The sequence below is a fragment of the Camellia sinensis genome, chromosome 4 (assembly GCF_055761805.1).
Source record: "Camellia sinensis isolate YWXY chromosome 4, ASM5576180v1, whole genome shotgun sequence".
NCBI lineage: Eukaryota > Viridiplantae > Streptophyta > Magnoliopsida > Ericales > Theaceae > Camellia > Camellia sinensis.
The window spans coordinates 144,961,659-145,105,837 of NC_138964.1; the positions used below are offsets into that span (position 1 = coordinate 144,961,659).

General features: G+C 40.0%; 2 pseudogenes; both read right to left on the reverse strand.

Annotated features, from left to right (window-relative positions):
* Positions 1–19,417: 19,417 nt before the first annotated feature.
* LOC114269390 (cell division control protein 48 homolog A-like) lies at positions 19,418–83,315 on the reverse strand (annotated as a pseudogene).
* A 2,797-nt stretch (positions 83,316–86,112) lies between these two features.
* On the reverse strand, positions 86,113–89,947 carry LOC114273839 (cell division cycle protein 48 homolog; annotated as a pseudogene).
* Positions 89,948–144,179: the final 54,232 nt, after the last annotated feature.

The following is a 144,179-nucleotide window of genomic DNA, read 5'->3' on the forward strand; positions in this document are numbered from 1 at the left end:
TATTTGTGATTATTTGGAATTCACCTAAGGGTGTTTTGTGAGACCATTAGTGTCTCGTTTGTAATCGTTTGGAATTATTTGGTTGATAGTGGAATCGGATTTCGATCCCGTGGACGTACCTCACATTGAGGGAACCACGTAAAAATTCTTGTGTTGCCTTTGATTTAATTTTTCCGCATTAGTTTTTATTCCCATTGATTGATTTACTTGTGGGGAATCTCGGATTTTCCCTAACACACTTTGCTACCATATCAGATTTTAAATTTTCAAAAATAATTTTTTAATTTTTTTTATATTTTAATCATTTTTTAAATCCACATATAACCAAGATGCATTCAAAAGGTAAAATAATTATAAATAAATAAAAACAAAAATGTACTAATTTTTGTAACTTTTTATATTTAAAAAAAAATCACAAATATTTTACTTTCCAAGTGTATTTAAATTACATGAATTTAAACAATAAAAAAATTACTTAAAATATATATTTTAAAAAAAACCACTATTTTTTTTTTTTAAACCAATTTTTTCCCCCTCCCAATTTAAGGGTGGTTAAGGTGACACTGTCAAGCTGTCGGCAACATAATAATCTCAAAATCATTGTTAAGTCACATTTCACAGTTTGGCATTATTAAGCTATAAGAGTTGATCACATCTTAATATAATGATGTTTTTGATGTCACATTTTAGGATATGACTAAACTGATTTTTTATCCGTTTCGTGGTAGAATTTTCATCCGAGAGTGTGTTTAAATCTTCTATAGATTTTTGATTAGGTAATTTAAACTCTTACACTCCATAGAATTGATTGGGAAGATGATAAGTCTGTCAACCCCATTTCAATATAGAATAGACTACATTTTTTTATTTTGATCCAAAAAAAATAAAAATAAATTACAAATACATCTTCTGAAATTTGCTTAAAATATGAATTGTCCCATGTGATTTGAAAAATTATAAATCTATCCCTGTCAGAATTTTTTATTTAATAGAATTAATTGAAAAAATAAAATTTTTAACCGTTAACCTATACAATAATAAAATTATCTGAATTATTAATTGAAATAAAATTTTAACATTATTAAAAACTGTTAATTAACTTAATGATTTATTAATAAAAGGACCTAATTGTTATGAAATTAAAAACCTTAAAGGATATAATGTAAATTTTAGAACCGCAAGGGATAATTTGTAATTTCGATAAACCTTAAGGGGTTTGTCTGTAATTTACCACAAAAGAAAAAAGACTACACATTTTTATCATTCTTTCAACGAATAAAAACGTTTGTCTATGATCACATTCATGAAGAATTGTCAGAATCTAATCGTCCCTTCTCTCATTTTTTAACATTTCCACGGGGGACTCAAAAGAGCAGAAATTATTACAAGGTGTTTTTGAATTTTTCATATTTTTTTTTAGACATGTAAATAATATCAAGTGGCTATGTCGGGCATAACAAACAAGAGAGAGAGAGATCAATTTTAATCCCAGGTCAGTCATAGCAAAGATTTGTCTATTTTATTTTATTTTATTTTTTTGATCAACAACAAAAAAAACTTTATTAATAAATCAAAAATAGGAAGCGAGGATGAGGTATCCTCTTTCAAAAGGATAATGAGAATACAAAAAATGAAACACTTGACAAACTAATCACGAGCAAAAGCCTACATATCACACACCGCCAACTAATCTCTAACTAACAAAAGAAGTGGGACTCCCTTAAATAAAGAGCTCCCCGACACACATTTTTCATCATTCTTTCAATGAATAAAAACATTTGTCTATGATCACATTGAGGAAGAATTGTCACAATCTGATCGTCCCTCCTCTCATTTTTGAACATTTCCACGAGAGACTCAAAAGAGCAGAAATTATTACAAGGTGTTTTTGAATTTTTCTAAATTTTTTTTTCAAACATGTAAGTAATATAAAGAGGCTATGTCGGGCATAACAAACAAGAGAGAGAGAGAGAGAGAGAGAGAGAGAGAGAGAGAGAGATCAATTTTAATCCTAGGTCAGTCATGGCAAAGATCTATCCTTTTTTTTTATGGATCAACAACAAAAAAAACTTTATTAATAAATCAAAAACAGGAAGCGAGGATGAGGCATCCTCTTACAAAAAATGAAACCCTTAACAAGCTAATCACGAGCAAAAGCCTACATATCATACACCGCCAACTAATCTCTAACTAACAAAAGAAGTGGGACTCCCTTAAACAAAGAGCTCCCTGACACACATTTTTTATCGTTCTTTCAACGAATAAAAACGTTTGTTTATGATCACATTCAGGAAGAATTGTCACGATCTGATCGTCCCTTCTTTCATTTTTGAACATTTCCACGGGAGACTCAAAAGAGCAGAAATTATTACAAGGTGTTTTTGAATTTTTCATATTTTTTTTTTCAAACATGTAAATAATATCAAGAGGCTATGTCGGGCATAACAAACTACAGAGAGAGAGAGAGAGAGAGAGAGAGAGAGAAAGAGATCAATTTTAATCCTAGGATAGTCATAGCAAAGATCTGCATTTTTTTTTTTTTTTTGATCAACAACAAAAAAAAACTTTATTAATAAATCAAAAACCGGAAGCGAGGATGAGGCATCCTCTTACAAAAGGACAATGAGAATACAAAAAATGAAACCTTTGACAAGCTAATCACGTGCAAAAGCCTACATATCTCACATCGCCAACTAATCTCTAACTAACAAAAGAAGTGGGACTCCCTTAAATAAAAAGCTCCCCGACACACATTTTTTATCATTCTTTCAATGAATAAAAACGTTTGTCTATGATCACATTTAGCAAGAATTGTCACAATCTGATCGTCCCTCCTCTCATTTTTGAACATTTCCACGAGACACTCAAAAGAGCAGAAAATATTAAAAGGTGTTTTTGATTTTTTCATATTTTTTTTCCAGACATGTAAATAATATCAAGAGGCTATGTCAGGCGTAACAAACAAGAGAGAGAGAGAGAGAATGATCAATTTTAATCCCAAGTCAGTCATAGCAAAGATCTGTCTTTTTTTTTTTGATCAACAAAAAAAAAACTTTATTAATAAATCAAAAACTGGAAGCGAGGATGAAGCATTCTCTTACAAAAGGACAATGAGAATACAAAAACTGAAACCCTTGACAAGCTAATCACGAGCAAATGCCTACATATCACACACCGCCAACTAATCTCTAACTAACAATAGAAGTGGGACTCCCTTAAATAAAGAGCTCCCCGACACACATTTTTTTTATCATTCTTTCAACGAATAAAAACGTTTGTTGATGATCACATTTAGGAAGAATTGTCACAAACTGATCGTCCCTCCTCTCATTTTTGAACATTTCCACGGGAGACTCAACAGAGCAGAAATTATTACAAGGTGTTTTTTAATTTTTCATATCTTTTTTTTTTTTCCAGACATGTAAATAATTTCAAGAGGCTATGTCGGGCATAACAAACAAGCGAGAGAGAGAGAGAGAGAGAGAGAGAGATCAATTTTAATCCCAGGTCAGCCATAGCAAGGATCTGTCTTTTTTTTTTTTGATCAACAATAAAAAAAACTTAATTAATTAATCAAAAACAGGAAGCGAGGATGAGGCATCCTCTTACAAACGGACAATGAGAATACAAAAAATGAAACCCTTGACAAGCTAATCACGAACAAAAGCCTACATATCACACACAACCAACTAATCTCTAATTAACAAAAGAAGTGGGACTCCATTAAATAAAGAGCTCTCCGACACACATTTTTTATCATTCTTTCAACGAATAAAAACGTTTGTCTACAATCACATTCAGGAAGAATTGTCACAATCTGATCGTCCCTCCTCTCATTGTTGAACATTTCCACGGGAGACTAGAAAGAGCACAAATTCTTACAAGGTGTTTTTGAATTTTTCATATATTTTTTTCAAACATGTAAATAATATCAAGAGGCTATGTCGGGCATAACAAACAAGAGAGAGAGAGAGAGAGAGAGAGAGAGAGAGAGAGAGAGATCAATTTTAATCCCTGGGCAATCATAGCAAAGATCTGTCTTTTTTTTTGGATCAACAACAAAAAAAAAACTTTATTAATAAATCAAAAACATGAAGCGAGGATGAGGCATCCTCTTACAAAAGGACAATGAGAATACAAAAAACCAAACCTTTGACAAGCTAATCACGAGCAAAAGCCATTATATAACACACCGCCAACTAATCTCTAACTAACAAAAGAAGTGGGACTCCCTTAAATAAAGAGTTCCCCGACACACGTTTTTTTTATCATTCTTTCAATGAATAAAAACGTTTGTCAATGATCACATTGAGGTAGAACTGTCACAATCTGATCGTCTCTCCTCTCATTTTTGAACATTTCCACAGGAGACTCAAAAGAGCAGAAATTATTACAAGGTGTTTTTGAATTTTTCATATCTTTTTTTTCAGACATGTAAATAATATAAAGAGGCTATGTCGGGCATGACAAACAAGAGAGAGAGAGAGAGAGAGAGAGAGAGAGAGAGAAAGATTAATTTTAATCCCAGGTCATTCATAGCGAAGATCTGTCTTTTTTTTTTTATGATCAACAACGAAAAGAACTTTATTAATAAATCAAAAACCGGAAGCAAGGATGAGGCATCCTCTTACAAAAGAACAATAAGAATACAAAAAATGAAATCCTTGACAAGCTAATCACGAGCAGAAGCCTACATATCACACACCGCCAACTAATCTCTAACTAACAAAAGAAGTGGGACTCCCTTAAATAAAGAGCTCCACGACACAAATTTTTTATCATTCTTTAAAAGAATAAAAACGTTTGTCTATGATCACATTCAAGAAGAATTTTCACAATCTGATTGTCCCTCCTCTCATTTTTGAACATTTCCATGGGAGACTAAAAAGTGCAGAAATTATTACAAGGTGCTTTTGAATTTTTCATATATTTTTTTTCAGACAAGTAAATAATATAAAGAGGCTATGTCGGGCATAACAAACAAGAGAGAGAGAGAGAGAGAGAGAGAGAGAGAGAGAGATCAATTTTAATCCCAGGTCAGTCATAGCAAAGATATGTCTTTTTTTTTTTTTTTTGACCAACAACAAAAAAAAATTTATTAATAAATCAAAACCAGGAAGCGAGGATGACGTATTCTCTTACAAAAGGACAATGAGAATACAAAAAATGAAACCCTTAACAACCTAATCACAAGCAAAAGCCTACATATCACACACCGCCAACTAATCTCTAACTAACAAAAGAAGTGGGACTCCCTTAAATAAAGAGCTCTGCGACACAGATTTTTTATCATTCTTTCAACGAATAAAAACGTTTGTCTATTATCACATTGAGGAAGAATTGTCACAATCTGATCGTCCCTTCTCTCATTTTTGAACATTTTCACGGGAGACTCAAAAGAGCAGAAATATTTACGAGGTGTTTTTTAATTTTTCACATTTTTTGTTCAAACATGTAAATAATATGAAGAGGTTATGTCGGGCATAACAAACAAGAGAGAGAGGGAGAGAGAGAGAGAGAGAGAGAGAGAGAGAGAGAGAGATCAATTTTAATCCCAGGTTAGTCATAGCAAAGATCTGTCTTTTTTTTTTTTTGATCAACAACAAAAAAAACTTTATTAATAAATCAATAACAGGAAGCGAGGATGAGGCATCCCCTTACAAAAGGACAATGAGAATAGAAAAAATGAAACCCTTGAAAAGCTAATCACAAGGAAAAACCTACATATCACACACCCCCTGCTAATAGCTAACTAACAAAAGAAGTGGGACTCCCTTAAATAAAGAGCTCCCCGACACACATTTTTTATTATTCTTTCAACGAACAAAAACGTTTGTTTATGATTACATTCAGGAAGAATTGTCACAATTTGATCGTCCCTCTTCTCATTTTTTAACATTTCCACGGGAGACTCAAAAGAGTAGAAATTATTACAAGGTGTTTTTGAATTTGTCATATCTTCTTTTTTCAGACATGTAAATAATATGAAGAGGCTATGTTGGGCATAACAAACAAGAGAGAGAGAGAGAGAGAGAGAGAGAGAGAGGGAGATCAATTTTAATCCCAGGTCAGTCATAGCAGAGATCTGTCTATTTTTTTTTTTGATAAACAACAAAAAAAACTTTATTAATAAATCAAAAACAGGAAGTGAGGATGAGGCATCCTCTTGCAAAAGGACAATGATAATACAAAAAATGAAACCCTTGACAAGCTAATCATGAGCAAAAGCCTACTTATTATAGACAACCAACTAATCTCTAACTAACAAAAGAAGTGGGACTCCTTTAAATAAAGAGCACCCTGACACACATTTTTTATCATTCTTTCAACGAATAAAAACGCTTGTCTATTATCACATTTAGGAAGAATTGTCACAATCTGATCGTGCCTTCTCTCATATTTGAACATTTCCACGGGAGACTCAAATGAGCAAAAATTATTACAAGGTGTTTTTGAATTTTTCATATATATATTTTTTCAAACATGTAAATAATATCAAGAGGCCATGTCGGGCATAACAAACAAGAGAGAGAGAGAGAGAGAGAGAGAGATCAATTTTAATCCCTGGTCAGTTATAGCAAAGATCTGATTTTTTTTTTTGATCAACAACAAAAAAAACTTTATTAATAAATCAAAAAAGGAAGCGAGGATGAGGCATCCTCTTACAAAAGGCAAATGAGAATACAAAAAATGAAACCTTTGACAAGCTAATCACGAGCAAAGGCCTACATATCACACATCGCCAACTAATTTCTAACTAAAAAAAGAAGTGAGACTTCTTTAAATAAAGAGCTCCCCGACACAAATTTTTTATCATTCTTTCAACGAATAAAAATGTTTGTCTATGATCACATTTAGGAAGAATTGTCACAAACTGATCGTCCCTCCTCTCATTTTTAAACATTTCCATGGGAGACTCAAAAGGGCAGAAATTATTACAAGGTGATTTTGAATTTTTCATATTTTTTTTCCCCAGACATGTAAATAATATCAAGAAGCTATGTCGGGCATAACAAACAAGAGAGAGCGAGAGAGAGAGAGAGATCAATTTTAATCCCAGGTCAGTCATGGCAAAGATCTGTCTTGTTTTTCTTTTTGGATCAACAACAAAAAATACTTTTTAATAAATCAAAAACAGGAAGCGAGAATGAGGCATCCTCTTACAAAAGGACAATGAGAATACAAAAAATGAAACCCTTGACAAGCTAATCACGAACAAAAGCCTACATATCACACACAACCAACTAATCTCTAACTAACAAAAGAAGTGGGACTCCCTTAAATAAAGAGCTCCCTGATACGCATTTTTTTTATCATTCTTTCAACGAATAAAAACGTTTGTCTATGATCACATTGATGAAGAAATGTCACAATCTGATTGTCTCTTCTCTCATTTTTGAACATTTCCACGAGAGACTCAAAAGAGCAGAAATTATTACAAGGGGTTTTTTAATTTTTAATATTTTTTTTTTCAAACATGTAAATAATATGAAGAGTCTATGTCGGGCCTAATAAACAAGAGTGAGAGAGAGAGAGAGATCAATTTTAATCCTAGGTCAGTCAAAGCAAAGATCTGTCTTTTTTTTTTTTTTGATCAACAACAAAAAAAACTTTATTAATAAATTAAAAAAAGAAAGCGAGGATGCGGCATTCCCTTACAAAAGGACAATGAGAATACAAAAAATGAAACCCTTGACAAGCTAATCACGAGCAAAAGCCTACATATCACACACCGCCAACTAATCTCTAACTAACAAAAGAAGTGGGACTCCCTTAAATAAAGAGCTCCGCGACACACATTTTTATCATTCTTTTAACGAATGAAAACGTTTGTCTATGATCACATTCAGGAAGAATTGTCACAATTTGATCGTTCCGCCTCTCATTTTTGAACATTTCCACGGGAGACTCAAAAGGGCAGAAATTATTACAAGGTGTTTTTGAATTTTTCATATTTTGTTTTTCATATATGTAAATAATATCAAGATGCTATATCGAGCATAACAAACAAGAGAGAGAGAGAGAGAGAGATCAATTTTAATCCCAGGTCAGTCATAGCAAAGATCTGTCTTTTTTTTTTTTTTTGGATCAACAACAAAAAAAACTTTATTAATAAATCAAAAAACAGGAAGCGAGGATGAGGCATCCTCTTACAAAAGGACAATGAGAATATAAAAAATGAAACCCTTGACAAGCTAATCACGAGCAAAAGCCTACATATCACACACAACCAACTAATCTCTAAGTAACAAAAGAAGTGGGACTCCTCTAAATAAAGAGCTCCCCGACACACATTTTTTATCATTTTTTCAACGAATAAAAACGTTTGTCTATGATCATATTCAGGAAGAATTGTCACAATCTGATCATCCCTCCTCTTATTTTTGAACATTTCCACGGGAGACTCCAAAGGGCAGAAATTATTACAAGGTGTTTTTTAATTTTTCATATTTTTTTTTAGACATGTAAATAATATCAAGAGGCTATGTCGGGCATAATAAACAAGAGAGAGAGAGAGAGAGAGAGAGAGAGAGAGAGATCAAATTTAATCCCAGGTTAGTCATAGCAAAGAACTGTCTTTTTTTTTTCTTTTTTTTATCAACAACAAAAAAACTTTATTAATAAATCAAAAACAGGAAGCGAGGATGAGGTATCCTCTTACAAAAGGACAATGAGATTACAAAAAATGAAACCCTTTACAAGTTAATCACGAGCAAAAGCCTACATATCACACACCGCCAACTAATCTCTAACTAACAAAAGAAGTGGGACTCCCTTAAATAAAGAGCTCCCCGACACACATTTTTTATCATTCTTTCAATGAATAAAAACGTTTGTCTATGATCACATTGAGGAAGAATTGTCACAATTTGATCGTCTCTCCTCTCATTTTTGACCATTTCCATGGGAGACTCAAAATAGCAAAAATTATTACAAGGTGTTTTTGAATTTTTCATATATTTTTTTCAAACATGTAAATAATATCAAGAGGCTATGTCGTGCATAACAAACAAGAAAGAGAGAGAGAGAGAGAGAGAGAGAGGGAGAGAGAGAGAGATCAATTTTAATCCCAGCTCAATCATAGCAAAGATCTGTTTTTTTTTTTTTTTTTGGATCAACAACAAATAAAACTTCATTAATAAATCAAAAATAGGAAGCGAGGATGAGGTATCCTCTTATAAAAGGACAATGAGTATACAAAAAATGAAAAACTTGACAAGCAAATCACGAGCAAAAGTCTACATATCACACACCCCCAACTAATCTCTAACTAACAAAAGAAGTTGGACTTCCTTAAATAAAGAGCTCCCTCACACACATTTTTTTTATCATTCTTTCAACGAATAAAAACGTTTGTCTATGATCACATTGAGGAAGAATTGTCACAATCTGATCATCTCTCCTCTCATTTTTGAACATTTCCCCGGGAGACTGAAAAGTGCAGAAATTATTACAATGTGTTTTTCAATTTTTCATATATTTTTTTTCAAATTGGAAATAATATCAAGAGGTTATGTCGGGTATAACAAACAAGAGAGAGAGAGAGAGGGAGAGAGAGAGAGGGAGAGGGAGAGAGAGAGATCAATTTTAATCCCAGGTCAGTCATAGCAAAGATCTGTCTTTTTTTTTGTTTGATCAACAACAAAAAAAAACTTTATTAATAAATCAAAAACCGGAAGCGAGGATGAGGCATCCTCTTACAAAAGGACAATGAGAATACAAAAAATGAAACCTTTGACAAGCTAATCACGTGCAAAAGCCTACATATCTCACATCGCCAACTAATCTCTAACTAACAAAAGAAGTGGGACTCCCTTAAATAAAAAGCTCCCCGACACACATTTTTTATCATTCTTTCAATGAATAAAAACGTTTGTCTATGATCACATTTAGCAAGAATTGTCACAATCTGATCGTCCCTCCTCTCATTTTTGAACATTTCCACGAGACACTCAAAAGAGCAGAAAATATTAAAAGGTGTTTTTGATTTTTTCATATTTTTTTTCCAGACATGTAAATAATATCAAGAGGCTATGTCAGGCGTAACAAACAAGAGAGAGAGAGAGAGAATGATCAATTTTAATCCCAAGTCAGTCATAGCAAAGATCTGTCTTTTTTTTTTTGATCAACAAAAAAAAAACTTTATTAATAAATCAAAAACTGGAAGCGAGGATGAAGCATTCTCTTACAAAAGGACAATGAGAATACAAAAACTGAAACCCTTGACAAGCTAATCACGAGCAAATGCCTACATATCACACACCGCCAACTAATCTCTAACTAACAATAGAAGTGGGACTCCCTTAAATAAAGAGCTCCCCGACACACATTTTTTTTATCATTCTTTCAACGAATAAAAACGTTTGTTGATGATCACATTTAGGAAGAATTGTCACAAATTGATCGTCCCTCCTCTCATTTTTGAACATTTCCACGGGAGACTCAACAGAGCAGAAATTATTACAAGGTGTTTTTTAATTTTTCATATCTTTTTTTTTTTCCAGACATGTAAATAATTTCAAGAGGCTATGTCGGGCATAACAAACAAGCGAGAGAGAGAGAGAGAGAGAGAGATCAATTTTAATCCCAGGTCAGCCATAGCAAGGATCTGTCTTTTTTTTTTTTGATCAACAATAAAAAAAACTTAATTAATTAATCAAAAACAGGAAGCGAGGATGAGGCATCCTCTTACAAACGGACAATGAGAATACAAAAAATGAAACCCTTGACAAGCTAATCACGAACAAAAGCCTACATATCACACACAACCAACTAATCTCTAATTAACAAAAGAAGTGGGACTCCATTAAATAAAGAGCTCTCCGACACACATTTTTTATCATTCTTTCAACGAATAAAAACGTTTGTCTACAATCACATTCAGGAAGAATTGTCACAATCTGATCGTCCCTCCTCTCATTGTTGAACATTTCCACGGGAGACTAGAAAGAGCACAAATTCTTACAAGGTGTTTTTGAATTTTTCATATATTTTTTTCAAACATGTAAATAATATCAAGAGGCTATGTCGGGCATAACAAACAAGAGAGAGAGAGAGAGAGAGAGAGAGATCAATTTTAATCCCTAGGCAATCATAGCAAAGATCTGTCTTTTTTTTTGGATCAACAACAAAAAAAAAACTTTATTAATAAATCAAAAACATGAAGCGAGGATGAGGCATCCTCTTACAAAAGGACAATGAGAATACAAAAAACCAAACCTTTGACAAGCTAATCACGAGCAAAAGCCATTATATAACACACCGCCAACTAATCTCTAACTAACAAAAGAAGTGGGACTCCCTTAAATAAAGAGTTCCCCGACACACGTTTTTTTTATCATTCTTTCAATGAATAAAAACGTTTGTCAATGATCACATTGAGGTAGAACTGTCACAATCTGATCGTCTCTCCTCTCATTTTTGAACATTTCCACAGGAGACTCAAAAGAGCAGAAATTATTACAAGGTGTTTTTGAATTTTTCATATCTTTTTTTTCAGACATGTAAATAATATAAAGAGGCTATGTCGGGCATGACAAACAAGAGAGAGAGAGAGAGAGAGAGAGAGAGAGAGAGAAAGATTAATTTTAATCCCAGGTCATTCATAGCGAAGATCTGTCTTTTTTTTTTTATGATCAACAACGAAAAGAACTTTATTAATAAATCAAAAACCGGAAGCAAGGATGAGGCATCCTCTTACAAAAGAACAATAAGAATACAAAAAATGAAATCCTTGACAAGCTAATCACGAGCAGAAGCCTACATATCACACACCGCCAACTAATCTCTAACTAACAAAAGAAGTGGGACTCCCTTAAATAAAGAGCTCCACGACACAAATTTTTTATCATTCTTTAAAAGAATAAAAACGTTTGTCTATGATCACATTCAAGAAGAATTTTCACAATCTGATTGTCCCTCCTCTCATTTTTGAACATTTCCATGGGAGACTAAAAAGTGCAGAAATTATTACAAGGTGCTTTTGAATTTTTCATATATTTTTTTTCAGACAAGTAAATAATATAAAGAGGCTATGTCGGGCATAACAAACAAGAGAGAGAGAGAGAGAGAGAGAGAGAGAGAGAGAGATCAATTTTAATCCCAGGTCAGTCATAGCAAAGATATGTCTTTTTTTTTTTTTTTTGACCAACAACAAAAAAAAATTTATTAATAAATCAAAACCAGGAAGCGAGGATGACGTATTCTCTTACAAAAGGACAATGAGAATACAAAAAATGAAACCCTTAACAACCTAATCACAAGCAAAAGCCTACATATCACACACCGCCAACTAATCTCTAACTAACAAAAGAAGTGGGACTCCCTTAAATAAAGAGCTCTGCGACACAGATTTTTTATCATTCTTTCAACGAATAAAAACGTTTGTCTATTATCACATTGAGGAAGAATTGTCACAATCTGATCGTCCCTTCTCTCATTTTTGAACATTTTCACGGGAGACTCAAAAGAGCAGAAATATTTACGAGGTGTTTTTTAATTTTTCACATTTTTTGTTCAAACATGTAAATAATATGAAGAGGTTATGTCGGGCATAACAAACAAGAGAGAGAGGGAGAGAGAGAGAGAGAGAGAGAGAGAGAGATCAATTTTAATCCCAGGTTAGTCATAGCAAAGATCTGTCTTTTTTTTTTTTTGATCAACAACAAAAAAAACTTTATTAATAAATCAATAACAGGAAGCGAGGATGAGGCATCCCCTTACAAAAGGACAATGAGAATAGAAAAAATGAAACCCTTGAAAAGCTAATCACAAGGAAAAACCTACATATCACACACCCCCTGCTAATAGCTAACTAACAAAAGAAGTGGGACTCCCTTAAATAAAGAGCTCCCCGACACACATTTTTTATTATTCTTTCAACGAACAAAAACGTTTGTTTATGATTACATTCAGGAAGAATTGTCACAATTTGATCGTCCCTCTTCTCATTTTTTAACATTTCCACGGGAGACTCAAAAGAGTAGAAATTATTACAAGGTGTTTTTGAATTTGTCATATCTTCTTTTTTCAGACATGTAAATAATATCAAGAGGCTATGTTGGGCATAACAAACAAGAGAGAGAGAGAGAGAGAGAGAGAGAGGGAGATCAATTTTAATCCCAGGTCAGTCATAGCAGAGATCTGTCTATTTTTTTTTTTGATAAACAACAAAAAAAACTTTATTAATAAATCAAAAACAGGAAGTGAGGATGAGGCATCCTCTTGCAAAAGGACAATGATAATACAAAAAATGAAACCCTTGACAAGCTAATCATGAGCAAAAGCCTACTTATTATAGACAACCAACTAATCTCTAACTAACAAAAGAAGTGGGACTCCTTTAAATAAAGAGCACCCTGACACACATTTTTTATCATTCTTTCAACGAATAAAAACGCTTGTCTATTATCACATTTAGGAAGAATTGTCACAATCTGATCGTGCCTTCTCTCATATTTGAACATTTCCACGGGAGACTCAAATGAGCAAAAATTATTACAAGGTGTTTTTGAATTTTTCATATATATATTTTTTCAAACATGTAAATAATATCAAGAGGCCATGTCGGGCATAACAAACAAGAGAGAGAGAGAGAGAGAGAGAGAGAGATCAATTTTAATCCCTGGTCAGTTATAGCAAAGATCTGATTTTTTTTTTTGATCAACAACAAAAAAAACTTTATTAATAAATCAAAAAAGGAAGCGAGGATGAGGCATCCTCTTACAAAAGGCAAATGAGAATACAAAAAATGAAACCTTTGACAAGCTAATCACGAGCAAAGGCCTACATATCACACATCGCCAACTAATTTCTAACTAAAAAAAGAAGTGAGACTTCTTTAAATAAAGAGCTCCCCGACACAAATTTTTTATCATTCTTTCAACGAATAAAAATGTTTGTCTATGATCACATTTAGGAAGAATTGTCACAAACTGATCGTCCCTCCTCTCATTTTTAAACATTTCCATGGGAGACTCAAAAGGGCAGAAATTATTACAAGGTGATTTTGAATTTTTCATATTTTTTTTCCCCAGACATGTAAATAATATCAAGAAGCTATGTCGGGCATAACAAACAAGAGAGAGCGAGAGAGAGAGAGAGATCAATTTTAATCCCAGGTCAGTCATGGCAAAGATCTGTCTTGTTTTTCTTTTTGGATCAACAACAAAAAATACTTTTTAATAAATCAAAAACAGGAAGCGAGAATGAGGCATCCTCTTACAAAAGGACAATGAGAATACAAAAAATGAAACCCTTGACAAGCTAATCACGAACAAAAGCCTACATATCACACACAACCAACTAATCTCTAACTAACAAAAGAAGTGGGACTCCCTTAAATAAAGAGCTCCCTGATACGCATTTTTTTTATCATTCTTTCAACGAATAAAAACGTTTGTCTATGATCACATTGATGAAGAAATGTCACAATCTGATTGTCTCTTCTCTCATTTTTGAACATTTCCACGAGAGACTCAAAAGAGCAGAAATTATTACAAGGGGTTTTTTAATTTTTAATATTTTTTTTTTCAAACATGTAAATAATATGAAGAGTCTATGTCGGGCCTAATAAACAAGAGTGAGAGAGAGAGAGAGATCAATTTTAATCCTAGGTCAGTCAAAGCAAAGATCTGTCTTTTTTTTTTTTTTGATCAACAACAAAAAAAACTTTATTAATAAATTAAAAAAAGAAAGCGAGGATGCGGCATTCCCTTACAAAAGGACAATGAGAATACAAAAAATGAAACCCTTGACAAGCTAATCACGAGCAAAAGCCTACATATCACACACCGCCAACTAATCTCTAACTAACAAAAGAAGTGGGACTCCCTTAAATAAAGAGCTCCGCGACACACATTTTTATCATTCTTTTAACGAATGAAAACGTTTGTCTATGATCACATTCAGGAAGAATTGTCACAATTTGATCGTTCCGCCTCTCATTTTTGAACATTTCCACGGGAGACTCAAAAGGGCAGAAATTATTACAAGGTGTTTTTGAATTTTTCATATTTTGTTTTTCATATATGTAAATAATATCAAGATGCTATATCGAGCATAACAAACAAGAGAGAGAGAGAGAGAGAGATCAATTTTAATCCCAGGTCAGTCATAGCAAAGATCTGTCTTTTTTTTTTTTTTTGGATCAACAACAAAAAAAACTTTATTAATAAATCAAAAAACAGGAAGCGAGGATGAGGCATCCTCTTACAAAAGGACAATGAGAATATAAAAAATGAAACCCTTGACAAGCTAATCACGAGCAAAAGCCTACATATCACACACAACCAACTAATCTCTAAGTAACAAAAGAAGTGGGACTCCTCTAAATAAAGAGCTCCCCGACACACATTTTTTATCATTTTTTCAACGAATAAAAACGTTTGTCTATGATCATATTCAGGAAGAATTGTCACAATCTGATCATCCCTCCTCTTATTTTTGAACATTTCCACGGGAGACTCCAAAGGGCAGAAATTATTACAAGGTGTTTTTTAATTTTTCATATTTTTTTTTAGACATGTAAATAATATCAAGAGGCTATGTCGGGCATAATAAACAAGAGAGAGAGAGAGAGAGAGAGAGAGAGAGAGAGAGATCAAATTTAATCCCAGGTTAGTCATAGCAAAGAACTGTCTTTTTTTTTTCTTTTTTTTATCAACAACAAAAAAACTTTATTAATAAATCAAAAACAGGAAGCGAGGATGAGGTATCCTCTTACAAAAGGACAATGAGATTACAAAAAATGAAACCCTTTACAAGTTAATCACGAGCAAAAGCCTACATATCACACACCGCCAACTAATCTCTAACTAACAAAAGAAGTGGGACTCCCTTAAATAAAGAGCTCCCCGACACACATTTTTTATCATTCTTTCAATGAATAAAAACGTTTGTCTATGATCACATTGAGGAAGAATTGTCACAATTTGATCGTCTCTCCTCTCATTTTTGACCATTTCCATGGGAGACTCAAAATAGCAAAAATTATTACAAGGTGTTTTTGAATTTTTCATATATTTTTTTCAAACATGTAAATAATATCAAGAGGCTATGTCGTGCATAACAAACAAGAAAGAGAGAGAGAGAGAGAGAGAGAGAGGGAGAGAGAGAGAGATCAATTTTAATCCCAGCTCAATCATAGCAAAGATCTGTTTTTTTTTTTTTTTTTGGATCAACAACAAATAAAACTTCATTAATAAATCAAAAATAGGAAGCGAGGATGAGGTATCCTCTTATAAAAGGACAATGAGTATACAAAAAATGAAAAACTTGACAAGCAAATCACGAGCAAAAGTCTACATATCACACACCCCCAACTAATCTCTAACTAACAAAAGAAGTGGGACTTCCTTAAATAAAGAGCTCCCTCACACACATTTTTTTTATCATTCTTTCAACGAATAAAAACGTTTGTCTATGATCACATTGAGGAAGAATTGTCACAATCTGATCATCTCTCCTCTCATTTTTGAACATTTCCCCGGGAGACTGAAAAGTGCAGAAATTATTACAATGTGTTTTTCAATTTTTCATATATTTTTTTTCAAATTGGAAATAATATCAAGAGGTTATGTCGGGTATAACAAACAAGAGAGAGAGAGAGAGGGAGAGAGAGAGAGGGAGAGGGAGAGAGAGAGATCAATTTTAATCCCAGGTCAGTCATAGCAAAGATCTGTCTTTTTTTTTGTTTGATCAACAACAAAAAAAAACTTTATTAATAAATCAAAAACCGGAAGCGAGGATGAGGCATCCTCTTACAAAAGGACAATGAGAATACAAAAAATGAAACCTTTGACAAGCTAATCACGTGCAAAAGCCTACATATCTCACATCGCCAACTAATCTCTAACTAACAAAAGAAGGGGGACTCCCTTAAATAAAAAGCTCCCCGACACACATTTTTTATCATTCTTTCAATGAATAAAAACGTTTGTCTATGATCACATTTAGCAAGAATTGTCACAATCTGATCGTCCCTCCTCTCATTTTTGAACATTTCCACGAGACACTCAAAAGAGCAGAAAATATTAAAAGGTGTTTTTGATTTTTTCATATTTTTTTTCCAGACATGTAAATAATATCAAGAGGCTATGTCAGGCGTAACAAACAAGAGAGACAGAGAGAGAGGGAGAGAGAGAGATAATTTTAATCCTAGGTCAGTCATAGCAAAGATCTGTCTTTTTTTTTTTATGAACAACAAAAAAAACTTTATTAATAAATCAGAATTAGGAAACGAGGATAAGGCATCCTCTTGCCAAAGGACAATGAGAATACAAAAAATGAAACCATTGACAAGCTAATCACGAGCAAAAGCCTACATATCACACACCGCCAACTAATCTCTAATTAACAAAAGAAGTGGGATTCCATTAAATAAAGGGCCCCCTGACACAAATTTTTTATCATTCTTTCAATGAATAAAAATGTTTGTCTATGATCACATTCAGGAATAATTGTCATAATCTGATCGTCCCTCCTCTCATTTTTGAACATTTCCACGGGAGACTCAAAAGAACAAAAATTATTACAAGGTGTTTTTGAATTTTTCATTTTTTTTCCACAAATGTAAATAATATCAAGAGGCTATGTCGGGCATAACAAACAAGAGAGAGAGAGAGAGAGAGAGAGAGAGATAATTTTAATTCCAGGTCAGTCATAGCAAAGATCTGTCTTTTTTTTTTTTTGATGAACAACAAAAAAAACTTTATTAATAAATCAAAATTAGGAAACGAGGATGAGGCATCCTCTTGCCAAATGACAATGAGAATACAAAAAATGAAACCATTGACAAGCTAATCACGAGCAAAAGCCTACATATCACACACCGCCAACTAATCTCTAACTGACAAAAGAAGTGGGACTCCCTTAAATAAAGTGCTGCCCGACACGCAAAAATAAGTTAAGTGACAAAATTATCCCACAAACAGCCCACCTCTCGGAACTTATCTGCAAACAACCTCGCATTTCTCTCCATCCGTAGAACTGAAAAGGTTGCGTAGACGGCACAAGACCATAGCATTTTGGCTTTCTTCGATCCTCCGAATGTGTGAAAATCAAATAGGAGCATATGCGCACTCTCTTTTGGGGCTACCCACATAAGATTTCCCAAAGAAAACTATCTATGCCATAAATTCAAAGCGAATGGACAATGCAAGAATAAATGATCCATCCCTATTCTTACAACACATAATGCACTGCTGAGGATTTAGAAAACGATTAGATCTCCGTTTCTGCAATATATCATTTGTCAAAATGCCCCATGAACCAAGGCTCACATGAACACCTTTACCTTTAGGGGAGCACAAACGTTCCAAACTTTTTTGCAAAGAGGAAACTAAAGAACATGAGGATTATCAATTATGTAATCAAAAAAAGACTTACAAGAAAATATCTTGAGCAAATGAATAGCCCAAACCCTCTTGTCCTCCAAAATAGGAGATAAAGAAAAATGATCAATTCTAGACAATAGAGAAGTCAACTGTGAAGGCTCCTTATCATTAAGATTCCTAGAAAAATCAAAATTCCAGGAAATTGAAGCCAAAAGTGAACAAGCCATGGAAACAATTGAAGAATTATAAGATTGGGCCACTCTATATAGATGTGGGAAATCAGCAGCAAAAGAAGATTGACCCATCCAAACATCCTCCCAAAATCGAACAAGTTTCGATTGCCCACCCTTACAGAAAGATGACGAGACCAACATGTGAAATTTGAGAAATTGACTTCCAAGAAGCACGGCAGTTACCCCTCAAAATCACTCGTGAATCGCTACTATTGTCATAAGTCTCATATTTGCTTCTTATAATCGAATGCCATAGTGAATCAGTCTCAAGTGAAAATCTCTATAACCACTTAACAAGAAGGGCCATGTTCCTAGCCAAAATATTACCGATAGCCAAACCCGCTTCTCCGTAGGTAGCAACCACTTGCCAAGAAGATCTTTCTTCTTTAGCTATGCATTCTAAGACCACTGTGTCAAGATTCAAACCAAATCAATTTTAATCCCAAAACGCACAACCACATATAAAAAAAAAAAAAAAAAAAATTAGAACCCAAAATCCAACCATTCCTTTTTTTTTTTTTTTTTTTTTTTAATATGGTCAAGTTTAAAGGATCAAAGCCAAAATTGAAGTAGTGATCCGAATCAACTAAATAGTTACTCCCAAAGATTGTCATCAATGGAAGAATCCAACCAGTTTTGCTAACAAGGTAGATATTAAGCAAACAGATCATCAGTATATCCATGGATGAAATCTAAGAACTACTCATCAAAACCATAAAACTAAACTAAAATTCAGAGTGTTTTAGAACAAAACATCATACTACAACCAACAAAATAAACTTATATGCTATCAAGTAATGGATTTTATACTTGTAAACTGCAAGACCGCCAGGTTGCATTCACTTAAATTCAGCTATACAAATTATCATCATCATCTCCGACAGCAGGGGCAGAAGAAAATGGGTTGGAAGCTCCAGCTGCTGTTGCATTCTCGGGGAGATCTGGAAACCGAAACTCTGATCCAATTTCAGGAGATTGCTGTAGAGTTTGAGCAAAGAGCTGGTACTTCCTAATGTTTGCATCATTGACACTTCGGTGGGCATATTTCATTGACTCCTCAAAATGTGCTGGCTTAATCTCAGATAAATCGTCCACATCATCTTCTTCCATTGCTTCAGGGTTCTCTTTCTTCTTCTTTTCTCTCTCAATATCCTATCATTCCCCATGTGTTAGATCTATGTTACCTAGAACGCGGATCATTCTGGTACATGGAACGGGAACGTGATATGCCACATACTCTAAAATGTGGTACAATAAGAGTCGATTTATATATATTACACTTACGAATTTAAGATACTTGTAAAGTAATTTTCTTTTAACTATTAGGTATCCAATAAAAAATATATATATATATATATATTTTCATGAAGCATATCATTTCTATAAAAATTATAACCTATTTTTGATTTTTGTCTTGCAAAACTTAACTCACGTTAGATTTTGGTTCGTATATTTGATTTTTTTCTCCTAAGGTAACATTTAAGGAAATATATTGGAAAAAACTTTAAGGATCGCTTCGGATCACTAAATTTACTGTTTTGGAACAGAAATGTGCCATGTTTTGGAACGTGCGTACCAATACATAATTCGCTAGAGTATTAGCGTTTTCTGGTAACATAGTGTTAGATAAAGAAACATGATGAAGGGAAAAAAAGAAAGAGAAACAGAGGTGCAGTTCCTAAAATATAGGGTGTAAATTGCGAGTAAATAATTTCAGAAGATGGGCAAGTGAGTGTCAAGGATAATAAATGAGTCTTTTTAACACTAAAATGCATTTTCCATTCTTCTTCTTCTTCTTTAAAAGGTTTCAGGAAACATAAATACTTTGCTCTTGTTATGTACTAATTTTTTTTTTGTGATGTTATTATCTCGCACATTACACTACAAGAAAAGTGGTCCATAACGGCACTTGAATCAAGACGTTTTAAAAAATGTTGTGGTATACCTCATTAGTCAACACATTTTTCAAGGCGTGATGCTGTAGACACCCCATTTTTGACTATCCTCAAGACTTGGACGTCACCAATTAAACACTCGGTGATCATCCATGTTTGCGTTCGTCTTGAGTTCTCGGAGGTTTCGGTCGCGCGCCTTGCCTCAAGACCTCTCGACTTGTTTGTTTTGTACTTGGTTGTGCACCAAACACTTGTGTTTTGCTTCTCAGGGCAGGGAATGGCTTGTTGGCCATCCCTACACCACACCAGCCTTGGGTTGAGGCCACCGGCCTTGTTTTCTTGCTACCGGCCAAATATTTTTGGTCGGTCGGCAATGTTTTTGGTCGGCCGACCATTTTTGTTGGTCAATCGGCCATATTTTCCAGCCGACCCCTTTCCATCTGCATTTGGCAGATATTTTATGCTAGCTGTCACAGGTGGCATCCACATTACACCCACTCCATACACGTGTATGGAGGGATTTGCCTCTTGTTTAGCTTCTCTTGGAAGCTTGAGGACTTGAGCCTCTATAAAGAAGGAACTCCTCCTCTCTCCTCCAAGGTTTAGAGAATTGGGGTTAGAGAGGTTAGATATAGTATTGTATTTATAACTCCTTGTCCAGTTTTATTTTGTACTCAAAAAGTGTATTTTTGTCTTACTATTGTACACAAACACACACTAGAACACCATCCTCTTGGAGCTAAGGTCCTTGGAGGTGGGTTCTGGTATTCTTGGGTTGCTTTGAACTCAGAAACTTGCTGGAGTGGTGTTCTTGAGAAGGTTCTTCAAGGGTGAGAAACTATCCTCTTTATTCCCCATTTTTGCACAAGCTTTTAGCCTATCTTGCTTATTGTTTTAAACTTCAACTATAACTGATAAAAGTTCTGATTTTGTGTGCTTTAGAACTTTCTTTAAGGTCACTTTGAGGTTTGGGGTTGTCTCCTCCCTCCAAGGCCTTGTTAGGCCTTGTTTTAGGCCATAACTTTCGGCCATTGTTTTGGTCTTTGCATGACCTCTCTACCACTGAAATCCAGAGGATTTTCAGTGGTGGAGAGGTGGTTTTGAGGTCCTAAAAGGAAGAGGGTCATCCCCTCTCCTTGTTGTCTTTAATGCTTGCATAAATGGCTTATGTGGTAGCATGTATGTTTAGTTCGTTTTAGCTCCATTTAAGCATGTATTAGGCTTTGTTTTGCCATGATACACCTCTGTTTTGAGATGGTTTAGACATGCCGTGCTTGCTTTGTATACTTGTCATGTAAACCCATGATTTGCCTTAATATGTACCTAGCATTTAGACTACTATGCTTACATGTTTTGGCCCAACTCCATGAAGCTTTTAGGCTTGTTGTAGCATGCTTGAGCTCTGATTTTGGTCTTCTTGGTCATGCTTGCATTATTTTGTATAGCCACCATGCAACCTAGCTTGTTAGCTTTAAGTGTCCAAGTTGCTAGCATGCTCTATGTGGATCATTTCAGTGGTTTGGCATCACTTAGAATGTTATTTCAGTCCATATTTCATGCTTGAATACTTGCACTTATCACTCCTTTATTGTCTTAAAGAGTTTGTGTTTTATGCCTCATGAATGTGTCATTGTGTATGCCATCATGTTTAGGTCATTGGGATGCCATCTAAGTGGGTTTTTGGGCTCATTTTGACATGTCCTAACTCTATTTTGGGTCGCTTAAATTGTGCCATGTTTGGTTGTATTAGGTGTAGTGTAACACCTCTTTGTTGGCTTTGCATGCTTCATGGTTTTGCCCCTTCGTTTTAGCTTGTTTTGGCTTTGGTCATTGCATGTTTTAGGCTCACTTTAGCTTGATTTGGGACTGTTTTAGGTCCCCTTGTCCCCTTGGGGCTTGCTTCATGTAGCCTTGGTTTGAGTCTTTCGGCTAGCTTCAAGCTTTAGGCTCTCTTGCACGCTTTGCTTACTTTGTTTAGTTGGTTTGGCATCATTCCTAGCATGTTTTCAGAGTTTAACGTGTTGTCACATTTGCATGCTTTTTTTTTTTCTATTCCTTTTAAGTGTGCTTAAAAGTCTCCATTTGATGCTTAAGTGTTAGGCCAACTACCATGCTTGTTTGTATGTGGTTTTGTCCCTTATCCCTTAGCATTTTGGTCACTGATTTGGGCGTATTCAAGAGCTGCACATTGTGGTTTAAGACCATTCCCGCATGTTGTTGCATGCTTGCCTTGCATGTTGTCGCATACTTGGCCTATCAATATGTTGTTGCATGCTTAAACGGTAGTGCATTTGGCATGCATTCTTTTGGTTTTACGTTGCTTAACATGTTGTTACATGTTTGCCTCACATGTTGTTACACGATTGAACGAAGTCACATGCTTGTTTGCATGCTTGTCTTTGCATATTGTTATATGCTAATTGCCTTGTGTAACATTGTTGCTTGTATGCTCATTTTGCACTAGTATGCACGCATGTTTAGGTTGCATAGCATCGAACATGTATCCCTTGCCTCTTGATCAACCATGATGGAGGATAGGACCCCCTTACGTGTTATATGCATTTCATTCCATATTGATTTGCACACTTGGCACCTTGGGCCATCATGCATTGAAATGCGTGATTGATGGTCCGAAGGTCGAGAACCATACTCCTTTGAGTCTTAAACATGATAAGGAGTGTGGTGGTGCATAAATTGCTTTGAAAATACATCGCCATGTTCTGTTTGTCCTCTGCTGCAGCAAAACAGGATTCTGCAGGAAGAGATGGCCGGTCGACCATCTTTAGTGCCGGCCGGCCATTAATTGTTAGCCGAGATTACCATAAATGGTCGATGACCAGTTCCCCATGGCCGGTGGCCTCACCTCCTGGTCGGTGACATCCCACAGTGCTCAGGGAGTGATTCTGAAGCCTCCTTGGGACTTGTGAAGTCTTCAGAAGCATAGAACAGTGTAAGCAGAGGCAGCATGAGTATGGCGATGGATTTCTGAGCGGAGCCGAGCGTGCACGCATTCATCCCTCCTCCCGAGGCCTCTTTACTGCTTTCTTAGCTTAATTAATTCATTTAATTAATTAAGTATTGTGTAATATTTAATTAGCTTGTTAGTTAATTAATCTGTATTATTCTTTTGGTCCCTCCCTCGAGAGGGTGCAATTGTGTAATAAGCGTGCGTGTGTGTGATGCATGTCTTCCAACCTCCACTTCTTTCTCCCTTTTACTTAACCGCTTACGATGGTTACTTCTAGGGCATATTTGATTTAGCATACCTTATGCTATGCATGTTTGCATTCATTCATCTGTATTGCATGCGCCGGGCTCGACGCATCATACTAACTGCGTTGTATTTAAATTTCAACGTGAATACATGTATCGAATTGTCGCATCTCATATGCCACTTTAGATTAGCCGAGCCTATTCTAGTTGCATTTTGCCTGCGATGCATTAGCCATTTTAACATGGACTTGGATCATACATTTGATTACTAACATGTTCATTGTTTTGGCTCGGAGTACATTGTGAGTATTTATGCTTTAGCATCTTGCATGTGTGTAAGTGTTAACATGATAGCATGCTTGCCATGAGACAATGTGCTTATGTGATATAACTGCCTGAATGCTTGTGGGTGAAGGTTGGGTTGCTTGAATTGGACCAATTCATTAAAATCCGTGTTTTAGCCTACTTACGAGTAGCAAACTTCGAACCATTTCCAAACAAACGGATATGCGATGCTTTGTTCCAAATTAGGCGATCTAGCCTATACTTGTGTGTTGTGCGCATCACATAGTAATTCTAGCTAATTAACCAGAATAAGAATACATATGTTTTCAAAACAAAATATCATGTTTAGTACAAGCCGATCTTTGATCGGGGGAGCGGGGGTGCTCATAGATGACCTTCCCCAATCGTACCCAAGTTCCCGAACTGAGGCAACTTTGGTGATGACGGACACGTGGCCTTAGGCACAAGTCAGGGTTTCCTAAATTCTCCCAAAATAAAATATTTAGGTGGCGACTCTGTATCTGGCAAAGTAGTCCATGTTTGGCACTTCTCTCTCAAAAATCAGTTTTCTAAAACGATTTGTCGGATTTGGACTCCTTGGTGATTTATCAATCTCACATCGTACATTGTGGGATCAGATTAAGAACTGTGGCATTTGAGTCCGAACTGTGGAAAAGCAGTAAGCCCACGAGGGCGTGTCCACAGTTTCTGGCGACTCTGCTAGGGAGTTAGAAAACTTGACTCGAACTCATGATATCTTGTTTTGATTACACTTATGTGTTTCTTTGCATTGCATGTGCATTGGTGCGCCTAGGACACCGTGTTTGCCATCTGCTATTCCTAAACGGTTTGTCGGAGGCTTGCTTTGAGAAGCGTGCCATAAGGCTGACCGGTTATGGGCTCTGCTACGATGGGAACACAAACCTCGTTTTTTACCGGGGCACCCTTTTCAACCATTTGACCTAGTGCATATTCGAAATCCATAGTGACCATTCCAAACTAGGACAGGTTGCTTACCCGATTATAGGTTGTTTGAAACCATGGTGTGCGTAGTGAAACCCTAGCTCCTGACAATAGGACAGGGAAACCCTACCCCAACATAGGGGTGTTTTTGCTCTCACTTATTTGTTATGTGTTAGAGTTGACCTCTACAGGGAATACACATATCAGTCTGCAAGTCTGGACATCAAGCCTGCAGGCATCAGTGTTTTGAGAATCAGTTATATCTGCGGGTATCAGATTCAGATTTGGGACAGTAATTTTGGGGAACAGTGATCAGTGGTCGAATGCAGTTATTCAGCTAAACTTATGTCTGTTCTAGTAAAATTGGGATGAGATGTTGCCTACTTTCTCTTTCAGTTCAGAGATTTAGTTTGGAGCAGCCAGCGTTCCCTTTTGTTGAGGAAAGACCAGTCAAGGCTTACCGGTTCACCTGCTTCGTTAGTCACCGATTACATCATCTCCGTTCAGTTCAACAGACTTATGATGACACAAAATTTCGACGAAATTGTGGTTATGGTAGCCGCATTGGACCAAGGAATCATCTTGCAGGATGAGACCAATGTTGAAATACCACATCAGCCTAGGTCGCCTGTCGCGCACCCGATCTGGACGCCCCAGTTGTTTCAAACTCGTGAGCCCAGCACGTTTGAGTTGATGGGAATGATTGGCGACCTCCAAAGGTCTGTGGCTGACCTCACCTATGGAATGTCGGCTTCGCCACCAACCACATCATATACCGGGAACTTCATGCCGCAGGAGCCCCCGTTACTGGGGCGAATTGTAATTGAGCTCAGCCAACTTGAAGCTGTCTCAAACTCCGGCAATGACATATCAACGACAACGGGGCTTCGCACTAAAGCAACAACCCAAACCTCCCACCAAGCTGAGGCTAGTGGAAAGAACAAGATGAAGGTGGACGCTGATCCATACGAACAACTTCAGCAAGCTGTCGAGGCTCTAAAAGCGAAAGGGTTGAATAAGCAACAAGTATTCGCGGTTTTGGCTAAGACTGTGGATGACATCTTCCCTACTCAGACCGAGAGCAGTTCAAGCCAAAGGGAAAATCGAGATAGGGACCGTCGTACCAGAACTGTTCCTCCCAACCCTAATCCTGCACCTGGAAAAGATCCGAGAGCCAAGACAGCACCTGCTGATCCTTTTGCTAGTGCGTCCAGCAAAGGTCTACAGACTTCGAAGTATCTACCCCAATGGCGCAGGGTTTTTCATGCCCTCTACATGCCTTTGTCCAAGGCTCTTCGAATCCTCACTGAAAAAGGTCATCTCAAACCTTTTGAGCCTCGGCCTCTCCCGAGTAATCTCCCTCTCTCACATGATGCTACCCAGTACTGTACGTACCATCAACAGGCTGGTCACACCACCAACAATTGCTTTCGTCTTCGCCACGAAGTGCAAGACTTGATCGATGATGAGGTCATCCTCCCACCTAGCTTAACAAAGTCTGTCACTACTGAGTTTGTGGACTTTGAAGATAATACAAGTATGTGATCAGGGGTTGGCCCACCTGCGAGCGGCGCTCGGTTTACTTCAGATGTGGCGTATGGCACGCACTGTTTTGAGCGTTTGCGAATGCTAGCTTTTATAGTTTTTGACTCGGGTGTTGAGTCAGTTCTGTGGTTTTATTTCGAGTCTGTCTCGTTGTTTTGAGTAAGTCTTTTTGATTAAGGTCTGTCTTGTTGTATCGAGTCAGTCCTGTTTTGTTAGAGTCGGGTGATTTCGGGGGTGTCACCTCGGACATCACTTACTTGTTTTGGTATTTGTCTTTTCCACTTTTTTGAGTCTGTTTTTGCCAGGGAGCCAGTTACACCCGAAGATCTGAATGAACAGTAGTGGTTTTCGTGTTTTGTGTTTATTTCTGCCTTGAATCAGTTGAATCAGTTGTGCTAGAAGATTTGAGTGAAGTGGCAGTGCTTTTCACTTGCTCTTCTGTACCTTGAAATCATTGTATTGACCTAAGTTTTTCAAAACTTTTTTTGAACACTGTGGTGAAAATGAAGAGGAAGGAATTTCTCGGGATTTATAAAAATTTGATCAACTTGAGAGAAAGAGAGGCATGCTAAGCCCTTAATGAATGAGATCATGTTTGTTAACGTGAGCACTGAGAAGGGCCCTGGCTTGATCCAGATTGGTTCTACACTGTCTTCAGCGCGAGCGATTTGTTGCTTTCGTAAAAATTTCAAAAAATGTTTTGCACGGTCCTGGGAAGACTTGTGTGGAATCGCTCTTGAGATTGTGCAGCCTAGGATCGCTCTCAGCCTCGAGACTCGACCGCCTTTTGCTTTCAAACAGTTGAACTTGCGTTCAGAATGTTCAACGGTCAACTGCAATGTGAGGATTGTATGGCCAGATCAGAAGCACCTCTCGAACAAGGGGCAAAAGACGTCAGATAATGCACTCGAAGAGTCCAAGATGAAGATTGGCAAGAATGCCAAATCCCAGAAGGAAGGAAAGAAGAAAGTACTACTGGAGAATAACTGAGTTCCTATCCACAACACTAGGGGCAAATTCAGCCCCCATTGGATGGACTCCGGCATCATCAGTAAACAGCGGCCATTCTTCTGGATTCAGATGGCTTCGAGATCTCAAAACCATTTGACATGGACAAAGCTACACTTTTACCCTTGAGAGGCTCGCTGGGCAGAAAACCCGGAAGGGTGACCCAGGCAAAAGTTAGAGCAAGCAAAAAGAAAAATGAAGAAAATGAAAAGAAAAAAAGAAAAGAAATGAAAAGAATTGAAAAGAAAAGAAGAACAAAGCTCACAAGGTTGAAAACCCGAAAAGGGCGGCCTTGGCAAAAGTTAGAGCGTAAAAGGAGAGGTTAATACCCGAGTGTCCCTTAACCGGAACTACGTAAGTCTTGATTTCCATGTTTGGGATACGTAGGCAACTTCATTATGAAATCCAGCCACAAACACTTCCAAATCGATTATGTCCATGTAATGGTTTTGATCATCTTTGTTTTCTCTGTATCCGGGAGTTCGGTTGTGATCGTCACTTTGAAGGCTGATTACAATTCACTGCGGTGCTATCCAAACAAGGGGCAACTTTCCGCTGCCATACAGTGTATTGCGGTGCCATTCGAGCAAGGGGCAGCCTTCTGTTGCCGTGCAGTGCCATTTAGGTAAAGGGCAATTTTCCATTGCTTCGGATCTAAGGTGGTGTATCTCAAGAGTAGGTTCTATGCTCGTTGAGCAGTGGCCGTTTGTAAAAACACTTTTTGAGAATTTTTACTGAGGTTGACTAATTTTCTCGAAAATTATTCCAATTTTTCCAAAAAAACAGGGCCATTTTTTAGACCCAAAAAAGGAAAATTTTCAGTGCTCACAGCCTGACTTGCATGATTTCAAATTAGAAAATTGAACAAGCATGTTAATCAAACTTTCATATTGGTCAAAATTGTTTTAGTAGAAAAGCCAAAATAAAAAATGGTCAAAATGATGAACTAGGGGCACAGTTGAGTCAGGCTTCCTGTCTTTTCCCCGTTATCTATGCATTTGCCATAAAGGGCACCATACTTGCCGGAAAAGGCACCGTATTCTCCAGAAAAGCGCACAGCTGAAGTTAACAACAAAGGGCCGAAAGCTCTCAACGTCCTCCAAGCAACGGGGTATCAAGCCAAGTGAGAAGCGCGAATTCGAGTGGATCAAGTTACTCCACTCCCTCATCTGGGGCCTCAACTAAATGACACTGGAGGAGATAGCCGCGAGCTGGTAGTGTTGGGCATGAACCCACAACTTTTTGTTTATCCATCAAACCACCTAGGGGAGGGATAAAAAAAATGAGAGATTGAAGAATAGAGAGATGTGCGTTGAGAAAAAGTGAGAAAAGGGCTTTTTTAGAAAAATAGAGATTGAGTGCTAGAGTGATGTGAGAATCACAAATGAGAAAGGGTGGGAAACAATACCCGGAGAAACTGGCTCCTCGCGAATTGAGAGGCCTCTCACCTTTGTAACACGTTCGACTGTCGTGTCTTTTGTTTTTGTTTGTCTCGATTCTTGTCTTGAGTCGTTTCAAGTGTCTGTGTTTGTCTTTAGGTTGTATACCTTTTGTTTTCTGTTGTTGAGTCTTTTTTCACTGTGTTCAGTCATAGGCTCAATACCCGATTGAGAATTCATTCTCAATTTTCAAAATGAATCGTTTTGTGCTCAGAGTGCTGTGCCATTCTCCACATTTGTTCTTCCACGTTTGGAGCATCTGAGTATGTTTCAACTTCTGCCAAACCCATCTTTGCATCTCATCTGTTTGGATCGAACTGTTTGTTTAGAATTAGCTGTGTGCCGAATAAACTGAATATTGTGTTATGGACTGTGAGTTCAGAATGAGCAATATTCAGAATGGGCTGTATGTTTAGAATTAGCAGTGTCCTGCATGAGCCATATGACCAAAATAAACAGAGTACTGTCTTGCAAGCTGTGTGCTCAAAACGAACACTCTATATGTTGAACATATTGAGAACTTGTGATTAGTTCCACTTCCAGTGCCTTCCGGTGTTGATTTTGCAAAGTCACACCTGTATTACTTCAATTTGCTTATCGAGTTGTTGCTCATTTACTCATTTTGCTTATCGAGTTGTCGCTCATTTGCTTATCAAGTTGTTACTCATTTGCTTATCGAGTTGTTACTCATTTGATTACCAAGTTGTCGTAATTTTTCTTATCGAGTTGTTGCTCTCTACTTATTGAGTTGTAAACTTGTTAAGGTCTCATTATTGCTTATTGAGTTAATTTGTTTTATTTGTTATGTTGGTCTACCTGACCTGGTAGTACATGCATGTTCAATTTCCATCTGATTACATTGTTATGTGATATGGTATGATACGATACGATGCGATGCGATGTACAAATGCAACACTCTTTTTCAAAACAAAAAGCTTGTTTCATTATATCATCTTTTCAAGTACATAGTTTTGAGGAAAATAAAAGCTGCCTGAGGCAGTACAGAGTGCTCAAAATGCTAGCTAAAAGGAAAATAAAGCAAAAAGAAAGAAAAGCAGCAAAAGTCTAGATCAACGTCAACTGGTCTCAGGCATGAGAGTCTGTCCTCGTCCTCTTCATGGACCAAGGTCCAGGAGCATTGTCACCGGCCCCACCATCTGAGCCTGAGCACGAGTCATCTCCAGTCTCATCCTCAGACGACTCTGCCTCTGCCTCTGTCTCGGACTCATCATCATCTGGAATCGGTGCCTGCGAGTTGCTCCCAACATGAGTGTGCCCCGCTTTGATGCGGGGGGGTACTGTGGTCTCTCGTCTTGCTCTCCCTCCTCCTTGGGCAGACACGGATGGTCCTGCTGGAGCCCCCCTGCAGCTGGTATCTGGAATGGGGGCTGAAAAGGACAAATGGTAAATACATCAGTTATGCTACGCAAAGCAGAGTATGAATACATAATGTAGCGTATGAGTATAGTGTATGAATGCTGTGAGCGGTATATTAGTGCAGAATGCCGTGTATGAGTACTGTAAGCAGCGTATCAGTACAGAATGCAGTGACTGGGTACCAATTGAAGACTTGGACGTCACCAATTGAACACTCGGTGATCATCCATGTTCGTGTTCGTCTTGAGTTCTCGGAGGTTTCGATCGTGCGCCTTGCCTCAAGACCTCTCGACTTGTTTGTTTTGTGCTTAGTTGTGCACCAAACACTTGTGTTTTGCTTCTCAGGGCAGGGAATGGCTTGTTGGCCATCCCTACACCTCACCGGCCTTGGCTTGAGGCCATCGGCCTTGTTTTCTTGCTACCGGCCAAATATTTTGGTCGGTCGGCAATGTTTTTGGTCGGCCGGCCATTTTTGTTGGTCAATCGGCCATATTTTCTAGCTGACCCCTTTCCATTTTCTTTTGACAGATATTTTATGATAGCTATCACAGGTGGCATCCACATTACACCCCCTCCATACACGTGTATGGAGGGATTTGCCTCTTGTTTAGCTTCTCTTGGAAGCTTGAGGATTTCAGCCTCTATAAAGAGGGAACTCCTCCTCCCTCCTCCAAGGTTCAGAGAATTGGGGTTAGAGAGGTTAGATATAGTATTGTATCTATAACTCATTGTCTAGTTTTGTTTTGTAATCAAAAAGTGTGTTTTTGTCTTACTATTGTACACAAACACACACTAGAACACCATCCTCTTGGAGCTGAGGTCCTTGGAGGTGGATTCTGGTGTTCTTGGGTTGCTTTGAACTCAGAAAACCTGCTGGAGTGGTGTTCTTGAGAAGGTTCTTCAAGGGTGAGAAACTATCCTCTTTATTCTCCATTTTTGCACAAGCTTTTAGCCTATCTTACTTATTGTTTTAAGCTTTGACTATAACTGATAAAAGTTCTGATTTTGTGTGCTTTAGAACTTTGTTTAAGGTCACTTTGAGGTTTGGGGTTGTCTCCCCCCTTCAAGGCCTTGTTAGGCCTTGTTTTAGGCCATACCTTTTGGCCATTGTTTTGGTCTTTGCATGACCGCTCTACCACTGAAATCTAGAGGATTTTCAGTGGTGGAGAGGTGGTTTTGAGGTCCTAAAAGAGAGAGGGTCATCCCCTCTCCTTGTTGTCTTTAATGTTTGCATAAATGGCTTATGTGGTAGCATGTATGTTTAGTTTGTTTTAGCTCCATTTAAGCATGTATTAGGCTTTGTTTTGCCATGATACACCTCTGTTTTGAGATGGTTTAGACATGCCGTGCTTTCTTTGTATACTTGTCATGTAAACCCATGATTTGCCTTAATATGTACCTAGCATTTAGACTACTATGCTTACATGTTTTGGCCCAAGTCCATGAAGCTTTTAGGCTTGTTGTAGCATGCTTGAGCTCTGATTTTGGTCTTCTTGGTCATGTTTGCATTGTTTTGTATAGCCACCATGCAACCTAGCTTGTTAGCTTTGAGTGTCCAAGTTGCTAGCATGCTCTATGTGGATCATTTCAGTGGTTTGGCATCACTTAGAAAGTTATTTCAGTCCATATTTCATGCTTGAATACTTGCACTTATCACTCCTTTATTGTCTTAAAGAGTTTATGTTTTATGCCTCATGAATATGTCATTGTGTATGCCATCATGTTTAGGTCATTGGGATGCCATCTAAGTGGATTTTTGGGCTCATTTTGACATGTCCTAACTCTGTTTTGGGTCGCTTAAATCGTGCCATGTTTGGTTGTATTAGGTGTAGTGTAACACCTCTTTGTTGGCCTTGCATGCTTCATGGTTTTGCCCCTTCGTTTTAGCTTGTTTTGGTTTTGGTCATTGCATGTTTTAGGCTCACTTTAGCTTGATTTGGGACTGTTTTAGGTCCCCTTGTCCCCTTGGGGCTTGCTTCATGTAGCCTTGGTTTGAGTCCTTCGGCTAGCTTCAAGCTTTAGGCTCTCTTGCACGCTTTGCTTACTTTGTTTAGTTGGTTTGGCATCATTCCTAGCATGTTTTCAGAGTTTAACGTGTTGTCACATTTGCATGCTTTTTTTTTTTTTTTCATTCCTTTTAAGTGTGCTTAAAAGTCTCCCTTTGATGCTTATGTGTTAGGCCAACTACCATGCATGTTTGTATGTGGTTTTGTCCCTTATCACTTAGCATTTTGGCCGCTGATTTGGGCGTATTCGAGAGCTACCCATTTTGGTTTAAGACCATTTCCGCATGTTGTTGCATGCTTGCCTTGCATGTTGTCGCATACTTGGCCTATCAATATGTTGTTGCATGCTTAAACGGTAGTGCATTTGGCATGCATTCTTTTGGTTTTACGTTGCTTAACATGTTGTTACATGTTTGCCTCACATGTTGTTACACGATTGAACGAAGTCACATGCTTGTTTGCATGCTTGTCTTTGCATATTGTTATATGCTAATTGCCTTGTGTAACATTGTTGCTTGTATGCTCATTTTGCACTAGTATGCTCGCATGTTTAGGTTGCATAGCATCGAGCATGCATCCTTTGCCTCTTGATCAACCATGATGGAGGATAGGACCCCCTTACGTGTTATATGCATTTCATTCCATATTGATTTGCACACTTGGCACCTTGGGCCATCATGCATTGAAATGCGTGATTGATGGTCCGAAGGTCGAGAACCATACTCCTTTGAGTCTCAAACATGATAAGGAGTGTGGTGGTGCATAAATTGCTTTGAAAATACATCGCCATGTTCTGTCTGTCCTCTGCTGTAGCAAAACAGGATTCTGCAGGAAGAGATGGCCAGTCGACCATCTTTAGTGCCGGCCGGCCATTAATTGTTAGCTGAGATTACCACAAATGGTCGATGACCAGTTCCCCATGGCCGGTGGCCTCACCTCTTGGTTGGTGACATCCCACAGTGCTCAGGCATTGATTCTGAAGCCTCATTGGGACTTGTGAAGTCTTCAGAAGCACAGAGCAGTGTAAGTAGAGGCAGCATGAGTATGGCGATGGATTTCCGAGCAAAGCTGAGCATGCACGCATTCATCTCTCCTTCCGAGGCCTCTTTACTGCTTTCTTAGCTTAATTAATTCATTTAATTAATTAAGTATTGTGTAATATTTAATTAGCTTGTTAGTTAATTAATCTGTATTATTCTTTTGGTCCCTCCCTCGAGAGGGCGCAATTATGTAATAAGCGTGCATGTGTGTGATGCATGTCCTCCAACCTCCACTTCTTTCTCCCTTTTACTTAACCGTTTACGATGGTTACTTCTAGGGCATATTTGATTTAGCATACCTTATGCTATGCATCTTTGCATTCATTCATCTGTATTGCATGCACCGGGCTCGACGCATCATACTAACTGCATTGTATTTAAATTTCAACTTGAATACATGTATCGAATTATCGCATCTCATATGCCACTTTAGATTAGCCGAGCCTATTCTAGTTGCATTTTGCCTGCGATGCATTAGCCATTTTAACATGGACTTGGATCATACATTTGATTACTAACATGTTCATTGTTTTGGCTCGGAGTACACTGTGAGTATTTATGCTTTAGCATCTTGCATGTGTGTAAGTGTTAATATGATAGCATGCTTGCCATGAGACTATGTGCTTATGTGATATAACTGCCTGAATGCCTGTGGGTGAAGGTTGGGTTGCTTGAATTGGACCAATTCATTGAAATCCATGTTTTAGCCTACTTACGAGTAGTAAACTTTGAACCATTTCCAAACAAACGGATATGCGATGCTTTGTTCCAAATTAGGTGATTTAGTCTATACTTGTGTGTTGTGCGCATCACATAGTAATTCTAGCTAATTAATCGGAATAAGAATACATATGTTTTCAAAACAAAATATCATGTTTAGTACATGCCGATCTTTGATCGGGCGAGCGGGGGTGCTCATAGATGACCTTCCCCAATCGTACCCAAGTTTCCGAGCCGAGGCAACTTTGGTGACGATGGACACATGGCCTTAGGCATGAGTCAGGGTTTCCTAAATTCTCCCAAAATAAAATATTTAGGTGGCGACTCTGTATCTGGCAAAGTAGTCCATGTTTGGCACTTCTTTCTCAAAAATCAATTTTCCAAAACGATTTGCCGGATTTGGGCTCTTTGGTGATTTATCAATCTCACATCGCACATTGTGGGATCAGATTAAGAATCGTGACATTTGAGTCTGAACTGTGGAAAAGCAGTAAGCCCACGAGGCCGCGTCCACAGATGCTTGTTAATGGTCTCAATGAGCCAAGTCTGTTGAACTTAACAGACACTTAACCCCATTCCAATTACAAAAGTAACACATAATCTCTCTCATAAATTGCTCTTCTCTCTCGCGATTAATATCGATCTTTCTCACTCTAGCTGTTCTTCATCGAACTCGATTTCTCTCTCTCTCACAAATCGCAGATCCAAAATCGAAAAAGAAAGTCGTTCTAATTTGTTCGAAATCTGAACTCGATTTGATTTGATGTCTCTTGCATTTTGTTAGATTTGATCTCTCTCTCTCTCTCTCTCACGCAAATCGCAGATCCGAAATCGAAAAAGCAAGTCATTTTTATTTTGTTTTTCATTAACAAGTGTTAATCGGTGTTTGATTTCTTTGTAGGTGGCGATGAAGTGTAGAGATTAGTTACATGAACTTGTAAAGGAAGAGATAGAGAAGAAGGATTCGAGTACGGAGGAGTGGAAGATCGTGATGGAGAGAAGCTTCAATCGCATGGACAATGAGGTGATTGCATGGAACGACAATGTTCTGCATGCCGAGAAGTATCGATCCATTATTGAAGGATCTGAGTGAGAAGAAGCAGAGCTTCTGGCGGAACGTGGTGTCGCTGGCGGTGGAGCTCAAGAAGGTCCAAAGCCGTCTCGCTTCACAGGAGCAATCATTTGCCTTCCAAACCCTAACAAGATAAGCATGTGAATTTTTATATTTGTTTATATGTTTCTATGTATATTTGTTTGCATCTGTGTGTACTTTGGAAATAAAATCATTTCATTTCACCTTTTTGTTCTTCTCTATAAAGTGATGTTCTTTGTGGGACCTTCTCTAATTTTGTGTATTTTTTGTTTTTTTTTTCCTAGGCAGAGGCCAAAGCTAAGAAGATGGAGGAGGGGATGTATAGATTGCAGAAGAGCTTAGAGGAGAGAAATGGGTTGCTTCAAGCATTAGCATCTTCTATTGAGAAGGTATGATTTTGCTTTGTTTTCTTTTTATGCACTTGATTGCATAGCTTTCTCTTGATTTTTATTAAAGTATATATATATATATATATATATATATATATATATATATTTATATATTTTGAATTTTGTTATTAATTCCATGATTGGGCTTTGGTTGATTTTGCATGAGTTTATGTGGTTGATTTGTGTGTGCATCTTGTTGTTTGAGGCTTCAACTTGCCGGACGCATCTGATCCTCATCTTTTTGGCTTTTCTTGTTTGTTTTTTGGCTGAGTGAGAATATTATAAGAATCATGAGATTCATGATTAGATATTATTGTTTCTCTTTGTGGTTTGATTAGTTCAATAACTGTGACTTTATTTATTGGGTAAAGTTGGGAAAAGAAAGAATATTATAGTAGGAACTCTGAAACCAAACCATTTCCAGCTTGGTGAGCCATTTTTTTATTTGTCGGGTAATTTTTGAAATGTATATGTATATATAATTAAAGTAAAATTCTATTATTGTGTTTGCACATACATGTATACAGTTGTACTGTCTATTATGTCAATTTGGTTATTATAGTTTTAATTGCATCAATTTTGTCCTTAAATTTTTTAGTGTATCAATTTAAACCTATTGATAACGTAATTTGAAAATTGGACAAAAATTATTGGTCAAACTAGTTCATTTACTCTCCTTAAAGAACATAACAGGTTTTAACAAGATTAGCACCAGTAAGGTGAATGGCTCCCTGACGTTGGAATTCTCTATAAAGAACATAATAGTATTAGGTGCATATGAAATACAAGACCTTCTGGTTTGATTGGATTTGGTGATATGGTTCTATTATGGTCATTGCTTCGGAATTATAATGGTTTCATTACATAGGTAACATGTGGATAGTGTGTTGAAAGTGCACATGCATAGTTTGCCAGAATAACAAATGGCAAATGGATGAGCAGCTTAGCATGACTTGTACTATACATAGTTTGCCAGAATTATTAATTTTAGGAGTCACTTTCTTCGTTCGTTTTATTTTTTTTGTGCTTTGACAGTCATCTTCACTGTTTCATTTTTGCCGGCGAAAAAATTCTATGTAGTTGATACCATCATTCATTTGCATTACATGTGAATAAATGCGAGGATGTTGAGAACTTTGCTAAATTTCTAACTGGCAGACTCTGTTCACAGGTCATTTCTGTCATGTCTATGTGGACTAGAGTGCAGCCAGCATATGCTGCAAATATGTGGAATGAAGTTCTAAATAAGCGGCTTGGAATTGAGGTACTTTTCCTATTCTTGAATGCAAAAAAATGTTGTGCAATGACAAAGTACCTTTTCATCTTTCTCAACACACCAACCCTTCATCACCCAGTAGTGTGATATTGATGAGAATCTGTGTATTTTTGTATTGGTAAATTACTTCCATCTTTGTGTTTGGCAGTTTAAATTTCAATGGGTATTTATCATACAGATGGGACTTTTATCCTCTGAAGTGGGATAAAGTTGAAAAAATTGTGTTGTATTTAACTACGCATGTTGGCATTAGGAAGGAGGAAATGATTGAATAATACTTGATTTGAGACTTTGAGCACAATGTTGCACCGTTATTTTTATGTTCCTTGTAGAAGGAAGCAAGGGAAACACTCCCAGTTAGGTTTGATGTGAAGCTTGTGATGGGGAGAAAATGTGTTCACTTCAAATGATCTCAACCAATGAAAAAAAGAGACTAAAATATAGTTATAAAGCTAAAACCAACTTTGTTATGGTCAACATATATTCTGAACCACATGTTGTACAATCAGTATGGAAAATTGAAGCTTTAGTAGCTGTTTAAGTTGACTTAGGATCAATAGTATGCCTTTTAATTTCTAATAGCAGTAATTATTTTTGTGAACCATTCCAGTTATTGTGATGGTTGTCACATTTGCATTTTGCACCTTATTTCTTATTATTTATTTTTTTTCTTTTACTTTCTCCTCTTAGGATGTGGACTTGTATGGAATTCTAGTTGAGGCTGAAAGGTAAGGCATAACCTTTGATTAATTACTTACAATTTTGGAACAAGATGACTGGGTCTACAGTGATGGGAAATCAACAACATGCGTAGCCTTTATTTTGGCAATGTATAAAGAGGCGAGAATCCTTGGTCCTTATGCCAACTCTATTCAAGTGACCGAGTTTACAGTAAGTATCTAAGACCATAAGCGAAGACTTGTTGACCATTATTGTCAAATCACAAATTGAATCGTAAATTGTTTTGCTAAAATAGTGGATCATGACTCATATCAAATCGTGATTCTCAAGATTCATTTTATTTAGCATAATCTATAATTATATATATTACTTCACAATGTTTAAAATGAAATAAATATTAGTATAATATATCTAAATTGGAAAAATTTATATTTTATTAGTTTGCTAAATACATTATTAGGCTTTTCTAATTATATAATTGCGTTGTTAGTGCCTCTAAGAAGGCTGTAATTGATCTTCACAAGTAATAATGAATAGTTTGACGGTGGTGAAACAACTACTTCATTTTATTAGTTATTGTTTTTACATAATTAATGTGTTCTTGCATTAATAACATTTATTTTACCTTTTAACAAGTTCTGGTGATGCTCTTCATACTCGAACTGTCTGTAATCTCTCTTATGAGTATATATCATTTTATTATTTATTGTTTCTACATAATTAATGTGTTCTTGCATTAATAACATTTACTTTACCTTTTAACAAGTTCTGGTGGTGCTCTCCATACTCGAACTATCTGTAATCTCTCTTATGAGTATATATTTATGTGATGAACGTGAAGTTTGAATGTGGTGCTTGCAAGTGGAGGTGAGAGTTTTGAACTTGGCTTGCGATTGATGTGCTAACTTTTTGCTAACTTTATTATTGGTAATGATTATAATTTGCTAACTTTATATTTTTTTTTTTAATTTTTTTTGGGGTTAGTTTCTTTATTTTTTTATGACTGATTTCAGTGATTTTTTTTGTAGGAGCATTGGCCAGCTTGTTCCTTGAAATAAGCATTGGCCCATGAATGAGTTATTCAATATTTTGATGGTTTTTTAACAATTTTTGGGGTATGATTTGTGGTTAAATATAAATAGGTAGGAAATGTTACAATTTTTCTTCTATTGTTTGTCAAATGTAAAATTTTAGCAATCTGGAAGAGGATGGAAGAGGAATTATACTTGTTTGGTTTATTTTTAGTTTATGTGTTTCTGTATAGAGTCCTTGACTTTTAGATTTGACCTTATTTAGCTAATAGTGCAATTTAACAATTGAATCCTTATTTTGCTGCTTCTTTTTTTTTATTTTTTTATTTAAAGAAGCATTATTTTGTAGATTTAGTGAGTGCAAATGAAATTTATTTATATTTTTTTCTTTCTGTAAATAGCAGTGTTATTTTTTTTTTAAAAATAAGGAGAAAAGATGGCGTTTTCGAAAAAAACGTCATTAAATGTCATCATGTAACTAAAAAGATGACGTTTTTTAAAAAACGTCACTAAATATCGTCATATGATGTCAACGTTTAACTGTGATGGTTTTTATATAACGGATGTTTGAGAATTTATGGCGTTTTAAAAAGCGCCGACTAAAGTCATTAGTGACGTTTAATAAACGTCATGTACCTAAGACGACGGCCGTATCCTCAACGCAACTTATAAACGTCACTATATCCTTTAACGGCGTTTCTAAGGCTTATAGTGGCGTTTTTTAAACGTCGCTACTGCCAAAATTTCCTGCAGTGTTATTATGTTACTATTTTTCTTTTTGATCTTTCCAGAAATTTCAATGTAATATTCCAAGAATCTTAGAGAAGACCAGTAACAATTTCTGTAAAATATGGAGACAAGTTCTCATATGTAGGTTTGGTTACCCCATGCCTACTTTATTGTTAGGCATCTTCTCCAACTATGGGATATGTGTTAGACACATGAAGTTATATAATCAACTAGCAAGCATATTTATTAATTCAATTTGCAATGTAACTACGTATAAAACTTCCATGTTATGCATGAAATGGTTTAAAGCATGTTGCTAACTGTGGGGATGTATTTTCTGAGTACCAACACGTGGCTAAGGTGACGCCGACTTGTCAGCCGAGGAGCCATGTGTCCTGGTCATGACGCCGAGGTTATCTTGGCGAGGCCGAGGTTACCTCCGAAGATATCAGAATCCGAAATAAGCGGATAAGGCACAAGAGTCCTAGAAAAGGGGTAGACTACAGTTGGGAAAGGATAAGACTCTTAGGGAGTTTATCCCAATCCTACTGGGAGTCCAAGATTGATAGTAATCCTAAGTCCATTAGAGCTAGGCTCCTGTTGGGACAAGGATTGAGTTAGCTATAAAAGAGAGGCACTCCCGTGGGTCTAAGGTACGCAATTTATATTCAGAACAGTGAATCTTGCACTATTGATTATCTTTGAGAGATATACTGACTTGATCGTCGGAGTGCCCCCAGGTGGACGAACCACCACCGGAATCTTCTCTTTCTGTTGTAGGTCAGCCAGGTGTCATTTATTCTGCCAGTTCTCTCCAGCTGATTACTAAGTTGGGCAGTGTGATCGGAAAATCACTCACACAATTTGGCGCCATCTGTGGGAAAGAAAGGAGAATAGATGGCCAGTAACGGACATAAGGAAAAGATTGGGGACGACACTCCTGTTGGGAGTGGGAGACCTATTGACCTTGATATCACAGGAGACGAATGCAACGCAGAAACTTGTGACCAGAATCACGGAGTGAAAGACGTCAGCCAGACTGGCGTCGCACCAAAGAAACCAGATCGAAGTGGATACTACAACGAGGACGACCTCCAGGTTTGGAAGGATAGGTGCCTGCGAAGGGACGAAGAGGTAAAAGAGATGGCAAACAAATTGGCAGACCTGCAGTCGGTCGTCAATTTCATGATGCAAAATAACGTTATGCAGCCACCGTTCTCGCTGTAGGACATGCTAATTCTAGCGGCCAATGCCCAGAAGAGAGGGTAGAAAACAATCCCTGTAGCCCCTCAGCACAACAGGAGTGAAAGATACTCTCACCGGCCTTCTAGGGAAGTCAGACGAAGAGAGTCAAGAAGAGAAGAATCACGGAGGACACATCGCACAAAGGAGGCAGACCCCAAAGGACATCGGCATGTTCAGGGGAAAACACTGTGCTTTGACACAACTCATGGAGAAGGGTCGAAAAGGACTCACCACGAAGCTGAAAGTAGCACACCAAAAAGACTGAAAGCAGTAGATAGCCGAGCTCTTGGGCGGACGAAGGAGGACTTAAGAGATTACCTCAAGAGGAAGCAACAGAATGTCGATGCCAAGGTAACCTCCCCAGATAAGCTGATGACACCATTCTCGGTAGAATTGGACAGGTTTGAGGCGCCGAAGAGATTCAGTATGCCGAGGTTTCAAATATACGATGGTAAGCTAGACCCCAACTTCCACGTTGGATTATATTTGAACTCAATGGCATTGTATAGTGGGAATGAGCCATTTCTCTGCAAAGTGTTCCCCTCATCTTTCGGGGAGATTGCATCAGATTGGTTCCACAAATTACCAAAGGGAAGCGTGAAGACTTGGGAAGGCCTGGCCGAGATGTTTGTGGCCAGGTTCGTGACAAACAAGCTATAGCCATTAAGGGTGGACGCATTGATGGTCCTGAAGATCAGCAAGGATGAAGGCCTTAGGGCCTATGCAAAAACATGCTATGAGGTGTTCAATCGAATACCCAAATGTGGCGATCGTATCTTTCAAGAATGGCCTGAAAGACAACTGTCTACTACGAAAGTCTTTGGCAAAGACATTGCCAAAAAGTATGGAAGAGCTCATGGCGAGAATCGAGAAGTATGCTAGAGCCGAGGAAGACACGTCGGGGACTAAGGACATAAAGTAAGAGAAAGGAAATGGCTCGCCGAAGCGAGGCCGAGGTAACAATGGATCGAGCAAGCAAGAAACAGAACTAAGGGCTACACAGGCAGTGACAACTGTGTTCCGAATCCCAATTCACAAAGTCCTGGAACAAATTCGGAATCAACCCTATTTCAGAGTACTAGCAAGGGCTCCAGGAGAGTTTATGAGAAGAAACCTTGGTAGGCGTTGTGCTTACTACAATGAAGATGGGCATATGACTCAAGACTGCAGAGCCCTGAAAACAAACTTGGAAGACCTGGTGAGACAAGGCCATCTGAGAGACCTTGTTGATGAGGCCAGGACGAGGGAAGAATAGGCAAGATTGCCTCAGGCGCCTGCAGCTCCACCTCCCCTAGCCCCACAACCTCAGGCAGGAGGACCTCGGGTAGTCAATATGATTCACTCGAAGGTCAACGAGAACGAAATTAGGGGGGAGACCCAGAAGGTGAGCACCTACAACATGTCTACCAAGTCAGGGAGAAGAGACATCGGGCAGAGGAGTGCCAAGAACCAGTAGTGTCTTTTTCGGAAGCTGACCTTAAGATGGTGCAGCATCCGCATAATGACGCCTTGGTAGTATCCCTCCAAGTTGGGGAGTGCCAAGTAAAACGCATCCTGATTGACTAAGGCAGCTCTTGCGACATCATGTACATTCGATGTTACAAGGAGCTCGGCCTTCACCCAGATGATATGGAGCAATCCAATAGCCCAATGATCGGGTTCAATGGAACGCCGACATGGCCACTGGGAACAACCAACTTAGAGGTGCAGGCAGGCACCAGGAAGATAACAACAGAGTTCACCGTAATCGACACACCTTTCCCTTACAACATTATCTTGGGAAGGCCATGGTTGCATGCAATGGGGGCAGTTCCCTCAACACTGCATTAACTATTGCGGTACCCAACAGAGCATGGGATTGAAAAAGTAAGAAGAGATCAACTGCAGGCAAAAAATTGCTCATTAGCAGCAATGAAATCCACATGCAGCATTCGAGAACCAGAAAAGGCAGAGATTGAAGACGAGGACGTGGAGGTCCTAGAAGATGTCGGCAAGGAGCCGGCCAAAAAGAGTGAAGAAGCACTGAAGAAAATCCTCGTCCAGGAAGGGGATGAAGAACGCTTCTTTCTTCTCAGCTCGGGCTTAGCTGAAGAAGAGAAAAAAGAATTGGAAGCTTTTTTGAGAGAAAACATTGAGGTGTTCGCGCGGACGCCTTACGAAATGCTAGGCATTGACCCCGAGGTCACTTGCCATAGGCTGAACGTTAACAAGTCGGCCAAACCTGTAATTCAACGAGCAAGAAGACCAACGTTGGTATACGTCGAAGCAGTGGAAGAAGAAGTAGACAGACTTCTCGAGGCAAGGGCCATTCGAGAAGTAAATTACCCGACATGGCTATCGAACACAGTAGTGGTGAAGAAGAAGAACGGTAAATGGAGGGTCTGTGTAGACTTTACTAGTTTAAACAATGCCTGTCCCAAAGACAGCTTTTCTCTATCCAAGATTGACCAACTAGTTGACGCCACTTCGGGGCATGGGAGGATGAGCTTCCTGGATGCATACAGGGGGTACCATCAAATAGCCATGTACCCCCCACATGAAGAGAAGACTGTGTTTATCACCCCCAAAGGACTGTATTGCTATAGAGTGATGCCTTTTGGGCTGAAAAACGCAGGAGCAACATACCAAAGATTGGTAACCAAGATGTTCAAACACCTGATTGGCGGAACGGTAGAAGTGTACATTGACGACGTGGTCATGAAGACCAAGGAACCTGAAGGTCATCTGGCCAACCTGAAAGCAGTCTTCGACATCCTTAAGACATATCGGCTCTGGCTCAATGCAGTAGAGTGTGCATTTAGAGTAGGATCTGGTAAGTTTTTAGGATACCTGGTGACTAGAAGGGGCATAGAGGCCAGCCCAGATCAGATCAAGGCCACACTGGATTTGAAGAGCCCAACGTCGGCAAAACAGGTGCAAATGCTAACTGGAAGGGCTGCAGCCCTGAATAGGTTCATCAGCAGAAGTTCAGACAAATGCAAACCTTTCTTCAACTTGGTGAAGAAAGCCATGAACTTCCTATGGACCGAGGAATGCGAAGACGCTTTGGCCGACCTAAAGAAGTACTTGACCACAGCTCCAGTTCTTTCAAATCCAGAACCTGGGGGGAGCTGTTCCTGTACTTAGCGGCTTTAGAACACGCAGTGAGCGCAGTGGTAATCCGAGAAGAAAAAGGGGAGCAAAAGGCTATTTACTATGTAAGCAAAACCTTGGCCGATGCAGAAACAAGGTATCTATCCTTAGAGAAATTGGCACTGGCTTTGGTAATGGCTTCAAAGAAGTTGAACCATTACTTCCAGGCCCATAAAATTGTGGTGTTAACTGAACACCCCTTGAAGTCCTTGCTGCAACAATGAGACTTTACAGGAAGAATAGCCAGATGGGCAGTCGCCCTGGGCCAATATGACCTGGACTACAGACCCAAAACAACAATCAAAGGCCAAGTTCTGGCCGACATCGTGGCTGAGTTCACGCCAGAATCTATCGTACATCGGACCCCGTTGAGCCAAGATGAACGATATCCAAACAAGTAAGGAGAAGCCCAGGTAAAGGCGAAAGAACAAAAGAAAGAAGAAAAACTCAGACCCTGCAGCATTTACATCGGCGACTCCTTTCGACTGTTCGTTGATGGGAGTTCCAACCGACAGGGAGAGGGGGTAGGGGTAGTTTTGATATCTCCAGATGGGTAGATAATAGAACAATCGACTCGTTTGGGGTTCAAGGCCTCAAACAATGAAGCAGAATATGAAGCACTCATTGCAAGGCTGAAGCTGGCATCAGCAGTGCAAGCAGATGAGGTAATAGTTTTTTTGTGATTCACAACTAATAGTTAATCAGACAACAGGCGAGTTTGCAGCCCGAGATGAATGAATGTTGGCCTACGCAAAGGAGGTCATCAGGTTGTCAGCTTTGTTTCAGAACTTCCGACTACTTCAGGTAAGCCGAGATGATAACAGCCACGCCGATGCGTTGGCCAACCTAGCTAGTGTGGTACAACCTGGAAAAGCAAGGACCATAATGGTTGATTACCTGTCGGGCCCGAGCATCGAACCACTGACCACAGAGCGCGAAGCGATGTGTGTGGACATGGGACCAAGCTGGATGGATGCAATTGTTACATTCTTGAAAGAAGGAAAGCTACCAAACAACCACAAGGAGGCACACAAGATCAGATTGAAGTTGGCAAGATTCAGTCTGACAGCAGAGGGACACCTCTACAGAAGATCCTTCACTGGACCCCTTTTGAGGTGTGTACATCCTTCACAAGTTGAAGATTTTTATATGAAATTCATGAAGGAATTTGTGGAAGCCACTCTGGAGGCAGATCACTTGCCCATAAGGCCATTACCCAGGGGTATTGGTGGCCCTACATGCAGAAAGATGCAGAAGCCTATGTGAAGATGTGTGAAAAATGTCAAAGATTTGCATCTCTGATACACTAGCCAGCAGGAGACTTGAACCCAGTATCCAGTCCTTGGTCGTTTGCCCAATAGGGCATGGATCTCGTTGGGAAACTACCCCAAGCAACTGGACAAAGAAAATACCTGCTGGTTGCGACAGACTACTTCACTAAGTGGATAGAAGCTGAGCCCCTTGCCAAAATCCCAGATGTTGATGTAAAGAGCTTCATATGGAAGAACATCATCACCAGATTTGGAATTCTAAGGGCAATAGTTACCGACAACGGAACACAATTCGACAACAAATTGATTAAGAACTTCTGTGCAAAGTTCAAGATCAAGAACTACTTTTCAACCCCAAGCTTTCCCCAAAGCAATGGACAAGCAGAAGCATCCAACAAAGTTATGTTGGATGGGATAAAGAAGAGGCTGCAGGCAGCGAAAGGAAAGTGAGTGGATGAACTACCAAGTGTGCTCTAGGCGTATCGAACTACGCCGAGAAGATCAACGGGGGAATCCCCCTTTGCCATAGCCTATGGCACAGAAGCTGTCATTCCGTTGGAAGTCGGCATCCCTGGGATCAGAACCTAGGGAGTAGAGAACGGGACTAATGATGTACTCTTAGCTCGAGATCTGGACCTACTAGTAGAAAGAAGAGAGAGAGTTGCAATTCAGCTGGCAGCATACCAGCAGCAACTTGCCAGAGCTTACAATAAAAAATTTAACCCAAGGGAGTTCCAAGTTGGCGACCTAGTCTTGAGAAAAGTCGTCGGCAACAAGAAGGATCCCAGAGAGGGCAAGCTTGGCCCAAACTAGGAAAGATCTTACAGAATCACTTCGGTATTGGGCAATGGGGCATATCGGCTTGAAGATAATAAGGGCAAAGCATTGCCAAGGCCTTGGAACACTTGTAATCTGAAATTCTTTTATCATTAGATTTTCCTTGTTTCTTGCCGACATAATGAATAAAATTTCAGTAGAATTCTTCTACATTTCTTAGATACTTGCCGATATTTCTTGAATACATGGATAATGAGGCACCCCAAGTGGAACTTAGGTTCACATTAGGGGGCAGAGAAAAGATACGATGTTTAACACTTGTTGAAACTTGAGAAAAGTTTACAAGTTGAAGTTAAACCGATATGATGTTTAACACTTGTTGAAACTAGAGAAAAGTTTACAAGCTGAAGTTAAACCGATATGATGTTTAATACTTGTTGAAACTTGAGAAAAGTTTACAAGTTTAAACCGAAATGATGTTTAACACTTGTTGAAAAGTTTACAAGTTGAAATTAAACCGAAATGATGTTTAGCACTTCTTGAAACTCGAGAAAAGTTTACAAGTTGAAGTTAAACTGATATGATGTTTAACACTTGTTGAAACTTGAGAAAAGTTTACAAGTTGAAGTTAAACCGATATGATATTTAATACTTGTTGAAACTTGAGAAAAGTTTACAAGTTTAAATCGAAATGATGTTTAACACTTGTTGAAAGTTAAGAAAAGTTTACAAGTTGAAGTTAAACCGAAATGATGTTTAGCACTTGTTGAAACTTGAGAAAAGTTTACAAGTTGAAGTTAAACCGATATGATGTTTAACACTTGTTGAAACTTGAGAAAAGTTTACAAGTTGAAGTTAAACCGATATGATGTTTAATACTTGTTGAAACTTGAGAAAGTTTACAAGTTTAAACCGAAATGATGTTTAGCACTTGTTGAAACTTGACAAAAGTTTACAAGTTGAAGTTAAACCGATATGATGTTTAACACTTGTTGAAACTTGAGAAAAGTTTACAAGTTGAAGTTAAACCGATATGATGTTTAACACTTGTTGAAACTTGAGAAAAATTTACAAGTTTAAACCGAAATGATGTTTAATATTTGTTGAAACTTGAGAAAAGTTTACAAGTTTAAACTGAAATAATGTTTAACACTTGTTGAAACTTGAGAAAAGTTTACAAGTTGAAGTCAAAACTGAGATGATGATACTTGTTGAAACTTGAGAAAAAGTTTACAAGTTAAAGTTAAACGAAGTCTGTATGACCGAGGTGTGTTATCCCGAGAAGATTGCACAAAGATTGAAGTGTATACTAAAGATATATTCTAAGTATAGAATCATGCAAAAGCAGTAAACAGAAGACAAAGATACAAGCATTTAGGGAAGAAAAGTTGTATTAATATTCAAAAAAGGCACGTCGGCCAAAAGCTTACAATTGTTCCCAAAAAAAGAAAAGCAAAAGTACAAAAGATGGAAGAAAATAACATCAAAATCAAGAGTCTTCAGCAGCAGGCTGGGTTTGGATCTCGGAGGACTATTGAGAAGACATCTTGGCAACCTTCTCAGCCGCAAGTTCAGCATCAATTTCTTGAAGAGTTTCATCTAGGCTCTTATCGGCAGGAGGCATATCCGATGACGCCTTCTCAGCCGCAGCATCCTTGGCGACTTCCTCATCCTCCTCATCTTGAGTCAAGTCCAGGACTTGCTCATTTTGAGGAGGAGACTTGGCCCCAGCAACGTCTTTGGACTTCCTTACCAAAACCTCCTCCTTCTCAGACTCAGAATCGTCGTCGCCGGTTTGGCTTGGAGTTAGGGGGAATGGCAGAGGAAGGACATCGGCATTCCTGAGGGGGGAGTCCTCGGGGACATCAAGCCTTTTCAGCAAGGTCATCCAGCCAAGGTTGAAGCCCTTGTTGCATGCCAGCTTCACTTGCTTTTCATAATCCTCCGTGACGTCGGCCACCCCTTCGTTGTAGCCCTTCTCGTCGGCGGCCTTGACCTCGGCCTCTTTGGTGGCCAGAGTGTCTTGAAGCTCCTTTTGGGCCTGGGCCATCTTTTCTTCGGCCTCTCTCTTCTAGGCCTTAAGAGCCTTCTTGATGGCCTCAACAGACTCTGCCTTTTCTTCGGCATCATTTTGGGCCTTGATGGCAGCTTCGACCTGGTCTTCTAGTTTTTTCATTTTTTATTGTAAACTTTTGTTGGACTTTTGAAGACTGGAGACCTCCTTCTTCAATTCGGCTAGTTTCTCCCGATTCTCAAAAGATTGGATTGAGAAAGAATGGGCATGCTGGATGGCCAGAAAGTAAACAGAACAGAAGTTATTAGAAAAAATTACACGTATGGAATGAATAAAAATAAAGAAAACATTGCCAGACAAAGACACTTACTTGAACGGAGCGTTGAAGCATCAGAGCGTAGTTTTCGTACTTGCTCAGCTCGGCGTTTCGGTTGAGATCGCCCGGGAGAAGCAGAGCGGTACTGAGGGCTACGCCGACATTAATGTCATCGGCACTGTCGTTAGCCATAACTGGCTTATCTTCCAGAGTGATTCTGGGGGCCCAGGGGGCATCGTGTTTTTTGGACCCCGAGGTGGTTGCAGAGGATGACCTCGGCCTCTTTGATTTAGGAGAGTCGGATGGTTGGGCCTCGGCACGCCTCTTCTCCGTGGTAGGCTGGGACTTGTCACTTTCAGCCAATTTGGAGATTGGCAAGGTGTCCTCAGTGTCAACCTGAGTTACCTTTGCCTTAGGCTGAGCCTTCTTTATCCTCTTTTGCTTTGGTGGAGGCTGGGTTTGTGTTGGCTGAGCGTCAACATCAGAAGGGATGCTAGCTAAGAGGTCCTTGGCAACTACCTTTTGTCGGCCCATCTCAGCAAGAAAAACGGTTCGTCGCCGACGTTGTCGTTTGGATATCGGGATCAAGTAGGGAGCCGAGGTTGACGGCTGCTCAGCTGGATTTGAGGTTGATCCTTGGTCTGTCCGAGATGTGGACGTACCTTGTGGTGTTGTGGCAGAAGGTGGAGAAATGCTTTTCTTCTTCTTTTTTGGGACGTCGGGAAGAGCTGACTTATACGTCGGAATGAAATTAAGAAGCAGAGGGGCCTTCCGCTTGTGGACTGGCAAATTCAGTAGTTTCTTCAAGTCTTTGCTGGGGAAGAAAGACTGACGAAAGCCCTTTGGTGGCTGAGGGAGAACTGCAAAACAGAAAGAAGCATAGACATTAGAGCAAGAATGTTGAAAACTTTATGCAAGAAAGTAAGAAAACTTGTGAAGGATGGCCCTTACCAGCTCCTTCCCCGAAAACTGTTCGACTTAAGGGATAAAGATGGAGGTCATCGTTTGGCTGAAACTCCCAGTTACCTGAAACGATGAAGTAATCATCACCCGCTCCCTTGTTGGAGTGAGGGAGGTCGGCAACAATTTTGTATTCCGTGGACCTCAGCTTGAGGTAATAGATGTGGCCTTCTCTGATTTCAGGCGACACATGGTATAACAGAACTGGAAGTTGGCAAGAGTAATCCTAGCATTCTCTTGTTTTGCTAAGGCTATGGCACCATTAATAACTTGGTACGAATTGATTACAAGTTGCATTGGGTTCAACCTATAGAAGTGGAGGACTTCACAGAACAAAGGGTCAAGTGGAAACCTAAGTCCACACTCAATAAACGCTACTATTGGGAATGGCATGAGGTTTACATCGGGCATGATATAGTCGTCATCCCCAGCCAACCTCAGATGGACGTCGGCAGGGATGGAAAACTCTCGCCTAAAGTAGTCTAATTTTGTTGGGGTGTCCACCCTATGCTTCTACATACCCATGATATCGGCTTAACTCAAGGGGTTGGATTTCAGAATAAAGGTAGTTTAAAAGGGTTTTTGGGACCTCGGCAAAAAACCTAAAAATGTACAGTGGTAAGGGTTTGTATGGATCTAAAAGGAGTTCGTTTCAGTTTTTCCTAAAAACTTGTGGGTTCTATAGGCAAATCCCAAAACCTAACTCTATGGGAGCAAGATTGGAAGCAGAAATCTGGAAAAGACACAGAAAACAGAAAACAAGAACGTGTTTCAGAATCAAGAACAAGGGTGAACTACCAAGAACATTGTGATAGAGTGTGTGAAAGGGTACAAGGTCAAGAACAGTTGCAAAATTGCAGAAAAATTATGAGTAGTGCAAGTGTTCAAGACATGGGCAAAGAGCAAAGCCGTAAAATAATCACATTCAGATATATGATTCGCAAATCTAATGTTTGAACAAAGCAGCAATGACAATGAATAATGAAGAGCATCAAAAACTGAAACTAGACGAAATAGTGGCTTACCAGAAAGAGAGAAGTCGGAATGGGAATTGCCGAAGTCTGACGGCGGTTGCGAAGGCAGAAGATCGGTGAAAACCACGCTGGAAGAGGTGAGATGTAGCAATTGCAGAGTTTCAAAGCTTGGAAAAATGGAGGATTAAAGGAAGCTAGAGAGAGAAAGAATTCTGAATGAAGACAATGTAAAGTGAAAAAAAACGAAAGGGGGAAACAAGTTTTGTCATAAACTTGAAACGGCGGCAAAAGAGGGCAATTAATGCGCCTGGAACAACAAATGCGTCAGATGGCGCATGTAGGCGCGAAACGACTTATAAGCGCGTCCGGAGTACGATCCAATAAGGAAAAAACACGTGGCTAAACGGTTGAGTTGTTATGTATAACAACTCATACGTATGAAGGAGCTCTTGGAATTATTGATCTTTAAGAAGACATATCGGCCTATGATGATGATCTCGGCTAAGCCGATGTACTAGCAAGAAGGAATGATATAGGTTCCATCACCTCAGAATGCCGAGGTAATAGGACTTAGGGGGCAGTTATGGGGATATATTTTCTGAGTACCAACACGTGGCTAAGGTGACGCCGACGTGTTAGCTGAGGTGCCACGTGTCCTGGTCATGACGCCGAGGTTATCTCGGCGAGGCCGAGGTTACCTCCGAAGATATCGGAATCCGAGATAAGCGGATAAGGCACAAGAGTCCTAGAAAAGAGGAAGACTACAGTTGGGAAAGGATAAGACTCTTAGGGAGTTTATCCCAATCCTACTGGGAGTCCAAGATTGATAGTAATCCTAAGTCCATTAGAGCTAGGCTCCTGTTGGGACAATGATTGAGTTAGCTATAAAAGAGAGGCACCCCTATGGGTCTAAGGTACGCAATTTATATTCAGTCCAGTGAATCTTGCACTATTGATTATCTTTGAGAGATATACTGACTTGATCGTCCGAGTGCCCCCGGGTGGACGAACCATCGCCGGAATCTTCTCTTTCTGTTGCAGGTCAACCATGTGTCATCTATTTTGTCAGTTCTCTCCAGTTGATTACTAAGTTGGACAGCGTGATCGGAAAATCACTCACACACTAACACCATTTTAATGTAGAAAATAATATTGAAAAGACGAATATTTCCTCGTGTCCCATGTCTTTAGACATGGGAATTAGATGAATCGAACACTTAGACACATACCCACACCCATGTCTGTGTAGCATAGGTTTTAACACATTCTCAGATTCTTTCTTTTCTCCTAAAAAATTGCATCATCTAGTGTTTACAAATTTAGTGACAATAAATTGTGTTATTAGACAAGCTACACCAGCTATATTCCAACTGTGTGTAATTTCAACGCTTAAACAAAATGGAGGAGTTGTTTATATGAAGTCTTCATCAACCGTTCAATGCATAATGCTATCAAAGTTGAAAAAAATCTCTTACCTTCTCGATATTCTCCTTAATGGCATACTTGCAGGCACGCTGACAAATTTCAGTTATGTCTGCCCCAATAAACCCACGAGTGTACCGTGCAAGGGCGGCTAAGTCAACATCCTTGGAGATCGGAGACTTTCGCAAACATGCTTTGAATATCTGAAGACGGGAAGCTTCATCTGTTAGTGGGATGTAAATCAACTGGTCTAGACGTCCCGGTCTAAGCAATGCCGGATCAATAATGTCTGGCCTGTTTGTTGCCCCTATGATAAATACCGTCTTCTCTGCTGTCATCCCATCCATTTCTGTTAACAGTTGGTTCAAAACTCTGTCTGCAGCACCACCTGTATCTCCTATTGAACTCCCACGCTGAATCAGACAGGCATAGTAATTAGAAAAAGAAAGGGGAAAAAAAAAAGAAGTGTACTCATATATGAAACATCATTAAGTTATAAAAAAGAAAAAAGAAAAAGACAGGCTAATCATTGGTATCTATCTGTAATTTTAATTGTGTTCATATTCAAACAAAATTAACTTGCAAGTAATAGGCTCGGATAGTAATACCCGGGTCGCAATGGAATTGAGTTTGTGGGGATATATTTTCTGAATACCAACACGTGGCAAGGTGACGCCGATGTGTTAGTCGAGGTGCCACGTGTCCTGGTTGTGACGCCGAGGTTATCTTGGCGAGGCCGAGGTTATCTCCGAAGATATCGGAATCCGAGATAATCGGATAATAGATAAAGGGGGCAAGAGTCCTAGAGTAAAGAGAAGACTTTGTTAAGATAAGGATAAAGCTCTTAGGGAGTTTATCTTTATCTCTTGAGGAATCCAAAGTAAGCACTGAATGGGAGTCCATAGAAGTCAGGCTTCTAGTGGGACTAGGATTGAGTTGGCTATAAAAGAGAGGCACTCCCGTGGGTCTAAGGTACGCAGTTTTATGCTTAAGCTTGTGAGTTTAGCACTTGATTATCTTTGAGAGATATATTGACTTGATCGTCGGAGTGCCCCTGGGTGGAAGAGCCACCGCCGGAGACTTTTCTTTCTGTTATAGGTTTGCTGAAGCCATCTATTCTGCCAGTGCTCTCCAGCTGATTACTAGGCGGGCAGTGTGGTCAGATTTTCACCCACACAATTTGGCGCCGTTTGTGGGAAACTTAGAAGAATAGATGGCCAGTGACGGACAGAGGGAAAACATTGGGGGCGACACTCCTGCTGGGAGTGGCAGACCAATTGACCTTGACGTTGAAGGAGACAACCATAGTACAGAAAATCATGACCAGGGCCACGGAGAGAAAGACGTCAGCCAGGAGGGCGACACTTCGAAGAGGACAGACCAAAGCAAGTATTATAATGAAGATAACCTTCAGGTATGGAGGGATAGGTGCCTACGGAGAGATGAGAAAGTAAAAGACTTGGCAAACAAGTTGGCAGACCTACAGTCAGTGGTCAACTTCATGATGCAAAACAATGTTATGCAGCCACCATACCCGTTGCAAGATACGCCGATGCCAGCAATTAATACCCAGAAGGGAGGAAGGAAAGCAATCCCCGAAGCCCCTCAGCACACCAGGAGTGGAAGACACTCTCACCGACCTTCTAGGGAGGTCGGACGAGAGGAGCCGAGGTAAGAAGAGTCCCGAAGGACACATCACATGAAGGATCCAGGGCCCAAAGAACATCGGCATGTTCAAGGGCAAGCACTCTGCTTTGATACAACCCATGGAGAAAGATCGAAACGGGCCCACCACGAGGCCGAAAGTAGTGTACCAAAAAGATTAAAGTCCAGAGATAGCCGAGCTCCAGGTAGGAGTAAAGAAGACTTGAAGGATTACCTCAAAAGGAGGCAGCAGAATGTTGAAGCCGAGGTGACTTTCCCAGTTAAGCCGAGAACACCATTCTCAGTGGAACTGGACAAATTTGAAGCACCAAAGAGATTCAGTATGCCGAGGTTCCAAATTTATGATGGTAAGTCAGATCCCAACTTTCATGTTGGACTATACCTGAATTCAATGGCATTATATAGTGGGAACGAGTCGTTGCTCTGCAAAGTATTCCCCTCATCCTTTGGAGAGATCGCATCCGATTGGTTCCATAAACTACCGAAGGGAAGCGTAAAGACGTGGGAAGGCCTGGCTAAGATGTTTGTGGCCAGCTTTGTGACGAACAAACTATAGCCCTTGAGGGTCGACGCTCTGATGGCTTTAAGAATCACCAAGGATAAAGGCCTGAGGGCCTACGTGAAGAGGTACTACGAGGTGTTCAATCGAATACTCGAATGCAACCAAGAGGTGGCGATGGTGTCTTTCAAGAACGGCCTGAAAGATGATTGCCCATTACGGAAGTCTTTGGCAAAAACATTGCCAAAAAGCATGGAAGAACTCATGGCGAGAATCGAGAAGTACGCCAGAGCCGAGGAAGATACGTCGGGAAATAAAGAGATAAAGCCGGAGAAGGGAAACGGCTCGTCGAAGCGAGGCCGAGGTAACAACGGGCCGACCAAACAAGAAACTGAATTGAGGGGTAAACAGGCAGTGACGACGGTGTTCCGAATCCCAATCCATAAAGTCCTGGATCAAATACGAAACCAACCTTATTTCAGGGCACCAGCAAGAGCACCAGGGGAATTTATGGGAAGAAATGTTGGTAGGCGCTGTGCTTACCACAATGAAGAAGGACACCCAACTCAGGGTTGCAGAGCCTTAAAAGCACACTTAGAAGACCTGGTAAGACAAGGCCTTCTGAGGGACCTGGTTGATGAAGCCAGGACAAGGGAAGAACAAGTAAGATTGCCTCAAGCACCAGCAACACCACCACCCCCAGCACAGCAACCATAGGCAGGAGGACCACGGGTGGTTAATGTAATCCACTCAAAGGTGAACGAAAGCGACATTCGGGGAGAAACCCAAAGAGTAAAACACCTGCAGCACGTGAACCAGGTCGGACACAAAAGAAGTCGGCCTGAGGAGTACCGAGGACCGATGATAGCCTTCACTAAAGCTGACCTAGAGATGGTCCAGCATCCGCACAACGATGCCCTGGTAGTATCCCTCCAGGTTGGGGAGTGCCAAGTGAAGCGCATCCTGATTGATCAAGGCAGCTCTTGCGACATCATGTATGTCAGATGTTATAAGGAGCTGGGCCTTCATCCTGACGACCTGGAACAATCCAGCAGCCCGATGGTCGGCTTCAATGGAACGCCGACGTGGCCACTGGGCGCAGCAAGCGTGGAAGTACAAGCTGGTACTAAGAAGATCAAGACAGAATTTATGGTAATTGACACACCCTCGCCATATAACATCATCTTGGGAAGGCCATGGTTGCATGCAATGGGGGCAGTTCCCTCAACGTTACATCAACTATTGCGGTTCCCAACGGAGCATGGGATTGAGGAAATTAGAGGAGATCAACTGCAAGCAAAAAATTGCTCCTTGATAGCAATGAAGTCTACCTGCTGCGTGCGAGAGCCAAAGAAGACAGAAATTGAAGATAAGGACGTGGAAGTCCTAGAAGACGTCGGCAAAGAAACAGCTGAGAAGAGCGAAGAGGCGCTAAAGAAAATCCTCGTCCAGGATGGGGATGAAGAACGGTTCTTTCTTCTCGGCTCAGGCTTAGCCAAAGAAGAGGAGAAAGAGTTGGAAACTTTTCTAAGAACCAACATTGAGGTTTTCGCCTGGACACCTTACGAAATGCCTGGCATTGACCCCGAGGTCACTTGCCACAGACTGAATGTCGGCAGATCGGCAAAACCTATGATTCAACGAGCCAGAAGACCGACGTTGATGCACGTCGAAGCAGTAGAGGAAGAGGTAGATAGACTTCTGGAGGCCAAGGCCATCCGAGAAGTTCACTACCCAACATGGTTGTCCAACACAGTAGTAGTGAAGAAGAAGAACGGCAAATGGAGGGTTTGTGTAGACTTTACCAGCCTCAACAAAGCCTGCCCCAAAGACAGCTTTCCTCTGCCCAAGATTGACCAGCTCGTAGATGCTACTTCAGGGCATGAAAGGATGAGTTTTCTGGATGCATACAGGGGGTACCACCAGATTGCCATGTACCCTCCAGACGAGGAGAAGACCGCGTTCATCACCCCTAAAGGCCTGTACTGTTACAAGGTAATGCCTTTTGGGTTGAAAAATGCAGGAGCAACTTACCAAAGGTTAGTAACAAAGATGTTCAAGCACCTGATTGGCAAAATGGTAGAAGTCTACATCGATGACATGGTCGTGAAGACCAAGGAATCTAAGGGTCATCTTACCGACCTAAAAGAGGTCTTTGATATACTCAAAACATACCGGTTCCGACTCAACGCATCAAAGTGCGCGTTTGGAGTTGGATCAGGTAAGTTTTTAGGGTATCTGGTAACAAGAAAGGGCATTGAGGCCAGCCCAGACCAAATCAAGGCCATCCTAGAGCTGAAGAGCCCGACGTCAGCAAAACAGGTTCAGATGCTTACTGGGAGGGCGGCAGCCCTAAACAGATTCATCAGCAGAAGCTCAGATAAGTGCAGACCCTTCTTCAACTTGGTGAAAAAAGCCACAGACTTTCTGTGGATAGAAGAATGCGAAGCCGTTTTAACCGACCTGAAGAAGTACTTGACCACAACTCCGGTTCTTTTCAATCCAGAACCAGGGGAAGAACTGTTTTTGTACTTGGCAGTTTCAGAACACGCAGTCAGTGCAGTACTAATCCGAGAAGAAAAAGGGGAGCAAAAGACTGTTTACTATGTAAGCAAAACCTTGGCCAGCGCAGAAATAAGGTATTTACCACTAGAGAAATTAATGCTAGCCTTAGTAACAACTTCAAAGAAGTTGAACCATTACTTTCAGGCGCACAAGATTGTGGTCCTAACAGAACATCCACTGAAGTCCTTGTTGCAACAAGGAGACTTAACAGGAAGGATAGCAAGATGGGCAGTAGCCCTGGGTCAGTATGACCTGGAGTTCAGGCCGAGAACAGCAATTAAAGGCCAAGTTTTGGCTGACTTCGTGGCAGAATTCACGCCCGAAACCATCGAACATCGGGCTCTGTTGAGCCGGGCTCTGTTGAGCCGGGCTCTGTTGAGCCAGGCTGAGCATTGTCCCAGCAAGCAAGGAGAATCCCAGCCAAAGGCAAAAGAGCAAAGGAAGGAAAAACTCAGACCCTGCAGCATCTACATCGGCGACTCATTCAGACTGTTTGTTAATGGAAGTTCGAACCGACAAGGAGCAGGGGCAGGAGTACTGCTGATATCTCCAGATGGAGAAATAATAGAATAATCCATCCGTTTAGGGTTCAAGGCCTCAAACAATGAAGCGGAATACGAAGCATTAATTGCAAGCCTAAAGCTGGCAGCAGCAGCAGAAGCAGATGAGGTAATTGTTTTTTGTGATTCACAACTTATTGTTAACCAGTCAACAGGAGAATTTGCAGCCAGAGATGAAAGGTTGTCGGCATATACAAAAGAGGTCATTAGATTGGCAGCCCTATTTCAGAACTACCGACTACTCCAAGTTAGCCGAGATGACAACGCCCACGCCGACGCGTTGGCTAACCTGGCAAGTTCAATGCAGACTGGAAAAACAAGGACAATTATGATCGACTATATGTCGGGCCCGAGCATAGAACCACAGAGCACAGAGCAAGAAAGAATGTGCATGGACTTGGGACCAAGCTGGATGGATGCAATCGTTGCATTCCTAAAAGAAGGAAAGCTGCCAGAAGATCGTAAGGAGGCACACAAAGTCAGATTGAAATCTGCAAGATTCAGTCTGACAGAAGATGGACACCTCTATAGAAGGTCCTTCACTGGACCCCTTTTAAGGTGCGTATACCCTTTGCAGGTTGAAGATTTCCTATATGAAATTCATGAAGGAATTTGTGGAAGCCATGCTGGGGGGCAAATCTTTAGCCCACAAGGCCATTACCCAGGGGTATTGGTGGCCCTACATGCAAAAGGATGCTGAAGCCTACGTGAAGAATTGTGAACAATGTCAAAAGTTTGCACCTTTGATACATCAGTCAGCTGCTGACCTAAACCCAGTATCCAGCCCTTGGCCGTTTGCCCAATGGGGCATGGATCTTGTTGGGCAACTTCTCCAGGCAACTGGGCAGAGAAAATACTTGCTGGTAGCAACAGATTACTTTACGAAGTGGATAGAGGCAGAACCTCTTGCTAAAATCTGAGATGTGGACGTCAAGAACTTTAAATGGAGAAACATCATCACCAGATTCGGGATTCCAAGATCAATAGTCCCCGACAACGAAACGCAGTTTGACAGCAAACTCATCAAGAACTTTTGTACGAAATTCAAGATCAAGAATTACTTTTCAACACCAAGTTTTCCCCAAAGTAATGGGCAAGCAGAAGCATCCAACAAAGTAATTTTGGATGGAATAAAGAAGAGGCTGCAGGTAGCAAAAGGAAAGTGGGTAGACGAGTTGCCCAACGTACTTTGGGCATATCGGACTACGCCGAGAAGATCAACAGGGGAATCCCCCTTTGCCATGACTTATGGCACAGAAGCAGTCATCCCATTGGAGGTCGGCATCCCAGGGATCAGGACCCAGGGAGTAGAGAATGGCACAAATGACATACTCTTAGCCCGAGATCTGGATCTTTTGGAAGAACGAAGAGAGAAAGCTGCAATTCAGCTCGCAGTATACCAGCAACAGCTTGCTAGAGCTTACAACAAGAAGGTCAATCCAAGAGATTTTCAAATCGGCGACCTAGTCCTGAGAAAAGTCGTCGGCAACAAGAAAGATCCCAGAGAGGGCAAGCTTGGCCCAAACTGGGAGGGACCCTACAGAATTACTTCGGTATTAGGCAATGGAGCTTATCGGCTTGAAGATAACGAGGGCAAAACACTGCCAAGACCTTGGAACACTTGTAATTTAAAATTCTTCTATCATTAGATGTGCAGTATTTTTGGCCGATGTCATCAATAAAATCTTTGCCCTTTTCTTTAAAACACATATGATTGATAAAGTTACATATTGGTGTTTTTGAGACATGAATAATGAGAACCCAAGTACAACTCAGGTTCACATTAGGGTCAGAGAAAAGACAGAGATACTTAATTCACTTGTTGAAATTTGTAGCAATTTATAAGTCGAAGTTAAGCCGAGATTATTCCTTAATTCACTTGTTGAAATTTGTAGCAATTTACAAGTTGGAGTTAAGATGATTCCTTATCTTCACTTGTTGAAATTTGTAACAATTTACAAGTTGAAGTTAAGCCGAGATTATTCCTTAATTCACTTGTTGAAATTTGTAGCAATTTACAAGTTGGAGTTAAGCTGATTCCTTATCTTCACTTGTTGATATGTTTTGCAATTTACAAATTGAAGTTAAGCCGAGATTACTGTTTCTCTTCACTTGTTGAAATTTGTAGCAATTTACAAGTCGAAGTGAAGCCGAGGTTACAGTTCGCACATTTATAGCAATCTACAGGTTGGTCCAACCAAAGAAGATGCTTAACACTTGTTGAAATTTGTAGCAATTTACAAGATAATGTTAAGCCGACATGTGATCATCTGTTGAAATTTGCAGCAATTTGCAGGTTGAGGTAAAAGCTAAGTATATTATTTAAACACTTGTTGAAATTTGTAGCAATTTACAAGTAGATCATGGTTTAGCACTTGTTATAACTTGAGAAATGTTTGCAAAGATAGCATTGAATAGTATATACTTGTTGAAATTCATAAAAAAGTTTGCAGGTCAGTATCTTGCCGAAGTAAAGCTTGTAGTTATTATACCCGAGATATGTAACCCCGAGAAGATTTCATAAAGGTGGCAAAATATGAAAGGCATAAAAAATATTCTAAGTATAGAACCATATAAAAGCATTCAAAAAAAAAAAAAAAAAAAACAGTTGCAGTTGTGTACAAAGAAGGCACTTCGGCCTAACCAAAAGCAAATTGCTCGGCAATGATAGAGATAGGCACATCGGCCATGAAAGGAAGCTTACATTGTCCAAAAAACAAAACAAAGAACAAGGGTGCAAAAGAAAAGACATGAAAGCTAAGACTTTTCAGCATCAGCAACTGGCTGGATCTGAACCTCAGAAGTCTCCTGAAGAGATACCTCGGCTTCCTGATCTGTAGCAATCTCGGCATCAATTTCGGCAAGTGTTTGATCAAGACTTCTATCAACTGGAGGAACATCAGATGATGCTTGCTCAGGAGTGGTCTCCTTGATAACGTCCTCATCCTCCTCATGAGTCAAGTCAAGGACTTGCTCATTCTGAGGAGGGGACTTAGCCCCATCAGCATCTTTTGATTTCCTGACCAAAGCCTCATCCTCTTCCTCATCAGCATCTTCAGATTCAGATTCAGATTCTCCTTCAGGCTGACTTGATGGAGGAGGTAGGGGGAACGACAGAGGAATAGCGTCGGCTTTGCGCAGTGGCGAATCATCAAGAATGTTAAGCTTTTTGGCGAGGGACATCCAACCAAGGGAAAAGCCCCTGTTGCATACTTGCCTGACTTGAAGTTTGCAGTCCTCAGTGACGTCGGCCATGCCCTGGGCGTAAGCCTTCTCATCAGCTTCTTTGATTTTGGCTTCTTTGATGGCCAGAGCCTTCTGAAGCTCCTTCTCAGCTTGGGCCGTTTTAGACTCGAACTCCTTTTTTTCAGCCTCGGTAACTTTTCTGATAGCCTCAGCAGACTCCGCTTTTTCTTCGGCCATCTGTTGGGCCTTAGTGGCAGCCTCGGCCTGATCTTCTAGCCTCTTCATCTTTTGTTGAAGACCTTTGTTGATCTTCTAAAGAGCAGAAAACTCCCTCTTCATCTCGGCCATCCTCTCCCGATTCTTGAAAGATTGCATTGAAAACGAATGGGCATGCTGGATGGCCTGAGAGAAAACAGAAGTGTTAGAAAATATTTTAAGTATGAAACAGAAAGAAAGTAGAAAGTTCCAAGCAGGAACACTTACTTGAACGGAGTGCTGGAGCATTAGAGCGTAATTCTCATACTCACTATACTCAGCATTTCGCTCGAGGTCGCCCGGAAGAAGCAACGCCGTGCTGAGGGCAACGCCGACATTTATGTCGTCGGCGCTTTCACTGGACATAATTGGCCTGTCTTCCAAAGTAATTTTGGGAGCCCAAGGGACATCCGGTTTCTTGGACCCCGAGGTAGTAGCTGAGGCCGACCTCGGCTTCTTTGACTGTGTGGACTCAGAGGGTGGGGTCTCAGCAGACCTTTTTGCAGAAACAGAAGCAGTTTTTTTACTCTCAGCCAATTGTGAGATGGGCAGAGCATCCTTAGCCTCAACCTCAGTAGCTTTGGCCTTGGGCTGGGCCTTTTTTATTTTTTTTGGCTTTGGTAGGGGCATGGATTGAGTCGGAACAACATCAACGTCGGCAGGTAGGTCGGCTAAGAGATCTACAGCAACAGGCTTCGGACGACCCATTTCAGCAGTTTTGACAAGTCGTCGCCAAAGTTTTCTTTCTGGTATTGGGATTAAACATGGGGCCGAGGTAGATGGTTGATTGGTTGGGTCAGATGTTGACTCTTGATCTGTTCGTGATGTAGAGGCGGTTTGAGTTGTGGCAGTCGGAGGAGAAAGGCTTTTCTTCTTTCGTTTTGGAACGTCGGGCAAAGTCGACTTGTACGTCGGAATAAAATTCAGTACCAGTGGAGCCTTGCGCTTTTGGATTGGCAGGTCTAGGAGCCTCTTCAAGTCTTTACTGGGGACGTAGGATTGGCAAAAGTCTTTTGGTAACTTACGAACGTCTGCAAGAAGAAACAGACATTAGAAACAGATAAAATATTGAAGACTTGAACCAAAACAACTAAGTATTGACACTGGGCTCTTACCCTTGCTCTCTTTAACTGATCGGGGAAGAGGGTAGAGATGGGCGTCCTCGTCTACGCCAAACTCCCAATTTCCCGAAGCAATAACATAGTCATCTCCAGCCCCCTTGTTGGAGTTTAGGAGGTCGGCTACGATTTTGAATTCAGTGGACCTCGGCTTAAGATAATAGACGAAGCCTTTTTCCTTCAGGTTAAGGGGGCACATGGTATAACAGTACTGGATGTCGGCAAGGGTGATCCTAGCATTCTCCTGCCTAGCTAAAACTATGATGCCATTGATCACTCGATAAGAGTTTATGGCAAGTTGCATAGGGTTCAACTTGTAAAAGTGAAGAATTTCGCGAAAGAGAATGTTAAGTGGGAGCCGGAGTCCGCACTCAGTAAAAGCTACTATGGGAAAAGGCATTGAATCATCTGTGGGCATGATGGAGTCGTTATCTTCAGCTAGCCTAAGGTGAACATCGGTAGGAATAGAGAACTCTTGCCTAAAGTACTCAAGTTTGGTCGGGGTGTTTACCCTATGCCTCCACATACCCATAACGTCGGCCTAAAGACAGAGGGCTTGGTTCCAGAAAGAAGATGATTTTAAGGGGTTATCGGGACCTCGGCGAAACCCTAGGTATATGCTGGTAAGGATTGTTTCAGTTTTTTCCTAAGAATTGATAGGTTCTATAGACAAATCCCAAACCTAAATCTATGAAGGCAGAGATTGAAAGTAAAAATTAAAGGTAGAGATCTGGCAAAGACACAAAAAACAGAAAACAAAGGCGAAGTTTCAGAAACAAGAATAGGGATGGGCTATCAAGAACATGAAGAATACGAGAAATGAAGGACCAAGATCAGTGACAAAAAAAAAGTGAAATGGTGCAACGGTGCATGTGTTCAAGATATAGGCAAGGGCCAAATCAAGGAGTAAAACACATTCAGATGAATGACTCACGAAATAGATATTTGAGCAAGACAGTAATAATAGGAGATTCCAGAGATGGTCAAGAATTGAAATCACAAGGAACAGTTGCTTACCAGGAAAAATGAAGCCGATGTGAGGACTGCCGAAATCAGTCGGTAGTTACGGATGTGGCAGAACGACGAAAGTTCCACCAGGAAGACAAACACAGAGCTTGGAAGCTTCAGCAATGGTGGATTCAAAAGAACGAGTTTAGAGAGAGAAACAACAAATGAAATAGTGAAAAAATGAAAGAAGAAGGAAGGGTTTTTGTCAAAAGCCAAAAACGGCGGCAAAAGATAATCAATGCACCTGGAGCAGCACATACGTCAGGCGGCATACACAGGAAAAACGTGATTTATAGGCGCGTCACAAACACGGACCAAAAAGGTAAAGACGCGTAAGAGAAACGGTTGAGAAGTGATGCATGACAGCTCATGCGCGTGGGAAAGTTCATTCGAGTTCTTGTTCTTGAAAACAGGACATATTGGCTTGACAATCTCGGCCGAAGAGTTCTTATGCCAAGGTACTAGAAGACAATACAGATATAGGTTCCATCACCTCAGAATGCCGAGGTAATAGAACCTAGGGGGCAGTTGTGGGGATATATTTTCTGAATACCAACACGTGGCAAGGTGACGCCGATGTGTCAGCCGAGGTGCCACGTGTCCTGGTTGTGACGCCGAGGTTATCTTGGCGAGGTCGAGGTTATCTCCGAAGATATCGGAATCCGAGATAATCGGATAATAGATAAAGGGGGCAAGAGTCCTAGAGTAAAGAGAAGACTTTGTTAAGATAAGGATAAAGCTCTTAGGGAGTTTATCTTTATCTCTTGAGGAATCCAAAGTAAGCACTGAATGGGAGTCCATAGAAGTCAGGCTTCTAGTGAGACTAGGATTGAGTTGGCTATAAAAGAGAGGTACCCCCGTGGGTCTAAGGTACGCAGTTTTATGCTTAAGCTTGTGAGTTTAGCACTTGATTATCTTTGAGAGATATACTGACTTGATCGTCGGAGTGCCCCCAGGTGGAAGAGCCACCGCCGGAGCCTTTTCTTACTGTTACAGGTTTACTGAAGCCATCTATTCTGCAAGTGCTCTCCATCTGATTACTAGGCAGGTAGTGTGGTCAGATTTTCACCCACACAGAGTTCATCAAAGAAAAGTACACAAGGAGCTGACTGACATGCCTTGTCGAATATCTCTCTGATGTTTGCCTCACTTTCTCCAAACCACATTGTCAGCAACTCGGGTCCTTTGACACTTATAAAGTTAGCCTGGCATTCATTAGCAATTGCTTTGGCAAGCAAGGTTTTTCCGCATCCAGGAGGCCCATAAAAGAGAACTCCCTTGGAAGGTGACACGCCAAATTTTTCAAACTTCTCCGGATGCTCCACTGGGTATTGGCGGTCTGCCCCAAACGTATTATGCAATAACAATCATCATGTGCAAAATAAGTCATCGAAACCATATAAAAATAGATATAGTCTATGAGGCAGAAAGGGGAGAACAAAATAAAAATGTGAAAGCTGTCAAACAGAACATAAAATAGAATTGTAGCCGTCCAAATGAGAGTCCGGATCCTCTGCCATACTTTCCTGCCATACTTTCTTGCCATGCCCCAAAACGACGTCGTTTTGGGGCAAAATTTCAAACAAAAAAAAACAAAAAAACAAAACAGAACCAGAGAAGAGAAGGGGACGAAGAAAGAAGACAAGAACGACGGTGCCGATTCGATGTATGGCGAGAGAGAAAGTCATGATGTTGAAGATCGAGTGACTAAGGTGCCGCCTTAGGGCTCTTGGGGTCTGAAATCACAAAAATCTCTCTTGATTTTCTCTCTCTTCATCTTCGATTTGGTGATCGGGGTCGGTGATGTCGGTGATCGGTCGCCCTTTCCAGTAGATCTGGATTTGATTGTTGATGAAGATGATGAAGATGATGATGATGTTGAAGGTGATGATGATGTTCAAAACTGAAGATGAAGGGCAAACCTTGTTGATGAACAAAATTTTTTTTTTTTTGTTGATGTTGATGATCTGCAGAAATTCACTATTGTTCTTCAAAAATCAAAGAGTATATATATATATATATACACATACAACAATATACATGAACAAATGTCTAGTGCTATAAGATAATTTTTTTTTTTTTTTTGTTGATGTTGATGATCTGGATCTGCAGAATTTTTTTTTTTTTTTTTGTTGATGTTGATGATCTGCAGAAATTCACTATTGTTCTTCAAAAATCGAAGAGTATATATATATACACACACATACAACAATATACATGAACAAATGTCTAGTGCTATAAGATTCTCTCTGCCCTTCAAATAACTCTGTTTTTCATGGGTTCTCTTTGATTTTGTTCAATTTAGTGAGGTTTTGGTTTAATTTTTCTTAATTTGTTTTAGTTTTTGTTACTGGGTTTGTTTTATATTTTGCTCATGAGAGCTCACAAACCTTTGAGAGGTCAGGGGAAAACAAAAAAAAAAACAAAAATGATCCTATATATATACATATGTATACATACGTGTGTGCATATATATATATAGATGATTGGGTTTGAAGGGTGGGTTTGTTTTGTTCTGTTTTACACTTGGTCAAAATGATCCTATACATATACATATGTATACATACGTGTGTGTGTATATATATATAGATGATTGGGTTTGAAGGGTGGGTTTGTTTTGTTCTGTTTTACACTTGGCCTTTTCAAATGAGAGAAGAAAACAGGTTCAAAAGGAAAAGGAAGAAAGAGAGAGAGAAAAAAAAAAAACAGAGGTGTTCTTCCTCTTAGATTTGGTTGTTTGAATGTTTGAATGGGTGTTTGAATCGCACTTTTTGGAGATTACATGATAATATCCAGAGGTATTCTTCCTCTTAGATTTGGTTCTTCCTCTGGTTCTGGCCTCCACTTTTTTTTTTTTTTTTTTTTTGTTGAAAACTTGCCTCAAAACGACGTCATTTTGGGGCACCGCAGGGGACCGCCGTAGGAGACCACGGCAGAAGATCCGGACTCGTCCAAATGAAAGCGATACTCATCTAAAAACAAAACAGAAGTTTATTGCTACAAAATGACAAACAACAACCAATAGAGTAGACAATGAAATTGACAACGGAAAGCAGTTAAGAAGTTTATTGAAAAATTGGGCAAACACTATGAAGCAGCGTGCCAGTACGACTACTGGTATGATATGGGTACGTTGATACGGTAAAATTTAAAAAAAGTAAGATACGGGTATGGCTTGATATGCTTGTAAAAAATATTTATTTTTAATTTTGAATAATGCAAAAATTAATTAAATGGTTTAATTTGTTAATATTCAATCTACAATTAAACATTTAATGTCAAAAGTAAATGTATAAATCAAAATTAAATGTGAATATATTAAATAACTTAGAAACTATAGTTTAATTTTAAAATCATACTAAGTATAAAACTAAAAATAAAAAAAAATCTAGTGAAAGAGGTTTTATCTTTGTAGTAAAAGAAAATATTATTTCAACAAAGTACAGTACGGTACGACTTGGATATATATTAGGTACGTCTGGATACACAAAAATTTAAGAAAAAAAAATTTAGATACATGTTTTGTTTATCCGGTATTTATGCAGAAATACTATACGAGATATCATATGTTGGTAAATATCCGGTACGGATAGAGCATATTTTTCGAAGTACGCATGTTTCATAGGGCAAACATATATGGTGGTAGATTTTCAAATTTTAAAAAAATGCATACCTGTTGAAGCTCTCTTTTAACATTGTCCAATCCACCAATATCCTGCCAGGAGACATTGGGAACCTCCACAACCTGCCAACCACGATAACACATCCATTATGTTTTTAGACAAATACATAACAACACGTGGGGAAAATTTGAGAGACTCTAGTACTGGAAGTGTTGCTTCTACTGAGACAATTTAATCCCAATTTCTTTAGAAATGTTTTTCAATAATACAATGGAAGTCAACATCTATGACACGCAAACAGAACCAATAGCCACGTTAAGAAGCATAGAAGTTCACCAAGACTTACAGTTTCTCGAAGGGCTGAAGGATTCGAATACCCCAATGCAGTTATGAAGTGCTCACTTATGGCCATGGAATTCAATACTTCAGCATCAATTGTCTCATCCTATAGGTCAATGATATCCATTTTCTCCCTAATGCACTGAGGAGCAGCCTCTGTACAAAGAGCAGGAAGAGCAGCAAGATCAGCACCAACATAACCATGGGTATCTTTTGCAACCCTTTCAAGATCAACCTGCAAAAAGATAAGCATATCAATTGCATAAGTAAAATCTATTTGTTAAGAATACTGAAACAGAAAGGCAGTAACTAGAATCTCAGATCTTCAGCAAGTTTCATATTTTTTGTATGGATCTGAATGACTTCCAAACTTCCCACCTCATCTGATACACCAATGTCAATCTCTCGATCATGTAACGCCCTCAAAATAATACATAAAACCCATCATTTTAGACGTGCATTGATATAAAAGAAACTAACCATTTCTATTCATCAGAGTAATTCTTACAACTGTATTACATATTAACAACAAAAGGTAATGCCCTACGGGCTTACAGCTTTCCAAGTTAACACTTGGTTACAAAAAGGAGTACTAACTCAATACACATAAAGCCCTTGGCTTGAATTTACATGTAATACACCAAAAGAAAATAAACAAAACAATCCGCCTGCCTCTAGCCTCCCAAGTTATGTCCTTGGAGGTGGCATGCTGTCTGTACCTGAAAATGATGTCCTATAAAGGGTAAACTATAGCCCAGTAGAGATATGCTAAACACAGTATGAGCAATAACTAAGACATTAGCAATTGATAAATGTTCAATTTTCATAAACCAATTCATAACCCATTTCCATTTCATGACCACTATGTTCATGACTTATTTCAGTTTCCATTTCTTATCAATTTCACATTTTGCATCAACGGCTCAAAACCTGGCCAACCACTTATATGAGACAATGACTCATATTAAACACTTCCCATTTTACAATAGATAAACATATTAGTTGTATCAACATCTCAACAGGTAAGCCTACAAGCTGTATCCACATTTCAACAGATATGCATATTAGCAATATCAACACTTCCAATGACAAGCATATGAGTTGTATCAACACTTCCAAAGATAAGCATATGAGCTATATCAACACATTATCTGACAAGCATATGAGCTGTATTAGTGGAGTCCATCCCCTATCTCCTCCCAAACAACATCCGGTTTAGAGGTCCATCCCCTATCTTCCCCTAAACCGTGGAGTACATCCCCTATCTCCTCACACACACACAATGTATATACACACAGGTCATACACACAATCAATCAATACATAACGTTAATGTATTCTATCAACCGTCATACTCTATGACATATCCAATTGATTAGTTTTAGTTTGCCTAATCATCATGCATTGTCTACAACAATCAAAACTACCCTCCACCGGTAGCCCAAGCAATTATTTCTAAACAGATAATAAAAGCTCCAGCAGATAAAATATCAATGTTTTCCAAAGTGAGCGATTTATAAATCCAACTCCATCATTTCACAACATAATGGGCCAATTTCATTATTTCCAACTCAATTCCATAAGTCCACAATTTTCCCAAATTAATTATACCAATTAATTTTAAACAACAAATTAGGGCTTTTACCCCCAACTCTCAATATCAACTCAATGGTTCCAATATCACCAACCAACAACTATATCATCATTTTGAAACCCAAAATACATGTTATGAGCCCCAAATCACAAAACCCACTTTAACACATTTTGAAACCCTAAGTCCCAAAATCAACCATTTAAACAATAGGCTCAAAATCTAGGTTAAAACCCATAAGAGTGAGTAGGAATCCCTACCTCAAAAGATGACACCCAACGAAGAAGATGGTGGAAACAAAGTTGCTCCAAACCACGAGTTTCTCGGATCAAAGGACAGCCCTCGACGATTAACCCAACTTTTGTGAAGACCAAAGGTGAGGAAAACGCCCTAGCTAGATCAATACTTAGAGAGATGGCAAGGTTCTAGAGAGAGAAGCTCTCAAATGGCTTTTTAGAAAGTAAGAGACAGAGAAAGGATGTAAAAAGTGAATTTAAAACGCCCAGTTGCCAACTGATATACGACATTCCCGCTCGAGCAGAGAACACAACGCTCGAGCGTCAAGAACAAAAACTAGGTACGCTCGAGCGCAAAAAGACCCGTTCGAGTGCCAAGACACAAGAATAAAGCACATCTGCTCAAGCGCGAAAACCAGCCCGCTCGAGCGTAGATTTCCCCCTCCCAGAACTTACACCGAAAAGGTACTACCCGCTCGAGCGCCAAAGTACCCGCTCGAGCACCACCGCTCGAGCGTAAAGAAACCCGCTCGAGCGTAGAAATCACACCTGCAGAAGTTTTGCAGGGACACGAAATACCGGGGTTGTGCAATCCCCGCTCGAGCGCAAAAAGACCCGCTCGAGCAGACCGCCCAAAAACTGGGCAACAAGGAATTAAAACCAAGGCCTAACCAACCTGTAACAACCTTGCCCAAAACATCCTAAAACTCAATCAAGCGGAATTAAAGGACGACAATAAGATAGATACAACTACCAACTTCACAGAACCGAGTCCGAAATACAACAGAATAGTAAAGGGACAACCGGGATCCCTATAGATCAAATCTCCCAAATCTCCTTAGAGCATGGTCAATGCTGTTTAGCCTATTGGTAGCCCCATGATGATCACATGAGCTCTGGACTTGAGGCCATCTAGTAAAGTCAAAAGTTGGGATACTATACGTCTCTCCACTTCACCATGTGTCTTTTCCCTCTTCGGAGCAATCGAATCTATTTCATCAATGAAGATGATGGACGAAGAATTTTTTTCAGCTTCCTCAAATGCCTTCCTCAAGTTGCTTTCACTCTGACCAGCCAGCTTTGACATTATTTCAGGGCCATTTATCAAGAAGAAAAATGCACCTGTCTCATTCGCTACAGCTCTTGTAATTAGTGTTTTTCCAGACCCAGGTTGACCATAAAGCAGGATACCTTTCGGAGGCTTTACACCAATTGACTTGAAGAGCTGTGGATGCCTTAAAGGAAGCTCTACTAGCTCGCAGATCTGAGCCATTTGCTTTCTTACACCACCAACATCATCATAACCAACTTCATTCAATCTCTCATTGTCCTCACGTTTTATGGGTTCTCCCTCGCAGAAGATCTCCATATTTGGTGCAACAACACAGTATTCACCAGGGTCTGTATCAACTACTTTGAATTCAACACTTCGCATTCCACCTCTAACTTGGAAAAGATCAACCTTCCTCACCAGTAACATCAGAGATGCATTAAAAGGTGACAAAAATATGTAAAGAAGCAAAAAATAGAAGAAATGACAATGATTATTGAGAGGGTAATTTATAAAGAAAAATTGGGCTGAGCTACGATCCTTTAATATCTGTTTTGGGCATGACTAAGGGTCGGGGTATGGGCTTCAAGTAGCTTGGTCCCATGTTGTCTGGGTACCAAACTGGGCAGAGGGGTTTGACCGAGCTACCTAAAAACTAGGCCTGGTGGCTGGCTGAGGTGTTTGTAAGAAAGAAGGCCGAGCTAAGTGTAGCTCGGTCGAATGCTATCTACATCATTGCTTAGGTGAGAACATGACCGAAATAATCTAGCTCCGTTAGGTTGCACCAGCTTAGACAAAGGAGAAAACCATCTTACTTGGTTGGTAGTAAGTAGAGTGTTATCAGGATAGACACTCTTCACTAGGAGTGTGATTCGTAGGAGGACTCTACTAAAGAGAGTTAAAGTCCTACTAGGATTGTACTAGGTAGAATCTACAAAAGCTCATGACAGGACCTATGGACAGGTAGACAGGTATCACAATTTCTACTCTAAAAAACACAAACCTTTTTGTCTATTGTCTATTTGCTGAATTATGCATCGGAGAGGTATTCAGCACACACCCGCCGACTAGCTCACGTTTGTGTTTTCAGGAAGTAAAGCGACGACGTTTGAAGGAGTGCAAACTTGATCAACAGGATTATACGAGAAGATTATTTCGTGCTCGTACAATTGGCGTCGTCTGTGGGAAGACATAAAGAACAAAACCTTTTGATCGAGTTTTCCTCTTTAGTTAAAATCAATGGCGCACAATGAAGATTTCCTGCAATCTGCTATTAATGGGCAAACCCCGGAGGGAGGTAGGAGGCGCAAAGGTTTACCTTCTATCCCACCCATGGCAGAATTAGAACCCCAACGATGGAACTCCCTGAGGGACACACGGGAGAGACGGGGCACCATTCCCGTCGCTCTCAAAGTCCTGAAAGGCAGAGGCGGAGGTTGGATCCTCAAGTTCTGGAGGATCACGTGAGGGAGCAAGATGAGTTAATAAAGAGGATGGCGGTAGACATGGAGACAATAAAGTGCCAGATAAAGGAAAAAGGGGTGGCGACGGAAAAGGGGCGCAAAGGCAACACGCTCTCTTACCACTCGGAAGATCGTGACAGACAAGTCACACCATCACAAGCAGAAAATAGGAGCCTCAGAACAGGCGACACACAATCAAGGACCTCCAGGACTCGTTACTCTAGGTCTGAGAGAACGAGGACTGAAAGGTCGTATACTGAAGGAAGTAGCTATCAGCCCTCGCACACGCACCAAACGACATCTAGGCACACAGAGTTGCCTAGGTCAGCAGACCTGCGAACAGTACTAGAGAAGAGGGCCCGATGGAAGGAGGACACCAGGGCTCGCGACCCTCGTAGGGTTTTAACCCTACAACGACTGGCTCCTAGGACACATGGGAGTGTCGAGGTAGGGATGTCAATGCCGTGCCTTGCGTATGAACCAGCAGATAAAGTACTAGCAAGGTTATAGAGCTCGTCGTTCGTTCCGACAATTGAGAACGCACCACTACCCTCAGGTTTTCACCAGCCCAAATTCACCACTTATGAGGGAAAGTCAGACCCCTACATGCACTTAAGCCACTTTCATCAGGTTATGGCGGTATATCGGCGAAACGAGGCTCTAATGTGTATCATGTTTCCTTCTAGCCTTAGCGACCTGGGTCTAACATGGTTCGAAAGGCTGCCAGAAGGGAGCATAGCCTCATGGGTGCAGTTGGCAGAAGCGTTTGTCACTAAATTCAGAACGAATACCTAGACACCAGTGGAGATAGACCAGTTACTCTCCATTGACATTTGCGAGAAGGAAATATTGAGGTCTTACAACAGTCGATTTTGGGAGACTTTCAACCAGATTGGGGATTGCCCTACGAACCTCGCCATCGCACAGTACAAACGAGGTTTACCAGTCGGTAACAAATTGAGGGATTCAATGACGATGATGCTGCCCCTCATGATGGAGTCTCTAATAGAGAGAGTGCATCAACATATCCGGGTAGAAGAAGATTGCGCTCGCGCCAAAGAAAAATCTAGCACAACAGCAATGCCGGATAAAAAAACTACAACAAAAGTCAACACGTTAGAACAACCAAGCAAGAATGAGTGAGACAGACGAGCCAACAAAGAAGATCCCTAAACAAGGAAGTTGAGAGTCCGTACTGCCGCTACCACGGTATTCAACAAACCTATCTACCGGATTCTTAGCGAGATACACGATGAATCCTTCGTTCAGCAGCCAACCAAGTTGGGAGAAGCACAAAAAGGTTATGATGAAAGGTATCGTTGCACCATCCATGATGAAATGGGGCACCGAACTGAAAATTGCACACCATTGAGGCAAAATCTGGAGAAGTTGGTGGCCGCGGGTCACCTGGACCAGTATATAGAAGAGGGAACACAGCCAGCCCCCTAGGACCACAACAGGCCAGTAGGATGCCGGTCGACGACCCACCTCAAGGCATAATCAACGTTATACATGGGATTGTCGCACCTGAGTGGGTATGTGAGCTTAGAGGGATGTTAAAAAAGGCTGAGCACTTGAGGGAGGTGCTAAGTGCACAACCCACTGTCAAGAGGGAAAAAATAGAGGCAACGAACGTCATCTCCTTCTCTGGTAGGGATCTAACAAGGCTATATTGTCCTCACAATGATGCACTAGTGGTCACTTTGTGTATTAAGAATTTCGACATCAAACGAATTCTGATTGACCAAGGAAGCTCATGCGAGATAATATATTACAAGATCTTCAAGCAGCTAAAATTGGAGGACAAAGACTTGGCGCCCGCGACATCTCCCCTAGTCAGTTTCAACTCGATGCCAGAATGGCCAGTGGGCAAGATAATTTTACCAGTCAAGGCAGGAACAATGACAAAACAGGTAGAGTTTTAGGTATTAAAGGTCCTTTCCACTTACAACATAATTTTGGGAAGAGCATGGTTGCACGCCATGCGGTCGGTGGCATCAACCTACCATCAGGCATTACGGTTCCCCAACGAAACTGGAGTGATTAATGAAGTCTTAGGAGACCAAAACATGTTGAAATAGTGTTTCGTCATGGTAAACGGAAGTCGTGCTACAAAAGGGTTTGTACAGATGGTGGATGAGCCAGAAGCAACGAACTATTTGCAGATGTCAGCAAGGCAGCAAAATAGAAGGCAAGGAAAGACTTGGTTGAGGTTAGAATAGATGAAAAGAATCCAGAAAAGTTCTTTTTGCTCAGCTCGTCTTTGTCCAGCACGAAGAGAATAGAGGTCATAGAATTCTTGACTTCTAACATCGAAGTGTTTGCCTGGACACCATATGACATGCCTGGCGTTGACCCAAATTTCATCTGCCATCAACTTAATGTCCACCCAACTGCCAGACCAGTTATTCAGCGGAATCGCCGATTGGCACTCTACCATGCAGAGATAGTGGCAGAAGAAGTAGGAGCCATCAAAGAAGTGCACTATCCCAGGTGAATCTTCTGCACTGTAGTAGTGCCAAAGAAGAACGGAAAATGGCGCGTTTGCGTGGACTACAAAATAGTTAACAAGGCATGCCCAAAAGACAGTTTTCCCCTACCACAGATAGACTAACTGGTGGACCTAACAGCAGGGCATAACTGGCTTAGCTTCCTAAATGCGTATCGAGGTTACCATCAGATCGCTATGTATGAATCGGACCAGGAGGTCACGTCATTTATAACACCCAAAGGACTATACTGTTACAAGGTCATGCCCTTTGGCCTGAAAAACGCAGTGGCTACATTTCAACGAATGGTCACTAAAATGTTTGAACCATTGTTAGGCAGAACAATGGAGGCTTACATAGATGACATGGTGGTTAAAAGCTAAGATGAGAAGGACCATCTCAGGGACCTAGATGAAATGTTTCAAATTTTGAAGTCCCACAAGTGCGCATTTGGCATAGGGTTAGGCAAATTCCTGAGCTTTCTAGTGACCAACCGGGGTATAGAAGCTAATCTCTCTCAGATCAAAGCCATCCAAGATCTTGAGAGGCCCAACACAGTCAAAGAAGTACAACATCTCACTGGCCTAGCAGCTGCGCTCAATCGGTTCATAAGTCGGTCGTCAGACAGATGTCGACCATTCGTCCAAGCACTGAAGGCCAAATTTAAGTGGGATAATGAGTGTGACCGCGCCCTAAAAAGCTTGAAAGACTACATGACCTCTCCTCCGTTGTTAGTAACCTTGGTACTAGAAGAAGAGCTCTTTTTGTACTTAGCAGTTTCACAGCATGCAGTCAGCGCAGTGTTGGTCAAAGTGGAAGGAATCTAACACCTACCTATCTTTTATGTTAGCAAGACCTTGCTGGGCGCTGAAACAAGGTACCTACCGTTGGAAAAGCTGGCCTTAGCTTTGATGATGGCCTTGAGAAACTTGTCACACTATTTCCATGCTCACACCATGATTGTCCTAACGACTTTCCCCTTAAAGGCCTTGTTTGAGAGGGCGGATTTTTCTAGACGAATCTTGAAATGGGCAGTGGAGTTGGGGCAGTTCGATATCAAGTTTCAACCAAGAACCGCAATAAAAGCCCAAGCTTTAGCAGACTTTGTGGCTAAGTTCACGCTAGGAAGTCATCATGTGTGCTCGATCGATTTGACCGACGCAACCGAAGTAAGGGGAAAGAGTGCCACAGGAACGCGCAACCCCCAATGTAGGATGCCCAGCTACATGGCAAGCCATACAGGTTTGAGGACAAGAAAGAAGGAACAGACCATGCTATTCCTAGCGGGGACTCATCAAAAAGTAAAGACTTGAGGCAGTCAGACAGTGAAGTTCAAACCCAAACAGCGGACATCGACCTGGAAGAAAACATCAGCAACACCCATGATCCCAAGACATCATCCGATCCTTCTACTTGCTGGAAGCTATTCGTCGGAGAGATGTGGAAACTTTTCGTGGATGGAGCATCCAACAGGCACGGTGCAGGACTTGGCATAGTCCTCATCTCACCGGATGGCCTAACAATTGAACAGGCAGTCAACCTTGGCTTCCCAGCATCCAACAACGAGGCGGAGTATGAAGCACTGTTAGCAGGCTTAAAATCAGCACTTTATATGAAGGCCACCGAGCTGATGGTATACAGTGACTCCCAGCTGGTAGTCAACCAGATTTAAGGTGACTACGAGGCGAAAGATGATAAGATGGCTAAGTACCAAGAGTTAGTCCGAAAGGAGATCATGAAGTTTGAAATTGTCCGGATAGAGCAAATCGGTTGAGAGGAAAATAGTAGAGCAGATGAGCTTGCAGGTTTTGCTTCAATGGCAGATACATCTATCACACACCCATTACTGATCGACTTCCTACCTAGACCAAGTATTGAAGAACCTGAAGCAGCCGAGGCATGTTGTGCCGAACTAGGCCCATCTTTGATGGATCCCATCATAGTATTTTTAAAAGATGGCATCTTGCTTGAAGAAAAGAAAGAAGCCAACAAAATTAGAGCAAAATCATAGCGATTTTGGCTTGCTCCATCACTAGCACTGTACAAAAAATCCTTCACAGGACCACCTGAAATGTGTCTATCCCAGCAAGGTTGAGGCATTTTTGTTCGAGATAGACAAAGGTGTTTGCGGAAGCCACCAGGGGGAAGATCATTGGCTTATAGAGCAATTTCACAAGAATATTGATGGCTATATATACAAGCAGATTCAGAGAAATATGTCAAGAAGTGTGAGAAATGTCAGAAGTTTGCACACCAAATACATTAACCAGCCAAAGAGCTTCTACCATTGATTAGCCCGTGACCCTTCGCAATGTGGAGCCTGGACATAGTGGGACCACTTCCAATTGCACCCGGCAACAGAAAGTTCTTTCTCGCAGCAACAGACTACTTCACAAAGTGGGTGGAGGCAGAAACACTTGCATCAATAAAACAGAAAGACGTTAAGAAGTTCATCTGACAGAACATCATAACTCGATTCAGCATACCCAAGGCTCTAATATCTGACAATGACACTTAGTTCGATGGCAAAATCTTCAGGGGCTTTTGCGAAGAATACAAAATAAAATTCTATAACTTTACACCAGCAAACCCTCACGCGAATGGCCAGGCGGAAGCTTCCAACAAAGTCATCTTAGACGGTTTGAAAAAGAGGTTGGAGAGAGAAAAATGCAAGTGGGCTGAGGAGCTTCCTTATGTTTTATGGGCTTACTGTATCACACCTAGGCGGTCAACTAGAGAAACGCCTTTTTCCTTGGCCTATGGCATGGAAGCAGTAATCTCATTGGAAGTAGGCCTCCTTACTATTAGAAATGAAAATTTTGACCCAAACTTGAATGAAGAAGCCATAACCTTGGAACTCGACCTTGCAGAAGAGAGAAGGGAAAGAGCACTAGTTCACATTGCCTCATACCAGCAAGAGTTATCCAGAAAATATAACAAAACAGTGTATCTGAGGCAATTCAAGATTGGAGATTGGGTACTGCGCAAAGTAATGGGCAACACTTTGGTTCCCGGAGATGGCAAGTTAGGATCTAACTGGGAAGGACCATACAAAGTGGTCGGTTTAGCAGGAAAAATGGCATATCACTTGGAAGATGGAGACAACAAAGCTATTCCCAGGCCATGGAACACTGCTATTCTCAAACTATTTTATTTTTAGCTTTTCTTTAAAATACTTGTAATTTTTCTTTTTTCAAATAAAGCAAGTAGTTTTTCCAGCATAATTCTTTCCACTACAAATGTTGTTCTTAGTCATTGCCAGCTAGGGGCAATCAAGAAGGTTGGTAGGTTTGACCAACATTCAGTCCTCTTCTTCAGCCAAGATACGGATCTAGGCTGAAGAAGGTTGACAGGATTGACCAACACATAGTTCTCTTCTTCAGCTGAGATAAAGATCTAGGCTGAAGAAGGTTGGCAGGATTGACTAACATTTAGTTCTCTTCTTCAGCCGAGATAAGGATCTAGGCTAAAGAAAGAAGCATGTATGACCAAAATTGAGCTCTCTTTAGTCGAGATAAGGATCTAGGCTGAAGAAGGTTGACAGGATTGACCAACACATAGTTCTCTTCTTCAGCCAAGATAAGGATCTAAGCTGAAGAAGGTTGGTAGGATTGACCAACATTTAGTTCTCTTCTTCAACTGAGATAAGGATCTAAGCTGAAGAAAGTTAGCAGGTATGACCAACGTTTTACTGGACTCTTGGTCCAGGATAACTATCTCGGCCAAAAAAGGTTGGCATGATTAGGTAAGGCCTAGCTAAATTAGTCTGGCTTGGCATAGTGCAAAAACATTAAAACACAGCAACCGAGCAAAGAGTTCAAACTTTTTGCAATTAAAATTGGAAGATAATTACAAAAAGTGGGATATGAACTGAACAAAAAGTTGGGGAAAATAGCAGATTTCATTCCATTTTGAAACGTTCATTACAAGAGGAGGGGCTTGAGCCCAGTTACAATTTCACTGAAAGCAAACATCAAAAGAAAAAAGAAAATCAAGCAAAAATATCGTCAAAATCTGCATCCAAATTAACCCGGACTTCGCCCAAAAGTAGCTCGGCTATAGCATCAGCCCCCTGGTTAGGCTCGGTCACAGGCGCCTCGTTAATTGCCCCGCGCAAGGGTGGGCTGGAGTCTGCTGGAGTAAGAGAGGCAGACTGGTGGCCGAGGTGAGCGTTGGAAGCATTTTGTGGAGCAAGGACCTCATCCTCATCCTCCTCCTGAAGGAACGTTTGTTGGACCGAGTTAGCATAGTCCGCCATATAGCCCGGTATGAAGTTGGGAGGAGGATTCAGGAAGACTTCGGAGTCATGCTCGTAATCAAGCTTTTCAACAGCGGCTTTCTAACCGCACTTGAAGAAAATATCCTTGGCGGCTTCACACTGTTGGACATAAGTCTCATCTCTTTCCTTGAAGCCTCGGTCCTCTGCGTCCTGCACTCGGCATTTAGCTTGGCCAGCTCACGTAGATAGCGGTCTTTTTTTTGGGCTAAGGCCTTCTGCTTGTTAGCCTCTACCGTACTGACCAGTTCGGCCAGCCTCACGTTTTCGGCCTCTAGTTTGGCCAGCTTGGCCTGAGCTTTTTTTAGCTTGGCTGCCTTGGATTCTACTTCGGTGACGGCTGACCGTGCCATCTTTCGGAGCTCAAGTACTCGTTTATGAGCCACTTGACTATTTTGTAGGGCCTGCATAGTTCAGAGTGGTTAGAGGACAAGCAATGCACTGGGACCGTAACAAATGTTTCAAGTTTTAGGAATTTTGGGGCTTACCAGTATTATCGATTTAGAGGCCGAGCGAATGGCCTTTAGCTCGGTCAAACCGTCATGCCACTCTATGTCGGCAGACAGATAGACACTCTTTACTAAATTGAAGGCCAACAGGTGATCCTTTTTGGTGCTGACAAAGTTAGAGGCCGTTATGGCGCAACCCCTGAAGGTGACAGATGGTGCCCATACCGGCGGTGTGGAAGGATTTGAAGGGCTAGGTCGGTCGCGACCTTGGGAGTGAGTTACTTCTTGAAGCCCGGTTTCGGATGGCTCGGTATCATCCTCATCCCTCAGGCATTGTGTGCATGGCCGCTTGCTTGGCCGAGATGACGAAGCTCGGGTTGTAGGGAGGGCCACCACAACCTCGTGTGTCTGACCGGCCTGTGGTGCCTCGGTTTGAACTTCGGTAGTTGGAGTTGTGGTTTGTTCGGTGATCAGGGTGCGAACAGCACGGCACTTGGCCATTTCTTGTTCTTCAGTGAGGGGAATAAGGTTGATTTAGGGCAAGTTTGGGTCCGATTCAGGTGATGGTTCTAGGAGAAAGTCAATCACCCTGGTATTTCTCCTTCCACTATACCGGTAGGTCGGTTCGAAGTTAAGCAGCTCAGCCCAACCACGATGATGGTACCGAAGCACGGCACAAAGAGCGTCTTGGTTGGCGTATGGGTAATGTGATTTAAGCTGGTTTAAGTCTGCACAAAAGAAAGACAAAACGGTTAGCACGGCGTAAAATTATAGCCTGGAACAACAAAGCAAAAATAGAAAATTAAATCGAGGTATTCTTACCGGCAGTCCCTTTATTTCAGTTTATATTGTAGCCCAGTATCTGGGCTTCCTGGTCTTCAAAATTTCCAGAAACCCAAAGGAAGTCGTCGTCATTTAAGTCTTTATCCGGTGTGTTTTTTATAATTTTCTCTCGGCTTCTTCTTACCCTTAAATAGTACACCCAACCGTCGTCATTTTGGTCGAGTGAATATTGGTGGAATAGCTCGGCCAATCTGAGGTTGAGGCAGAGCTGGCGATTTAGCTCGGCGATGCCATTTATTATCCTATTAGTATTTGTGGAGAGTTGGGTTGGGCAGAGTCTTGTTTGCCTAAGGAATTCACATATGAGTGGTTGAATGGGAAACCGAAGACCAGCTTCTACGATCGATATCACGGTAAACGGGATGAAGCCCGGTTTGCCCCAGGGTGTTGTTTCTAGTTCGGCTACGGAGAGATGGACGTGTCAGAAATTTGGTAGTCCCTTCAGAATTCAGCTATGGCCCCAGGGGAGTCCACTAGAAACCGATATTTACTCATGTTAACTTAATATTTGTCAAATTGTTCACAGTGGCCTAGCTCGGCGTGGCTGAGGCTTTGGTTGGCTCGGTTGAGCAAAGCCTTCTAGGGGCAGAATGCAAAGGTGTGCCTGGCCAACCTAGTTGAGTCTGCAAAGTGACAATAAAGTGTTATGCCTCGATAATTATACCAGGCTAAGTAAACAGGCAAAGTAAAATAAACCTAGCTCAGCTACATCTGGGTTACGATCAGTTTTCAGTTCGGTCGTAAATTGGGACCGACTCAAGGTTTATGGTTAGGTCAGGAATAAACCTAGAAGTCGCAAACAAGTACCTAGTTCAGTCTCAGAGCGACTTTGGATCAAAAAACATGTTTTTGAAAACTAGTTGGTGAGCCTTTAAGCTTGGGAGTAAGGTTTTTGAGTTCATGGTGTTTGTTCAAACATTTTAAACACGCGTATATAGAGGTCAAATACTAAAAATATAGAAATGAGTACAAAGGAACATTAGAAAGAAGTATTAAAGCAACTTATGGGTTAAAGCGTGAGAGCAAAATCCAGCCAACAAGAGAGCAAGTGAAGAGGAAGGAACTGGAGCACAGGAGGAACAAGAGCAGGTTTCAGAAGTGCAAAGGGGAAAAAGGTGAACAATGAGGGTTTGATTCGAGTAATGGGTTTTGTGGTGGCACGAAACGGCGGAACTTTTCAAATATTTTTTGGTAAGTGTGTGACGGCTGTCATAGAACAGAGGCGCAATGGATAGGTGCCACGTGTCACGGATAGGACATGATGTCAGGTACGTGAAACAACAAGCTGTGACAGGCACGGTACTAAGGACCGAGCTAACCCAGCTTGGTGGGATTGAATATTTTAATCTCGGTGTTGTTGCTTATTTCAGGTCGGTTGCATGAGTGTTTTAGCTCGGGTGGAGAAAGATAATCCCAAACATGCTTTGCAAATGGAATTAAAGGGCAATTGAGAGGGTAATTTATAAAGAAAAATTGGGCTAAACTACGATCCTTTAATATCTGTTTTGGGCATGACTAAGGGTCGGGGTATGGGCTTCAAGTAGCTTGGTCCCATGTTGTTTGGGTACCAAACTGGGCAGAGGGGTTTGATCGAGCTACCTAAAAACTAGGCCTGGTGGCTGGCTGAGGTGTTTGTAAGAAAGAAGGCCGAGCTAGGTGTAGCTCGGTCGAATGCCATCTACATCATTGCTTAGGTGAGAACATGACCGAAATAATCTAGCTCCGTTAGGTTGCACCAGCTTAGACAAAGGTGAAAACCATCTTACTTGGTTGGTAGTAAGTAAAGTGTTATCATGATAGACACTCTTCACTAGGAGTGTGATTCGTAGGAGGACTCTACTAAAGAGAGTTGAAGTCCTACTAGGATTGTACCAGGTAGAATCTACAAAAGCTCATGACAGGACCTATGGACAGGTATCACAATTTCTACTCTAAAAAACACAGACCTTTTTGTCTTTTGTCTATTTGCTGACTTATGCATCGGAGAGGTATCCAGCACACACCCGCCGGTTAGCTCACGCTTGTGTTTTCAGGAAGTAAAGCGACGATGTTTGGAGGAGTGCAAACTAGATCAACAGGATTATATGAGAAGATTATTTCGTGCTCGTACAATTATAAACATTGTGTAGACTTACGCTTCAAATATACATCAAAGAGGTTGCCGGTGAGGCCCTCAATAGTGTCATCAATTGGAAGGATGTGAACCCGCTTTCCATACTTCACATCCGGACACTGGTGGACTGATACAATGTCTCCAAGACGAGCCCCAAGGTTAGCTCGAAAAACTTTGTTCATTCTGATTTTAGGTTCTTCACATTGTTCATCGGCAAGAGCAATGCAAACTGTATCTTTTTGTTTCTTCCCCTGTAAAAGTCAGTTTGTTCAAAAACTTGTACAGATTAATCCAACCATACACAGAAAAGTAGAAGAAGAAAATCACCTTGATTAAAGTTGTGTCTCCTCAAAACAATTGAAGCAGTTCCATTTTAGCAGGGTGTGTTGAGACCACAGAATTATCATCATTTATAGCTACATCAACGATTAGACGGTCGGGGTACTTCTTGCGCTCCAGAATTGCGGTGGAATAATCTTTCTAATTACTTTCCCTAATGTAACAGATAATTTTTTTCAAGTAAAAATGGCAAGAAAAAGGAAAACAACAAACTCATATGAGAACCCTAATGGCTCTCTGAAAAAGAAAGAACGTAAACAATTACCCACTGAACCAATCTGTTGAACCTCAAAGTTATTACATATAAACATATATGTATGCACATATACGTTTATCTTGAAGTAGAGCATACAAACTGGTTTTCCGGGAAAAATTACAAAAAACACAAGGCAAAAAGACCAAAAGAATAGTTGAAAATTGATAAGTCAATTTCAGATCATGTGTGGACTTGACTTGACTTGACACAAACTCAAACAGGCCAAACGCACAGCACAAGCACCCGCTGAAACCAAGTGATACCGTACCCGCCAAACTGGTTCCAATTCTATGTGGTACTAACATGTCAAGCGAAGCGATGTATTTTATATACCAACATATTTACCATATTAGGTAGAGAAAATAAAAGTTTTTAAAAAATGAGCAGAAATTGCTAGAGGTAATGCCCTAATTTTTATGATATAAAACATTAGATTAACCACATAATAAACATCCTCTGTGCTACTATCAAAAAACTCCGAGGGACGTCTATTCTTTATTACTGCTTCCATCATTCAAATCTACAATAAAAACATTTTTTAATTTCTGTAACATCGAAAAAATTCATTAAAATGAAGAAGGATCAAGTAAAAGAGGGAGACAGAGAAGAAGTGTGTCAAGATAATTAAAAAATAAATAAAGAAAGAAAAGGAAAAAGAAAATACGTTCTCACATTCTACAAGTGGCTCTGCATACCCTAGAAATATGATTGATAAAAACATGGCTCCAAAACCATGATAAAAAAAATAAAAAATTAGAGTTTCCTGAGAGGCTTCAGTTCTTGACACAGCATATCCAAACACATAATAAGTACTCCCCGGTTTTTGTTCAAGGGATTCAACATTAAAATGTTTCTACATACAGAACAACTAAAAACCCTCCCAACACATTTAAAATTCTCATTTTTTATGGGTAACCAAATGAATGTTTTAGGCTTTTTCTTCTTTTATTCTTTTCTTTTGAGGACAAAATATCTATCTATATAGGATATTTTAGTTTTTTTCATTAAATTGTTAACGTACCAATGCCTTTCAGTCCACAAATTATGTGGTAATTTCAAAAATTAGATAAACCGCACACGGCCAAAACCAGGCTAAATTGAAGTTTGACCCCCTTTTTTTTTCTGGGACAAAATACCTATCTATTTTCTTATATTTTTCCTACCCAAAACTTGTTTTTTCCCCTCCACAAACCCAAAATCCAAAACATAGCTTAAACCAAGAATTCAACAAAAGGTTTGATTCAACTAAGCACACAAAACACAACTGGGTGGGCTCTGAACTAGTTTCAAGTTACTTTTTCATAATATTTGATACACTCATCACATCATTATACACGACAAGTACAGTATATATTCACAACGGTTAATTTACTCCAAATAAAAGCCCAAACAAGGCCAACCCAAGTGTTTGACAGTAACCCCAAAATCAACTATATATATTGGGGTGGGTGGGGGGGGGGGGGTGAACCAAAAAGTTGAGGAAAGTGTGTGATGAAAGAGCGTACGAATTGGAAAGAGGAGGCTGGGTGAATGAGGTTGCGTTCTGTTAGGACTATGGGACACCAAAAATCAATCACACACAATAACACAAGAGATTTACGTGGTTCGACAATTGCCTATGTCCACGGGAGTGATATCCACTATAGAATTATTCCGGAAGCAGATTACAACTCACACCTCACAACCCTCTATAGAATGCACTCTCACTCATAGGGGGCCATGGTTTCAGCAAATCAGTATTTGGCCCTCAGACAGTTATATTGTGTGACCAAGTATTTTGTTGATATTTTTGTCTTTGCTTTGCCATGTTTGAGTTTCCATGTTCTTTTTTTGGTTCTTAAATACTTTTGATTTTAACAAATGTTTTAATCTCTCTCTCTCTCTCTCTCTCTCTCTCTCTTGCGTGCTGCCTTTTCTACTTTTAGTGTGAGGAGTATCACATTGGCTGTTTAAAGGAGCATAAAATGGATGATCTAAAGGTCTGCAGATTATTTAACTTCATTTCATCTCTTTGTTTCAGCATCTCTGTATATATGTTTTTTATTTATATTTTTTTTAGTACGTCTGTATTATGTTTGTGCATGAATATATTTAGTTCAAGTGGAATTATTTCTGAATAATATGTTGATACCACACATACAATAGGAATTGCCCAAGGGGAAGTGGTTCTGTTGCATGGACTGCAACAGGGTTCATTCTGCTTTACAAAATCTGGTAGTTAGTGGAGAACAAAAGTTACAGGACTCTCTGCTGAGCATTATAAAGAAGAAGCTGGAGGAGAAAGGTTTCGAGTGTAGTGCTGATCTTGATATAAAATGGAGGCTTCTTAATGGGCAGATGGCTTCTGACGACACTAGATTGTTGCTCTCAAAAGCTGTTTCTATCTTCCACGTGAGTATATTGTTGGTTGCTATTTTCCAGTGGTATTCATCTTTCTTTCAGGGTTCTTCATGTATGATTAATAAAGAAAAAAGAACGAAGGAAAGGAACAGAATACAAGGCAACGAAAGCTATAACCATCACAACAACCCATGGAATGAATTTTCTAAAAGGACTTTTTTTTATTCAAAGTTTTTACACCAAAAGGTTTGAGGTCCAGCATTTAGGTGCAAGATTACTTTGAAGGGATTAAGTATGAATTAACTTTGTTATTAGTTTTGTGCACTTGGAGCTCTTTTAAATATGGCCTATTGATGTGTAGAAGCCATTTCTTGAAGAAGTGACTGTTGCTTGGCATGCCATGTATCTTATTATAATGAGCTTTTGCTTCCAAACTGCATCAATACTAACCCAAATTAAGTGGCACTGGGAGATGGGCGCTCATGGATACTTTATTTTGGATGGTTCCAGCTATCAAAATTTAAACAATTTCTTTTATGGTGTACTTATTCCCTGTTATTTCTTATATGTTAAAGTGGAGTCATTTTCTGAAACTACTATTGCACCATGTAAATCTGTTTTGCTTCTTGTCATCAATTTATGGATTTCAGCCATTGAGATTTTCACTTATCAACTGAGTTAATGTTGGGGACAGTTGGTAGCTGCTGTTTTTCTAGGCCTTCCATGATTTTAGTTGATGTTTCACTGTCTTGAACATGAAAGAAATATTGCACAGGAGTACTAATAAGTTCTTTTATTTCATGGTTGGACTTTAGGATCGGTTTGACCCGATAGCAGATTCAAACACAATCCGTAATGATCTTATTCCTCACATGGTGTATGGGTGAGTATTAAAATTTTCTTTCTGATCTTTTATGTTTTATCCTTGACTTTGCTCTTAGCCTTCTTTGTGGGTGTTGGTAAGAGTTACATGGGATTTGCATGTCACAATTACTTTAAATGTTTCTGCAGGGGGAATGTGAGGGATCAAGAGTTTGGAGGGATGTATTGTGCAATATTATCAGTCAAGTAAGTATACTATTTCTAAAGGCTTGAGGTAGCTGTTTCTCCCTGTATTGGTCAGTTAATATCTTCATTCCTCATTATGCAGCTCAAACATTGTGTGTGCTGGGATTATTCAAATTTATTAATACCCATAAGGTCAATTCCAGATTTATTAATACCCATTAGTATCATGGATTCATCTGTTAGGCAGAAAATTTGTTCTAAATAAAATAATAATAATAATATAAAGGGAAAAAAAATTACACTTTATACTACTAATAATAATATAAAGGGAAAAAAAGATTATACTTTATACTAAATTTTGTAGTTACTTAAGAATGGAGGATGACCAGCAAGAAGAGAGTAGACAATGAATGAGGCTTGCCAAATTGGTTGGGTTAATTTGGAATCAAACATTTCTGGAAACATTTTTTAAAAAATGGAATGCCCTTTTATACTTTTTTTTTCTTCAGGTAGGTCTCCAAGTGATACCCTTTTAGCATATCTTTTGTGTGTGTGTGTGTGGGTGGGTGTGCATGTATGTATTTACTTGTCTGTGGTTTCTGATTTATAAATGAACAAGAGTTATGTACAATAAGAAAATGACTTGGGATTGGATGTAGTAGATGCTACAGCTTACTCTTTATATGCAATCAATGCTGTTGTGACTATGTATATTCATTATTCATATACCTATTGTAGGGATGAATCACTGCTATGTCAAGGACTTGCACTGAATGATGACTTGCAGCGACTACTAGCCAAACATGAATACATCGCCTCAGGAATTTCTGCGAAAACAGAGAAACCGAAGCTCAGACCTGTTCAAGCACTGGTGAATTTGGATGTTCCTCTAATTTTTATTCTTTGCAGTATTTGTGTTGGCTAATATCCCTGATACATCAGTTATTGTTGGAATTGGCCTTTTGAAAATTTATATTGGGTATAGTTCATAGATGTCAAAACATTAATGTTTATGTTTTGCACAATTTTTTTAGAAAGCCAATGGCTAGACAATTGGGAAATTAGAATTAACTTTGGAAGACTTATGCAATGGATATCTAGAACTTGAGTGAGTTTATTCTCATTCTAGAATAGATGCTTTGACTTTCTATTTTGTTGAATTAGTGGAGTTCTTTCCAGGGATTTTTGTATTTTTCTGCTGCTCTATTCTGGAACTTATATTCTACAGGAGAGAGAGTCAATTTGTATTTTAAGACAATTCTAATTGCCTTCTATGTATGAGATGGCTGCTTGGTTTTTTGGGATTGAACTTATTGGATTTTTTTCTGGAAGGATGTTACATTGGGTACTATTATAGATGTGAGGGAATAGTAATCTCCCAGAAATATGTCTATACAAAGTTTTATTGGGTACAAAATTAGTAGTTTAAAAAAAAAAAATCTATTGCGGCGTTTTCCAAAACGCCACTATAGTTATATTTTTACAATAACAAAAAATCTATTACGACGTTTTTGAAGCGTCGCTGAATGTCTGTGTGGCATCATGTTACCGTTGTCTGCCACATTTAGCGGCATTTTTATGAACGCCGCCTATATTAATTTTACGATGTTTTTAAAACGTCATAAACTTACAGCGACAGCCGCGTCCTCGGTGTTTTGTGGTAAGCGTCACTAAAGGAATTAGTGGCGTTTTTCAAATATATAGCAAAATTCCAGCAGTGTATGACACCCAAACAGAACCAATAGCCACGTTAAGAAGCATAGAAGTTCACCAAGACTTACAGTTTCACGAAGGGGAGAAGGATTCGAATCCCCCAATGCAGTTATGAAGTGCTAATTACTCACGGCCATGGAATTCAATACTTAGCATCAATTGTCTCATCCTTTAGGTCAATGACATCCATTTTCTCCCTAATGCACTGAAGAGCAGCCTCTGTACAAAGAGCAGCAAGATCAGCACCAACATAACCATGAGTATCTTTTGCAACCCTTTCAAGATCAACCTGTAAAAAGATAAGCATATCAATTGCATAAGTAAAATCAAATTGTTAAGAATACTGAAACAGAAAGGCAGTAACTAGAATCTCACATCTTTAGCGAATTTCATATTTTTTGTATGGAGCCGAAGGACTTCCAACATTCCCACCTCATCTGGTACACCAATGTCAATCTCTCGATCAAATCTCCCAAATCTCCTTAGAGCTGGGTCAATGCTGTTTGGCCTATTGGTAGCCCCCATGACGATCACATGAGCTCTGGACTTGAGGCCATCCATTAAAGTCAAAAATTGGGATACTATACGTGTCTCCACTTCACCATGTGTCTTTTCCCTCTTCGGAGCAATCGAATCTATTTCATCAATGAAGATGATAGACGAAGAATTTTTTTCAGCTTCCTCAAATGCCTTCCTCTAGTTGCTTTCGCTCTCACCAGCCAGCTTTGACATTATTTCAGGGCCATTTATCAAGAAGAAAAATGCACCTGTCTCATTCGCTACAGCTCTTGCAATTAGTGTTTTTCCAGACCCAGGTGGACCATAAAGCAGGATACCTTTTGGAGGCTTTACACCAATTGACTTGAAGAGCTGTGGATGCCTTAAAGGAAGCTCTACTAGCTCGTGGATCTGAACCATTTGCTTTCTTACACCACCAACATCATCATAAACAACTTCATTCAATCTCTCCTCGTCCTCACGTTTTATGGGTTCTCCCTCGCAGAAGATCTCTGTATCTGGTGCAACAACACAGTATTCACCAGGGTCTGTATCAACTACTTTGAATTCAACAATTCGCATTCCACCTCTAACTTGGAAAAGATCACCCTTCCTCACCAGTAACATCGGAGATGCATTAAAAGGTGACAAAAATATGTATAGAAGCAAAAAATAGAAGAAATGACAATGATTATAAACATTGTGTAGCCTTACGCTTCAAATATACATCAAAGAGGTTGTCGGTGAGGTCCTCAATAGTGTCATCAATTGGAAGGATGTGAACCCGCTTTCCATACTTCACATCAGGACACCGGTGGACTGATACAATGTCTCCAAGACGAGCCCTAAGGTTAGCTCGAAAAACTTTTTTCATTCTGATTTTAGGTTCTTCACATTGTTCATCGGCAAGAGCAATGCAAACTGTATCTTTTTGTTTCTTCCCCTGTAAAAGTCAGTTTGTTCAAAAACTTGTACAGATTAATCCAACCATACACAGAAAAGTAGAAGAAGAAAATCACCTTGATTAAAGTTGTGTCTCCTCAAAACAATTGAAGCAGTTCCATTTTAGCAGGGTGTGTTGAGACCACAGAATTATCATCATTTATAGCTACATCAACGATTAGACGGTCGGGGTATTTCTTGCGCTCCAGAATTGTGGTGGAATAATCTTTCTTATTACTTTTCCTAATGTAACAGATAATTTTTTTTTTTTAGTAAAAATGGCAAGAAAAAGGAAAACAACAAACTCATACGAGAACCCTAATGGCTCTCTGAAAAAGAAAGAATGTAAACAATTACCCACTGAACCAATCTGTTGAACCTCAAAGTTACTACATATAAACATATATGCATGCACAGATACGTTTATCTTGAAGTAGAGCATACAAAAGTCACAAAAAACAAAAGGCAAAAAGACCAAAAGAATAGTTGAAAATTAATAAGTCAATTTCAGATCATGTGTGGACTTGACTTGACACAAACTCAAACAGGCCAAACGCACAGCACAAGCACCCGCTGAAACCAGGTGATACCGTACCCGCCAAACTGGTTCCAATTCTATGTGGTACTAAGATGTCAAGCGAAGCGATGTATTTTATATACCAACATATTTACCATTTTAGGTAGAGGAAATAAAAGTTTTTAAAAAATGAGCAGAAATTGCTAGAGGTAATGCCCTAATTTTTATGATATAAAACATTAGAATAACCACAAAATAAACATCCTCTGTGCTACTCAAAAACACCAAGGGATGTCTATTCTTTATTACAGTTTCCATCATTCAAATCTACAATAAAAACATTTTTTAATTTCCGTGACATCGAAAAAATTCATTAAAATGAAGAAGGATCAAGTACAAGAGGGAGACAGCCAAGAAGTCTGCCAAGATAATTAAAAAATAAATAAAGAACGAAAAGGAAAAAGAAAATACATTCTCACATTCGCTCTCCAATCCCTAGAAATATGATTGATAAAAACATGGCTTCAAAAGCATGATAAAAAATATAAAAAATTGGAGTTTCCTGAGAGGCTTCAGTTCTTGACACAACATATCCAAACACATAGGAGCATTTTGGCAATAAGGGTAAAAAGCTAGTTTTTTTGACTTTTTAGGCTTTTTAACCAAAAAAAAGTCAGCTTTTTTATCCAAAATAATTCAATTTTTTGTCAAAAAAATTATTAAAAAAGTCAAAAAATCAAAAAATTAACTTTTTACCAACTTTTTCAAAACACTCCATAATGACAAGTACTCCCCTGTTTTTGTTTAAGGGATTCAACATTAAAATGTTTCTACATACAGAACAACTAAAAACCCTCCCAGCACATTTAAAATTCTCATTTTTTATGAGTAACCAAATGAATGTTTAGGCTTTTTCTTCTTTTAGTCTTTTCTTTTGGGGACAAAATATCTATCTATATAGGATATTTTAGTTTTTTCATTAAATTGTTAACATACCAATGCCTTTCAGTCCACAAATTATGTGGTAATTTCAAAAATTAGATAAATCGCACCCGGCCGAAACCATGCGACAGGCTAAATTGAAGTTTGACCCCTTTTTTTTGGGACAAAATACCTATCTATTTTCTTATATTTTTCCTACCCAAAACTTGTTTTTTTCCCTCCACAAACCCAAAATCCAAACATAGCTTAAACCAAGAATTCAACAAAAGGTTTGATTCAACTAAGCACATAAAACACAACTGGGTTGGCTCTGAACTAGTTTCAAGTTACTTTTTCATACCCATTTAAATATTTGATACACTTATCACATCATTATACACGACAAGTACGGTATAGATTCACAACGGTTACTTTACTCCAAATAAAGCCCAAACAAGGCCAACCCAAATGCTCCACAGTAACCCCAAAATCAACTATATATATTTTGGGTGGGGGGCGGGGAACACGAAAAAGTGAGGAAAGTGTGTGATGAAAGAGCGTGCGAATCGGAAAGAGGAAGCTGGAAATCAGGGGTGGACGAGGTTGGGTCCGCCATTGTTGTTACTGGGAGGGGGGGGGGGGGGGTGTGATGAAAGAGCGTACGAATCGGAAAGAGGAAGCTGGACATCAGGGGTGGATGAGGTTGCGTCCGCCATTGTTGTTACCTCTGAGAGAGCTTTGGTAGGGTTTCAATGGAGAGATTGATTCTGGTTACGTCTCGGTTTGGTTTAGCTATTAAAACAGATTATAGATTATAACTTAACAAATTATAAATTATGACTTTAATTAGATTAGGAAATATAAATACGGATACGATACGATACGGATACGACGATACGACAAAACCTAATATCGGTACGGCTAGGATACGTTTGTGAAAAATATATTATTTAAAATGATTAATAGTGAGTTACACATAAACTAAAGAACGCTGAGAAACCACAATGTAATTTTATAATGTAAAATACTAATATTCAAGAATTTTGTATTAATTTAAGTTAGTGGCTTATTTACTTTTTAAATTTTTAATAGGTCTTGCAAATATTTTATTTCAATATCAAGTTTAATATATTTATATTACAATAATAGAACAATTCACAACTTGTCCCTATGCTTTTTCTTTTGACATTAGTGAAAAATATTATATTCAAGTTTACTTGCTTATTTATTTGTTGATGTTTAATTTTACCATTGTTATTCTCTTATTAATTCTTACTTTCTATGTAGTTATATAAGGACATGCATAAAATAATTCGGATACATCAATTTGATAAATTCTATTATTTAACTCACTATGCTCTTCTTATCGAAGAACTTAACAAAGTATTAGAAGAATATTCTTATATTTATACTTGCAATTATATTATATTATATTACTATGCAAGAAATGTTACAATTCTAATTTCATAAAACAAGTAAACATGACTTAGAGTATCCGATACTTCAAAATTGAGTATCCGATACTTCAAAATTAAGTATCCGATACTCCAAAATTAATGAAAAAATAATTAAGAAGCATTCGATACTTTTAATAAGTATCCGATATGTATCCGCGAGTATCCAAGGAGTATCAGTATCCGATACGGATACGATACGAATACGTCACCCTATTTGAAGTATCTATGCTTCATAGGAAGCTGTTAATCTGTTTAGTGTTACTATTGGATTATAGATTTAAGTTGTTGAGTCATGTTTGTTAAATAAGCTGTGAAGTAGTTTTTTCAATTAACTTTTATTTTTTTTGTTATGCACTACTTGTCTACATTTCTCATAAAAAATAATAATAATAATATATAGTCCATTTGGGTCATTTTCTATTTTTAAAAAAATAAAAAAATAAAAAATTTAAGAATATAATCATAAATTAACATGTTCACAGCCGAAACTGATAATCAGAAGTAAGGGGTGAGCAGCTTCTCAGAATTAGTTTTTTTAGTTAAAATAAATTGTTAGAATAAGAAACTGTTTAAAATAAGTTTAACTAAGTAGTTCAAAATAACTTTTCAAAAACTAAAAGCTATAAGTTGGCTAAAAAAAGTCTAAACAAACACCCCCTATATGACCCCGTTTGGTAGAACTGTAAAAAAGTGATTATAGATTATAACTTAACAGATTATGGCTTATAGTTGTGAACATAAGTTGTTAACCTATTTGGTACAGCTGTGAGATTATGGATTTAAACAGCAGAGTAGGGTTTGGTTAATAAGCTGTAAAATAACTTTTTACTGTGTAATTATCTTTTCTGTCCTGATATGATATAAAAATGATTATTTTGTCATTTTTTTCAATTTTAATTTAAAAAAAAAATTATTTCATTAATAAAAGTTAATATAATTAGTATTAATTAGTATCAATTAATATAAAAATTGATACATTTGATAAAAATGTAATGGAAGTATTATTGTCACAATTTTTTTCCATTATAAATTAATTAGTATCAATTAATACTAAAATTATTAATTAGTATCAATTAATGGCTTAATTAGTCTCAATTAATATTAATGATCAACAATTGTTATTAATTAGTATCAATTAATAATTAATTCATTACAAAAGTATACAATATTAATTTATTAATAATTAATACCAATTAATATTGATTTTTTCTTTTTCTTCAAAAATATACAATTTTTTATTTTTTAATTAATATAAAATATACAATATGAATTTATTAATAATTAATACCAATTAATATTTATTTTTTAATTAATATTGATTTTTTTTTCTTTTTCTTCAGTAATATACAATTTTTTCTTTTTTAATTAATATTAATATTTGGATATTGACGAGGGCATTTAAGTAATTTTAGCCCCCCACACCAGCTGTGCGCTTAAGTCAAAAATTTAAGCACCCCCTGACCAGCTTTTGAGATAAGCTGAGAAATAGCTTGATTTAAGCTATAAGCTGGTTAACTTAAGCTGCACCAAACACAATATTTTAACTTAAATTAAGCTAAAAGCTGAAATAAGCAGCTTATAAGTCTTACCAAACAGGCCTATAGAGAGAGGAGAGAGAGAGAGAAAGAGAGAGAGAGAGAGAGAGAGAGAGAGAGAGACTGACTTGGAACTGGAAGAGAGGAGTCCTTGGGAGAAAGGGTAACCAGACGCTTTTTTCTTAACTTTTTGTGGGTACGTGTTATCTTTTAGGTGTTGGGTGTGGACGACGTGGACGTATTAGTTCGTACGTACTATGCCAACGGTACTTTATGTTATCAACAATACTGCGTAATTCGAATTTGAGTTTGGCTTGAATGGTTTGAAATTCATGTTATCAGTCGTCTAGTTGGTCACTCGGTCAGTCGTCTGATGAGAAGGTTGACAACTGCGGTCAACAATGTGGCAACCACGATAAATCAATGTTTCACCAATCCCTCCCTTGGCCATACATTTTTCTTATACTATATATTTACCACTAGTTGACCCGTTGGGTTAAATTTTGGGGAGAGTTACAGGCCAGTCCTTTGGACCGAACTTAACTATTAGAAAGTCCTGACCCAAAATAATTTAGCCCATCCTCCATTTTTACCTTTTACATTCAGTTGAGTATTTTACCGTAATCCCAAACACATCTCTCTCTCTCTCTCTCTCTCTCTCTCTCTCTCTCTCATATTTTTGTCACTGACACACCATTTCCTCCTCCTCTTCTATCACCAACCATCATCATCTTCTTCTTCGTTGCTATCACCGGTGCTCCTATCCCATTATTCATTTGCTAGCTCCATCATCGATCTACCATTTTCGACATCGTCGTTGCCACCATCTTCCTCCATTACCAATCTACTATCTTCGACATCGTCATTGTCACCATCTTTCTCTATCACCGATTTGGGATGCAAAGTGTCCAATTAATGCATTGAAAGGTGTTGTTGATCTTCTACAGACGTGTAACGGATCTGATAAATTTGTTACTTAATTTAGCGATAAATTTGTTACTTAATTCAGTGATAAATTTGTTATGATGCCTCCTCTCTTTCTCAAATCAAGTCTACTATTTGTAATTTTTTTAACAAATTCATCAGTGATAAATTTATCACTGGTTTTAACAAATTTATCACTACTTTAAACAATATAGAGCTCTGAACTCATCAATGTCGACACACCCATCTCTATTCATATCGATTTTTTTGATCTCTCTTAGATCTAATATCGTCTCTCTCAAATCCAAGGGCCATAGAGACAGTTCTCATGTTCACCAACACCAACGAACTCATCAATGGCTCTGAAATTCGTCAATGTCAACACACTCCATCTCCATTCATGTTGAGTTTTTTGATCTCTCTCAGATCTAACGCCATCTCTCTCAAATCCAAAGGCCACAGAGGTAGTTCTTATGTTTACTAACACTAACGAATTCATCAATGGCTCTGACAGTATAATAGCAGGGGCAAAATTGAGATAAAAAAAATATAACAGGACTTTTTGGTGCATGAGATAGAAACTTAGGACCTAATGGGTAATAGATTCAATTATTGGGACCAGCTGGTAAAAAATCCTAAATTTTTTGTTTTCAAAACGATATTTTATAGTATTATGATATATGTTATAAAAGCATAATTTTAATTTTAAATATTTATTTTTAATAATTTTAATTCTATTGTTTTATAAAAGTATTATTTGAAAATTTATATATAATAAATTTAGTTAAATTATTTATTTATTTTAATAATTTTAATTTTAGGGAAAATTACCTATAGGTCATGTTTGAAATATGTGTATACTATTTAATCCAACAACTTTTTGAGTAGACCCAAAAGTCCTACTTTTCCCCTCTCTCTCTCTCTCTCTACTTTTTGCCTCATTCTTTGCGTTTTCTTCTCTCTCTTTCTTTTGTGTTTTCCTCTCATTTTCTTTGTCATGGATAACGACTGGTGATCACATCTTTTTTATTCTCTTTCTCTTTCTGATATATAGTCACCGGTGACCAATGACCACCATTGATTGGGGTTCACTGGCAACCACCAACCATCAACATCAACTCGTAACTTCATCCTTACCAACAACGAAGAAGATGAGTAGATCTACTCAAATCTGATGAGTAAATCTACATGAGATCCAACTAGATCTAAACAAAAAATAGTCGCCGGAGTACAATATTCTTTCTATATCTATTATTTCCTTCGATTTCTCAAATTTTCTACCTTTTCTCTGTTACATAAGTCTATTTTTTTGTTTTAATGAAGAAAATTTTTAAATTCTGAATAAGTTGTTTTCGAGTATTAGTTACAGTCAATGAAAACTGTAAAATTTGATAGTTTCAATTTTTTTTGATATTGGAATGAATATGGTTTAAAATTGTAAAATTTTGCAATTTTATAACATTCTTTAGAACTGTAAAATTTTACAGTTGCATAACATGTTTTTTAGTTTCATTAATAATAATAAATACTTAATAGATTTTTGATTTGAAACTGTAACATTTTACAGTTTCAAAACTTGCTTTTCAGTTTGATCAATATCGGAGATTATTTGTTTAAACCCTACAAAAATTAAAAAAATAACATATGTTTTTTTCCATTGTTGCTGTTTTTTGTCATTACACTTTTTTTTTTAGTTTATCAATATTTATCACATGTTGCTATGTTTTTTTGCTCTAATTTTTTCATTTATTCTTTTTTTTTGGGCAATATTTTGGATATTCCGGTGAGTCTCCAATGATGTTCTTAACCTCCAACGAACGTTCTGGACATTTCGATGACTTTCATTGGCGTTCATAACAGTCCGGTGAACTTTCGACAACTTCCCGGTGATACTCCGACAACTTTCTAACGATACTCCGCCGACTTCCCAGTGATGTTGAACATTCCAGCGAGTCTCCGGTGACCGTCTGACGGAAGTTTGACGGTAGTGGGATGTAACAACATTTGTAAATTTAAAAAAAAAAGAAGGATTTTTTGATAACAATTAAAAATATATAGGACTAATTGGTACAAGTATTTTGTTTTGGGATTAGATGGGTTTTAAACTTTGTATATGCGACTTATTGGTAAGTTCTCCTTAATTTTATTATACTATAAAAGTGTAATTATCATATAATAATTTTATATGATATGTATTAAATTATAATATAGATAAAATAAATACTCATTTTCATATTGGCTTTGTTTGGAAAGTAAGCTATTTTATTTGACTTTTTAGCTATTTTAGTCTGACTAAAATAGTTATATTTGGAAAGATTTTTTTTTTCCTAATTTGATTTGATGGTTGTGAAAGAAAAATATAAATAATTATGGCTTGGATGTTTTATTTTGTGTTATTGACTATTTTAACCTATTTTATCTTTTAACTGGTTATTTTAGCCCAACTCTCTTTCCAAACACCTCCATTGAAAATAATAGTTAAATTGGAAGGTGAATTAGTAACACAAAATTAAAAGTGATTTTAATTTTTTAATTTTCTTTTATAGTCATTTGGAAAATAAGAATATGTAAAAAGAAAAACATATAAAATTTATTTTAAAAATAAAATATAAATATGTTGTACTTGAATTATCATAGAATGATTTTATATTATATATAGTAAATTATAAGATAGTAATAAAAACTTATTTTAAAAGTAATAGTTAAATTATAACAGAATTAGTAATATAAAATTAAAAGTGATTTTAATTATTTAATTTAATTTTTATATTTATTTGGAAAAATAAAAATATGTAGAAATAAAACTACACAAAATTTATTTAAAAGATTAATATAAATATATTTTTTTAAACTAAATATATAAATATAAATATGTTGTGATTAGATTAAAAAGAAAATACATAAATTAATTATGTAGAGTATTGATTTTTTCTTTGCTATTCTTTTTAAATTATTCATACATATTTTATATAGGTATATAAAATTTAAATTAAATATAAATATTTTGTAATAAATAATTTCATGTTAAATAAAAAATTAAATATAAATTAATATTAAGATATCAATAAGATAGACAAAAAATAAAAAATATAAAAAATAATTAATTTAATCCGTGCAATACACATAATTAACCACATTATGTCGTATTTATTTATTTATTTGTATATTGATATAAATTTTTTTTCAAGTGTCATAATAATTATATATATGAAAAATAAGTAATTCTCAAATAGAATCCATATAAAATTGGTTATTATAATTGAAATTGAATTTGTGTAGAACTTTATATATAAATGGAAAATGCATGCTGATGTGATTTTTTTTATAACAAAGTAAGCCTTTAGAATATGTCACATAAGTAAGGAAAAACATCACTTTTATATATATATTTCAAATATCATAATAATTACATTATAATTATATATATGAAAACAAGTATTTCTCAAATAGAATCTACATAAAATTGGTTATTATAATTAAAATTGAGTTTGTGTAGAACTTTATATATTAATGAAAAAGGCATAGCTTTTTTTGGAAAAGAGTAAATCTTTAGCATGTGCCACATAAGTAAGGAAAAAACACTATTATATATATATATATATATATATATATATATATAAGTGATGGGAAGGGTAAATTTCACTAACACCACCAATGATATGTTGGTTCAGTGGTAAGGAGTTTGTCCACCTTGCTCAACGCCTGGGTTCAAGTCTCCCGCATAGCGGATTATTGGGGTTACACCTATTTCTTAATCCCCAAAGTATGTTGGAACCTCAGTTTCGGGCCTGACGTAAATATGGTGTTGGTTTCGAAAAATGTTTGTGGGTATTATTGAAGGGAAATGCTCCTTGACAGATATATGAAGTAACCTATTTGTACATCTATTTTTTTGTACCAAAAAAAATTTTCACTGACACCGTCTTTGTTCTTCTGAAATCACACTAACACCCTCGTTTTTTCTTGAAATTACACTACTTTGTCAGATAACGCCGTTTCAATTCATTGGGAACTATTTAATTAAGTTGTCGTTTAGCAATACTTTTTTAGTTCGACTTTTGTAGTTGGGAACTTATTTAGCTTGGGATTAAAAAATTCGTTTGGCAATTTTTTTTTAAATTTTTTTTAACTTTTGTGAAGAAAAATATAAAATGATTATGATTTGGATGTGATATTTCGTCTTATTGGTTTATTTAGCCTACTTTGTTTTTTGAACTTATTGGTTTATTTAGCCTACTTTGTTTTTTGAACTGTTTTAATTCCCAACTAGATAGTCAAATCAAGTGTAAATGTTGAATTGACTATTATGCCCTTTCTCAGGTTATTTAAACATGTTCATCATCAATACGATTGTTATTTATTCATTTATTTTTTATTTTGAAAAATCTTAGAATGAAAGCAAGAGGCACAAAGAGGCAATAAAAAAAAATTTTGTCGACTCAATTTTCTTCTAAATAATTCTTATAAGTTATATTAGGAAAATATTGGCTTGAAGTTTTCTGCTTTAAGTTGGAAAACTTGGGTTTTTACCCTTTTTTTTAATTCCTTTTCTTTTCTTTTTAAGTATTAGAGGATCAAGGAATTAGATAAGAAAGATGAGGAACACAGTCACCTAGACAACATATAAATGACATGAAATGCAAATGTGTTTCATTTGAGGGTAAATTTGACATTTTATGGCCTTTAATGGATGATGTCATCATATTATGTTTGATCAATAGACGTCTAAGCAACGAAAGGACCTTATTGTCACACAAATTCCTAAAAGTAGGGACGTCAGTGTGATTTCAGAAAAATAGAGAAGGTGTCAGTGTAATTTACCCTTACAATAATGATTCATCCCCCTTTTCCTCCCACCCCCTTTGACCCCCTCTCTCTCTCATTGGTTACATTTTCTTTTTCTTTTTCTTTTTTTTCCTACTCCTCCAATCACCACCCGCCACGTGGCAAAGGGGAGGTGAGGGGGTGACCCCAAAAGGGGGTCCCAAGTATTATTCTTTACCCTTATGGGAAATACTATGGTACCACCTCTCAAATGTAATTTGTGAGTTTTATAATCACAAATGACATAATTTAATACTATGAAAATTATAACTAAAAAATATTTAAGTTATAGTCAAATATCACATAAAGTATAACCAAATAACTCTTAAATCATGAGTTTTTTTTTTTTGAATATTCTAAAAAAAAAAAAAAAACTATTTAGAGAATTGACCTACTTTTCAAACTATTTGGGAAAGTAACCCGATTTTGAAATCGCATTTTGAACAAGCCCTTTCAAATTGAAATTGCATTTTCAACATATAATTTTAACTTGAAGTTGCATGTTGAAAATGCGATTTCAAGTCTACATGGACAGATTTGAAGTCTCAGTTTGAAGTCTACATAAGTTTGAAGTCTACATGGATAATGACTTGCTGATGTGGCTTGAAATTGCATGTTGAAAATGCAATTTCAACTACAAATTTCAGAATTCAAAATCACCTCATTTAGATGATACATTCAGTTGATACACATCTCTAATCTCTATCACGAGAGAGAGCTCCTCTCCTTAACTCCGACGCCCGACTCCCTTAGCTCCTCCCTTTCACTTCGACGCCGTACTCTGTCCTTCTCTTGACTCCGATGCCCAACTCCCGACTTTCTCTAGATTTCCATCTCATTCGACGAAGGACGAATTAAGAGATAATCTGGTATATATATATATATTTGTATATTGAGTATATATGTATCTTGTATACATATATTAGCCCTTATATATATTAGGGCTTTGGATTTAGGGCTCTGTTTTTTATTTTTTGTTTTTTGTTTTTTTTTTGTTTGAACGAGGATTTAGGGCTTTTGACAATCTGATAAATGTTGTAAAATGTTGGAATTAGGGCTTTTGACAATCTGATAAACAATTTGAATTTTGGATTATGACCTTTTGATTTGGGAATTGAGTAAACTTTACCTTACCTATTACCTGCTCGATGAAATTCCTCAATCAAATCTTCCAGTCTTAAACCAAGTGTTTATTGCCTTGAATTTCAAATTCTGTAACGTTAAATGGGTTTTGCTTTGTTTGATTAGTTTGCTTATTGGGAATGAGTTCTTGTGTTTGATTTCAACATTTCTTGTTCATTGGTAAATGGGTTCCTTCTGTTTGAAAAATATTTTTAGATAATTTACTCAAATGCAATAAAATGCAACAAGCATTTTGGAAAAATATTTTTCATCGAAATAAATGGATTGTAAATTTCCAAATTACATAATTGCACAAGGCAAGCCATCTGAACCTTTCAATCCAACAAAGTGGTAACTATAAAATGTCCCCAGAAAAAAAAAAACCATTATCATTGTAGACACCCCATTTTTGACTGCCCGCAAGATTTGGGCGGTTTGTGCTGCTTACTTGATAATGCAAGTTGCGTCGTGTGTGATTCGAATTCTTAACGAAGGAACGTAAGCTCGCGCTCTAGAACAATCCCAAACCCTTCATATTCATACTGTTCTTACCCCAGAAATTCACTTTTGAACATTGTGCCACTCTACACTGAGTTTGAAACAGTGGAACAGGGGAGCACATTGGGAGCCGGCTCTCTCTTTAGCGAGAAGCGCTGTTCTGGGCAGGAATTAGCTAGCTATCCATTTTTGAAGATATTTTCGACCTATTTTTCTCAAATTCTATAAATACAAGCATATATCTCAATGTTAGAGGATAAAAAAATTTCAAAGAAGCTAAAACATAGTTAAAAGCCCCTTCTTCTTGTGTAAGCTAACTTTGAGATATTTGATCACCCATACACCATACCTATACACTACATACAACCTTGGAGCCATAACTTAGAACCATTGTTGAGCTTTGTGAATCACAATTCAAGCTTGAGAGTGTGCTTGGACCAAATTTGGTTCACAAACAAGAGCTTACCTTCTTCAAGAGGTATAAGCTTACCACCTTTCTATTGCTTTCATTTTTGTCTTTCTTTGCCTATTTCTTGTGTTTTTGTATTGTTTTGATCCTATTTCAAGTGTTGGAACTTGGGTATGAATAGCTACCAAAGGGTAAAGAGGGTTAACACCCTTTCTTGCACTCTACTTCATAGCTCACACCCTTGTTTTGCACTCTTTTCTTTGCCTTTTAAACTGATTTTCAGAGTTTGAAAAAGGCTAAAAAAAAAAACATGGTTTGAGGTCTCAAAAATGGAGAGGTTAGCCACCTCTCCTTGCTTTTGTTCACTAGCCTTGCATTGCCTTGTTCTTTCCTACTTTTTTTATACTCTTTAACATGATTTTTGGACACTGTTTTAGCATATTAGGGGCTATTTTAGGGCTGTCATAATTTATTTAATTAGTGTATGCTTTGAACATCTAACTTGTTGTGTTGTAAGTCTTCATATCTAGCTTGTTGTGTTATGTCACCCATGCTTTGATAGTTTTTTTTTGGTTAATTTTCATGTCAAGAGTCTCATCCTAATAATCAAATTCATGCGATCATTTTTGCCACCTCCCTTTTGTTTTTTTTTTGAGAGTTATTTCTAATGATTGATGGTTATTCAAGGCATATGAAAGAGACCTATGCTCAATGGCTTAATCTCTACGAAGGTTCATTGTCAAGGCATAGGCTCTCTCTCATGCCAAGATTCACTTCTTGTTTGATATTTCTTCTTATTTAGTGGACTCAACCATCACTTTGGACAAATTGATTAAAGAATCGAAAGGACTAATAAAATCGGCTTAAAATGAACTAAATTGACATAAAGAAAATGATTAGAGTTGGTTGGATTTGGCCGGATGTTATGCCAAGTCCATTACTCCGAGAATTGTCACTTATCAATCCATGATACGTTGATGAGACTTAGGGCATGTCTGCTTCCCTCTTCGAGCCTTCATGATAAGAGGGAGGGGTGGTTTTCCATTACATTTATTCAATTTTGTCCAAATGTGTTCGAAATCAGCAAGCTATCAAATTGTGCTTGTTGGTGGTTTCAAACTCAAAATCGTTCTTTTCTTGAGCTTTCCATGACAGAGAAGAGCAGAAGGGACAAATAGGGCCTAGAAATGCTCTGTTTGCACTGTTCTCACCTCAGAGTACAAAACATTTTTTGGCATAAAATTAGGGCACGGTCGGCACTTTTTTGACTCTGCCGGGTCTCATTTGGGGCCGACCGGCTCCTAATGTTTGGTAAGCAGAGTCCTTTTGGCAGAAACAGAGGGTAGCGGCTGAGGGTGAGGCAGAGCAATCTGGGCAGACAGAGCAGCTTCTGGACACTATGTATGCGATCATTGTGCCTCCTTATCGTTTGTATTAATATTATCATTATAATTATCATTGATGTAATTGTGGGGGCCGAATATTAGGGAATGCGAAGAGGCCGAATAAGTGAACTTAGAGAATCGAGATATATACATCGTATACGTCCCTATCTTATATAAATTCAGAAGTACCCTAATCGGCTACATAACCAGTTGAGCAAGGAGCCGAGTGAAGAGTGGTTTGCAACAAGAGGAGCCGAGTAAATAATTACACGATGGATTAAAGGTGGGCTTGACCCTGAGACCAAGAAAAAGATATAAATAGAAGAATATCAACCAAAGAGAGGTATGTGAGAATTAGTATGTTTAACTTAAGATACAAGCAACCAAGAGAGTATACACTGACTTATCCGTCGGAGTGCTAATTTTGGCACCCCCAACTGGAGTGTTCATTCTTTTTCAGGTTACTAGCTGAGGATTTCGAGCATCTCATTGGATCGAAAGAGTATTTCCAAACCACTTCTCCACAATTGGCGCTGTCTGTGGGAATACTCTAGCACATCCATGGCGGGCGTGACAGAAGATCCTCCGGCAGTCGCTGACAACCTTACGCCACGAGTCGATACCACTCCAAGCACCATGCTGGGACTAGAAAACATTGCTGCATGAAGAGCCTTGAACTTCGATTCAGCTGATGAAACAATGCAAGCGATTATGGATCAAGCGAAGCAAAACGAACAGAGGTTGGAGAACATGATGGCTGAGAACGAGCGCCTTCGACAGGATTTGGCCTTGGAGGTGGAAAAATCCCAACAGGCCGCGCGCCAAGATCTGCCACAACCTCTGAGAAAGGATAGTCGACGACCTCGAGTTCGAAGACAAGATAGTGGCAGTGATTCTGATTTCTCATCCCCAGGACCCAAAAAGAAGGAGTGAGTCGAAGTCTCCAGTTCTTCTGAAGGAAGTCCGCGTGCACGAAGTAAGAGAAGAAGAAATGATTCAGACAAAGAGGACCAACATGACCCCTTTGTGCGATGAATCACAAGGGCAATACTACCCAAAAAGTTCAAGGCTCCATCATTCACCTTATACGATGGAAAATCGGATCCCACTGACCATATTCGTCATTATAAGCAAGCTATGACGCTTCATGCAGACGACGAGGCTCTCATGTGCCGGATATTTTCGAGCAGTTTGGGACCATTGGCTATCAGATGGTATTATAAGTTGGAACCGGCGTCGATTAAGAGCTTCCACCAACTACAGAAATCCTTCAGGGCAGATTCATCACCAATGAGGTCCAGCCGAAGCAAGCCAACTCTCTCTGGGCAATACAAATCCAACCAGGGAAAACCTTATGAGCATATTCGGCGTGCTATTGGGAATGCTTTAATCTTGTGGATGACGCCTACAACGACTCCATGGCCATCACCACCTTTAAAATGGGGTTGCATCCTGATAGTGCCCTCCACAGTTCCTTGACCAGAAGGCCCCTCAAACAGTCTGGTCGTTGATGAAGAAAGTAAAGGAATACTGCAAAGTGGAAGATGACGCCCTGCGGGTTAAAGCCGGGCACAAGGCCAACATGACGGCCCTTCTGAGATCATTTAATCGATAAATTCTGTACCATCGCGGAGCCTTGAACTGCGGAATCGGGCTAAACAAGACAGAAGACGGGATTCGCGCCGACCAAATGACCAATGTTCCCACCGAGCTAGTGAACAACTTCAAGTGGATAGCAGGCGCACAAGGCGCAGGGACAAGAAATATACGGAGTTGTCGGAGCCGATCAGCATGGTTATGTCTAAAGTTCAACACCTTCCGTTCTTCAAATGGCCATAAAAAATAGTGGGACCTCCCTACACGAGGAGACAAGATAGGCGGTGCGAATATCACAAGGACTACGGTCATGATACCGAGAGTTGTTATGTGTTGAAGGATCACCTTGAGGAATTGGTACAAGACGGTCGGCTTAAGCAGTACGTCCGAAAAAACCTCACAACCAAAACAATAGCTTTAAGGCAGGATTCACCTCCACTTGGTGTAATCCATATCATATAAGCCTGCCGACGGCGTCCGTAGTTCTTACAATTCAGTCGAATCCTAGCCCCCAAAAGCATATCACACCAGCAAAACGGCCCCATGAAGCTCCGAGTATTATCTTCGACGATTCTGATTTGATCGGGGTAACGCTCCCCCGCATTGATCCATTGGTCATCGATACGCGTAAGCAGATTCATCGTTGAACGCGTTCTCATTGACCAGGGGAGTACTTCAGAAGTTATGTACTACAAGACCTTCATCAAACTTGGGTTCACCGAGTCGGACCTATCTCCAGCTCATTATCCGTTATTCGGCTTCAACGCTAATCCAGAATACCCGTTGGGCAAAATCACACTACCAGTTCGAGCGGGCTCTCGAACAGTGGATGTGGAATTCTTGGTTGTCAAGCTGCCTTCGCCGTATAACCTCATCATGGGACGAACTTGGCTACATGCCATGCATGCCGTGCCAAGCAGCTATCATCAACTGCCCCGCTTCCCGACTGAACGCGGCATTGAACAAATCCGTGGTTCCCAGAAATTGGCACAAGCATGTTATCTTCTTGCCGCAAAGACACTAAGAGAGCTGGAAGTGAATTCTATTGAGTTGCCGGATCGCGAGAGCCTCGACGATTTTAGACGGCTCCCAAGTGAAAAGGCCACGGAAGCCCTGGATTGAGTTGAAATTGACGGGGATCCTGACAGGTTCTTCATGGTCGGTGCCTCCTTGAATAAAATCGACAGGCAGCAGCTAATTACCTTCTTACTCGACAACCTTGATGTATTTGCATGGTTGCTGTATGAGATGCCGGGGGTAGATCCATCTGTTTCTCAGCACCGTTTAAATGTTGACCCCAAATGTAAGCCGATTATTCAGAAAAGTCAGCGGTCAGCCGCAGAACACACTGCTGTCGTTGTCGAAGAAGTTGACCGGTTGCTGGATGCCGGGGTAATCCAAGAAGTGACCTATCCTACATGGCTGTCAAATACTGTGGTGGTAAAGAAGAAAAATGGGACTTGGCGTGTCTGCGTGGACTTCACGGACTTAAATAAAGCTTGCCCCAAGAATTGTTTTCCTCTTCCCAGAATTGACCAACTCGTAGACGCCACGGCATGTCATCAACGTATGAGCTTCCTCGATGCCTACAGAGGCTACCATCAAATCGCCATGCATCCGGAGGACTAAGACAAAATTGCATTCCTCGCCCCAAGATGAACCTATTGCTATAAGGTTATGCCTTTTGGGCTGAAGAATGTAGGGGCAACTTACCAAAGACTAGTCACTGCCATGTTCAAAGAGCAACTCGGCCATACTATGAAAGTGTACATTGACGATATGGTGGTCAAATCCAGAGAAAAGAAAACTCATCTAGCTGATCTGAAAGAGACATTCGACATTTTATGCAAGTACAAAATGAAGTTGAACACTTCCAAATGTGCATTTGGGATTGGATCCGGCAAATTCCTTGGCTACATTGTCAACCATTGAGGAATCGAAGCCAACTCGAGGCAAATCACAGCAATCCTGGAACTCGGCTCCCCTCGATCAGTGAAGGAGGTTCAAAAGTTGATGGGGATGACCGCTGCACTCAACAGGTTCATCGGTCGTTCCACAGATCACTGCTGACAATTCTTTCATACCCTACGGTAGGGTAAAGCTTTTGAATGGACCTCTGAGTGCGAAGCCGCTTTCAACGGTCTGAAGACTTGCCTCCGATCAGTTCCACTCTTGACAACACCTTCGGCAGGCGACCTGCTCATCTTATATCTGGCCGTTTCCGACCGGGCCGTCAGCATTGTACTATTAAAGGAAGAGCTTGGGGAGTAGCGGCCAGTGTATTATGTGAGCAAGGTAATGGTTGACGTTGAAACACGTTACCTTCCGTTGGAAAAACTCATTCCAGCCCTCGTCATGGCAGCAAGAAAACTGATGCATTGCTTTTAGGGGCATACCATCGCGATACTAACGGACTACCCCCCCCCCCCCGGTCAGTACTCCGTAGTGTAGAAGCATCAGGGCACGTTTCAAAGTGGGCTCTTGCCGAATTCACTAGGGGTCTTGCCGACTTCAAGTCTGATCAAACTCAACCTAAGCCGAATTGGGGAATTTATGTTGGGGACATTTGGCAGTTGTACTGTGATGGATTGTCCAATTAACGCGGCATTGGGGCGGGTGTAGTGATCATGGCTCCTGATGGGGCAATAATCGAGCAGGCTGTCAAACTGGGCTTTGATGCATCGAACAACGAAGCCGAATACGAAGCATTGTTAATCGGCTTACAGAATGCACATCTCCTTGGTGCTCGGTGTCTGCTTATCTTTTGCGATTCAAAGCTAGTCATCAACCAATTGAAAGGGGAATACGCAGCCAAAAATGACCGAATGGCAGCCTACATGAAAACAGCGAACTCTTTGCTAACAAAATTCGACCATCATGAACTAAATCAAATAACCCGGGATCAGAACACGCATGCAGATGCCCTGGCCTGCCTAGCCTCCGCCATCAACTCAAAAATCAAACGGACAATTGAAGTGGGATTTATCCCTGAGCCGAGCATTGCCCCCTCAGAGTCAATTCAAATTAATGTCATAGAATTAGGTCCAAGCTGGATGGACCCTATCATTGCATTCCTATCTTCTAAGCAGCTCTCGGTGAAAAAGAAAGAAGCACACAAACTGCGAAACAAAGCCCTACGATATTACTTGGATCCGCAAGGAAAGCTCTACAAAAAATCCTTCTTTGGTCCATATCTAGAATGTATTCATCCGGATAAAGTCGAAGAACTCCTGACTGAGATACATGAAGGTAGTTATGGTGCCCATTTCGGTGGGCGTTCTTTGGCTCATTGAGTTGTGACACAAGGGTATTATTAGCCGACAATGAGATTTGATGTCGAGAATTACGTCAAGAAATGTGAACAGTGCCAGAAGTTTTCCCCTTTAACCCATTTGCCTGCTGTAGAATTGAGCCCTATCACCATTCCTTGGCCGTTCGCCTAATGGGGACTTGACATCGTCGGACCATTACCTCGTGCCCTGGGCAACAAGTGATTTTTGATCATCGCGATAGACTATTTCACAAAATGGGTCGAAGTTGAGGCACTAACCCACATTCGAGATACTGATGTTAAGCGCTTTGTATGGAGAAATATCATAACACGATTTGACATTCCAAGAGCGCTTATTTCAGACAACGGCACCCAGTTTAATTTTGGCGTCTACCGGAAGCTGTGCAGCAAGTATGGTATCCGGCCTTATTTCTCCACGCCGGCTTACCCACAAAGTAATGGTCAAGCCGAAGCTTCTAACAAGTCTATCTTGGACGGCATCAAGAAGAGGCTGGAGAAAGCTAAAGGCAGATGGGTCGAAGAATTGCCGAGTGTGTTGTGGGCTCATCGCACTACGCCGAGGCGATCCATTGGGGAAACGCCGTTTGCTCTATGCTTTGAAACCCAGGCAATCATCCTTCTGGAGATCGGCCTTCCAATCTTGAAATCAAAAGTTTTTGACATGGGCCGAAATGACATGATGTTGGCCTTGAATTTGGCTCTGATTGAAAAACAACGAGACCGTGCCCTTCCGTCCATGGCATGGTATCAGCAACAACTTGCTAAGTCGTATAATCAACGTGTTTAGCTACGCCGCTATGTACTAGGAGAATTGGTCCTCAAGAAAGTACTTTCGGCTGCCAGGAATCCGGCTGATGGAAAACTAGGTCCTAACTGGGATGGCCCCTATCAGATCGATTCAATCGCGGGTACAGGGGCATATCGGTTCAAAGACATGTCTGGGAGAAGTTTGCCACGTCCTTGGAATTCCACGCATTTGCATAAATTTTATCATTAACCCGGCATGTGGGGCATGATGCCTTATTTTGAATGTTCGCCGTGTACATCTTTCACCTTTATAATGAAAAGACTCCTTGTCTCACTATATGGAATTTTAGTTCGAAGTTAAAAAGCCTCCGAATTCAGAGCCCCATCATTGAATGACACTTTTGGGCCGAATAGGTCTCCGGATTCGAAGCGCCCTTCGTGGATATCACGATTGGCCAAGTTAAAAATCCTCTGAATTCGAAGCCCCATTAGTGAATGACACTTTTGGGCTGAATAAGTCTCCGAATTTGGAGCGCCCTTCGTGGATATGACGATTGGCGAAGTTAAAAAGCCTTCAAGTTTGGAGCCCTATCAGTGAATGACACTTTTTGGCCGAATAAGTCTCAAGATTCGGAGCGCCCTTTGTGGATATCATGATTGGCCAAGTTAAAAAGCCTCCAAATTCGGAGCCCCATCAGTGAATGACACTTTTGGGCTGAATAAGTCTTCGGATTTTGAGCGCCCGTGGATATCACGATTGGCCGAGTTAAAAAGCCTCCGAATTCGGAGCCCCATCAGTGAATGACACTTTTGGGCCGAATAAGTCTCTGGATTCGGAGCGCCCTTCGTGGATATCACGATTGGTCGAGTTAAAAAGCCTTCGAATTCAGAGCCCCATCAGTGAATGACACTTTTGGGCCGAATAAGTCTCCTGATTCGGAGCGCCGTTCTTGGATATCACGATTGGCCGAGTTAAAAAGCCTCCGAATTCGGAGCCCCATCAGTGAATGACACTTTTGGGCCGAATAAGTCTCCTGATTCGGAGCGCCCTTCGTAGATATCATGATTGGCCAAGATAAAAAGCCTCCGAATTCGGAGTCCCATCAGTGAATGGCGTTTTTGGGCCGAATAAGCCTCCGGATTCGGAGCGCTCTTCGAGGATAAAAGCCTCGAATTTGGTGCATTTTTCATGAATCTTACTATTAAAAAGCGCAAACATAGCTGGCAGAAAATGAAAAATGATCATAATAGAATGAATAAACATTAATCGAAATAACAAGCAAACACATAATAATAATAATAATGTGTCTTATTGAACTGATCAGTGTTACATAATTCGTTTCTAATTCACTTTAGAGCAATACATGTTCAAGTTTATTCGGCATCCCCCTCGTCGTCACTCTTCTCGATTTCGAAAGCCCCAAAGGAAAAGTGATGAGGTTGATATAACGGAGATGCCGAATCAACGGCTGCTCCCCGAAGAGCCTCTGCGGCTTAGAGAGCCTTAATCACCCATGCCTGAACCCCCGATTCTCGCATCGGCATACCTCCTCGGCGCGTTTCTCCTTGGTCTTGTCTATCCCGACTTTTCGGCCATCGTGGAAGCCTTTCTTATAAGCCCTGGTCTTTGTAGTCTTTACTACAAACATGCTTGCCATATCTCGATTGGCAATCGCATGACTTATCAGCCGTTAGGTCACTCTTTCCTCCACGACTGGGTTAGATTGGCCAGCCGCACGCGGCTCGGCAATTTTGGCCTTTTTCAGCTCACGCTCAGCCTTCTCCACGCGAGCCTCCAAGTTTCGAATTCGTTCATTCTTCTACTCTATCTCCCGCCACGCGGTGCGTAGACGCTTGCCGATTCATAGGCAGTATACAGTCCTTTCACTGCTCCATGGATGCCCTCCTGAAACACTTCAAAATCTTGTCAACTGACCATCGACTGCTAAACTTCTGGTGGAAAAATCTGTCGAGCGAACTCGACTGCCACACCTGGGTCGTGAGCAATTGAATCTGCTTTCGGCATCGGTTTATTCCCCACAAAAATCACAAAACTCAACGGTCGCGGTGTTACATCGGATTCACCTCTCGGTCACGGTCGAGGGGAGTTGCCCCGTTGTTGTTTTTCCCTTCTAGGTGATCTACTTCGACGATGTGGGGACTGACGTTTTTCCTGCTCCCTCGACGTCCTACATCCCGTGCACATAGGTTCGCCACTTTGATTCATCTCTGCATCCAGCTCAGCCAATGTCCTTCATTCTCCTTTGTTGTTGAAGAATAGTCTATTTGACATTGACACTTATCTAACCTTCCTCAACAAAGTGGTTTAAATTGAGTCTGAACACACTAATGGGACTTACGCGCGCGAAGCACTCACCCCATTTATTTCTAACAAGTGCAGGGCCCCCGAGGCGATCTCATTAATGCTAAACTTCAAAAGCCCAACGCCGATCTACTTGTGCCACAGCCGCTCCATGAACTAATAGTATTCAGCGTAGCAGTTCATACATTGGCTAGGGCAAGGGCAGATTTATTAATCTAATCGGTCAAACATCTAAGCCCGGCGCCGATCTACTCGTGCCACAACCACTCCATGAACTAATAGTATTCGGAGTAGTAGTTCATACATTGGCTGGGGCAAGGACAGATTTATTAATCTAATCAGCCAAATATCTAAGCCCAGTGCCGATCTACTCGTGCCACAACTACTCCATGAACTAATAGCATTCGGAGTAGCAGTTCATACATTGGCTGGGGCAAGGGCAGATTTATTAATCTAATTGGCCAAATATCTAAGCCCGGCGCCGATCTACTCGTGCCACAACACTCCATGAACTAATAGTATTCGGCATAGCAGTTCATACATTGGCTGGGGTAAGGGCAGATTTATTAATCTAATCAGCCAAATATCTAAGCCTAGCGCTGATCTACTCGTGCCATAGCCACTCCATGAACTAATAGTATTCGGCATACCAGTTCATACATTAGCAGTGGCAAGGGAAGATTTATTAATCTAATCGAAAAAATATCTAAGCTCCGCGCTGATTTACTCGTGCCACAACCACTCCATGAACTAATAATATTCGGTGTTCCAGTTCATAAAGTGGCCATCGCAAAGGTAGATTCATGAATATAATCGGCCAGACGAAGAGGCCCTGAGCTGATTCACTTGTTCGGATAAATTGAAAGACGGGTAAGTTATTAAATTGCCAAGGTAATAGTTATCTAATTGGCAGGAGTTCACGGATGTTTATTTCACTCACCTGATAATCATACATCCTATTGGATCGATAGCTAGCAAGCACAATAGACAACAGTTATTTTATCCACAATAGTAAAAAGCAACACTATTCATCAAAAATTGAGCACAAATAATAGTGAAGAGCAAAGGAAATTTTCAAGCAAAGGGAATTTTCATTAATAAATTAAGTACAGATAGTAGCCATTTTACACATGAAAATTACCTTAAACTAACAGAAATTTACTAAACAAAAAGTTACAACCTTGTATGGAAGATGCCTAGCAAAAATTAAAATATCACCCTAGTCAATCCTCAGGGTCAGACTCCAGCAGCTCAATGTCCACTTGCTCGAATGGAATCGGCTGGGCCAATGTCACATTCAGGGCAACAAGGGCTTTGAGCCAGCCGTGTTTGAAGCCCTAGTTCTCGAATTTGGGCACTTCCTCCGCATAGCTCTCCAAGGCGGCTTCCTTTCCAGCCTCGAACGCTTTGGAAACCTCGGAGTCGGCTTTTTCCTTTGCCTTCTTCGATTCTTCCAAGTCGGCTTCTAACTTGGCAATCACCTCCAAGGCTAATTAGAGCGCGTCCTCACTCGCTTTTGCCCTATCTTCGGCAGCCAGCCTTAGCTGGTCAGATTTCCTAGCGCTCTCAGCCTCAAATTCGGCTCTCGTACGTTTCTCTGCTGCTTTCGCCGCTTCAGAATCGGCTTTTGAGAGGCTTCCACAGCCTTGCTCTTTTCGTTTTCAACTTCAGTTTTCAACAAGCCGATCTGCTCTATAGCGTCATATTGATGGCAGCCTATTTCGGCTATCCTGCCCACCGTCTGCAAAATAAGGAAATAGAGATGAATAATAATAAAAATATATGTATTTAGGCAGAAGACTACACATAAAACATGTACCAATAAGGCCGACTGAGCGGCTAATGCAATCGACAGTAGATCTGGCTCGACTTGAAATGCGGCTCTGTCAATTGCCAGGGAGATCGAAGAGGCCATGCTCAAGGCCACAGTCGGGTTTTTTAAAGCCGACGCGTCAGAGGAAATTGGCATGTTCCTTATCTTTGGTTGAACAGTGAACGGAACAACCAAATCCGATTCCTCAATGCGCGACAGTTTATCAACTTGCTCTTCAGCGGACTCAGCTTCTTTCTAGGCGGGGCGTTTCTCCCCCCTTTGCTGACCCTCCTGATCCCCTTGCTCTACCTGCTCCGTGTAGACGTCCCCGAATGTCCCGGGAGGGAATCCCGTTTTGTTCATTTGGGCTTACTACAGTTCAGGACTCAATGTCACGGTCCTGTATCTAATCTCGCGGAGTGCAATGCAAGACCGATGAATCATCAAAGAGTCCAAATCCAGCAAATCGTTTTGAAAAACTGATTTTTACAAAGAAGTGCCAAACATGGACTGCTTTGCCAGATACAAAGTCGCCACCCAAATGTTTTATTTTTTGGGAAATTTAGGTAACCCTGACTCGTTGCCTAAGGCCACATGTCCGTCATCACCAAAGTTGCCTCGGCTCGAGAACTTGGGTACGATTGGGGAAGGTCAGCTATGAGCACCCCCGCTCGCCCGATCAAAGATCGGCCACTACTAAACATGATATCTCGTTTTTGAAAACACATGCGTTCTTATTTTGATTAATTAGCTAGAATTACTATGTGATACGCGTAGCAAAACAAGTATAGACGAGATCGCCTAATTTGGAACAAAGCATCGCATATCCGTTTGTTTGGAAAATGATTTGAAGTTTGCTACTCGGAAGTAGGCTAAAACACGTATTTCAATGAATTATCCCAATTCAAGCAATCCAACCTTCATCCACAGGCATTCAGGCAGTTCTATCACCTAAGCAATTAGCCTCATGGAAAGCATGCTGTCATGTTAACATTCACACTTATGCGAGATGCTAAAGCATAAACACTTACAGTGTACTCTGAGCCAAAAAAAGGAACTAGTTAGTAATCATGTATGATCCAAATTCATATTAAGATGGCTAATGCAACGCATGTGAAATGCAACTAAGATAGGCTCGGCTATCCTAAGAATGACATGTGAAATACAACAACTCGATACACGTATTCAAGTTGGAATTGAAATACTATGTAATTAGTATGATGCGCCGAGCCCGGTGCGTGCAATACGAATGAATGTATGCAAACATGCTATCATAAGTATGCTAATTGAAATGTGCCCTAAGACTAACCATTGAAAGCAAGTAAGTAAAAGGTAGAAAGACGTGGGGTTGGAAGACATGTATCACACACACGCACGCTTATTACAAAATTCGCCCTCTCTCGGGGGGGGGCAAAAGAATAATACAAACCAAATAAATAATTAACTACTCTAGCTAATTAAATATTACAAAACCTTAATTAATTAACAAATTAATTAAGCTATTAAAGCGGTAAAGTTGCCTCGGGAAGAGGGTCAAATGCATGCATGCTCGATTCGCCTCGCTCGAAAACCCATTGCCATGCCACATGTTGCCTTTATTTGCACTGTTCTGCACCTCTGAGAACTGTGAAAATCCTTGAGATGCCTCTGAATTACTCCCTGAGCATTGTGGGACGTCACCGGCCAAAAGATAGGACCACCAGCCATTAGGAAGTGGTCACCGACCAAAAGTGGGGCCATCGGCTAGACTTTGGTAGCCGGCTGGCACTGAAGAGGGCCGACCGGCCATCTGGTCCTGCAGAACTCTGTTTTTGCTGCAGCAGAGGATAGACAGTGCATGGCAAGGAATTTACAAGACAATGTATGCATAGCCACTCTCCCTATCATGCAATGAACTCAAGGGAGCATGGCTCTCGGTCCTCGGGCCACCAATCACGCATTTCGATGCATGATGGCCGAAGGTGCCAAGTTTGCAAGTCAATGTAAAATGAATGCAATGAAAACAAATGAATGCTACACACTCTATCATGTTGGGATCAAGAGTGTCGGCGACCGAGGATTGAGACGTGTTTCGTCACTTTAAGTACGAACACACCTCATACGTCATGTTTGGTTTGGACACCCCAAACCAAACACAATGCAATGCATGTATGCAATATGGCTCAAATATGCAAAATGGCTCATGTATGCAATATGAGGCTAAGTTAGCAAAGCATGCCAAATGTAACGCAACCTAAACATGCAAATGTACAATGTGCTAAGCATGCAAGATGCAATGCAATGTGACCTAACATGCAAGCTAAGCTAATGTAACACAAATGCACCAAGTATGCAACAAGGTTATGTGATGCAACTAGCTAAATGACATGCAATATAATAAACACGCAAACATGGTATAATGCAAGCATGCAACAACACACAAATGCAACATGTCAAACATTCAACTACATGCAAAGATGGGCTTAAACCAAAATGGGAAGACCTCAGCCAATCCCAAAACAGTGGCCAAAATATCAAAATTAAGGCACAAAAATGCAAGATAAACATGCACACATGTTGGTCCATCAATTTAGGCCACGATGCACAACCTTCAAACATGAGCGAGATGTGATAAATATGAGGATATGGTATTGGAAATAAACTCTGAAATCACATGAAGAATGACGCCAAATCGACTACACAATGCAAACATGGCATGTTAATGGAGTTAAAGCTCAAAGCTAGCTACGGGACTTAAACCATGACTATGTCAACCAAGCCCCAAATGGTCGAGGTGACCCAAAACAGTCCTGAGGCAGACCAAAATGAAGCTAAAACTCATATGGAGCAAAGCCAAAACATGCTATGAAGAAAGACACAAAACAAAACGCATACAAGGCTTAAAAGGGCAAATGCACTACACCTCTTATAACCGAACATGGCATGACTTAGACTAATGAAGTTAGAGTTAAAACAAGTCAAAATAAGCCCCAAAACCCACTGATATGGCAGCCCGAAGACTTAGACAAAGAGGCATGTAAAATGGCCTAAACATGGAGTATAAGACAACGACTCTTCAAAGCATTGAAAGGGTGTTAAATGTAGGCATACGAGCATAGAACATGGACTGAAATGGCATGAGAAGTGATTCCAAATCACTGAAATAACCCAAATGAAACATGCTCAAGACTCACACACCCAAGGCTAACAAGCCAAAATGCAAGGTGGCTATACAAAGCATGGCAAGCATGACCAAATCGACACCAATCAGAGCTTAAACATGGTAAAACAAGACTAAAAACTTCACCAAGCTAAGTCAAAACATGCAAGCATGGTGGTCTAAATGCATGATACATTTCTAGGCAAAATAGAGGAATGCAAGGCAAGTGTATTATGCATGCAATGGACTAACAATCCGACCAAAAACAGAGATATAATATGATCAAATAACACCAAAAGCCCTCTGAAATGGAGCCAAAATCAACTAAGCATGCATGCTATCTTTATGAGCCAAAAACACAAGCAAAGGAGACACAAAGGGAGAGGGGTGTCCCTCCCCTATACATGACCTCAAAACCACTTCTCCACCACTGAAAATCCTTTGGATTTCAGTGGTGAGAAGGTCGAAATAAAGGGGTCCCAAAGCTCAAAGAGAAAGGCACAAAAAAAGGCCAAACAAGGCCTAAGAGGGGGTGGACAACCCCAAACACAAAAGAGACCTTAATGAAACATCTTAAACGTGAAAAAACAGAACTTTTATCAGTTATACATAAAGCTCAAAACAGCATGCAAGATAGGTTAAAATCTTGTACAAAAATGGGAAATATAAAGCAATAGTGCTCACCCTTGAAGAACACCTCAAGAACACCAACCCCAGCCCCTTCCTCTGATTAAAACCAACTTAAAAACTCTAAAACCAGTCCCTCAACACCTTAGTAACCGAAGTATAGTTTAACACTAGGTGTTTTAGTGCAAAACTAAGAACAAAAGCACACCTTTGAACACTATTCCACACACAAATGGAGAGAAAGGAAGATATAGAGAGGGGGTGATATATATGTGATGTATATCTCTGATATATATATTTGATTTGCTCCAACCCCTCTAAAGGAGAAGGGAGGCCCTCTTTTATAGAACAAAAAGGGCCTAAGCTTCTTGGAGAAGCTAAGACAAAGGGGTCAAGCTTCCTCAAGAAGCTAGAACAAAGGTTCAAGCTTCTTGGGGAAGCTAAGGCAAAGGTTCAAGCTTTTTGAGGAAGCTAGAGCAAAGGGTTCAAGCTTCCTCAAGAAGCTAGAGCAAAAGGGTGCAAAGGGTACAAATCCTCCATACACATGTATGGAGGATAGGTTTGTGTGCTCCAGCTGGCATAGCTGGCATGCATAATGCCTGAAAAAGGCAAAAAGGAAGCCCCGACCAGAAAAAATAGTCGATTGACCAAACAAACGGCCAGTCGACCAAAAACAATGTCGACCGGCCCTCACTAATGGCCGGTAGCAACAAAATAGGGCTGGTGGCCTCAAGCCAAGGCCGGTGAGGTGTGGGGATGACCAACAAGCCATTCTCTACCCTCAGAAGCAAAAACAAATAAGTTCTTGGTCCACAACCAAGCACAGAACAGGCAAGTTAAGAGATCTTGAAGCAAGGGGCGCGGCCGAGACCTTCAGGAACTCAAACGAACACGAACATGGATGATCATCGAGTGTTCAAACGATGACGTCCAAATCTTGAGGATGGTCAAAAATGGGGTGTCTACAGTTGCCCCTCTTTGACGGAACTCGAAAGTGATAATAATGATGGAAGTGAATGTCAAAGCCCAGAGATGACCCATTTTGGACAAGGCCGAAGACTTAGACAAGCATGCAAGATAGCAAGATATGTGCCCGAAGGCAGGGGCAAAATGCAAGAACAATGCATGATGCCGAACATAACTTATGATCATGCAAAGAGAGTTGTAACGAAGCAAATACATACAATAAATGCAACAGTTTTAAGCAAGCCAAAAATCAAACTACATTACAATGCAGAAAGAATGTAAGAGAATTATGTAATTCTCGCTACGTTTGACGCGGAGAATACAATACCTGTGTGGTTCGTCTGGTCGTGCCAGCTTCAAATGAACCATACATACAATATTGTTCCTGTCCGGTTCGTCTGGTCGTGCCAGCCTCAAATGAACCGTACATACAATATCGTGCCTAAAAAAGAAAGAGAACTTAACAGGTACAATATCGTTAGATACATGCATAGCAATGCAAGTGAAAAGTGCGTGACAACGCGAGTGAGAGGGTGCATGACAATGCTGGTGGAAGGGGTGCATAACAACGCAACCTGGGTGTGTGCATAACAATGCGATTTGAAACAAGCATAACAATGCTATGAAGGCACAAACACATATAAGTAAAGTACACGCGACAACGTGTACAATGTGTGAAGGTGAGGAAAAGTATACACATGTAAGTAAAGCACATGCGACGACATGTACAATGTGTAAAGCGAAGAATAAAATATACACATGTAAGTAAAGCACATGCGACAACATGTACAATGTGTGAGGCAATTGTGAAGATAAGTATGAACACATGTAAGTAAAGCATGTGTGACAACACATGCAATGTGTAAAGTAAGGAATAAAATGTACACATGTAAGTAAAGCACATGCGGCAACATGTACAATGTGTGAGGCAATTATGAAGATAAGTATGAACACATGTAAGTAAAGCATGGGCGACAACGCATGCAATGTGTAAAGTAAGGAATAAAATGTACACATGTAAGTAAAGCGCACGTGACAACGTGTACAATGTGTGAAAATAAAGGAACTTGAACACATATAAGTAAAGCAATACGCGACAACGCATGCAATGTGTATAATGAGGAACTTGAACACATATAAGTAAAGCAATACGCGACAACGCATGCAATGTGTATAAAAGAAACTTGAACACATATAAGTAAAGCAATACGCGACAACACATGCAATGTGTATAATGAGGAACTTGAACACATATAAGTAAAGCAATACGCGACAAGGCATGCAATGTGTATAATGAGGAACTTGAACACATATAAGTAAAGCAATATGCGACAATGCATGCAATGTGTATAAAAGAAACTTGAACACATATAAGTAAAGCAATACGCGGCAACGCATGCAATGTGTATAATGAGGAACTTGAACACATATAAGTAAAGCAATACGCGACAAGGCATGCAATGTGTATAATGAGGAACTTGAACACATATAAGTAAAGCAATATGCGACAACGCATGCAATGTGTATGGCAGGAATGAACTGTACACATGTAAGTAAAGCACATGCGACAACATGTACAATGTGTAAAAATAAAGGAACTTTAACACATATAAGTAAAGTACACGTGACAACGTGAGCAATGTGTATGGCAGGAATGAACACATGTAAGTAAAGCATGCGCGCTAACACAAGCAATGCGTAACCTCCTGAAAATATGCATGAATACATGTAAATAAAGCACACGCGACAACGCATGCAATGTGTAAAGCAAGCAAGGTATGAACACATGTAATTAAAGTACACACGAAAATGTGTACAATGTGTAACCACCTGAGGGGATGCATAAACACATATAAGTAAAGCATAACGCGGAAACGCATGCAATGTGTAAAGTAAGCTAAATACACACATGTAAGTAAAGCACACGCGGAAACGCATGCAATGTGTATAGCAGGAACAATGCAAATGAAACGTGTATGACAATGCGAGGTAGGAAAATGCATGACAATGCATATGCTGAAATGCATGACAATGCATGTAGGGAAATGCATGACAATGCATGTACTGAAATGCATGACAATGCATGATAAGAAAATTCGTGACAAGGCGTGATAAGGGAATGCATGACAATGCATGATAAGGAAATGCATGACAATGCAAATGCGGTGTGCATAACAATGCACGATGAGAGAAATGTATGACAATGCATGTACTGAAATGCATGACAATGCCAAGTAAGGAAATGCATGACAATGCAAAATGAGACACACATGACAATGCATGAACAAGAATGCATGACAATGCATGGAATTGAAATGCATGACAATGCAAAATGAGACACGCATGACAATACATGAATTGCATGACAATGCATGTAATTGAAATGCATGAAAATGCGTGTAATTGAAATGCATAACAATGCAAATGAGGTGCACATGACAATGCGTGGTAGGAAACATGCATGACAATGCGTGTAATTTGAGATGCATGACAATGCGAAATGAGACACGCATGACAATGCATGAACGAGAATGCATGACGAAGCATGAACTGAAATGTAAATGAAAGATACATGACAATGCGTGTAATTGAAGTGTATGACAATGCATGACTTATTGAAATGCATGACAATGCATACAATTGGGATGCATGACAATGCAAATGAATTCAAAATGCGTGACAACACACGTCTCTTGAAATGCATGACAATGCAAATGACCTCAAATGCGTGACAACGCACGTTTTTTTTTGAAATGCATGACAATGCAAATGAACTCAAATGCGTGACAACGCACGTTTTTTTTTTTTTGAAATGCATGACAATGCAAATGAACAGTGCATAACAATGCAAGTTGTGCGTGTTACAACGCGTGTAGTTGTACATAACGATACAACCTATGCATGTTTATCATAAACGAGGCAACACATGTAATGCAACGCATTTAAAGCAGTTATTGAATCTCACAAGATACCAAAGGATACGGAAAGGATACACCTTGCGCGTATTGAGCATCGCATACGGGAAACACGGCTCGAGGTCAACACGAAGGCCGATCAAGGTTCAAAAGTGTATTTCCTTGTACTGTCTTGATAAATGGAGGTTCCAAACCACATCAATGACCCAAAAAAGGGTGTAGGGGGTTCACCGGCCACCGGGGAAGACCACCGGCCATCCATCGACCACTAAATAAGGCCATCGGCCAACTTTTTGGCCGACCGGACAAAAATACCTGTGTCGGGACAGTTTTGTCAATTGGCCGTGGGTCTTTAAATATGAGGTTCTAAACCTCATATTTTCACTTTGCCCTAGCTCGAAAACTTCTCCCCTTCTCTCTAGGTGATTTTTCTCCTCTCGATCCCCGTCTTTTCTTGGTTTTCGGGCCCATTTCGTTGTTTGATTTACGAAATCCTTCCGATTTCGCACATTTTGAACCAAACAAAACTTGATTTCGGTGTAGTTTTCTTGATTTCCATCACCTAGGGTTCGTTTCTCCCAAGTTTTCCTCGGTCTTCGTGCCTTTTTCCGCACTTTGATATTTTCTCCCATTTTTCACCCTCCTGGGGTTGACTTTTGGGTCGACTTTTCACATTCTTGCCCGATTTTCACACTTCCAGCCATTTTCACACTATTCTTGAGATGGCAGACGACGTACCACTGGGCGGGGGTCCTCCAGCAATGGACGTGGACCCCGAGGCCGAGCTCCTGCCTCTTCACATTCGGCCATTCGACTCGGCGACCTATAGGCCGGCAATACACGTACTTCCCCTTGACAGCCTCCATCACTTCAGGAGCCATGCACGAGGCGCGCCACCGGAACTTTGTTGCGCGAGCCAGAGTCTCACCTGTCCTTCAGCGCTTCTGAGGTATACTCTTCTTTGTTTCATTTTCTGCAATGTGGAACACATAACTGCAATAGTTGATTCTGTTCTTTAATTTCTTAACTCATGCCCATTAGTACATTACATGCTATATTTGATTGTGAGCACACCTGCACCCGATATCTGTTTGAATCTGAACACGTGTACACACACTGTATTTTCACTGATTCACTCAAACACACTGATACATCATATGCTGGAGTTCACTGTGAGCACACCCGCACCCAATATCTGTTTGAATCTGAACATGCGTACACACACCGCATTTTCACTGATTCACTCAAACACACTGATACATCACATGCTGTAGTTCACTGCGAGCACCCGATATCTATTTGAATCTGAACACGCGCACACACGCTGTATTTTCATCAATTTTGAGTGCTTTCAACACTGTATTTGTAACACTGCTTTGCAAATGTTTTTTTTGACCATAGGGGGATTCCCATGCCTTCCGGGGGGTATGGGAATGTTGCTGCCAGAGTTTGGTACATAGAGCTACCTGATGCGGTTCGTTGCATTGTTGACCGAGCCGGATTTGGGACCTTCTGCATGGGACTCTCGCGCCTTACTGCGAGCAGGCCCCTTTTTGCTGCTCTGGTAGAGAGGTGGTGGGACACCACCAACTTCCTCCACCTTTCCACCACAGGGGAGATGACGATGACTCCCTTTGACTTCTCCATGCTCACAGGCATCGGAGTGGGGGGTGATCCAATCCCCTTTGATACAGACATAGACGAGTGGGACGCTGCTCAGATGTACCTGCTCGGCGCTCAGCCACCTCACGCTCGGACAGGGTTCGTGCGATACTCATGGTTCGAGGACCATTTTCGGATCCAGGAACCTACTACCCAGGAGGAGGAGGAGCAGTACGCTCATGATTTTATCGTGTTTCTGTTAGGGACCACGCTTTTCGCTGACCGGGCGAACACCGTCGCCCTCTATTTGCTGAGCGCGCTGGTGGATGTGACACAGATCCATCGCTATGACTGGGGTGGCGCCGGCTTGGCCACTCTCTACGGGTACATGAGTTCATCCTCCCACCTCAGTGGACAGTTGCTCGGAGGCTACTGGCGAGCTTGGGAGGTACATATTCCCTTTTTGTCTTTTCAGTTCTGTTTTACATTATCTGTACTCTATACACTGCACACACTGCACAATACACTGCATATACCGCTTTCTGCTTTATTTGCGTACTGCTTCACCCGTATACTACTTTATTTGATAAGCATGCTCATATCCGTTCTGTCACACTGTACAGTTGTGGGTGTATGCCTACTTCCCGAGACTTGCCCCAGTGCCAGACGAGGAGATGCCCCTTGGCATTCCATTCTCTCACCGCTTCGACGTGAGGTGCGAGCAGAGACCACGGGAGTCCCTCATTTTCTTCCGCTGCTACTTTGATACCATCACTGCAGTCGAGGTATGTCAAACATTACAGTTCATTTAAGCTTCGCTTTGCATTATTCTTTCAATATCAATAGGTAACAAACTGAGTTTTATTTACAGATTACCTGGTAGCCTTGGGCTCTATTACCTGATACAGTTCAGAACCGTTATGCTGGTGCCCGAGAGACGGCCCGATTCAGAGTTCTATTAGAGGGCCCCATCTGCCGCGCTTGGTACTTGGGCGAGCGCTTCTTGCAGCAGACCTTGGGCGTGACAGAGCAGTCGGTTCCAGCACCTCCTCCTACGACTATGAGGCAGACCGAGAGGTACACCCCGCAGGAGATGGCTGATTATACAATTGGTTGGGACTCGGAGGGCTTTAGAGACGAGGGAGTCTACACCGAGTTTATCCAGGCCTATCTAATGCCGCCTTTGAGTAGTGCTCATCGAGCTGAGAGGGAGAGGCCTGCGGCGCCAGTGGTTGGAGCAGGAGTATCGCGGGCACCTCGGGCCCGAGGTAGGAGTGGGCCCTGGAGAGGGAAGGGAGCCGGGTGGCCTGAGCTGCCTACTATGATGACATGCCGAGGGCAGGGTGGGGAGTCTTACCAGATCCCCATCGCTCCTCCTCTGCCTGATCACGAGCTAGTCGGATTCTACGGCTTGCCTCCGGTATATACTACTGTATTTTACATCTTGTACAGTCAGTTCATTTTATTTCTCTTGATTTTCCGCGGAATACTGATGTTTCTAACACTCTTGTAGACTTCTGCCGAGTACACTCGCCAGTCTTTGGAGTTGACTGCCTTCGTGATGGGGATGCTGCAGCAGAGCCTCGACCTGCTGGCTATCTACGGTATCCCGGTAAGCTCTTTCAACCACAATCTCAAACTGTGCATAATCTGTTTCACACATAATCTGATGCATCGCACTGCCAACATGGCACTTGATACACGACCCTCACGGCTTTGATACACTGTAACCTACAGACTGCTCATAGCATTGCTCACGACATTCATACACTGCACTCAGTCACTGTACTCTGTACTGACACACTGCTCATAACATTCATACACGGCATTCTGCACTGATATACTGCTCATAGCATTCATACACGGCATTCTACACTGATATACTGCTCATGGCATTCATACACGGCATTATGCACTGATATACTGCTCGTAGCATTCATGCACGGCATTCTGCACTGATATACTACTTCTAGCATAACTGATTTATCTACTATTTGTCCTTTTCAGCCCCCATTCCAGATACCGGCTGCAGGAGGTGCTCCAGCAGGACCATCTGTATCTACCCGAGGAGGAGGGAGAGCAGGGCGAGGGACCGCAGCACACCCCCGCACCAAAGCGAGGCGCACTCATGTTGGGAGCAGCTCACGAGCACCGATTCAAGACGACGATGAGTCTGAGACAGAGGCAGAGGCAGAGTCATCGGAGGATGAGATTGGAGATGATTTGGGCTCGGGCTTAGATGGTGGGGACGGCGATGACGCTCTTGGACCTTCGTCCAGGAAAAGGACGAGGACAGACTTTTGTGCCTGAGACCAGTTGACATTGATCTAGACTTTTGCTGCTTTTCTTTTTTTTTTGCTTTATTTTCCTTTTAGTAGTTTGAGCACTTTGTACTACTTGAGGCAGGTTCTACTTTCCCAAAACTATGTATTTGACAGGATGATGGAATGAAACAAGCTTTTTTGCTGAAAAAGTGTTGTATTTGTACATTGCATCGCATCGCATCGCATCATACCATATCACATAACAATGTAATCGGATGGAAATTTGAACATGCATGTACTACCAGGTCAGGTAGGCCAACGTAACAAATAAAACAAATTAACTCAATAAACAAAAATGAGACCTTAACAAGTTTACAACTCGATAAGCTGAGAGCAACAGCTCGATAAGCAAAATTGCGACAACTTGGTAATGAAATGAGTAACAACTCAATAAGCAAATGAGTAACAACTTGATAAGCAAATGAGCGACAACTCGATAAGCAAAATGGGTAACAACTCGATAAGCAAATGAGCAACAACTCGATAAGCAAATTGAAGTAATACAGGTGTGACTTTACAAAATCAGCACTGGAAGGGACTGGAAATGGAACTAATCGCAAGTTCTCAATATGTTCAACATATAGAGTGTTCGTTTTGAACACACCGCTCGCATCACAGTACTCTGTTCATTTTGGTCATACGGCTCATGCAGGACACTGCTGATTCTGAATATACAGCCCATTCTGAACATTGCTCATTCTGAATTCACAGCCCATAACACAGCGTTCGGTTTATTCAGCATACAGCTAATTCTGAACAAACAGTTCAATCCGAATAGACGGGATGCGAAGATGGGATTAGCAGAAGTTGAAACATACTCAGATGCTCCAAATATGGAAGAACAAACGCGGAGAATGACACAGCACTCTGAGCACAAAGTGATTCATTTTGAAAATCGAGAAATGAGCTCTCAATCGGGTATTGAGCCTACGACTGAACACAATGAAAAACGACTCAACAATAGAAAACAAAAGGTACACAACCTAAAGACAAACACAGACACCTAAAACGACTCAAGACAAGAATCGAGACAAACAAAAGACACGACATTCAGACGTGTTACAAAAGCGAGAGGCTAGTTAATTCGCGAGGAGCCAGTTTCTTCGGGTATTATTTCCCACCCTTTCTCATTTGTGATTCTCACATCACTCGGCCCTCAAGCTCAGTTTTTCTGAAAAAGCCCTTTTCCTCGCTTTTTCTCTCAGCGCATATCTCTCTATTCTTCAATCCCTCATTTTTTATCCCTCCCCTGGGTGGTTTGATGGATAAACAAAAGGTTGTGGGTTCATGCCCAACACTATTAGCTTGCGGCTATCTCCTCCGGTGTCATTTAATCGATGCCCCGGATAAGAGAATGGAGTATCTTGTTCCATCCCAATTCGTGCTTCGCACTTGGCTTGATACCTCGTTGCTTGGAGGGTATGAGAGCGTTCAGCCCTTTGTTGTTAACCTCAGTTGTGCCTTTCTCTGGCAGGTAGAGTGCCCTTTCTGGCAAACACATGGATAACGGGGAAAAGATAGGAAGCCTGACTCAACTGTGCCCCTAGTTCATCATTTTGACCCTTTTTTGTTTTTGGCTTCTACTAAAACAATTTTGATCAATATAAAAGTTTGATTAACATGCTCGTTCAACTTTCTAACTTAAAATCATGCAAGTTAGATTGTGAGCACTGAAAATTTTCCTTTTTGGGTCCAAGAAAATGGTCCGGTTTTGGAAAAAATTAGTGAACCTCAGTAAAAATTCTCAAAAACTATTTTTGCAAACGGCCACTGCTCCACGAGCACGGAACCTACTCTTGAGATGTACAACCTCAGATCCAAAACAATGGAAAATTGCCCCTTGCCTGAACGGCATCGCAACATACTGAATGGCAACGGAAAGTTGCCCCTTGTTTGAATGGTATTGCGGCGCATTGTATGGCAATGGAAAGTTGCCCGTTGCTTGGCTAATGCTACAACACACTATAATTAGTCCTCAAAGTGACGGTCACAACCAAACTCTCAGATACACAGAAGACCAAGATGATCAAAACCATTACATGGACATAATCAATTTGGAAGTGTTTGTGGCTGGACTTCAGGATGAAGTTGCCTACGTATCCCAAACATGGGAATCAAGCCTTACGTAGTTCTGGGTAAGGTACACTCGGGTATTAACCTCTTCTTTTGCGCTCTAACTTTTACCAAGGCCGCCCTTCCGGGTTTTCAACCTTGTGAGCTATGTTCTTCTTTTCTTTTCAATTCTTTTCATTTCTTTTCTTCTTTTTTCTTTTTCATCTTTTCCTTTCATTTTTCTTTTTTTTCATTCTTTGCATTTTTTTTTCTTTTTCTTCTTTTGCTTGCTCTAACTTTTGCTTGGGTCGCCCTTCCGGGTTTTCGGCCCAGCGAGCCTCTCAAGGGTAAAAGTGTAGCTTTGTCCATGTCAAATGGTTGTGAGATCTCGAAGCCATCTGAATCCAGAAGAATGACTGCTATTTACTGATGATGTCGGAGTCCATCCAATGGGGGTTGAATTTTCCCCTAGTGTTGTGGATAGGAACTCAGTTGTTCTCCGGTAGTACTTTCTTCTTTCCTCCTTTCTGGGATTTGGCATTCTTGCCGATCTTCGTCTTGGACTCTTCGAGTGCATTATCTGACGTCTTTTGCCCCTTGTTCGAGAGGTGCTTCTGATCTGGCCATACAAGTCTCACATTGTGGTTGACCGTTTGAACATTCTGAACGCAAGTTCAACTGTTTGAAAGCAAAAGGGGGTCGAGTCTCTAGGCTGAGAGCGATCCTAAGCTGCACGATCTCAAGAGCGATTCCACACAAGTCTTCGTAAAACCACGCAAAACATTTTTTGAAATCTTTTAAGAAAGTGACTAATCGCTCGTGTCGAAGACAATGCAGAACCAATCTGGATCAAGCTAGGATCCTTCTCAGTACTCACATTAACAAACATGATCTCAATCATTAAGGGCTTAGCATGCCTCTCTTTCTCTCAATTGAATTTTTTTTTTTGCAAATCTCGAGGAATTCCTTCCTCTTTGTTTTCATCACAATGTTCAAAAAGTTTTGAAAAACTCAAGTCAATGTAATGATTTCAAAACACAGAAAAGACACAGTTTTTAGTCAAATACTGCCATCTCATTCAAAACTTCTGGCACAACAGGCTCAAAGTAGAAATCAGCACGAAGTATGAAAACCACTGCTGCTTTATTCAGATCTTCTGGTGTAACTGGCTCCATGGTAGAAACAGACTAAAAAAGAAAGCAAAGAGACAAACACAAAACAAAATAGTGACATCCGTGGTAACATCCTCGGAATCACCCGACTCTAACAAAACAGGACTGACTCGATACAACAAGATAGGCCCAACTGACTCAGTATGAAAAGACTGACTCTATACAACGGAACAGACTCAACAAGACTGACTCAATATAACAAGACAGACTCAATACCCAAGTCAGAAAGTAAAATAAACAACATTCGTAAATGCTCAAAATAGTGCGTGTCATCCATCACATTTGGAGTAAACTGAGCACCAACAACAAGTGGTTCATCCCCTGATCACATAACAACACAGGTCCAGAGTACCCGAGGGATATCAGACCCTTTCTGGGGCTATGGTTCCAAGACTACTTAGCAAGAGAGAAAACAGACAACACCTCAGCCTGATTTCACCAAAACAGATATGAGCAAAGCTGAATGACCGTGCTCTCTATTGAATTCTGCCCAAAATTCTGCCTGTAAACTGATACCCTCAGGTAAAACTGATTTCACCAAATACTAATACCCGCGGGCCTGATACTCAGACTTGAGAACTGATACATGCATTCCCTGTAGAGACACACTCTAAAAGCATATAGCAAGCAAGTAAGAGCCAAACCACCCCTACGTTGGGGTAGGGTTTCCTTGTCCTATTTTGTTAGGAGCTAGGGTTTCACTACGCATGCAGCGGTTTCAAACAACCTAGAATCGGGTAAGCAACCTGTCCTAGTTTGGAATAGTCACTATGGATTCTGAATATGCACTAGGTCGAATGGTAAAAAAGGGTGCCCCGATAAAAACTGGGGTTTGTGTCCCAGCAGAGCCCGTAACCAGTCAGCCTTATGGCACGCTTCTCAAAGCGAGCCTTCGGCAAACCGTTCAGGAATAGTAGACGGTAAACACGGTGTCCTAGGCGCACCGATGCAAATGCAATGCAAAGAAACACATAAGTGTAGTCAAAACGAGACATCATGAGTTTGAGTCAAGTTCTCTAGATCCCCAGCAGAGTCGCCAGAAACTGTAGATGTCCCCGAACGTCCCGGGAGGGAATCCCGTTTTGTTCATTTGGGCTTACTACAGTTCAGGACTCAATGTCACGGTCCTGTATCTAATCTCGCGGAGTGCAATGCAAGACCGATGAATCATCAAAGAGTCCAAATCCAGCAAATCATTTTGAAAAACTGATTTTTAGAAAGAAGTGCCAAACATGGACTGCTTTGCCAAATACAGAGTCGCCACCTAAATGTTTTATTTTTTGGGAAATTTAGGAAACCTTGGCCCGTTGCCTAAGGCCACATGTCCGTCATCACCAAAGTTGCCTCGGCTCGGGAACTTGGGTACGATTGGGGAAAGTCAGCTATGAGCACCCCCGCTCGCCAGATCAAAGATCGGCCACTACTAAACATGATATCTCGTTTTTGAAAACACATGCATTCTTATTCCGATTAATTAGCTAGAATTACTATGTGATGCGCGCAGCAAAACAAGTATAGACTAGATCGCCTAATTTGGAACAAAACATCGCATATCCGTTTGTTTAGAAAATGATTTGAAGTTTGCTACTCGGAAGTAGGCTAAAACACGGATTTCAATGAATTATCCCAATTCAAGCAATCCAACCTTCACCCACAGGCATTCAAGTAGTTATATCACCTAAGCAATTAGCCTCATGGAAAGCATGCTGACATGTTAACATTCACACTCATGCAAGATGCTAAAGCATAAACACTTACAGTGTACTCCGAGCCAAAACAAGAAACTAGTTAGTAATCATGCATGATCCTAGTTCATGTTAAGATGGCTAATGCAACGCATGCGAAATGCAACTAAGATAGGCTCGGTTATCCTAAGAATGGGATGTGAAATGCGACAACTCGATACATGTATTCAAGTTGGAATTGAAATACTATGTAATTAGTATGATGCGCTGAGCCCGGTGCGTGCAATACGAATGAATGTATGCAAACATGCTATCATAAGTATGCTAATTGAAATGTGCCCTAAGACTAACCATTGAAAGCAGGTAAGTAAAAGGGAAAAAGACGTGGCGTTGGAAGACATGCATTACACACACGCACGCTTATTACAAAATTCGCCCTCTCTCGGAGGGGCCAAAAGAATAATACAAACCAAATAAATAATTAACTACTCTAGCTAATTAAATATTACAAAACCTTAATTAATTAACAAATTAATTAAGCTATTAAAGCGGTAAAGCTGCCTCGGGAAGAGGGTCAAATGCATGCATGCTCGATTCGCCTCACTCGGAAATCCATTGCCATGCCACATGCTGCCTCTATTTGCACTGTTCTGCATCTCTGAGAACTGTGAAAATCCTTGAGATGCCTCTGAATTACTCCCTGAGCATTGTGGGATGTCACCGGCCAAAAGATAGGACCACCGGCCATTAGGAAGTGGTCACCGACGAAAAGTGGGGCCATCGGCTGGACTTTGGTAGCCGGCCGGCACTGAAGAGGGCCGACCTGCCATCTGTTCCTGTAAAACTCTGTTTTTGTTGCAGCAGAGGACAGACAGTGCATGGCAAGGAATTTACAAGACAATGTATGCATAGCCACTCTCCCTATCATGCAATGAACTCAAGGGAGCATGGCTCTCGGTCCTCGGGCCACCAATCACGCATTTCGATGCATGATGGCCGAAGGTGCCAAGTTTGCAAATCAATGTAAAATGAATGCAATGAAAACAAATGAATGCTACACACTCTATCATGTTGGGATCAAGAGTGTCGGCGACCGAGGATTGAGACGTGTTTCGTCACTTTAAGTACGAACACCTCATACCTCATGTTTGGTTTGGACACCCCAAACCAAACACAATGCAATGCATGTATGCAATATGGCTCAAATATGCAAAATGGCTCATGTATGCAATATGAGGCTAAGTTAACAAAGCATGCCAAATGCAACGCAACCTAAACATGCAAATGTACAATGTGCTAAGCATGCAAGATGCAATGCAATGTGACCTAACATGCAAGCTAAGCAAATGTAACACAAATGCACGTAGTATGCAACAAGGTTATGTGATGCAACTAGCTAAATGACATGCAATATAATAAACATGCAAACATGGTATAATGCAAGCATGCAACAACACACAAATGCAACATGTCAAACATGCAACTATATGCAAAGATGGGCTTAAACCGAAATGGGAAGACCTCAGCCAATCCCAAAACAGTGGCCAAAATACAAAAATTAAGGCACAAAAATGCAAGATAAACATGCACACATGTTGGTCCATCAATTTAGGCCACGATGCACAACCTTCAAACATGAGCGAAATGTGATAAATATGAGGATATGGTATTGCAAATAAACTCTGAAATCACATGAAGAATGACGCCAAATCGACTACACAATGCAAACATGGCATGTTAATGGAGTTAAAGCTCAAAGCTAGCTACGGGACTTAAACTATGACTATGTCAACCAAGCCCCAAATGGTCGAGGCGACCCAAAATAGTCCTGAGGCAGACCAAAATGAGGCTAAAACTCATATGGAACAAAGCCAAAACATGCTATGAAGAAAGACACAAAACAAAATGCATACAAGGCTTAAAAGGGCAAATGCACTACACCTCTTATAACCGAACATGGCATGACTTAGACTAATGAAGTCAGAGTTAAAACAAGTCAAAATAAGCCCCAAAACCCACTGATATGGAAGCCCGAAGACTTAGACAAAGAGGCATGTAAAATGGCCTAAACATGGAGTATAAGACAACGACTCTTCAAAGCATTGAAAGGGTGTTAAATGTAAGCATACGAGCATAGAACATGGACTGAAATGGCATGAGAAGTGATTCCAAATCACTGAAATAACCCAAATGAAACTTGCTCAAGACTCACACACCCAAGGCTAACAAGCCAAAATGCAAGGTGGCTATACAAAGCATGGCAAGCATGACCAAATCGACACCAATCAGAGCTTAAACATGGTAAAACAAGACTAAAAACTTCACCAGCTAAGTCAAAACATGCAAGCATGGTGGTCTAAATGCATGATACATTTCTAGGCAAAATAGAGGAATGCAAGGCAAGTGTATTATGCATGCAATGGACTAACAATCCGACCAAAAACAGAGATACAATATGATCAAATAACACCAAAAGCCCTCTGAAATGGAGCCAAAATCGACTAAGCATGCATGCTATCTTTATGAGCCAAAAACACAAGCAAAGGAGACACAAAAGGAGAGGGGTGTCCCTCCCCTATACATGATCTCAAAACCACTTCTCCACCACTGAAAATCCTCTGGATTTCAGTGGTGAGAAGGTCGAAATAAAGGGGTCCCAAAGCTCAAAGAGAAAGGCACAAAAAAAGGCCAAACAAGGCCTAAGAGGGGGTGGACAACCCCAAACACAAAAGAGACCTTAATGAAACATCTTAAACATGAAAAAATAGAACTTTTATCAGTTATACATAAAGCTCAAAACAGCATGCAAGATAGGTTAAAAGCTTGTATAAAAATGAGGAATATAAAGCAATAGTGCTTACCCTTGAAGAACACTCCAAGAACACCAACCCCAGCCTTTTCCTCTGATCAAAACCAACTTAAAAACTCTAAAACCAGTCCCTCAACACTTTAATAACCGAAGTATAGTGTAACACTAGGTGTTTTAGTGCAAAACTAAGAACAAAAGCACACCTTTGAACACTATTCCACACACAAATGGAGAGAGAGGAAGATATAGAGAGGGAGTGAAATATATGTGATGTATATCTCTGATATATATATTTGATTTGCTCCAACCCCTCTAAAGGAGAAGGGAGGCCCTCTTTTATAGAACAAAAAAGGCTTAAGCTTCTTGGAGAAGCTAAGACAAAGGGGTCAAGCTTCCTTAAGAAGCTAGAACAAAGGTTCAAGTTTCTTGGGGAAGCTAAGGCAAAGGTTCAAGCTTCTTGAGGAAGCTAGAGCAAAGGGTTCAAGCTTCCTCAAGAAGCTAGAGCAAAAGGGTGCAAAGGGTGCAAATCCTCCATACACGTGTATGGAGGACAGGTATGTGTGCTCCAGCTGGCACAACTAGCATGTACAATGCCTGAAAAAGGCAAAAAGGAAGCCCTGGCCAGAAAAAATGGCCGATTGACCAAACAAACAGTCGGCCGACCAAAAATAATGCTGACCGGCCCTCACCAATGGCCGGTAGCAACAAAACAGGGCCGGTGGCCTCAAGCCAAGGCCGGTGAGACCAACAAGCCATTCTCTACCCTCAGAAGCAAAAACAAACAAGTTCTTGGTCCACAACCAAGCACAGAACAGGCAAGTTAAGAGATCCTGAGGCAAGGCGCGCGGCTGAGACCTTTGGGAACTCAAAATGAACACGAACATGGATGATCATCGAGTGTTCAAACGATGACGTCCAAGTCTTGAGGACGGTCAGAAATGGGGTGTTTACACTCCGTCTCGGTTTAAGCCGTCTCTTCCTCAATGACTGGCAGGGAGGGCTCAGCATCGGCAGCGGGTGGAATTTCCGATTGGATGGCCTCGGCTCTCCACCAGGCGGCCATTCTTTCGGCATTTTTCTTCTTGGCAAGTTGCGTGAGTGACAACCTAGCCATGTCATCAGGATATGCACCGGGACGGTCTCCTAAATCTGTAAAGATGTCTTCGAAGGAGACGTCCCCTCGGCCTGAGGTGGACGGAGGGTTGGATGAATTGAGGTCGGCTTCCTCAAAGGCCAACTTTAAAGCCTCGTCTACTTCGGCTTCTGACTGGTTTGACTCCTCAGTGACCTCTTCGGCTACCTCCACCTGCTCCGAATCGGATCCCTCCAAACCAACTTGCCTCAAGTTTTTGAAGTTGGTTAAGATAAGGGTCATGAGAAACTCTTTGCCCGTCGGAACTGGGATGTTTTCTGCAGCCGAAAACATCGTATACGTCGGCTCGTATCGAAGAAGAACGTGGGCGGCCCTCCCTTGTTTTTGAAGGCTTGGATGGCCAAAGTATTGGAGTGTGATTTTAATTTCCGTAAGAACGGCGTCGTCGGTTGAAATCAAAACTCTTTTCAAATCGTTTCCTGCACAAGTAAAACCATGAGACCACAAAAATAAAGCCGAATAAATATAAGAAAGATAAACGCTAAGAGCTATATGGCCACCTGGTTCGCCTCTCCATCTAGGAATAGGACCTAGGCGGTCTTCGCCTTCGCCGAATTCCTAGTTACCTCAGACAGTGACCATAACATCATCAATTCGCTTGCCAGAGCTGGAAAGCATAGTCACTAATTGATGGTCAATGTCTTTGGCCTAAGAAAATAGCGCCCATGTTGGCCCGAAGATTTGGCCAAGGCATAATAGTGCCGAATAGCAGGTATGTCGAGATTAATCTTAAGGCGACTGTTTAACTCTATTATCCCCATTATGATTTGAAAAAAATTTACATTAGGTTGGGAAGGGATTAGAACCCAGTGGCGACGGACGGCCCTAAGAAATGGGTGAAGGGGGAAACGGACTCCGCCCTCTGCAATTGATAAGAGAGGGAAGACGATTGTGCTTTCATTAGCCCTTTCCATATCAAGGGTCCTGTTTGTCACAAGTGGCAGACGGACGTCATCAGGGATGGAAAAATGGCGTCGAAAGCCAGAGGCTCGATCTGTAGAAAGAAAGTCTTTCAAATGCTTTGCCATTTTCGTCAGTCTATGGAATATGCTAAATTTAAAACAAACTAGGAAAAAGGATTCAAAATAGAGAGGAAGAGAACTTACAAGAGGAGGAGAAGACAGTGAGGAATAAAAGGAGGTTGTAGAGGTGAATTGGAAGGCACACCAAGAGCTTCAAGTATTCAAAAAATGTATATGCATTCGCAAGGACAACAAAATTTTAAATCACAATAAATGAAAGAAGCGTATGAAGGGGCGGAAAGTTGTAATGATGACCAAAAAGCATGAGCGTTCTGACATTCGCGTTGGAATGAGGTTAGCCGCCGAATTTCGGCTCTGACTTTTTAAGTTCGAAACCAAACACGCCAGCTAACTGTTGTTAGTGGAGTGTTTGGGGGACAATTGTGGGGGCCGAATATTAGGGGATGTGAAGAGGCCGAATAAGTGAACGTAGAGAATCGAGATATATATATCGTATTCGGCCCCATCTTATATAAATTCAGAAGTACCCTAATCGGCCATATAACCAGTTGAGCGAGGATCCGAGTGAAGAGTGGTTTGCAACAAGAGGAGCCGAGTAAATAATTACATGATGAATTAAAGGTGGGCCCGACCCTGAGGCCCAAAAAAAGATATAAATAGAATAATATCAACCAAAGAGAGGTATATGAGAATTAGTATGTTTAACTTAAGATACAAGCAACCAAGAGAGTACACACTGACTTATCCGCCAAAGTGCTAATTCTGGCACCCCCGACCGGAGTGTTCATTCATTTTCAGTTACTAGTTGAGGATCTCGAGCGTCTCATTGGATCGAAAGAGTATTTCCAAACCACTTTTCCACATAAATATTATTGTTGTTGCAATTTCATGTATTGCTGTTATGATTAGTATCGTTATCATACCCTTGTTATAAATAGAGCTAGATAGATAGTTAATGTAGAATTCATTCAAATATGTAATAAATAGCTAGTTTAGTTCAATTTATTCATTTGGTGTTGCAATAGTTAGTTATTAATCCGAACACTTGGACATTTATTTGCACCCTCTTGCATGAGGGAAAATATGTAATAATTGTGTATGTCTTCTAACCCCTACTTCTTTCTCCCTTTTATTTACTTGCTTATAATGGTAGCATCATATTTACTTAGTATTCCCATGTTTGCATACACTCGTCTCATGTACATTTGGGTTCAGCTCATCATACTAACCAATGTCACATTCAACTTTCTTAAATGTATACGTGATTTATCACATGTCTTGAATTGAATCATATACCATGCTAGTAGTTGAGCCTATTTAATTGCATGATTGTATGTGTTGCATTAGAATCATATACCATGCTAGTAGCTGAGCCTATTTAATTGCATGATTGTATGTGTTGCATTAGTCATATTGCATTGTCTAGGAGCATGCATTCTTTTTAGTTCTAATTGTTTTGTTTTGTTTGCCTTGCCCTGGAGTACTAGGTGAGCACTTATTGTTTTAGCATACTGCATAAGTGTGATTGTTTCCATATTAAGCATGCTTTCCATGAGGCTAATTGCTTAAATGATATACTTGTTTGAATGTCGGTAGATGAAGGCTAATTGCTAAAATTGGGATAAATTGATTAATGTACGAACTCACCTTTTCAAGCGACGAGTATCAAAAGCAATTTTCGAACATACATGAAATCAAAGTGTTCCAATTTTTGCAAATTAGTCTATACTTATGTGCATCACTCAGTAATGTTAGTTAATAAATCAGAACAAGAGCATATAATATAAATAAAAATCACATCATGATTAGTAGAGGCCGATCTTTGATTGGATGAAAGGGGTGCTTAATTTATGACCTTCCCATCTCATACCTAAGTTCCTGAGCCGAGACACTTTGGTGATGATGGATAAGTGGCCTTTGGCACGAGTCACAGGTTTTCTAAATTTTTTAAAAATATTTAGATGTCGACTCTGTAATCTAGCAAAGTAGTCCATTTTTGGCATTTGATTCAAACATCGATTTTCCAAAAGATTTTCCGAATTTGGACTCATTTGTGTTTATCTATTTCACATTGCACTTGTGAAATCAGATTCAGAACCACAAGAGTTCGAATTGTAGGGCTAATCGTATTCGAAAGGAGCACGAAAAGCTAGCTACAGTTTCTAGCGACTCTGCTGGGGACTTAGAGACCTTGACTTGAAACTCATGATGTGAAATTTTATTTACATGTATATGTTCTTTGCATAGCATTTGCATTGTTACTTTAAGTCACTGTGTTCTCCATCTGTTATTCCTGGACGGCTTACCTAAAAAGCTTGCCAAAAGGTTGGCCAGTCATGGGCTTTGCCATGTTGGAAACACAACCCTTGGATTTGGATTACAACTGTACCGCTTGATTCTCTTTTCATTTCTCGGTGTAAGGTGTGAGAGGTATATTAGGTAATCTTGCTGAGGTACCTTTTCAACAATTTGGCCTAGCTTTATATAGTAAGCCATAGCGACTATCCCAAATTAGGACAGGATGCTACCCATATACAAGATGTTGTGAGACTCATTGATTGAAGTAGTGCAGCCTAGATCATGTCAAAAATCTAGGATAAGCTAACCCTACCCCCTCATAGGGGTGTTTTGGTTCTTCTACTTGGTATGTGCTTTTATAGTGAGACTGTATAGGATGGTTCATATCAGTATTAGTTTGAGAACAAAGTTCAGTGGGGATTGTGGTTCTTCAACTGTGTTTTTATCTGTTGTGAATTGGGCCGAAGTGTTGTCTGATTTTGATCGATGGTTTTTCTTTTCTATCTTTTGCTAGGTAATTTACCATCATAGCTTCAGAAAGACCCGATATTCCCCAAGTTGCATGGACTCGCTTTGGCAGGCTTTGCAAAACTCAAGACCTTGTTGGTGGTCAACCAGTGTTAATCTCACTTCTGCCAGTTGTTCGACGAAGATGGAACATACAGTCAGCAGCACCCGTACAAAGCATTCAGCAAACAACTATTCGTTCTCACTCAAGCAGTTCGCCAGCATCTAACTCACAGAATGTAGAAGAATTTGCTACCATGATGGAAACTTTCTAGAAAACCATGGATACCATGAACCAAAGGATGGCTACACAGGATGAAATCATTCCTGATCTACGATGCACGTTTGGGGCATTCGCATCAACTGTACATCCAATCCTGACTGCTCAGCCGAACCCGGATCCACCTTCACTAGTGGAAAATCCCCAAATCCTAGATCCTCAGGAAATGTTTCCCTCTGCTTTGGCTTATAGGCCTCTGGCTCAACCCCTGTCGGAATCCTCCCCTTTGATATCAATGAAATTGATCCGGCCCTGATCAAGATTGCCAGGCTAGAGAAAGCGTTGAAAAAATCCCAAGGCTTCAACTTTACTCTTGATATTGAAGACGGGTACACTGAGGCTTCAGTCAGATTACCGGAGAAATTTAAGACGCCCCACATAGACAGATTCGATGGAAGTGGGGATCCGATTGTAGACATCCGCTTGTTTTCAGATGTACTAAGACCAATGTGCCTATCTCGGGCTCAAAAACTATTGTTGTTCGGGAGAACTTTGTCTGATGTAGCGGCCATCTGGTATGCAAAACTGGAGGATTCTACGAAGCAGAATTGAGAAGAGCTGTTTGAGGCGTTTGTTAACCAGTACTCTTATAACACTCAGATAGAGGTAACCATCAATGAGCTGGAGGCTACTACCCAAAACCCCAAAGAATCATTCATTGACTTTGTTGGTAGATGGAGGGCAAAAGCAGTAAGAATGACAAATAGACCTACTGAAAGAGAGCAAGTTCGGCTGGTGGTCCAGAATCTTGAACTAGATATGCTGCAGAGAATGATAGTGGCACCATTATCCACCTTTGTTTCCCTACACCAGTTGGGGGTCCAGATTGAAAGTGCATTTAAGAAGGGCATTATTCACAGAACAAGCGAACCTGCAAAAAGGCCATTCTTCTGGGGTACCAATGTTAGCAGTAACATTATTTCGTGGCCTGGAGATGTTAGTATAGTAGTTATAGCGGCCAAAATGGCTGATCCCTTTGCCGCTGCAACCTCGCAACCTTTACAAACCACCGACCCACCTTGAAACTGAAGAACCTTTACCCTACTCCATATGAGCCCAGTCTGCGCCCTCAAATTGTTAATGGAAAAATGGCATCTCAAGCCCCTTGATCCTTGACCACTTCCTGGCCCATTACCACCCAGACATGACCCTATCCACTACTGCATCTTCCACTAACAACATGGTCATCCTACAGACTTGTGCTATCGCCTATGTCATAAGATTCAAGATCTTATTAACAACAAAGTCATCGCCCTACCCTCCAAAGCAAACGTAACTACCAACCCACTTTCTACACATAACCAAGTCCCCCTACCTAGAAATATTAACCAAATCCATACACTACCACCCACCTATAATCCCAGCGCATATATTACCCCATCCCATCTACCCAAGCCAGATGTGATTGTAAACACCCTATTTTTGACTGCCCTTAAGACTTGGGCGCCATCGATTGATCACCCAATGATGAATTTGCACGCTTGTCCAAATGTTCAAATTCCTCAGTAGGAAATCTCAGTTTTGAGCCTCAAAAACCTACAAGTCTTGTGCCTTGTTTTTGGACCAAAACAGTAGTTTTTCAAGCCTAACCATCCTAGTGGTCTGTCGCCCACTAGTGGTGGCCGACCGCCCACTTGAGTAAAATTTTAGATCTTTTTGCCAACTGTGCTAGCTGTCTATACAGATGCATGCACTGCACTATCTGTGTCTGTATGGAAATTTCTGAGATGGTCTGATATATTTCTATATATAGAGGACTCTCTCTCTAAAAAATTCGGGTTAGAAAAAATTCGAGAAGTAAAAATTTTGGAAAATATTTTCTCTCTCTACATTTCTCTCTCTCTCTCTCTCTCTCTTGTAATTTCTATACCCTTTGCCTAGACACTCCAAACCAAATCTTGAGGGTTCTTTGCTGAGGTGTTTGAGCTTGTATTTTAAGCTTTTGAGGGTGTGAAATTAGTGGTTTGTGATTCAAAGGGTCATTCCTCTTCAAGAGGTATAACTCCAAGCTTCTTTCCCTTATTCATTTACCATCATTTATTATTGTTTTTGTACTATTTTTCACTTGTATTTGTGGGCTAAAACTTGTGGTTTAAGGCCATTAGGGGTAGAGGAGTGAACCGCCCTTTCTTGACCCTTGCTTTCCAGGCCTTTACTCTTGTGCTTCCCACCTTGTCATCAACTTTTTTTGAGCTTTTTACCACTGATTTTTAGAGGTTTTGAGAGGCTAAAAAAGTGGTTTTGAAGTCCCAAAAATGGAGGGGTTAGCCACCTCTCCCTTGGCTTATTTGCTAGCTTAATTTTCTCAATATTGTAGTTGACCTTTTCAAGCCTTTCCATGTGAATTTCAGTGCTATTTTTGACTGATTTAGGCTGTTAGTTTCATTTATGCTTTATATAGCATGCTCGCAGTGTAATAGTCCTCATAGGTTTGTTGTTTTAGGCATTAGACACTAGCCTATTCGAGTTGATGACATTTATTTAGTGTTTTCGATACTTGTGTTCACCTGTAATCACCTTTGCACTCCCCTTCCTTTCTTGGCTTTTTCTCTGTGTTTTGAAAGTTGTTTCAAAATGAGTGTTGTTTAAGCTTGTGGTAGAGATCGTTGTGCTTAATGGTTTAATCTTTTCGAAGATTCATTACCAATGGCATGGCATCTCTCTCATGCACAAAACAACCCTTGGTTTGACACTCCTCTCCATTAGTGGACTTAATGCTCATTCTTGGACTAAAATGACTAAGGAATGGAAAGGTAATTAAAAGAGGTGTTAAAATTGAAATAAAATTGAGTAAGATAATAAAATGGTTTCGGGTTCAATTGGACGTTAATTAAACCCATTGAGTCTTGAGTCGTTTCATACTTCTTAGTGATGTAAATGGTTCAAGAGTCAATGTCAACCATTTTCCTTGATCAATATCATGATAGGGGGGGTTCATGAGTCTTTCATTGTGTATTTATTGAAATTTGTATCCCTTGATACATAGGCCATCATGCAATGAATTTGCACCGATTGATGACTTGCAAATTGAGCCTACCCCTCCTTTGAGTTGTTTTGATGATAAGGAGAGGTAGGGTGGACATACATCTCTTGAGAATGCTCTGATTGTGCTCTGTTTGTTTTCTGTTGCAATAGGAGAAAACCAACATTAGTGGCTGGCTGGCGACCTTTACTAGGCAGCGTGCCACTATTAGTGGGCGGCTGTCCACTACTTCTGGCCTGTCGGCCACCTTTTTTCAGCTAGGCAATTTCTTTTTTCTTGTAGAACAGAGCAAAAGTAGAGGTGAAAAACAGTGCAATTCTCTGACTGCAAATCAGAAGCATTTTGGCAACCAAACAGAGGCATTTTAGGGTAGAAATCCGCGTTCATGCATGAGCCATCCCTAGCATTTCGGAACCTGTTTAAATTATGTTGTTATAGTAGTATATTGTACTTAAAGTGGTGAACTTGTAATAGTTAATTACTTAGTTAGTTCAATTCCCAATTTGTAATAATTAGCTAGTGTAGTTAATTTATTCCATTTGGTAATAGTTAGTTAATTCGTAGTAATTAGCTAGGATATTTATTCGGACCCTCTTGCATGTGGGCAAACATGTAATATTGTGTTTGTCTTCCAATCCCATGTCTTTCTCCTTTTTATTTACTTGCTTATAATGGGTAGTTTAGAACATCATGTTTCTTTTAGCATTTTTCATGTTTGCATCCATTGTCTTGCATGAATCAAAGGTCAGTTCATCATTCTAACAAGCATTGTTGTTTATTACTTCGTTGAATACATGTTTAAACTGCATGCTATCTAATTAATTCACATGTTATATTAGTAGCCGAGCCTATTAATTGCATCTTGCATGTGTTGCATTAGTCATATTGCATTAATTAGGGGCATGCATGATTTCTAATTATTTTCCTTGTTTTGGCTCGCCTCGGAGTACTAGGTGAGCATTTTATTGCTTAGCATATTGCATGAATATGATTGTTTCCATGTCTAGCATGCTTGCCATGAGGCTAATTGCTTAAGTGCTATACTTGTTTGAATGCCTGGGGATGAAGGCTAGTTGCTCAAATTGGGATAATTTGATGAATGTATATACGAGCCCACTTTTGCAAGTGGTACGTATTCAAACCTTGTTTTCAAAACAAACGTGAAATCAAAGTGTTCCAATTTGTGCAAATTAGTCTATACTTGTGTGCAACATATAGTAATGTTAATCTAATAATTGGAACAAGAACATATAATGTAAATAAGAATCACATCATGATTAGCAGAGGTTGATCTTTGATCGGATGAGTGGGGTGCTCAATTCATGACCTTCCCTTTTTGTACCTAAGTTCCCGAGCCGAGACATTTTGGTGATGACGGATAAGTGGCTTTTGGCACAAGTCCCGGGTTTCCTAAATTTCCCAAAAATATTTAGGTAGTGAATCTATATTTGGCAAAGCAGTCCATTTTTGGTATTTTGATTCAAAATCGACTTTCCAAAAGATTTGCCGGACTTGGACTCTTTTGTGTTTATCTATTTCACATTGCACTTGTAGGATTAGATTCAGAATCACGAGAGTCCGAATTATAGGGCTATCGTATTCGAAAGGAGCACGAAAAACAAGCTACAGTTTCTGGCGACTCTACTGGGGAAAGATAGGGAACTTGACTTAGACTTCATGATGTGAAATTTTAGTTACACTTATATGTTCTTTGCATTTGCATTTGCATTGGTGCGCTTAAGTCACTGTGTTTGCTATCTGTTATCCTGGACTGTTTGTCGGAGGCTTGCCCAAAAGGTTGCCAAAAGGCTGACTGGTTGTGGGATCTATCATGTTGGGAACACAACTCTTGGATCTGGACTACCGCTGTACCGTTTGATCCTCCTTTCATTTCTCGGTGTTAGGTGTGAGAGGTATATTAGGTAGTCTTGCCGAGACATCCTTTCTTGACCATTTCCCTTAGTTGCATATAGAAAGCCATAGTGTAGACACCCCATTTTTGACTGCTTGCAAGACTTAGGCGCTTGGTTCAATACACTCGATGATGAAAATTGAATTGTGTGCTTCGAATTCATAGCAATTTGGATTCAATCAGGCTCTCAAAATAACCTCAAATCTTCAACATTTACCTTGTTTGAACCTGTGAGTTTCATTTTTGGACCTTTTTCCACTCTGAGTTGAGTTTGAACCAAAAAATAGGAGAGGGCATCAAAACCCGGCCGTGGCTATGAATGGCTGGCCGGCCCTCGGTGGCAAAAAACACTGTTCTGGATGAGAGCCCGCCAACTGTCCATTTTTGAAGATATTTATCACATTTTGAGCTCGAATTCTATAAAAATGAAGCTGTGTTATTGTTTTGAGGGTTGAAAAAAATTTAAAGAGCCTATATTCACCTTGAGAGCTCCTTCCTCCTCCTTCTTCCATTGCAAGCAACCTTTGAGCTAACCTAGCTTCCTTGTATCATCTCTATACTCCATATACAATCTTGTCTCACCACCTTAGAGTCTTGGTTGATCTTGGAGAAGTATAATTCAAGCTTGAGAGTGGGTTGAAACCAAGTTTGGATGACAAACAGCAAGCTTACCCCTTGAAAGGTATAAGCTTGTTTTCTTCTCTCATTCTTTCATTTATTCCATTTGCTTCATAATTCTTAGTGTTTTGTGTTGTTTTGAGTCTATTTGAAGTATTCAAGGTTGGGTTTCAAGAGCTACCAAAAGGGTAGAGAGAGCTTACTCATTCTACAACTTTACCCATAGCTCAAACCCTTCATTTTCCACTCTTTTTCTGTGATATCCACACTGATATTTAGAGTTTTAAAAGGGCCAAAAATCATGTTTTGAAGTTTGAAAAGTGGAGGGGTTAGCCACCCCTCCTTATTCTTGCCTACTAGCCTTCATTCTTTTCTTTATTGTCTAGCTGTTTAGGCTGTTTTCATTAACTTTTAGCTTATGTTTTTCATATGTTAAGGACTATTTTTGGGGCCGTCCAAGCCTTTTACATTGGTTCATGCTTTGTTTAGTTTATTTGTTGTCTCATAAATTAGTATACATAACTTGTTGCATGTTATTCCAAGCTTCTCTTTACTCATTTCCATGTTTAAGAGTCTAAGTTTAACAATCAATCCACCATCCATCTCTTTCATGCTTGAGAATGATTTCAACCGATTGAGGTTGTTCAAAACATGTAAGAAAGATTCCTACTTAATGCTTAATCTTTATGAAGATTCATTGCCAACGGATAGTCTTTCTCTCATGCTTTAGAAGAACCTCTCGTTTGACATTACTTCTTGTTTAGAGGACTTTAACATCACCATAGACAAATGGACTAAAGAATGGCAAGGCTTAATAAAATTGGTTTAAAACTTGGATCAACACACATAAAGAAAGTAGCTTAAATTGCTTCAACTTGGCTGGACCTTATGCCAAGTTACTTTTCTGGACCTTATGCCAAGTTACTTGTGTCAAGAGTCATCACATGCTAATCAATAGCATTTTGATGATTCTTGAGGCGTTGCAACCTCCCTCTTTGAGTTCACTCTATGACAAGAGGAAAGGGTGGTCTCATTCTTTGCATTTTATTGACTTTTATCCAAAATTGTATCTAAGACCATCAAGCAATCATGTTGTTCACTGATGGATTTGGAATCAATTCAACCTTTTCTCGAGGCTTTCCCATGACAGAGAAGGAAGAAAGGGACAAACAGAGTTTGAGGACACTTTGTTTGCACTGGTTCACCTCAGAACACAAAAATAGAGCTTTGCACCAAATTAATGCACGACCGGCCCTCTATAGCGATCCCGGTTGTCCCCTTTACTGTTCAGTTGTATTCCAGACTCGGTTCCGTGGAGTTGGTAGTTGTATCTATCTTGTTGTCGTCCTTTAAATCCATTTGTTTGAGTTTTAGGATGTGTTGGGCTTGGTTGTTACAGGTTGGTAGAGCTTTGGCTCCTATTACTGTTGTCCAGTTTTTGAGTGGTCCGCTCGAACGGGTCATTTTACGCTCGAGCGGGATTTACACCCTTCCAGCATTTCAAGTCCCTGTAAAACTTCTGCAGGTGTGTTTTTTACGCTCGAGTGGGTTTATTGCGCTCGAACGGGTTGCGCTCGAGCGGGCTTGTTGGCGCTCGAGCGGTTAGTACCTCGTTGGTGAAAGTTCTGGGAGATGAAAATCTACGCTCGAGCGGACTGGTCTTTCACGCTCGAGTGGGTGTCCTTTGTCTTTGTGCCTTAGCGCTCGAGCGGGCATTCTTGCGCTCGAGCGTACCCAGTTTGCTGTTCTTGACGCTCGAGCGTCCTGTTATCCGCTCGAGCGGGAATGTCGTATATTAGTTAGAAGCTGGGCGTTTTAAAATCACTTCTTACTTTCTCTCTCTCTCTTTTACTTTCTAAAAATGTTTTTGAGAGCTTCTCTCTCTAGGATCTCCCCTCTCTCTAGGGTTTGATCTAGTTAGAGTGTCTCCCTATCCTCCGGCCTTTGTAAAAAGCGTGTTGATCGTCGAGGGCTCCATTTTGATCCGTGGATCTTTGAGTTGGGAGCATTTTGGTTTTCTTCAACTTTCCCATTTGAGCTCTAACTTCGAGGTAGGGATATCCTACTCCTCTTTATGAGCTTTGTCTTTGAATTTTAGCATTTTGATATGTTGGGGGTTGTTGGGTAATTCTAAGAAAGTTTGGGTCTTTGTGTAATTTTACAAAAGATGGGATTTTATTTATAATTAAACCTATATGCATGTTTGGCATAGAGAAATGATATAGATGAACTATGGATGAAAGTGGAACCTTGGGGTTGTTATGTTAATTATGGGAAAATGCCCTAATTAGTTGGATAAATTAATTTGCATAATTAATTTTGAGAAATGAGGAATTGAATTGAGAGTATTCAAATTGAAAAGATTATGGGATTAACGGGTGTAGTTGGATTCATTTAATCGCTCACCCAGGTTGAATGTTGATAATATATCCATTTGGTGCATTTATTTCCTGTTTAGAAATAACTGCTTTGGGCTATCCGTGGAGGATAGCCTTGATTGTTGTAGACAATGCATGATGATTAGGCAAACTAAAACTAATCGATTGAGTATGCTATCGAATATAGCGTTGGAATAATACATCGACTTTATGTATTGATTGTTTATGTATATGATCTATGTTTATATACATTATGTGTGTGAGAGGAGATAGGGGATGTACTCCACGGTTTAGGGGAAGATAGGGGATGGACCTCTAAGCCAGGTTGTGTGTGACATTGATACAGCACCACAATGTGTATCATTCGTATAGTATGGGAGTGGCTTATGTGTTATTGATACAGCATCAAAATGTGTATCCACCATGAATTTCGAAAGTGTTTTTAAGATGAGTCTTATTCTCATCAAGTTATTTGGCTAAGTTTTGAGCCTTGTTTTCAAACTCAAAGTTGAAAAAGAAATGAGAAATGAAATGTAACATGGATTTAAATGTCACGAAACTGGAATGTGATATAAGTGAGTGTATCGGTGTTAACCATCTATCAACTGCTAATCTTTTAG